The following is a 131,194-nucleotide window of genomic DNA, read 5'->3' as shown; positions in this document are numbered from 1 at the left end:
CAACACTCGACCAAGGCGAATCGAAGCGAGCAACCAGAACGAAAGCTGCACAGAGATAGTTCAGAGAGAGAGGGAGAGAGAAACCCTTCGACAAGACACAGTTAAGGGCCAATCAAAATAAAAAAGAATGAAACGCAAATAAAATAAAGAAAATACGACGCAATCAAACTGCCGAAAAAAGGTCAAATTATTATGTGAAAATGTTCGACGAACGATAGAGAGACGAAGCGAATGAAGGAGTGTGCTCATATCTGTTGGTCCATATAAAAGAAGCCTACGGTTAGTTCCACTTCCGTTCCTCGAACATCTAACTTAATTTCAATGTTAACAATGTTGATGAAGATGAGTCGTGAAATACACAGTCAACGCACCATCATTTGATGCGTACTTGCAAATGGAAGAAAAAGAAAAACAAGAAAGGAAAAAAAAACAACAGCAACACAAGACAACAGAACAACAACATGATGGAAAAGGCTAAACCAATCTGATTAAATGAAAATTGAATCAGCATAATGCTGTGTACAGCAGAAAGTAGTTGAAAATCAATAAAGCGTCCATTTAAAGCAGCATTTCGATGTGGATAACAATTTAAACTATTGCTTTGTGCCGTAATCAGAATAGAACGACAAAAACTTTGAGAGGTCTCCTTTTGTGACACGATTGCGAGTTTTCAATTGTTATTTCAGTAAATATATGATTAAATGGATTAAAGGATGCCGCTGAATCATTCAGTGTTCAAGTGGAATATTTTTAGCTTTTCCAATAATCTAAATGCGTATCAACAAGGTTTTTTTTTTAGTTTTTGTGCCTGTTCAGCGGCCCGATTGATATGCCATCATGGTTTGTCCGAAACAACGCGTCCCGAAAATCAGTCACTCCGTAATTCGTTTCTACGGAATGAAAATGCCAACGGAAATTGTTTCTCGGTTGTCGGTTAATAGGATTTACTTTGTGATTCCACATGAATATAAATATACCTTAATTAGAACCCCACTCCCTGTCCCGTTTGCTATCTCGTTTTCATCGTCGTTCGCATTCTATCGGCCGTATCGTCGGTGTTAGCGCGTATGTGTTTCTATTTTGTGTTCGCCGTCACTTTTGGTTAGCCTTCATTGAGCCTCCATGAAATGAATAGAATGCGAAGTATTCGCCTTGAATTTGAAATGATTAATTTAGTGTGTTGTATGTATGTGTGGGTGCGCGCGACATGCGTAGCGTTATTACCTAAACAAGTAAGACAAGTTGTAATGTCTTGGTGCCGTGCATACACGGGATAGGCCATTCAAAACCGTTCCGAATGAGTGAGACAGAAGAAGCACTCCCAATTAGATGATGCATTGAATTGCGCTTTGATACAAGACGCAGGAAAACGTGACAAATGGAACGAGAACATATTCAAATGGTTTTTGAATCTGCTGGGGCTGAACGACTTAATTGGGTTTATTTTCTTTTTCTTTTGGCTACCTTCTCTGCATCCTGATGCGAATAAACACACAATACCTGACGACTACGATGTACAGGAGGTAATGAATGCGTCGCCCAATGATGAACCTCTGAACATATCAAAATGTCGAATCAAAGCAAAAACTATGACTATGACTCAAGCATTTAACATGTTCGCTTTTAATGAGTTTTCATTTTACCTTTTATTCGCCGCATTAACGACAACGACACATACATATATTTTTATACGTAACGCAAACACACATTCGGATCATCTAATATCTTTCGTCCACTGTCACCATTAACCTTTGATATCTGCGTGTAACACAGACTCACTTACACTCGTTCGGCTTTCTCATTCGATGGATTGACGTTATTGTTTTTAACATCTCGTATGGGAGGAGAAGTAGGAGGGGAAGTGTGTGAGACGATGCTAAATTTTCCCATTAACTTTCTGCCATTTACATACAAAGGCTTTCAATCGGCAAGTAGTCGCCAGAGCTTGCGACCAAAGTACAGAGCTGCTCGAAAATGCGCCATTTCATCCGGAGTTTGTTTTCATCATTATATACAGGAGGAGCGGGCGAACAAAACAAAATGTCGCTCTAAATGCCGACATTTGTTTGCTTATCCAATTAGAAAACGAATTTTTTTTCGTTCGCTTGCTCCTTTGCTTGCTCACTCCATCTCGTTACCAAAAACTCTGTCATGCAATGTTAAAAGGTAACAATAGGTTGATGGCAAAATCGTTTCGTTGACATTTTATTAAAAAATACCTACCAAAAGCACACAGGCCCGTTTCACACCCAATTTACTCATAATAAACAAAAGTCAGTTTGGCGTCGTCACGACTTCAACTCAAACCAAATACAACAAAGTGGATTGATTCGAACTGAGAGTTGAGTTAAGTTACGTTGAACTCAATTGAATTCGTTTGGTCCCACCGATTTGATGCGTATTTCGAGTTGATGGGAATTGTTTTGTTTTTTTTTCTCATTACAACTACTAACAACGACAACAGAAATGCAGTTGTGATTTCAATATTTTATGGATTTTCCATGTTCCATGGTTTTCATTTGATTTCATTGTTTGTCTTCTTGTTTGTTCATTCTTCCAGTTCGATGACACATTCACTGAGGCTACTGGATATATCGGGAAATCAGTTCGAGGAATTGCCGTTAGAATCAATTAAAAATATACACACACTTAGTCGATTAGAAGCACACAGGTAACAACTCTATATTAATATATGATTATTACGTTAAGTAATAACCATTCATTCATTCAATCGATTCAAGTTGATGTCATGGATGTGATTCTCAATCAATATACAAGAGAACCACCTTTTATTGTTTATGACCATCAGATAACAACTAAATGTAATTGGGTTCAAAAAGACAGTTTGAATTATATGTGTAAGCCGGGAAATTATTGTTGGGCCAGGGTATTTTATCGACTGTACTATTCGAATCAATAAAGCGAAATTGAATCGATCGGTTGAATACACACATATATGCACATGTGAATAAGTATCAAATGATGACCAACAATGCGATCGAAATGGATAACCGTTGCCAAACAATGGTGACGTGTGTAACAGGCCGTGGTTCGTGTTGAAATAATTGTATCCATCACCGAATATTCGCTTCATTAGAGCAAAAGAAAATGTGAAAAATTAATTATTATCATTCATGTGAAATTACACCAGATACCTACCCAAATCCATTAAATTGTCAAGAATGTGTTATACGAGCACAGGATGTTAGGCCGTATTTCAAAAGCACTTTGCATCGAATTCGGGATAACGCGCTTTCGCTGCGCCGAAAATTTCTTTTTAAAGCTCATTTTACAGATGATTGATTTGATAATTTCGTGTGTTCGGCGCTTTTCATCGAAAATAGAATGTTCGTTGGCAAAAATGACGAAGGTAATGCGAATTCACTGGAGAGAAGATGCGAAAAAAAAGATGTTCGTATCCTAAACCTTATATATGATTGATTATGCGTCAGATATTGCGTATGGAATGGTAATTCCCACATGGAGCTTCGTGCGCGGCTGAATATTATTAATTCGATTATTCAAACGATGTGTGACAACACACAGAGACAGACACATTCACCTTCGACGAACGAAACATCCATTTCGAATCGATTGAATCGTGAATTGAACGACACATATAATAGGATTAATCAATAATCAATAGGAACCGAAGCTTAACCAACACATTTTTTTTCTTGTTCTTTTTTTTCCTTTCTGTCGCCTCATTCAATCGGAATTGATGTGATCTCTGTATGTGTTCGATGTTCGGCGTGGGGTGTATGCTGCCAAAAACAGAAATAAAATACAAAGTTTAGATGGCGATTGGGGCTATTTGGTTGACTCATTGCGTTCGCTGCATGTGTCAGGAAATTCAATAACGGAAATGAATTTCGCTGATGAGGAAGACGATTATGTGGACGATGACCAGCTGCCACGTAATCCACAATTCCAACAGCCGCCACAGCAGCAGCAGCAGCAGCAGCAGCAGCAACATCAGCGTTTCCATCACAAAATGATGGTATCGTACAATGGTTACAATTCGATTAGTGGCACCAGCTATCGCAGCGCATTTTCCAAACTTCGTAAACTGACGTGGTTAGATGTGAGCGACAATCGTATATCACACATTGCTCCCAACTATTTACCTCGAATCATAATCACATTAAATTTAAGCGATAATTTATTCACTGAAGTACCTGTAAATATGCTCCAGCATTTACATCAATTACGTTCGCTTTTTATGCGAAATAATTTGCTCAAATCGTTGGCCGCCATTGAAGACCATCCCAGTCCGATGCTGTTGGAACGCATCGATTTTAGCTACAACACCATCGAAGAGTTTGGACATTTGTTCAATGCAAATTCAACCATCAAAATCATTATCCTCGAAAAGAATTGGTTGCGTCGTTTGCATGCAAATTCATTTCAAAATTTATCCACCAGCCGAATAGCGTTGGCCTATAATCGTATCCACCACATTCACAGCGATGCATTTAATGGGCTTGAAAATTCGCTGGAACACCTTGATCTGGAGCATAACTTACTGACAGAGTTTCCAAAAGCCGTGATGTCATTGAAACAATTATATTATTTATACTTACCGTCAAACGGTATCGGTTCGTTGGATACACTGCCGAGCACCCTGCGTGCATTGTCATTGGCAGCGAACAATTTCACCACAATGCCGGTGCATGCATTGAAAATGTGCACCGATTTGATATACTTGAACATGGGCTACAACAAAATTGTCGAACTACCCGAAAATGGGTTTGCCGAGTGGGGCAACAAATTGGAAACATTTTTTTTGCGCAACAATAAAATCACGAGCTTAAATTATGGTTCATTTAACGGTTTGGATGCCATTAAAGAAATGAGCCTCAGCTTCAACGACATTCATTATCTGCATCCGCTGGTATTTGAGAATATATCGAAAACATTGACCATTTTCGAGCTGTCGTTTGGTTTGTACCGTGACGATTTTCCAACCGAGCAATTCAAATATTTAACGGAATTGATGTGGCTGTCGTTGGACAATAATAATTTGAAAAAAATCTCCGACGAATCGCTCATCACATTAACGGAATTGGTGCACATTAATCTGTCGTTTAATCGCATCGCCATGTTTCCGCCGACCATTTTCATTGCAGAAATCCATAAGAAGCTCAAAGAAATCGATTTATCATACAATTCACTGACAAAAATCTACACCAACACATTTGACAGTTTGCTGAATTTGCACACCGTACGCTTGTCATCGAATCGCATCGCATCGCTGGACATGCACAGCTTTCACAATCTACCCGAACTGACGTATGTCGATTTAACGCACAATTTATTACGCAACATTAGCGAAAATGTGTTCACATTTTTGCCGAGATTACTGCAGCTAGATTTAATGTACAATCATTTAGATCATTTAACGTTTAAAATATTTAAACACGCTTCGAATGAGTCGATGCCGCTGCGCTTGAACATCAGCCATAATCGTTTGTCGATGCTGGACGGTGAAATCAATTCATTTTTGTACATTTACTCCATTGACGCAACATCCAATTATCTGAACGATTCGCAAAGTTTTCGATACTTGGGCTACAGTTTAAAGGAGCTGATTTTACGACGTAATAGTTTTAGCATTTTGAATAATCATGCATTCAACGAACTGTACAATTTGGACTGGTTGGATTTATCTCATAATAATTTATCGGTGTTGCGACGGAGATGCTTCCAGGGATTGACCAATCTACAGAAACTTGAACTGAACAACAACCATATAAATCAACTTCAATCGGATCAATTTGCGGATTTGAGAAATTTACGAATTCTAAATTTGGCACACAATCGATTGCGTTCGTTACCACGCGAAATTTTCGTACACACTCGAATCGAGTATTTGGACTTGTCGAACAATCAATTGACACTGTGGCCATCGAATTCATTGAGTGACATTGGATTCACGCTACGCAATGTACACATGGCGTCCAATGAAATCGAATACCTGGAACCGAATATGTTTATCAACACGCAGTACGTGTATACGTTAGATTTGTCAAGAAATAAACTGGTCGTGATTCCGGATAACACTTTTAGTTATCTTAGCAATTTAACGAATTTAGATTTGAGCAATAATCCATTAGTAACTGCCAATTTGGAGCAAATCTTTCATCACACACCCATGTTACGTGTACTAAACTTACGCGCGATGGGCTTGTATCACATGCCATCGATGACGGCAACACATCATTTAACGCAGCTCGATGTGAGCATGAATAATTTGCAGGAAACCAGTGCGTTGAATCGATTAAAGCATTTACGTGTGCTAAAAATTGCCCAGAACAAAGTGTCAAACATAAGTGCGTTGGCCGACCGATTACCGTCATCGTTACGTGTGCTCGATTTATCACGAAATCCAATCAAACGGATTTTATTGCAGGATTTCACGCGAATACGTCGTCTTGAGGAGTTGTATATGCGTGGTTGTTCCATACGAAATCCAATGCCATTCGGTCAATTGACGAATCTCAAAGTGTTTCACTTCGATGCTCAATCGTCGTTTGCCGACATCGTATCAAATATGCGTGGTTTGCACGAGTTGCGTATCGAGGTGAATGGGGAATTGTTTGACGGTACGATTCTATCAAAGCTGGTAAATCATACGAAAATTAATTCGGTGGAAATTACGGGAAAGCGTTTAACACAAATCGCACCGACGGCATTTACTGGACTTGCGCACAGCTATAATTTGAAACTGAAAATCCACAATACACAAATCAATGATTTTCCACCGACGATATTCTATGCACTGCGCTCCATACCACATTTGTCGATCGATCTGTCGAATAATAACGTAGCCAATTTAGCACCGGACAGTTTCTATCCGAACGCAAGCAGCTGGGATGCAGTCGGAACGCGAAGTATTATCGGTGGTTTGGACATTTATGGTAATCCATTACAGTGCGAATGCGGATTGGTTTGGTTGGGACACTGGCTCAGGAGGTGGCTTCGTGAAGTGTCACACATACACAATCTCAACGATGAAGACTACAAAGAAATGGTCGAGGTAAGAAAAAATATTACGTAATAATTCAAGTTACATTTCGGAAATTATGGTGTCAGCTCATTTTTCCGTTTTGATACCAACACCACTCACACTCGTGATAAATCTACTACCATAATCATTGTTATTTGATTTCCTCTGAACTTTCATTTTTTTGTGTGTTTTTTTTTCCTGTGTGCAGCGTGCCCGCAGAAATACGTGTGTCGACCCACAGACCGGAAAGGTGGTGCCATTTTTAGAAGTATTTCCGGAGGATCTATTGTGTCATGCGAGCGCCCTCAGCAGTTCAGCCGTTAATAAATGTATCCTAATGCCAACATTCGTGAGAATTTTTATATTTTTATCGATAATTTTGACATTTAATTATTCCATGTTCATTTGATTTGTCATGTAAGTGGCATGGTCGATCTCATCTAGCCAGTATTCAAGTTAGTTTTCTATAGAATTATATTACTAGAAATAAGAAATGATAGCCAGCCCATCACCATCACCGTCACTATCAACATCGTCACTGAACCACCACCCGGGTGGGCAAATTGCATCGTAATACATACTACGTATAAGTAGGAAGATTCTAATTTTGTTATGAAATTTCACAGAAATAAATTTATTGAAGAGGAACGAATTAATTGTAAATTGATAGGGATAATGATAGATGCAATGCTAGACGCATTTTTCATTGTTGGAGATAATTGAATAGCGATGAAGATTTTAAATGAAAAATGACCATCATGACGTGTATATGTGCGCACTGATGATGATAATTGAACGATACACTGTATAATGTATAAATAAAATGTCGTAATTTCCCATATATATATACGGATTCAGATCCATTCAGAATTATTATTGATAAAACCATCCGAGAGAGATAGGGAAAAAGATATTTGAAATTTACTTCGGATCAAGAGATTCTTATTAAATTTTATTGATTTTACCTGTTCGTTCAACTGACAAATTATTTTGCCGTTCGATGGTGATCGTCGGCGAATAGTTGAGTGCAATTTCAAGTCAATTTATTGGTAGCACGTTAGACTGTGCGACATTCTCATTCCCATGAGACTGAACCATCGGGTTCTAGTGTATTCTCTTCACCACCACCACCACCACTCGGTTTCGGCTTCCATATCAAAATGATATTCAGAAGCCGTGCAAAAAGATGGAATCGATTGACTCAGTTGCTCGCTCGCTCACTCTCTATTTCTCGGTTAAGTGTTAGCTTTGCTCATGTAATTGCATTTTCCAATGCATGCACTGCAAAATTTCAATAGTTTCAACGTTGCCACAACGGTGTCCTTATATGAATTCACTTGGCATTTTCATTCGTTTTCATCACCACACACACAAACTCACTCACTCACTCACTCCATATTATAAAATGGACCATATTCAATTTCTATCCAAACAATATGCAATATCTTTAATAAGCCATACGTATATAACAGCTCTATAGTTTGGATCTAACCAGCTTGAACAAACAGAGTGTGTCTTTGGCTCTGTGTTTGACCTCCATTTTCATGGCTGACGAATCTCTCTCTCCCTCTCTCCCACTCCGGTGTCTCTTTTCGTTCTGCTACTCTATCTGGCATCTCATGTTTGTGCACCAACACTTTATCTGTTCCGAAAAGTTTTTGATATCCATTAATTTGTCTCGACACACTTAAATGAACACACACAGATTGCATTGACAGTTTTTGCCATGCGATCTTATTACACTTGAAAGATTCGATGCACACACGCACATCGACAGCGACAACAATAACAACGACACCGTCGACGCTCCGAAGCAAATAAACTGACACCATGGATAAGATTGTTCAATTATGTGGAAAAGAGGCGACTGAAAAATGTGTTTCAAGACTTTGTTCGGAAAAACCAAAGCTTTAATAACGAGCGCAACAAGCATTTCATTGACGTGACACGCTCAAATGGTGGAACAAGAGAGACAACAAAACCAACATCACGATTGTCTCGGTGCAATTTTCGAGATTTTTCTATCTAGATTCGGCGAACGTACGGGATTGTATCTGTGAATTTGTGTGTGGGCGCGAGCGCGTCTGTGCGGCTGAAAATGAGCCGGGCACATAAAAAATGCACATCGCACTCCGATGCTTGAGAACATCGTGAGATAATTTATTAACGATCTCCCGTGTGGCAAATGCTATTAAAACATGCGGTTATTCTTTTGTCGGGTTAAATTTTTTTTTGCTATCACTTGGTTGGTGGTTTTTTTTTTCTTGCCATCGATAGTGGCTGATGCGTCACGTTTTCAACGCCAAAAAAACTTAAACTTTCAATGGTTTATTCGATGTTCATTGTATTCGACATGTTCCACTTCGAACTGATTTCGCCTGGTATGTACACTGTACAAGCATATTCCACATATAATTTCAAATGTCTTATATTTCCCATAGAGCAACCCAACCGACCGCTATCACTTTTACCAATTCGCCCTTCCTCACTCTCTTCTGCATTCGCTTTCGATTTTTGCTCACATTTATTCACCTTTTGCTGCACTGTGTGGCTCGTCTTGACTGACACATTCCTATCAGTATGCTACACAACCGACATTGTGCATATGCCATTTGGGGGATGGCTTGAAAAATTTACTTGAACAAACACGATCGCGTGGTAAATTTTTCGCACTGACTATAAATTGAATGGAATTTTCGTGTGCATGACACACACTTCATTAAAATAAACATTCCATACGGCGAAGAAGGAGAGGGAGAAGCGAGTACTGGAAATATCCTTGATTTTCATATCATCTTGTCCTTCCTCTCTACTCTACTCTAGCGTTTCGTTACGAAACTTATAATGAAAAAAAAAACTAACTAGTCGTTGTGCGAATTTCAAGGAAATTATCGGACGGAAAATTTTTGCACCAATTTTCGACGAGCGAAAAGAGATATGGCAAACACACACACACACACACACACCGAGAGCGGAAGAGACAGAGTGAAAAAGCGAGAGGGCGAGAAAGAGAGGAAGAAATATGGCAGCGTGGCGAATGAAAAGCGCAAACAAAAGATGTCTGTAGCATGCAATATTAATAATGATATACGGAGCTCTCGTGATTATGTCGAATATTTACGTACAACGTACGGCTTTGCACTGGGAATAGGTGCGCGAGCAAGGGAGACAGAGAGATTGAGTAGACCGGAATGAGCTCATGAATTCGCTAAAGATAGACAGACGCTCAAAAATTATGTATGAAATGGGAACATTTTTCGCCAAACCACATCGTGTTCACGTAACTTTTTCTCTCTCTCTCTCTCTCTCTCTCTCTCTCTCTCTCTCTCTCTCTCTCTCTCTCTCTCTCTCTCTCTCTCTCGGTCTGTTTCTCGTTCGTTCTTCATTCGTTCTTCATTCGGTTTCTCCCGCCGCGATGCGCTTATGCACTGTACAAACAAGTTTTACCGGTGTAATTTTCACGACACAACACTCGCACGCAATCATTTATTCGCTAATAATGATTTGCCATTCGTACATGTTCGAGTGAAGCCACTCATTGTAATAATTCCAACCAGACGTACCGTCGAAAACGATCGTGACGATGATGACGAACCGAATTTAATCCGATTTAAAGCAGAGGAATCGCAATTCATTTTTAAATTCACGTCTCATTTCATTCCATTTTGGGAATTGTTTGATCAAAATTCTGTTTCATCATGGTCTCAATCTTAATCAAACGAAAACGAAACGCCGTATGTGGTCGCATCCACACATAATGCGCATACATTTTCACCAACAACGCTAATAATCATCTCGAATATGAGCACGATGCGCCAATTTGTACAATTACAACACATTTTTCGTTTGCATTTGGAATGCATCAACCCTAATGATATTAATAAAATTCCGACCAAAAAAAAGTTGAGATAAATTAAATAAAATCCATTGCTCATATTTTGCTCTCGTTTGCAAATACATATTATGGGCTTATGCGCTTCATACGTGTGATGTGTGCATTTTGAAAAATCAGAACGAGGCTCACACGGCCGAGAGAAAAAAAACAACCACCACAGACCTTAACCATTAAATCAGAAATAATAATGCAGCTCTGACAACTGCAAAATATTAAATCATTTCTGTCAGTCCAAATGAATGGGGTAATTTTTTTCGGTTGTTTTTCGGTTGAGAGTGCACGCGCGTGTTATACATGCAATCGAAATCAAACTGGAATATGAGGTAGATCGAGAGGAGGGAGCGTCATGAGAAAAAAAAAACATCACCATGAAAATAATAATTTAATAATTTTCGCCAAATAAACGAAAATGTGATTGTTTAAATTGAATGACGAAAAAGTATAGTGTTTGTTGCAACACCAGCAGCAGCGCCGGCACCGGCATTGGGAAGAATGTTGACCAATTTCATATGCTCATCAGTCGTAGCCTTGGCCATTAACGATGGGGGAAACAGCATGTTTGACAGACCAAACATGCATAACAAGCAAAATTGAATCGTGACAAATGATTTAATATGGTCCGAATGAAGCTTAACCAAAAACAAGAACGAGAGCAAAAGGCACAGTGTGGGAGAGAATCAGAAAAAGAGAGAGAGAGAGAGATAGAGGGAAAGAAAAAAAACGCAACGAAAAAAAAATCATTTTACCAGCGGTGCGATAATCACGTTTGTCCTGATTCAGCAGAAAATGGGGCAATGGCAAAAACAATAAGACTACAGCTATATTTCTACAGTAGCAAAAATCATTTTGTGGCTATTTTTCATGGTGGAAAAAGTTTCAGCAGCTGTGGTCCACAAAGGCATGGCGTTTTTCTTTCGCTCTTGCTCTCGTATTGAGCTGAGCTTTTTTTGTCCATCATCTACCCACCCACACCATTCATATATACACTCGTACAAACATAATAACAAATGACTCGACAAACGACTCGATTTGGTGGTACACACACAAGGTATATACACTCCATCCACACTCACACAATCGGATTGGCCGAGGATGATGTGTAAAATAATTTTTGGGCGAAGAAGTCTCTCCACATTTACTCTTTTCACTCTCTCTCTCTCTCTCTCTCTCTCTCTCTCTCTCTCTCTCTCTCTCTCTCTCTCTCTCTGCGTGCGTGGACGCGTTTATTTTTATCCAGACTCTCACTTTGTTCGACTTTGACATATCGCAATTAAAAGTTTAACGACATACAATTCGGTTAATTGTTTCAAATAAATTTCGAAATGGGAAACAAGCGCAGACGGAGACGGACCAAACGAAATACGAGACCGAGTGAAATTTTCCACCGGCTATAAAGCATTACATACCAAGCATATTTGTAACAATGACGATGCCGAAAAAGAGCCAACGAAAGGCGATAAAATCCGGCCCCAAACTTAGATTCGTATCGTTTTTGATGTTTAACGGTTTCCACTTATCCTTGTCGCTTTTTTTGTATGTGTGTGGATGTGTGTATATGGCATGTCGTCGGTATCGCTCCATATCACACGGAAATGAGTGTAAGTGAGTGAATTGCGCGAAATATTTCGAGCGCACCAAAAACTATGAAGACAAATGCGAAAGCATGTGAATGCATTAAGCCATGGCAAATGTCATAAAAAAAACGACGGAGCGCAACCAAATAGAGAAAAAAGCGAAGAAAAAAATGCAAACAGCATGCGGTGCAAATGTTGAAATAAGGTTATCTACTCTACCTGGCTCACAAACTCTTTCGCTCACAAACCGCGCCAATTCGAAGTTCCGAAACACTTGCGTTTCACCTTTAACTTTTTATAGCCCTAATAATTGCAATAAGAGACGAACACATACAGGCAATAACAATCCCGAACGCGAAGAAGAAATCATTCGATGCGGCGCGGTGCTTTTTCACATATTTTTTTGACTGTCCTCATAAATTCAAATCATAAAAATTAAAATCGTTAAGTTTTCATACCGGAAAGCAATGAATGCAATGGAACGGCTTTATCTCAACACTCTTCGTTTTCTGTATATCCTCGGGCCATGTGCTGAGCGCAATCGAGTGAAACGGTATATCGTGAATCGCACGAGAGTAATTGAGTCGTAAATGAAGAATTCCTGTGAGTTGGAAACGAAAAGTAGAAAAAGCACAAAGTTTCGTCTCGTTCGGAGAAATTCCGTTGACGATTACTTTGGCACGTTTCCACCTTTCAGTCCCACGTAATACACACTCCCAAAACGAACACTTGTTGTATATTAATGAATATTATGCATTTTGCATGTTTCAGCCCATTCAATGCATGTTCTTTTTTTACATGCATCAACATTCTACGTATAATTTTCATAGTTTTGCTAAACACTTCCGGCAAATTTAATAAATGCAGGAAAAAAGTGGCGAGAAATCAGCCGTCTCTTACATACATGTCGCATACAAAATCAACACTGAAACTTACATTGACATACTATGCCAGTGGCATAGCCCTACAATGAACATATAAGTTACGCAGTACTATTGAAACTAAAACTGGGGCTGAGAACTAAGAGAACTGAAACTAGCTCGCGAGTCAACTGAACGAAACCATAACCGGCACTCAACGCCTTCATAAACCATTCCACGAATGACGAAAAAGTCTCGCCGAGATTTCCCATTCTCTCAGTCAAAATCAATTTTTCGAAAATTGTCACATTTAAGCGAAGAGAACAAACGAAAGCCATGAAAATGCTAGAAAAACGAAAGCATTTAAAAATGTTTGTACACTCAAAAAAGGAGAGTAAAAAAGAGCGAGGAAAATACACGTGGAAAAATAAAAGAGAGGAGAAAAAGAGCGAACGGTCGTAATCGTATTTACCAATTATCGCATGCATGGCATACCAATCATTAAAAATTTACATGAAATTGAACTTTAATTTTTCAACCACATCCAAAACGATGGGTGTGAGTCATTTCCACTCGATTTTGTTCATTACATCGGCGTGGTAACCAAAATGCCGGAACCTGTTTTTTTTTAAACTTCTAAACGTTGGTTATTAGAAGTGTTGAAGTGATTGAATGTTGAATGAGGAGAGAGAAACGGTCGGAATTTTTTTTCCCTCCTAGGTTAAGTTTGAACTTTTTAGTCAAATTGAAAATGATGTAAATAGTAACAGCACTGAATGAGAGTTTATCTTTAAAAAAAAAACATATATATCTAGTTGAATCATTTGAAATCACACACCCACACACACTCATTTGGTGGTAAGCCGCACATTTCACACCACACAACATATAAGATTAATTTATTATATCCTAACTGACTTAGATTAAGCTATGCCAAATTCTGTAGGATAATTAGACTTAATAGATTATAGTTGTCTTTCTTATAATACATATGCAACATAATTCAATTTAATTTTGTAAAAAAAAGAAGATAAATACTCAAAAAAATGTCTCAATTGATGATTATTGCTGTATCAAAAACAATTCAATTATCTTAATATCACTCACATCAAATTAATGGATTAAAGCAAATGGAGGAAACCGTTTAAGTTAGTTAGCAATTAAATGAGCCGAAATGTACTGGAAAGTTAAATCTATTAATAATCATATCTAACTGAATGTTTATCCACACGCGACAAACCCATGAGAAAACAAAAGAATACCGACAATTGAACAATATGAAAAGCTTGATGCAATACTATGCAATAGAATAAGGAATAATCAAGTGATAAAGACAAAGAGGTTGTATTGAATACCCTTCCGAAATTCATTCCCATACCATGGATTTGAACCATTCAATCACCATTTTTCGTCAGAAGACAATTTTCATTCATGTTACACATTTCTCCTTAATTTTCCAATTTGAATTGATGTTTATTTTTGAACCATAAACCGATTGAGACGAAAGTATTCAAAACAATCTCTAGATGTAAATAACATTTGAATACACGCAATTTAAAACCATAAAATGCCCAGCAAATGATTTTATTAAGCCAAAACCAAAAATAAACGACACTTTAACATTTAGTTTTAAAATGAAGTTATAAACGAAGACAGACACACAGACACACAGACGTGAAAAAAGAAGAGAAGAAAAAACGAAGTAAATATTGTGATATTTTTAGACATATCAAATTAGTTAATCGACCATTTCAATTGCGCATTTGAAGCAATTCTATTGATTGACACCTTTATTTATTATTACCGTTACCATTTTTGGATTGGGTTTTTTTTATTTCCATGAAGTCGGATTTATTTTTAGCAAACACTCGGTTTTGCACGGTATTGCTTTGGACGAATGCACCTTATTGTTGTGAAGAAAAACCAACTTTGATTGCACACTGAACTGGAAAAAAGAAAACTGGATGTTTTTGGCATGTTCTGCGTCATTCGACAGCCGTCTGGCTTATACGATTCGGAATATTCTGTCGAACAGAATATTTCTTTTTTTTTTCTTTTTTTCTTTGAAACGATCAGAACGACACAATTCTACTTGATTGTATTTCCGTTGAATTTCAATATATTTAATAATTTGAAAGCTCTTACGTTAATAAATTAGGAGACGCCCGACATTCGAATATACTTCAATAGAGGTGAAAAAGCGCGCTAATATAGTCTGGCATGTTTTGTTATGGTTTGCATAAATTCATACACATCAAAATGCGCTGGCACATGCAACACTTTATTACACACATACTCTATTTATTTACCGGTAAGGTTTAGCTCAAGTGCGCGTCATTAAAAATGTTTACTGTGTGTAATTCGGCGTAATTAAAAGCGTAAATAACGGAAGAGAGAAACATTCCAACACACAAAATAAACACAACGGTATAAAAGAAATGACTCTGTCATTTTGTTCTGTTTTTTTTTTCGTTCAATTCCTGAATGTGATCCAAAGCGATACTTGCTCTAAAAAAGAAAACGCTAGTTTTATTTTGTATTCCGTAATTTAATGGACAAGTATAAAATGAAAAAAGGAAAATGATGATTAAGTAGTTATAAATATGCATTTGTGTAGTGAAAAAAATTCCATTGTAAATATTACGAATTCTTTGATAAACGGACTTGATACGAGATTGCATGTTGATAAGCGTGTGAAAGCGCTGGAGAAAAACAGTGGAAGGAGCAGAGGTAAAGGGAGAGAAAATGGAATGAAAAGCGTCGAATGTTTGTTTTTTTCCCTTTCCCGTGGATGAATTCCTTTCTATATATATATATAAATTAAATATATAATATAAATGTATAGTTTCCAATGGAAATTTCATCGTCGTTTTGTGACAAAGTCGCTTTTTGACGTTATCGTTAAATTTTAAAAGCGACCATAAATTTAAACTCTTGGACTTTGCTTGCCAGCGCATTGTATCACATTTAAATTGCGTTCACAATTCACGTAGATAGTAGAGAACTACAAAATGTTGAGTGTGTTACTTGCTCGATCGCTTGTTATATCTCGATTAAGTTCTCTCCTCCCATTCGAGAGCGTGTGTGAGTCAGAGATAGGGAGTGAGGTACAAAGGGAGATAGAGGGGTAGATTCGAATTGAAATACACACAGAACACGTCAATAAATTTACCGTATGCGACATTCTAGATAGATTAAGTGGAGAGAACGCACGCGAGAGAGCATAACAACTTAAGAGCAATTGTTGGGCGAGCATTTCAAGAGCAAAGTAGAAAGGATGGCAATGGAGAATTAACTCAAATTGGCAGAAAAGTGAGAAAAATGAAAATTCACATTGGAAATCGAACTGTCTGTAAGCTACATCAATTCATAAAGTATACAAAGTAAATACATAACTTATTCATTGATGACAACATACATCAACAACACAGCATTTAAGGATAAAATAGGAAGCAAAATGCAAGAACGATATTGCACTCGGTCTAAATGAAATACACACACAAACACTCACATACATAGCAAGAGCCAGAACAAAGGGAATACGCAAAAAATGCACACAAAATGCGAGAGAAAAAGTCAAGTGAATTAAATTAAAATGAATCGATGGTACGAAAGCAAACAATTACACAAATGTTATGTAAATAAAAAAAAAACAACAGAAAAATCGTAGTAAAATAACAATAAAGAGAAAACAGAGAGAAAAATGAAACCTTTTGAAAAAATCAAATTGATTTATTTAATGTATTTATTGAAGTACTTACCTACCAAAGGATAACAACAACAACAATAGAACAACATACACACAGTCAACGATAACAGGTAAGGTAATGTGATTGGAATTGATGGCGGCGATGACGATTCCACGGGGCAAATGCTGCACCCCAACGCCATCTATTGATTTTTGTAGACATTTTTAAGGTTTAGACTTAACAGTAGACTTGACATGAAGCACAGTACTTTACTGTTACTTTACTTTACTTACATTTAAGCTACTTAAACTAACTTAATAGCAAAACGTCAAACCAAATGGTAGTTGTACTCGCTGTTGACGTCCATTGTATTTGCCATGTGGACGATTCGTGGTCTTCTTCGGTCGTCGTAACTGTTTTTCTATATTTCCCCCTTCGTTTTACTCTAAATACGAGCATATCAATCGGCGAGAAGGGCTTTTAAACAAATCACTTTTTTCCATATCAACGACCATGTAAAATGTTACCACCACACCCGACAATCGATATCTTTGCTCTTTACTTTCGATTACAACCGAACGAAGGGTTGTATCAGTGATATGATCGGCACATGAGCACCATCTCTACCGATTGCCATTATTGCAATGTAAATGAATAGAATGTCTGCTTCTTCTTCTTTTTTCCAACATCAATTGCATACGACTTATGGTAACTCTTTGTAATCATTAGAGGTGGCGCTACTTATGCGCATCAATTGACTTTTGCATTAGCTCTTATGTACTGTGCGTGCCTTTCGCAAACGAAGAAGAAGAAGCGAACATGTACGAACAGGTAAACTTTTAAACATCAGAATTATCTTGTCAAAACCGAAACGAAGATTGGCAATGGTTGTGTGTGTGTGCGTGTTCGTTTGTACTGTTCAAAATCAAAGAGCAACTTGAGCTCATTGTGTTTATGCCATGAATCCGTTTTCCACGAAATCGAATCACCTTACTTTGCATTTCAAACTACAGCGAACTGAAAATGTTCCTTCTTCTTCTTTTCCGGAATCATCCAACTAAAATTTCCGTGCAAAACTTCAAGAAAGAATCATTTAATAAATAATTTCACGCTCGCATCATTTCCAACGAAGACAATTCTTTTTGTACACGCTATCATATTTCTCGCTGTTCGATTTCGATTCATTGGAGCTGCCGATGTTGCCGATTGCTGCCAACCACATCCATAGCACCGTGAAATTCGAACGTTTATGATGGCTTATTTCTACGCGGGTAAGTAGAAAAGGAATAAAAATCAACAATTGCTATCGGAGGAAAGTGCACATGAATTCGAGGATAGCGTTTCATTTTTTGAAATGCGATTCCGATGTCATTTCAATTCAACCGAATTGGAGGAAAATATATGTTTATGGACCGAATATTTTTCGATTCATATTTAAAATTAAAAATGGAAACTGCTGCAATAACTTGAGACTGGATTATGGTGTAGTCAAGCAGAAGAACGAAAAACATTCTGCACCACAGAAGAAACCATTTGTAGCAAGGGTTAAAAAACAGAAAGATAAACCACACGAAAGACAAACACATTCCATTTTTCCCAATGAATGCACTTGACAAACACACCAGCCAATCACTAAGACGGAAGTAAAAGCAGCACCCCCGCTGCCGCTGCAAAAACGCACAAATAGTGCAATGTGCATATATAGTCTCCGATAAATTTCCAAACTATCACTACTTTTTCAATTTATTTCTCCAATTGCTGTTTTATAGCACCATTTTCGTTCGTTAACAACCGAAACGCATGCTTGCTGCTGCTAACGCCGCTCTTTTGCGAAAGTGCAAAGTCCAGAGATGGGAAATTTTATTCTGTTTCCTCTTCTTCTGAATTATTATTGATTAAATGTCGAAATCGTTTCCTTTTTTATTGACCTTTTCCACTCAGATGCGGTCTCTCTCTCTCTCTCTCTCTCTCTCTGTGTGTGTGTGTGCAGAGCGGAATTTTCGAAACTGAAAGTTTACTGAAGCGTGATGAAAATGGAAAAGAAATGGTTTTTTGTTTGCAAAAAGGAGCGTTGCATACACACCAAGAGCAAACAACGAGCTTACTCCTCATCCCAATTCAAAAAGTTTCTTTTTTTGTGTGTGTGCGATGTGTCACAACATTTTTCTTTCTTCTTTTTGCTTTGCCATTCACGGTTTCGATTGGAAAGGCGCATTCGAGACTGCATTAAACATTGTGAAAATGTTTAATTAAAAAGTTTTGCGACTTCGAATCGTACGACGAATTTAACACTCAAATAAAAATCGCTTGTGTTCGCTCATTTGCACAACGTGCGCGAAGCAAACGCTTCAAGTTATGCATATATTTATAGAGAGCGAACCATCAAAAACAATTCTTTTTCCGCACACAAAAAAAGCAGCAAGAGCGAACATAAAAAGCGAAAAGAGCATACAATCGAAACGAATCGAATCGAATCTCGCATTTTCAATCTCTTTTGTGAATTCAATTTGTGATTTAATCAATTTTCGAACATCAATTACAAGCGCTTTTATTGCATTGCAAATGAGCTCACTTTAATTCCACTGATTAAACACAACAAAGTGAGCGCGAGATACTATCGACGGAAAAACAAAGTAAATATTTCATTAAATCTAATGCACCAATCACTGTCTACATTTACATATATATGTGTATCGTAGTGAATACGATGGAGTAAGTATGAACATATATAATGGTAAGTAGTTGAGTATAGCAAGTAAAATATGAATATGGCTTAAATTAATCTCATAAAATCCAATGCCATCCTTTCTCACACTAACTAAAAAGAGATACACTCGACTTCTTTTTTCTCATTCTTTTCTAATTTTAAATATGAAGTTTATCAGAAAGCTGTCAAAATATATTGAATTTGAAGACGTTGTTAATTCTCGAATGATTTTGCGCTTATTCATTGATCCCAATGCCATGTCGCTGTGCCAACTTCTAATTATAACTTTTATAATGAATCATTTTCTTTAGTCGAAGTTTCGATTGGTGTTTAGAATTTTACATTTACAAAGCGTTTCCTATTCAAAATCAATACCGTCTCGCGTGTATGCATTCGCAATCGCATTAATTAGTAATTACCTATCACACGAATCTATTCAACGAAATATAATTTATCGTCATCTCTAAATACGGTGCATTCGGTGGAAGAGAGAATTGAAATTGGCACCTAAAATGCAATACATATTCATCGGTTTTGTGTTGTAGTCACAAGTGTCAGCAGCAAACAACAATATTTGATTTCAAAGGCATCGCTATGACTCATAGCCTATTGGCCACAGGCAAATGCCCATCCGCGATTCTAGTAGAGATATTTTTAATCGTCATTTTTTCCACACAAAGTCATTTTTCCAATTGCTTTGATACCAAACGTTGGCAGAGGCTTTGCAAAGCCTCTGGTTGTTTGCATGTTGTTGCTTATGCAAAGAGTTGAAAATATTTGTTAGTAACCAGACACAGCATGCCTGAGATTGACACATAAACCGATGATATCAAAGATAATAGATGAAAATGGCCCCATGGAATTACAATTTTTAACATATAAACGTCAGTAACAATTTATGATTTTGCCCTCAAGTGAAATACTTAAACAATCATTTCAATATGTATGTCCATCGGGCAATTAGTTCAAACAAATTCCAATGTTTAAAATTTACAAATTTAATTCATTTTCAGTAATTCCATGCGTTGAATCCACAAAAAGTATTTCGATGCTTCAATATTCATCCATCTTGCATAAATCTAATACTATAATTATTCACAATTTCAATGCAATGAAAATGTATGAGTTCCATTGTATTTTAGTGGTCTCATCAAATAGCCGGATGTTTTCAGGCAAATATATTCACTGCATAGTTGAACAGTTGTATATTTTCACTGCATTTCATAGAAAAATACAATGCAAGATTCCATTCGAGCGCAGAATCCATATTGAATTTAACATGAATAGATTCTTTTCCTTTCAGCTATGACATTTCAATCCATTGCTTATTCAATATATATATGACAAATGAAAAATGTGATGACTGAGTTTTGGTTTGTTATTTATTTGATCGAAATTCATTTCGTCACATGACAATCGCTGTATTTGAAAATTATTTCATGATCCCGTTGAATATGCATGCCGTCACTTCAGTTACCGTAAGATTCAGTGTGTAGTTGACATCTTCATAGCAGCAATAATATTGTTTGTCGATCAAATTTAATGGAAATTCCATCAAGTTATTGATGCTCAGCATCTGGATGAGAAAATGCATTTTTGTGGTCAACATGAATTTACAATACCTTTCGAATGGATGTAATAAAGTAAAATGTTTGAAAAGTAACGGTGTTTGGAAAAGTAATCCGTAGGAAGTAGAAGCGAATGAGAAATGATAATAAAAAAGAAACGGAGCAAAGGAGAATGAATACCAATAAAAAACAATGGAAATGCATTTCTGCACCTGTGTTCACTGTCATTGATAAATCGATGCAAATAAAGGTTTATCGTTTATTTTTGCTAAGTACTGCGAATTGCCACTTTTCACCATGTTCAATTGTTTTCTTTTCCCTTCCCCATGATTCACGCGCCATTTTTGCTCTAAATCAATATTAAAGCCAACTGAACATGTTCCTCGATTTTATTGAAGTGCTGAGTTTGATTTAAGTTTATTAGACTTCAAAAATTACCTAATTGACATTCACAATATTCAGAAATTAGGGATAAATGTTAAAGGTTTCCATTTCAAATGGCATTCATTTGTGGTCGATTTTCCCATATATTGGTGAGTGAGCCGTTTTCCCAGACTGAACACACATTTCTCAACCTTCAACTTTGATATCAATCAAGCGAATGTTGGCATATGTTCATTCAATGACGGGATAAAATTTTGTATTTACTTATCTGTTGAAATATTTATGACCGCAGCAATTGAAAGCTTCACATGCATCAAATATGAAGACATGTTCCAATTTTATGACCCTCATTTCTCTCTCCTTCTACCTTGCTTTCGCTCAGTCTTCGTTTTCTCTCTATCCATTTCTCATTCCACTCAGTTTGAGAAGTTCAACGATAAATAATTCAGTGGGCATTTATCGAATAACATAGATAATAAAATTAAAACTGACCAACATTAAAAGACTCGATGCGATCGCGTTTTTTCTCCTCTTTTGATGCAATAACTTTTTGCTTCATCAAATGAAAATCGCAGCACTTTGCACGCGCACGTTACCGAATCCGATCGATATTGAATGAATCTTTCACAATGCAACTGTGCTTATTTTATCGTTTCGCTCTCATTGAAGCTCTGCAACGAAGGTGTATTTTTTCCCATTCTCCGGTCGGCCGCTTTATTTTGAACAATGTCGAATAAATTGAACGATAGCAAAAATGTTTTATTATTCCGTTTATTGCCCTAGATCTTTCTATGGAATTTTATTTGGAATTCGCTGTTTTTTGCCACTCGTCTGCACCTGGATACAGCTCCACTTCACTCATTTTATCTGGCTACTGTAAAACGTATCGCATTTTTTCATAATTTGATTGATTTTAATTCTGTGCTAATTGGCTGAGCTATTGTCTGAGTCGGGTTCATCTTTTTTTCATTCTGTGATTCATTGCTGCGATCAAAGTCCATGATGTATATTCATGATTTGCATACTTGAATAATGAAATCAGGTGATTTTTCTTACAGTCTCTGATTTGGTTGAAGTAAACAACAGTTTTGCGTAGATTCTTCCATGAATTTCCGATATAAAATGCTGTTTAATCAACTACAAGAATTTGTTCATCTCAATTGTACTCCATCAATTGGGTCAAATTGATGATACAAAGGTACCATTGTACTCGACTACGCAATTTGCTAGATGAACTAAATTTACTTACAATTTTTTTCGTGTTTCAATGAGATATTTTCAAGTTTTTATATGAGATATTTCGATTTTCACTACGAAACGCATCGAGTCAAACATTCCAAGTATTCAACTATTACAAAAGCCAATAGCAATATACAGAAGAAAGGCAAAAAATAAGCTGAAGTTGCATTCTTGGAAACTGAAATTCATCACAGCCCTGACAAGTTTATTCAGTTTCCATGAACTGCAACAAGCAATTTCATTACAATGGATTTACATTGTTAGCTCTATCATAATTGCGATACTATAATTGATGAAAATATATTGATGTAACAGAATATTTGTTATTCGGTTGGTAATCAGATTTTGCCAGCTAAATGATTGAACAGAACTTATTTGCCGGTAATTAATCGGCTGAAAATAAAACATCCACTTTGAATATGCTAGCAAAATGAACACAATTTTCGCCAATGGTCGAAAAAACGGTGTATTTTCTGAAAAATAAAGACACTTCCGCTCATGTTGCAATCATAAAGCGATTAAAATAACCGAAAAAAAAACATTATGCAGCTTACAATGAAATGCAATTTGCCTGCTTTGCAATATGCATCCACTAAATTAGTCGAAGCATTCACACAATGTACACATTCACGTTGAGAGATACCAAATCGAATGTCAACACAAAAATACGTAGAAATTATCGGTTTATTTGCTTGCAGAATACAAAAATAGAATTAAGCCAATCAATTTCCGGGTAAATTAGAGATTCAAAATGCAAATACAGCACAAAACAATGAGTCCAGTATCGGAGTTTTTTTTAGGATTTTGTTTTTTCGTTTGAAAAATTAATCATTTTGCATTTATTTTTTGGATATTGAATCAACGTTCGCGCAAAGCCATCGCCGAATGTGGCTTCTGCAATTCAATTTTATTCTTTAAAACACTTAAACATTCTATTGTTTTTTTTTTTCATTGCATTGAATTTAAATTGGAAATATAGAGCCATTTATCCAATTTCGATGTTTCCAAATAAATTTCCCGCTGATAATGGATGCTTGAATAATTTGTAATGAGACCATGATTGTCATCAGTAATGTGTCAATTATCCCAGTTCCGAAAAAGTCCTAAAGGAAAAAACTTTTCATTTTGTCGTTCGTGCATTATTATTTAGTTCTATAAAGTTTGCCATGTCAAATGAGTGCAGTAGTCAACTGGAGCGTCTTTCGTTTTAATAAATAAATCTCCGCATGCAAAGAGTATTTCAATTTTCCGATAAATATTTTGGATCCATAAGGATTTGGTTGTGCCATGCACAATGTGCAATTCCATTATTGTATATTACAGTTAACAAACTTTTTGCTGTGAAACATTCCGATGCCCCAGAATTCATTCGATGGCTTTGACCTCCATTGATTTCATATCGGCACACAATTGAATTTCAATTATCCTTTAGTTCCCACTCGTCTTCGGAATAGTTGTCAGTTAATTTAACTTTTGGTAGCCAGATCGATGCGGGTGGAATATCTAGTCAAAATGCCTTAAATTATGCAACTATGTGTGCGATGCTTTCAATTTCATTTTGAGATATTCCCGTAATAAACACAAGAGTGTGGTCTATGAGATTGCACCTCTCTTGACCGTAGATCAATTTGTGTGGGTTTTGAAGAAATGTTCATCATTAATTTACTGCTGCTATATTACTGTTTGACTGATAGCATAGCCATCTATATGCCTCTATATATTGTTAACATTGTTCTCGTGCTCGGTTTGAAAATGGAATTGCAAGATTTTCGTCGGTAATATTTCATTGAACTCTCTCCGCATATTGGCCAAAGCCATTAACCAGATTGCTGTGATGCCTCTTCGAACACACACACACACACATCGCATCTAATGCGTTGAATTGTTCTACGGCAATCCATTATCAGGCGAAAACATTCAACAGCTACCACAAAAGCCAAACACCAACCATTTCGACTCATTGCAATGCAAAGCGAAAATATTAATCTTCTCTCCTACGAAGTTGATTTTACTGGATAGAAAAAGATGAAGAGAGAAATAGAAAATAAAAACAATGTCAATTCATTTGCTTGCCGTCATCATAATTATGATCCCATTTTGTATTTTTTTTTCTCTTGCTATCGCATTTCAATCTTAAAATAGATGCAAATGGAACGAAACTTACTCCATTATTAATATTACAGTCGTTGTCATTCCAATTTCTCATCGTCATTATTACTTGGCCGGATTTTTCTTTATCCATGCTTTTATTTGAAAGTACTACACTTCTGCTAGACCGAGCGTATACCGTTGATATGGACTTTGGATAAAGTCAACTGAAATCGTTGTGGCCGCTCATATGCACCGTAGTTTCTGTAATTGTTGATGCATTTTTCAGGAATTGACCAGAGATGACTTTAGCGCACCCAAGTGCGCTTCAGCGCACCCGAGTATTTGTGTTGTTTTTTTTTTGTTTTTTTCTTCGTTATACTTTACCATTTTGGTAAAAAAAAAGCTTTATATCAATATTTTGTGTAACATAACAAAGAACAGTTTTTGAAAAACCACATTTATATTAGTAAAATATGAAGAAAAAATCCCCAAAAGTAGAAATTGCGTAATATTGCGAAATTGAGCCAATGCGCGTAATTACTAGGTGCATATGACCACACAATGCGAATACCGGGGCAGAAAATGTAAGCTCTTCTTCGTTATGTTAAACAAAATATTATTTTAAAAAAATCCTGGCCAAAGAGCTAAAGTAAAACGAAAAAACAACAAAAATACTCGGGTGCGCTAAAGTCATCTCTGAAATTGACCAAACCACACACATAAACTCGGTATTAAATCCGATTAAAGCTTGAGAGTCGCCACCATTCGCAATGACAGGTTTTAATTATGGGGATAATTTGTTAGCGTATTTTTTTTGGGAAAAAATACTGTTAAATATTCAATGTTGGGCAGATGTTTAAAAAAATCATCATATGCTCGATTTACTTTTTGTGGAAATATAACAGAGTGCACCTATCTACTCAACAAATTTTTGGATTAATACAAAAAACGGTTGGATTTTCCAACAATTTTGAGACTTTTCCATCATAAATCATTCTGTGCATTCGTTCATTTCAAATACGCTTCGTGCATGCATATTTCGCCATACATTTAGTTTATTTCTAATGGAGCTATCGCAAAATATTCCTAAGAAGCAGCTGTATGCAGATTGAAGAAGCTGTAAATATTCCCGTATATAAAACTAAAACTCCGTATTGCAACACATATTCAAGTGAGCGACGATGCTTGTTCCGTTGAAGCATTGCTCAAGGTAATATTATGTGTTGCCAAGTAATGAAAATAGATTTTAAATCGGCTTTGTCGTGTTTACCTGGAACGGAAACTGTTGCTTACCAATTCAAACTGGGACAATAAAACCGGTCATTACAACACTTTTATTGATGCAGATTAGCAATTAGCATTTTGTGCATCTTATCGTTGAAAATCTGCTCGTCGTCACTCGCATTTGTTGCTTTGCACATTTTAATCCCTGCCAACGGCTATCGGTCGTCCACCTGCTGACCTAGTAATGCTGTGCAAACACATCCATCTTCTAATAACGAACGAGGTCATAAAATATTCCCTTAACCAATGATTTCTTTTGCTCTAGCATTCAATATGCAAATTAAGCACAAAAATGTTGTGCACCAACGCAGAAACCAAACGTAAATGTTTTCTTTCCCCTAGACAAAGCCGAAGAGATAATGAAAAATGCACATTTCGGTTTTGGAAAAGAATTCCTGTTTTTCTTCGGCCTTTCGGTTTTTCAGAAAAAGAAACATCATTCCAATTTGCAGATTAAAAACGGACTTTGCGAAAATGCACGAATCACATCTATTTCTAGCGAAGAGATTTTTCTGCAAGTTTTTTTTTTCCATGAAATTAATTTCTATGTAAATTTACTTTGAATGCACATTCCAAACTATCATTTTATTCAGATTTTCTCGGGTGCATTCAAGTCAAAATTCTCAGAATATATTGAATAGTTCCTATTTCAAACCCGTAACAGCAACGAAAAAAAAACACTTTTTTCCGCCAATAAATCTTGATGTTCATAGTTGATTCCTCAAAGAAAAATGATTGAATATTTTCGTCATTTGAATTTATAAAATCGATTTTTTTTTTGGAATTGAAGTGATGAAAACTATCTCTTTGACATTTTTTTCCACAATTTTTTTTTTATTTCAGTAAAAATGTATACATTGACAAGAAGGCGTGCAAAAAGACTGTAAAAAGTGTAATTTCGACTATAAAAAACTAAAAAAAAATGAATAGAAAAGATTGACAGTGTTCATTCAAAAAGCTGTTCGCTGATGAAAATATTAACAAGGCATTTCTATAAGGCATCGTTGAATGAAATGTTATATTTTTCGTAGAGCGTACGGTTGGCGTCTGTTAATATAAATTCATCTTGTTTCGCGTTTTGAATTACCGAGTTTTGACTTGGAATTGGAACATTCCCAAAGGAAACATGTCCATTCACTGCTGCTGCTGCTGGTACCGCTGGGTTAACAAATACAAATTGATTTCGGTAGACATTTAGTTCCGGTGGCAAGAAATAATAAACAGCGGATGATTGAGCTTGAATGATGGCTCCAGGGTAGTAATTGACGAAAAGCGGCTGATTGATAGTGTGTGGATAGTTTAAAACGATTCCCGCTCCATCACCAAAATTATTTAGAGTCATTGATTGATTGGTAATTAACGAACAATTTGCCATCTGAACATTGATCGAATTTAATGCTCCGTTTGACGCCTGTAAATGTTGTTGCTGTTGATTGACAAAGCTACAAATTGAATAGAAGGAACAACAAATTTACTATTAGATAATAATATTATGAAAACTTTGGGAGAATGTTTAATGAATAAATGTACACCTCTTGCTAAATTGAAATCATCGTGATATTCGTAATTTGAAGCATCGATTTGTTATGTCCCAAGGATCTATTTATCTATCTTTTGAAGAAAAAAAAATTGACTTACGTTCCAATGTCAGCATATCGAACTCTTTTCGCTGATGGTTCTGTTGTATCGTCATCATGGAAAAGACGCCGTTTTACACTTTCCAATGTTGGTCTCAGCGATGTCGGTTTTTTCGAAGTGTATTTTACCAGCATAGCAAATGTAAGAACAACTTGATCCACACAACAACAAAACGATCCGTACCAAAACAAGTGCAGAACTAAACTGTTTCTGAACCCATTTTGTTTGTTTTATTTTAAGTAAATAAATACTGCAGACAGAGCATCTATCTATAATCTCTTCTGGCAATCGATATGCAAATTATCAGCAGGTAGAATGGCAACCTCGTTTTGGTCGCCCCTTTGCCTATGCAGGTAAAATCAAAATGGTAAGGATAAATTTCGACGAAAGTAAAAGATGTTTATTTTTAGCTTTCTTTCTTTTTATTGTTTTTTGTTATGATTTTTGGTCTACATTTTTGTTGACTTTTTTTCCTATCTGTTCAAATTTTTCCCTATTCTCCCATTTCAAACTAAACTAATTTATTTTCGCTACGAAAAAAAATACAACTGGCTAGAGAACTTTCAATTTGAAAGAACTGACTAAGTGAGTAGAAACAAAAATGAAACAAAATCAAATCAAAGTTATGTTTAAAAATATGCTTGAAATGCTGGATTGACTTTGATTTCCTTCTTCAATGCATTTAGGTTGGGTTTCTTGTTGGTTGTCTTTTTGGCGGCGATCATTTTTGGCAGGTAAACATTCATAAATTCGTGGCGAACTTCAGCGCGATTGGGCAACAGCTTAAGGATTGCAATGAGGGTCGATCGTACTTCTTCCTTGCTCAAACTGTCTTTCTTCACAAATTCATCGACCAAAAAATTGATGAGTGGTTTTCGCATGACTTGCAACAGTTTGTAGTTTGAAACATCTGATGATCGTGCTGCATCCTCTGCGAATCGTTTCCATTGATTCGATGTGGTTGGCTTGAATGCGGATGTGAAATCGTTGCAAATTTGCCCACGATTTTTGAGCGTACGGAATTTTTTCATCCATTTATTCATCAGAGGTGAACGATTTGCCAGTGCTTCATTTCGTTTTTCCTCCACAACCGCCTTGTATTGCTGCAAATTCTCAGCGGCACGATACTGAAAGTCGACCATTGTATCCAATTTGTTGCAATATTGCAGCTCATATGCCGATTCGAAGAGTCTTGAATGACGCACCGTTTCCGATTGAATCACCGATTTAACGTTTTTACTGAAAATATCAACAGATCGCCCCTTCAACGCTTCACTGTTCGATACTTTGATTATATTTGGTACTGGAGCTGCAGAAATCTTCATTCTCTTTGCTGGATGGATTTCTTCGGGAGCGACTGTTGCATTCTTTCTTTCGATTGCTTTCTTCTCTTCAGCGGCTACTTTTTGTTCGACTGTTTGCTTTTCTTCAATTGGTTTTTTGTCTTCAATGGCTTTGCTCTCTTCAACCGGTTTCTGTGCATCTTTTTTCCCTGATACTATTTTCTTCACTACATTTGGCGATTGATTCTCTTCGTCCGATAGTGAAATGAAGCGTTTCGTACGTTTTACAACTCGACCAGATTTCGATTTGGATGACAATTTTGGGATTGGTGACGTTATCTTTACTATCTTTGGAGTTGACACTTGTTTTTCTTGTGACGATGTTGTTTCTTCGATCTCTTTCACTTGACCATCGCGATCAACGGACAAAATCACCGATTGTCTCATTTGGTTTTCATTTAACGTTAAATGATACGGTCTCTTTCCCGGTTGCGGTGTCGATGTTATAATGGCTGACTTCGTTTTTGGCACAATGACCGATGCAATTGGAATTTTGGTTGTCGATTCAACATTTCGTTGCACTCTTCCCCAAAAACCAGCCAACGTTAAAAGTGCTTCAGCGGCAGCGATTTCAGCTTCTGATTTTCCTTCGAATAATTGACACATTTTCGCGTGTTCTTAAAAAAATAGAAATTGATTATTTAAAAAGAACTTGATGAATTTTGAAAAAAAAATCGAGTATTTTTTCAAAACTATTTTTCTTCGTCACAATTTTCAGCTTTTTATCTTCTCAGTTTGTTGTGCTACTCTCACTTCGTTTTTTTTTCTTCTTCAAACTTGTGATTGGTTGGCTCAAAAACTGTGACTGAATAACAATTGCAAAATGTCCCATTATTTATACCGATGCATGGCATTGTTTTTCCAAGTACTTTTCAGTTTTAGCTCCACCTCTCAACGACCAAATTATGGAGAAAAAGGATACCGTTTTCAAAGAGCGGCACACAGAGGCTTAAGGCATAGAAAAGGATAATATACAAAATTAGCAGGTAGTATTCCTAATTACTATATGCCTTCGAGGCAACTTTACCACTTGTTCAATTCTTTGCGGCGCTTGTTTGTCTTTGTGTACGCACACAGTTATTATCAACATTTTCCGTTTGCAACTTGATTTACATGAAGAACTTGCAGCACAAAGTTGATGCTTGCAATGGTAACTCTGAGTCTACATATATGGCAATATCAGGTAATTTCCAGTGAAATGCGTCTTTTTGCCGAAACACATAAACACATCGGAAATGAAGTTAGATAGTACATACAAAGTACTTGAAATTCTTCGAATTCCCTTGATTGTATTGTTAACGCACACTCTCTGTGGAGAAACTTGTTCCAATCTTTGGAAGTGATCTGTTGAAGTTTTGTAATTAAATAGGTTTGATGGTGCCATGGTTTTACAGAACGCACACAAATCGACCATCACCACCCGAATATTTTACACAAAACCGAATGTGACTCATGTGTTTGACTGTTGTGCATTTATATTTGTTACCTCTAATGAGTGCAAATGAAAGTAAATGTTGGTTGGCATCGATCGGTGCGATTTTCTGTGAAAAATATGCGCATGGTCGAAGTGTGTCGAATTTTTCATGTTATGATTGAAACCGCAATCCACAAGCGACAATCGTATCGTGTCTCGCTGCTGTAAATGAATCTGCAGAAAAAAAGGGACGCCAAAATGTTATTCAATTCACATTGTCATTGTCACTAACCATTATTGCAATGTTACAATTTGCAAATATATTTCATTTAGCATAATGTGGTATATTGTCCCTGACTGACAGACGGGAGGATGAAGGCAACAAGGAGAGATAGAGAGAGAGAGGGAGCAATTGAGATATGCAGAGAGAGAGAGAGTAGATGTGTATGTGTTGCGATACGATGGAAATCATGTGACATGATTTTCAGATTTGGATCGTTGCCCAAATTGATGGTAAGTTCATATGTAAATTACACGAAAATGTCTCGAATTTAAATTGGGTATGCATTTGAATTGCATAATGTGCAATCCTAACCAAAATGTTGTATAACAATCCATAAAAATAATGACAACAATAGTGACCATAATGATAGCCAACTCTTGACACAAACTTACGATTCGATTTCGGGTGAAGTGAGTGTACCGTAGCCGCTGTCGCTGTCGCTTCCGCTGCTATACATGCGGTAGTCAACACACGATACATTTAATAGCATGGCTTTGTAATTTTATCGTGATGTCGTCTTGACCTCATGCAGTTTGCAGTTTACAGTCTATCAAAAAGCAACTTGATGAACATGCACTTGAGCCTCATCGTTGTCTCATAATACTATAGGCCATTTCATTGCTTCGATTGCGAGATGGGTTGTTGCGATATAATAAGTCAAATGTTTTGTTTCAGTACTGGAATATTTTATCATCGGTGGGAGGGTGTGAGAGTATTTTCAATAAATTTTGATCCGAAAATCAGGCATCAGCATTGACTTCAATTTGGCCCAGCCAGTGCCAGTGCCAATGTGCTACGGTTCAAAGCATTCATTTGCAAAGAATATTGCAAATGAGAGAGAGGGAGAGAGAGAGGGAGAAATACAGATTGGTTAGGCTTCGTATTGTGTTTATGTCATTTACAAATACCAAAATTGAAGGGAAACACAACCATATAAACAAATGGGCACTATTGTCGATACTAATCAGTTGCATGAACCATCCCCTCTTCACCTCGACTCAGATCGAATTCGTTTTCAGCTCTTGCAGAGATAATTTGTTCATTTCGAATTGCAAACTACATTCTCTCATCTTTGAATCAAAGCAAAATAATTCAGCTCATATAATAAAAATTGATTAGAAACCACAACCGAAATCATTTTCATTTTGCAATCGATCATTTGATCAGAATTAATGGAATCTCTCGAGCTGTGTGTATTTTATTTCCCCAAAATTGCAATATAACAGAGAGATAACAAGTTGAAACTCATTAAAATATCTATACATACCAGGTATCGGTTTATCAGTCACTACATTCATTTTGCATATCATTTTGATTAAAAATTCCACCAAAAATCCATCAAAAATTTAACATAACTCTCGGTTTTGCCGGCATTTTCGAATTAATTTGTCTGATTCAAACATTTTTTCACCTCTATTAATTTTGATTTGCTCAATGGCTATGTGAGTATGCCATTTGGTGCTAGCAAATGCCAAACTATGCCATTACATCGATCGAAATGTTTTAGTTTATACATTTCAGTGTGTGTATGCATCATTTAACGTGAACCGCGGAAGTGCAATTCATTCGCACATTCGCTGTTTGCATCACAACATCATTTCCGTTTTAATATTACCGCCTGTCTCTATCTCTCACTCTCTGTCTCTCGCTTGACGTCGGTATGCGAATCACACATTGCTATTCGTTCTGATAGCATACTATATTCAGTGTGTAAAATGCATGAAAATATTCCAATTTACATGGAATTCATCTTAAAAATCGTTTTTCACATTCGTTGCCTCTCAATCTTCGCCATCATCACGCGCACTGATGTTGTGTCGCATCAATTCTATTTTTCACATCATGTGGCAAATATTGAATGAAACGTTTATTTTCTTCTTCCTCTTTTCCCTTATCAGAACCGGCACCATACCATTTCCAACTGATGGTTGAGCTGCTTCAACAGTTTATCGTGTGTGTGTATGTCTGCTTTTGACATTTTACGACGAAAAAATACCCTAGATTTGCTACTTTATTATCATCATACACCAATTTATTTTGGCATAGGGATTCTTTAGCCAAAAATTGGGAATTTTCAATTTTTAAAATTTCCGGCCGTCATCATTGTGCAATATCATTCGTAGAAAATTGATAACGTTCACACCGTGTCGATCGATTCATTTTGGCATATTTATTGTGCACGTATTTCGTACATTATATAGTGAAAGCACACACATACACACCACACCACTCCGGCTACTATATGTAAAGCGACACTTCAGTTGCAGTTCGTTGTTGGAAATGACGCGGTGAGCCTTGACACATGCTTTAATAAGAATTCAGCGAACACAGCACGCGCGGCATGAGCTCCGTTTGCTAAACGAAAGAATGGGGTATACATATCTTTGATGGTGTGTTTATGAGTAGAAGTGGAAAAATGTGTCGCACATGATATTTGGCGCCTGAAATACGCTTTGGAATGTTACGATGATTTGCGAAAAGGCTGTGGAATTTCTGTATGCATCCACACACTATGGCATGGCAATGGTAGATTCGGTGAGCTGGATTTTCATGAAATCCTTTCACATTTTCACAATGGAATGTGCGTATTCATTTAAATCTGAATGCCGGTGGCATTTTTGCACTTCCATCTAGTGAACACACACACGAGCGACAATCTCTTTGAATCGAAATTGAAACGCACTCGGCAAACCAAACCTAGAGAATGTGAACGGGTGAAGAGAATGAGAGAAAGGGAGTGAAATACACACCAACCACATTATGACATACTCAACACAATGTTTCGAAACTGGTGATTCGAAAATGAAAATGCCATTAATGCAACAACATGAAAGAGTGGTAGGGAGGCTTTTACTTTTATCAAGTTACGCTTTAAACAATTTTGTTATTTGCATCGGGCGAATGTGAGAGAGAGAGAGAGAGAGAGAGAGAGAGATATGGATAGACAGGAAGAGAGAGTGAAGAGAGCTGATGAAAGAGCGAAACTATGTGCAATTCAGAGCACAATTAATTCTAATCAGTGTTGTTTCAGTGCAGCAACCGCATTTCCGTTTGTTCCTAAATATTTATACAAAGATTTGGGATATTATTGCAATGCACTTGATATTCATGTTTTATGTATTGTAATCTTGTTCGAATCGGATTGAAGAGAAGCGACGTATGTGTGTGTGTGTGTGTGTGTGTTTGTGAATGTGGAATAGAGAACGTCATTTATGCGCTCGCTTTCGATTCGGGTGTTTTTAACATTTTAGCTATTTGGCATATGTGTGTTTGTATTTAGGAGTAAAAGACATGTTGACATTTTGCACAACATTCAGCTTTGCGGGAGCAATATAGTCACATCTATATGTACAATAAACAGTCTCTCTTGCTCTGTCTCTCTCTCAACCTCATTCATTCAGTTAATATTCTAATTCGATCAAAAGCTACAAATTACGCAACATCAATTGCACTTATTCAATTTGATGTAATTCCCTTCGAACAAATTTCAAACCTCCGTGCAAAGGATAGAGCACACAACCGGCAAAGAGAGAGAGAGAGAGAGAAAGCGGAAAAGAAGTGTGAGACACAGGGAATGAGACAGCATCAAGCACACAAATCGAGCATGCATTGAAATGCTTGGCCTCAACATTTACATTGAAGATATTACGGCTGCAGGTCAAACATGTAAAAGATACACAACAGAGGCTGCACAGAAATATACTTTCGATTCGACGAGCAAATGCAATCAAATAGAAATATCTGGCAATTCAACATGAAAAATTTGAAATGATACACAATCATGTTAGGCACCAGCAATGGCAGCAGAAGCAGCAGAAGGAGCAGTAAGTTCAAGCACCCGATATCACGCAAACTGCTCATGCTGAGTAGCAAAAGAAAAGTTCTATTTATTTTTGGTGCATGGGATTATATTTGTGGATTGCATGCATTCCCAAAATGGGATACATAGTAGTGGTCTCGGGCCAAAACTTGAATGTTGAAAGCATAAATTTCGATTTAGACATATTGTTATTCATCTTATGTTACGCTTGAGATTATGTTGCGTTTTGATTAGTAGTTATTACAGTTTAGCCGAATGTTGGATTTCGTTAAGTAATAAATGCCACTGAATGTTACTGGTTTTGAGGCGCTCAAGGCTATTGTTAAATCGATACACTGCGTGCGGGAGCTCCCTCTGATAGAGGTGGGCGAGGAATGGGTGGACAGAGTGATGGTGTTCGAGTGTTGAACAACGTTCCGAAACTAAAACATGTTTTGCCAATTGAATGCATACATTTCAAGTGGACAGACGAAGAAAGAGTAATCCTTATCAAGTTATGATGTATGTGAATAATAAATTTCCACCAGAAATATGGCATCGCACACGAAAGTTTTGCCTATGTCCAGCCACAGCGAAGACGATGATGACGACGACGACAACGACATTGATATGGTCGGTCGGTCGGTTACACAGACATTGAAAAGGTGTTCAATTTGATTGTGAAAATGGTTTCATTTCTCGAATTGACCGACACAATGCAAACGATACGCGCCAAGTAAACGGACTCCATAATAAATAATGGGGGCATTCGGATTTGATTATCTTCGTTGTTTTCTCCACCAATTGCTTATTCAAGCCGCAGGGAATCCGGTCGTAATCAAATATTAACTAACTTTATAAGTTTCGTTTTTGTGCTATAAATACTAAACAGACGGAATCGGTCTTTTGAATCGAATTCAAGCTCACTCTCGCCCGCCCGCTCCCTTTTGTTGGTGAAATCTTTCATGCTGTATGAACTGGGTGGAAATCAGACTGACTTCGGTTGAGCTTAATTGTTGGTTCAAGCGAAATAGTATATTGAGTTCAAAATTGTATGCAAATTTCGAAATATAATCTGTTGGAAAACCCAAATTCTTTGGTCAGATATTTGAATGTATTTTTGGTCGAGTAGCATTGGTCAATGCCATTCATAGCTTATTTTTGCATTATTCACGCAGCCAATTTTCTGCAGCTGGAACCATCTATTTGTTTTTTCCCCATGAACAACCATTTAGGTGAATATACTTAATTTGCTCAATTTGACTGTAACACATTGTTTTTCAATATGGCCGTCCCGCTTCAGTTGCCAGTTCAAACACATCACTTGCGATAAAATGATAGATTTTTTTGAAATTACTCGCATAGCCGAATATGTTTTACTCCTTTTTTTTATAAAAAGAGACCAACAATAACTCTTTTTTTTGCATCCTATTTTGTTCTGCTCAAGTTAACAATTTTTCGGCTGTTATTTACTGTTATGACCGTTTTGATGACGCTTGTCGTCAACTCGTCCAATGCCATATTTTCAAAGTCGCGACGCAGAAATATCGTGATCGTTAAAATGGTGCATGTAACGGGATTTGTAAGCTTTTTTAAGTAGGTGGTAACAATGTGGGATAATCGTTGTAAGCCAACATGATACATTGCATACATATCAAACGGGTTACTATTTTTTGATGGAGTCATCAAAAAAGATTTTATGTATTTTAACTGCATATTTTATGGGATCGTTGTTGTTATTGCGGAGTGGTATGTCAACGTCAAACGAAGGAAAAACTTTTCATCATGCAATTTACGAATAAAACCTCCAGCATTTTTCAACCCGTTCTGCATCTACCTCTCTCTCTCTCTCTCGCACCCATTCCAGCTTCAAATTGCGAAATATTTCACAACTTTATTTATATATACGATATGAAGTGCAGGCTGGGCTCACTGAATCCATATTCACAAATGTGACTCTTTTTCATTCCCAACCCCACCTCTGTCCCTGTTCATATTTGCCGATGATCATATTTAAACATTGTCCGCAGCCGTACTGTGCTAAATTATGAAAAAAGGCCCTACTGCACACACACACACAGAAAATAGTTTTTCATTTAATTTTAGTACAATTTTAGTCAGTTTGTTGCATATATGAAAAAGAGACAGAGAGAAACACACCGAAGCGGTTGAAATCGATTCCCATGTAGAAAATATCCTGTGGTTCACATATTATGCTCACACAATTATCCGCCGAGAAATTTTATATATGCTATTATGAAATTTTAATAGTGAGCAAAAACAACGAATGGAATGTGCATAAGATTTATGAAGCTCGAATAAACACGAACGAGAAAAAAAGCAAACACACACTTGAAAAAAAAAGAATTCATGTGTATATACACACGTTTTAAATGGCCACTTTCAAGTTGTAGTGTTTTCATGTTTGATCTCATTTTCAAACTCTACAAACCGGACACTGGGTTCACGTTTTGCGTTACGATGCATTGAGGAGCGTCAGTTCCGAACATTTTAGACTCTGGCGAAAGACGAAACACCGAAATTTGTTTATTGTTTTGCATTTTGGTGAAGCACACTTTTGCTTGTGCTGATGTTTGTGCACATTTTTGCACTAGAAATCAAAATATTTTTGTTTCCAAATTCACACATTCACTGGAGCAGTTGGCCCAATCGTTTGGCGTCGCTGTTGCTGCTGTTGCAGTTATTGGCGCTGGCACATGCTAGTGCGAAATTGAAATGCATAATAACAATAATAAGCGATGCAATTTTCTAAACATTGTTTAAACTTTTAATGTTACGGAAATTTGTATCTAGTTAGTTGGTATTTAATTGCATAATTTATGGACGGATGGCGTTAGATGCGACGTAAAGGGAGCGATGTGAGCCACACAAGGTACGACCATTTCATGATTTAATGCCACTGAATATATATCGAGAGAGAGAGAGAGAGAGAGAGAGAGAGAGAGAGAGAAACGCAAAACCATAAGCGCTCTAAGTGCACAACACACACGTTGCTTGGTTGGCTCTTTCGTGAAACTAACGCAAAATTACAATTTCATTGAGCATGCATGCGAACGAGTGGAAGAGAGCATCCACGAATTGTTGCTGCTACTGCTGCTGCTGCTGCTGCTGCTGCTGATGGCTGATGGCCGCTATGTATAGCGTTCGGGCACTGTAATAGTGATTTTTTACTCTTCGTTCCGTTCGGATTCGGCGCTCCATTTGGATACGAGGAAAAGAGGAAGAAGAGGAAGAAAAAACCCGACCAAATTGACGGTTACTGTAAATTGCATACATTTTAATGGAACGTGCTTCGGAACGTGCATTAAAGCTGCATAAAATGTTTCCATTTCAGTATATTCATCCCGAATGGCTTCCATTAAAATACGGTTTTCGATGCTACCAAAAATTCTGCTGCTCCGTATTTCACTTGGCGCTCGAATCTTTTATACGGATATAAAAACAAAGAAAAAAAGAACACAGCGACGAGTATTGCTTGAATCTGTCATGTATGATCTCGTCTCGACGTACGGTGAAACGTTGCACCGTTGGCGTCAAAACCACTTGCGATTTTGTTTCTTCTCGGCTAATGCCAACTTGAAATCTAAGCTTCAATATAAACGAGTACACCGTCACACATGCAATAGAGGCAACGTATCCGGAGTGAGCTTGGTGCTCAGTGTGAAATTTGACGTGTCGGATTTTTCGCCAATTTCAATATGCAAATTCACCACATTGAAGTCTCGAGCTCAAACTATTACATTTTAATTAAACGCTAAAACCAAAATCTAATTGCCGTATGCATTGCTGAACTATCTACATTAAAAAAGCACATACACACACGACCAAACTCTTTTCGTGAGTGCATTAAACGGAGCGAAAAAACGTGCAGCAAACGAATGAAATGTGTTTCATACCATTACAGTCAGACACAATCATTCGAAGGTAAATGAGCACTGACTGATTTATTTGCCGACTCTTGCATGTAAATAATTTGAATTTTCGACAGCACAAATGAATGCGAAAAGAAGACAAACGAAAAACCACACACACTGTTGCAGTGAGCAAGGATAATTCGTTTCAACGTTCGTCGTGAAATCATCACTCGTTCTTTTCGGAGGTATGGAACAATTCAAGTATACACGTTTGCATAAAAAAAAATAAAATTGTGGACTTTTTTTCCCCGGTGCTTTTGTCGTTTGGCATTCGAATTGAGTGCTGGCTGCCACATTGTTAAACCAGAGGTTTATTAAATATCTAAAGGGAAATGTGTTTCAACCGAAATAAAAATGGCATGGCGGACAGAAAAAAACCGAGCATTTTTATTCGGAAACATGTGACGAAAACTGCAACATCCGATCTATTTGTCAACGAGCGATGGTTGTTTTTTTTTCTCTCCCGCTCTTTCTTTCTCTTGAAAAATGCTGAAAACCACGACATCGTTTTGCATTCTTTATTAATGTATTTCCGCCATGTCAAAAGAGAGAAAAAAAAATACGTCGAAAAATTATGAACGCCACAATCAGCACAACCGGCGGGCGGGCTTGACGCTTTTCACAATACCTGGATAATTTAGCGTATGCATACATTTAGATGAATGCTGTTCACCGCTTCTGCCATGTCTCTATTCCAAGATGAGAAATCTCTTCTGAAACCAAAGTTCCAAAAAAACCCATTTAAATTTCAATACACTTGAAATGGAACAGTCGTACTATATAAAATATAAATTTTTTCCAAATGGTGGCCACAGAAAAAAAAAACTAAGCTAATGCTTTTTACCTACAATGTGAGAGCATTTGCCGTGAAAGTCGAAGCCGTGCACGGATTTCCGGCCGAATCAGAAAAAGAGCGCACGGGCTAAACAGCATCAGGCAAATAAATATATATATGCGAATGTACGATGTGTCCGTGGAAAAAGTTCGACGGTTCTTTTTTCTCTCGATGGTGTGTCATCTACCGATGGTGGTGAGGTGTGGATCAGGAGTTAGAGAGCATGAGTGAGTGAGAAAGACTGGTTATATCGAATTAACAAAACAAATGGTCTCGACTGTTATGCCAGGCAGAAATATCACAATGGGACTATTGAATGCTTAAAGCTGAAGACGAAGCCTTATATTAGTACCATTTTCAATGGTATTTGCCATAATTATTTCACTTGGTCATGAAACCGAGAGAGAGCGACCATTACCACATACACACACACACACACACGAACAAAACCATAGCTTATGCTGTCGATGAATAAATCGTAATCGAAATGAATTATAGCATATTAAAATTGGGTGTTGAAGAATGAAATAAAATGTGCTATCTCTAATGGTACGCGGCGCACTCACTCACAACCGTTCGAAACTTTTCACATTGAAAAAGCGGCTCACCAATCGGGTAATGGGAAAGAAAGTGCTTCGAAGCGAACATAATCGGTTTTATTCATTGTTCTGATTGAAAAAGTATTTCTTCATCAGGCCGATGCAAAGAAGAATGAACAGAAAAATTCGCCGAAATACCTCTTTTTTTGCTGATGAGCTCGGACAAAGAGCATTTGGCGATTGGCATTGGCATGACTTGAAACAGGTATCGACATTCGGGTGGTTAGTTCACTGGTTACGAAATGAACACGATGTGAGCGCACGTTTGCACAGCAAACAGTGTATAAAATCGGAAAATCCCGTGAGAAACATTGATTCTTCGCATCATTGCGTTCAGACGCCGCTGCCAACCAACCAACAGTCGTAAACCGTTGCGAACTCTTTTTCAAAATGCACGTTTCACACGAGAGCACGTGTGTATGTTTTTTTTTCTCTTCACCCATATTAAAAGTTTACGAAAGTGTGCTCGAGATATGGAGGTGTTGTCAGTTCGAATGCAGATTGTTCAAATATAAGCGAAAGCAAGCGAAATAATTACCCATGACGGTTTTCGGGATCAAATCGATGGCAGGAAGAATATGCCGTCAAAATAGGTCGAAAATATTGATGGGAAAAGGATTGACCTAGAATGAAAATAAAATGCTTTTATCGAAATCATTGCAAATGGGCTATGTTATGTTGAAACAATCTTGCACCGGTTGAAGCAAATCATTTGAGGCTCTGTAATGAAAAACAATAGCACTTACCATTTCGTGTAGTGCTAAAAATCGATAGCCAAACTTCCGAGCAAATCGGCTCCCAATAATTTATAACTGCGAGCAAGAGAATTCGGTTTTGTTTGTCGATAAATCTCTGATTGTGCGATTCGTTTCACTGTTGATTTTTTCTCTCCCCTCGTACCTTTTCGATTGCCAATGAATGACGGAGGGAAAAAAAATAAATAAACAAACGAAAACGAAACGAAAGGAAATCGAATTGGCAATCGAATGCTTAACAAAAAATATCGAACTTTTTAAATCTCTTAAAACGGTTGCTCAATAACAGCCAAATGCTCATTGGAGGACAAAATGGAAATAAATGTCAAGAAATCGACGAAACGAAAGAAGAATGTAAATTGAATTTTCCAAACATGTGTTTCGTTCAATGCTTGAAATGGTGTGCGCTCAAATGTTCAATATTCAACGTGAATATATATACAAAACACTTGAACGAAAAATGTCGTTTCGAGAGAGTGAAATATAGTCAATTGTGAACAATGGTGTTTGTGTGTGTGTGTGTGTGTATTGAGCAACCATAGAGACGTGAGGTGAGAGGGATGAAGAGAGAGAAAACAGAACGAAAAAATGAAATAAACCAAACGAAAAATCGTCGCGTCACTTCTTCCAGGAGGGGTGCGTGTGAGCTAGCGGAAAAGTACGATAACAACGAATAATAATAATGAAGAAAGCGCGCAAAAAAAATAGCAGCAACGCAATGAAATACTTTTCAACAACAATAACAATAATGTAGTCGTGTATTTTGATGTGGTGTACACAAGACAAAACACCAGAACATAACAATTGCTATTCTCTATTCAGTTCGTGACTGTAAAGCAGCAACCCTCGATTTTTTTTTTCGGACGTGTTGTTTTTCGGAACCACGCTCTCTTCTCTCTCGCTTGCCTTCTCTGTCTTTCTCGTAGTTTGCAAAGCGACTTTTCGCGTGTAGCGTATTACGATTGTGAACGCATTTCGAAACATGTTGAAACGAGCCAGAGAAGGCAACAATAGCATCAGAACAACCGAAAAAAAGGCGGCGAGAGTGCACGAGTAGCAGGTTATAAAACGGGCATTTTTAAAAATGATGTTGAAAGAAAAATATGCGAACCGTTTATCTTTTGAAGAGCACAGCCGAGTCGTCAATCAGTGCCGGGTTGATTCTCAAGCAAATAAACCACAACAACAGGAGAGAGAGAAAAAAACTGACGAAGAATGTGAACATAATACACATTTCAACGCGTAAGAGCGAGTGCTGTCATTCATAAAACCGATGACGGGCATTTTAAAATCGTAGCCACATACACACACACACACACACACACACACGCAATATGAAAGTGAGATATTCGCACTGCATCAGTTTGTGTTGAAAACAAATGAAATCTCCACTCATGTTTGTGCCATTGCTAGAGCACGAGGCATTTTAACGACGGCCACAAACCAGAAGATAAGCGACGACCACCTTTCAAACGATTTTCAAACACGCAGCCAATGCGAAGAAATTGTAGAGAAGGAAAAAACCCAACAAGAAGGACATCACGAATTATATGTGTTAGAGCTCATCTAGAGCTAGATACTTAGCCAAGGAAGGATCAACCCGTGCTATGTGTATGTCTTTTCTCCCTCTAAGTTATATCGTTTCTGGCTGTTGTGGAATGAAAAGATAAAATCCCGTATTCATAAAAAAGTCATGATGATAAATGACGATGTCTCCAATTTATGCTATGCGAAAGCCGACCAAAGCGCCATTTCATTTGAAACGCGTGTTTTTTGCTGTTGCTTTTTTTAGCGCAAAAATTCTGTTCGCTTTATTTTGGCAACTACTATGTCTATCTATTCCCATAACGCAGCAGATCCATTCCAACCACACACACACACACACACCGCCAATTTGTTGTGAATTCGTTTCGATGCTGCGGCCGATGTGATTTGTATAAGCTTTATATCTCTCGCACTCAACTCTGATAAACGACTCAGGCACTATATTTGCTTGAATCTTGTGTGCGCGCCTATTCGATGTCGTTATTATCGTGATGGTTTGTAATCATTCAACCGAATCACACGGAGTATTGGGACCGAATTCGCCACCGCCGTCGCCGTTCGCTGCTCAAGTAAGCTCGTGTTGTGAATGCATGTGTGTGTACAAATAAACGACGCTATTTGCATGGGATCGGAATAAAAACACCTCGAATAACGCCATCATTGGCGACCGCTTCCAATAAAAGGCGGCTTTTGCCAGCGCCATAATAAATGTCGTACATGTATCGACTATGAAAATGCCAACTGGTGAGACAACAACATTTTATATTCATGTGTCTGCGGTTTATGCAATACACAAAACAACAAACAAAAAAAGGAAAAAAAAAACAACAACCCGTCGAACAAGTGAAGCGAAGTAGTGTGTGTGTGTGTGTGTGTATGTCTGGCAAAAATGAGAAAAGAAACAACACCGACACAACCACATGGCAAAGAATAATCCAGCAAAGAAGAAAATTTTTCGCATGTGAAACAAATTATGGTAAATCATGTTCTGCCATTTAATATTACATGCGAAAACGACAAACCACCTTCATGTACAATGAGGGAAAAAAGAGAATCCCAATGATTCATATGCTGAATAAGTGGAACAAATAAGTTGCAGATACAGTCATTTGGTCGTTCGCAGATTTATAAAGTAACAAACATTAAATAGTTGATCGTGCATGATATGTTCAACAACAACAAGTTTGGTATATGTGCTTGCCATAGCCACTGCCACCAAGCAAAATCCGACTTATAAACTGGCAAACATTTTCTCTTCACTTCATTTCATTCGTTCGTTTGATTTCCATCGCCTCTCTGCGTCCGAAACGCATTTTCCACACTTTTCGCAAGCCCAAACATTCTGACGAATGAGTTTCATCGTGTCTCACTCTGCATTTGGATGGTGTATGCAATCAAACATGTATAAAAGCATACCGAATGAAATGCGAACAAAAGTAATGGTTTACTTCAAAAATATATTATGAGCTACATTTTTTCTCATCATGTCGACGATGAGTGAGAAAGATGTAGATGGAAGGGGAAGGGGAAGGAGAAGGAGAAGGGAGAAGGACAGATCAAGAGAGAGAGAGAGAGAGAGAGAGAGAGAGAGAGAAAGAGTGAGAAAGAGTGGATGAAGCAGAAGAAGAAATAGAAAATTCATTCAGTCGAAAACTTACACGTCGTATGGGAATTGAAAGTGTTGGACTAAGTGAAAATACATTATCGCCACACGGAAAACTGGGAATATGGATTTTTGCATTGGTTTTCTCTCGTTCGTACATACCTATCCGTTCTTTTCTCTCTCTTTCTTTTTCCCTTCTTCACTACCCAAATAAAATGCGTCATGAAAAATCTTTGGCAAATGAATTTGTTATTCCAAGTTGTCTGGGTGGGTTATATGCTATTTGGAACCGAAGAATGATGGTGAATCTTAGCTGCAATCCTTTTTACATTAAAGTTTTCACACTGTTGCAAAACGTATAATCACAATATAGCATCATCAAATAATGTGCCGACGTGAAAATGGACATGAAACACTTTTTACTGGCTGCTGTGTCGAAATGAGAAAGCGGATGAAGTAGGAACCGAAGAAGAATGAGAATCATACAAACCTCATGAAATATTAAAGCGCTCATACTCCGCTAAAACGAGTTAAATTCTAAAAGAAGTGTAGGTATGTGTGTGTAGTACGCTTATAAAAAACGTAGCTGTGTCTGGACGTTTGTAATCGGCAATGCATATTTGCTAGTGTGCTGTGAATCAGCCAGCAGCTAATGTAAGCATTCATGAATAAATGTGAATAAAATGATGTGTGTACACCTGCTCGTTATGAATATGCGCGCACCAGTATATTTACAATAATCATGTACTCGTAAACGCCACACACACACACACACACACACACACATAAACGATCGTTCATTCGCACCGAAATGAGAAGAAGACAGGAGAGAAAAAAATGAAAGGAAAAAACGCGGGCGCTCGCGTCCGAACAAACGAAGATGAATGGAATTGTGGATGCAGTCCAAACACGAGAGTGAAAAATGAAATCAAACAAATACAAAAGGCGAACAAAATGAAAGAAGCGAGAAAAAAATGTTTCGCATGCGTACGGATTTAAACATGTACACAAAATGTAGACGATAGAAGGAGAGCGAGAGAGAATAAAATAGCGAAAATAAAGCACATATTTGCACAGAGAGACCCTTCATAATAATTCTTGGTGCTGAAACTCATTTTCTGCATCATTATTTAGAATGTTTCACTTAAAAGAGCCATTCGTATTGCCTGTGCATAAGTCGGTGCGCTTGCTGCAGATGGAAATGTGTACATGAACAGAAAAAAAAATGGTTGTGAACGAAAAAGAGAAGAAGAGAGAGATGGAATGAGCATATTGAAATGTTCCTTTTTGTCGGTGCAAAGAGTTTTATTAGCACTCTTCCCAAAGGTGGTTTTTTTTTCTCTTCTTCCTTTTCATTCCGTTGATAGCATTTGATGCGGTTATTTTCTTGATTAGTAACACGTCGTGCATCAAATGCGAGAAATGATTAGACTCAAAAGGAATTTCAGCGCCCAATTTGACCGTCATCGTTGTGTAGTCGCCACCACCATCATAGCGTCAGTGCAATATTAATTATTTTTTCCACTCGTTTCAAATTGGAGAGAACGAGAAAAAAAAGTAACCCGTTGCCATAAATTCCGTTCATCATAAATAATTTAAACGGTTTTTCATTTTGACCAGCAGCCAGCGACTTTCTCTCGACGAAACCCTAAATTGGATTGACACATATTTTATGATTTGAAAACATGCAAGTAAATGGCGTTGATTTATTTTCATCGTTTAGTGAGAGAGAGCGTGTGTGTGTTTGTGTCTTTAAAGGGTTGACTGCATTTCGGACTGAGGTCGTTTTGCTTGATTATGGATAGTTGATGTTTCTTTTTTCGTTCGTTCGCCACACCGGATACTCGTTACCATTTATTCGCAGATGTGCGTTGCGGCTAAAACCATAAAAATGAATGAACTGAGAATACCTAATTCCCATTGAAACAATCCGTCTCGGTGGTGAGACTCTCTGACCCTCCCATCGAAAGTGATTGTTGCTCGTGTGCACAAAACTCTTCTGTTGTAATAAAGACATAAGCACAAAACGTTGCCAACAATAATATTTATAATTACATTTGTCGTTTATTTATATGCTCACGAGGTATCGACCAACAAGCGCTTAATTTTTGGATTGTTCATGTTGGCTCCCCATACAATGTGCTGTTGAACACAATGGAGCACACAATACAATGTGTATAGCAACGATTGCGTCGAGCCGAGTACCGGGTAACAAATGAAATGACAATGCCGAGAGAGAGAGAGAGAGAGAGAGAGAGAGAGAGAGAGAGAAAGAGAGAGAGAGAGAAAGAGAGAGAGAGAGAGAGAGAGAGAGAGAGAGAGAGAGAAAGAGAGAAAGAGAACAACGGAAGGAAATCTAGGCACAAAACAAATGCTTGTGTTTTACACGACGATATATACCTAGTTAGGATTGTCGTTATTCGTCTCAATGTTAAACAGACATATCAAATGCTTTTGCACATACCAATAATGGATTGCTTATTTTATTATTCCGTATTGTTTCCGTGCACGGAATAATAAATAATCACAGAAAGAAGCAAGAACAACAACGAAAAAATACTTCCTTTCTCAACCGGAGCTCGAGCTTTCTGTCCATTTTTGCTTTGTACATTCAAGCTGAGGAGCGCGGCATAATAAGTTCTGGCTCATGAAGGAGGCACATTTCGAGACCGACAACTATTTTTACGCCAGAGTTGGTTACTCTATCTTCTGTGAGAACCAAATGACATTTTTTTTTGTTTTGTTCGAGGAGCAGTTTACAAAGAGTCGAGCGCTCGTTAAGCACTCGAAATATATGGCGGTGGTGCGTAAATATGCGTCACACGCTCGCCCGCTGTTGCCTATGTTTCTGAATTTTCAAATCGTTCTTTTCTCGGGGGGAAATTTGTGCCAAATTTTTCGCTCGATTTAATTGAGAAGAAGCACAGGGCCTTTGCAATGGGTGAAGAGAAGTGAAATAAAAAAAAGAATCCAAGGCGAGCATAGCTGGCGAATGCAACAGACCGTAAAAAAGGGAAGGTCATTGTACATTTCATACATAGAAACAGAGAGTCACACATCGCACACGCATTTCCCTGTGTATGTTATCTCTATCTTATTCATATGACATAAATTTTCGATGATGATATTATTCATCGAGTGTGGCTGCGACCAAATTGGTCAATATGTTCAATTGAAACGGCATCAAATTCAAGCAGATCGTATATTCATATTGATGAACCGGATATTCAATTTTCACCGTATGACAACCGACCACGAACAATGATACTATGAATTTCACGACACACATCGTAAATTGTCTGCAACATAAAACACAACTGACCATATTATTGATGATTCATTCAATTTTTTTTTGCTTTTTTTCATTTCCTTAGTTAAACGAGGGAAGGAATGTGAAATGAAGCATAACTGTCGTTATGATTTCCATAATTTTGCTAGGCGATTATCAAAAAAAAAAAATGCTTTTGACTCGGTCTAGACCATTTTCGATGTGCGATGTCTAAATAATGTTGCTTTCGCATTTTTCTCTCGCCGCTTCTGTACACCTTGATTTATAATATTTTTTTTCTGCTGATTCATAACCCAAATGAATGTTGCAATGGTGTGCCGAGAAGTGAGAGTGAGAGTGACAGAGAAAGAGATTGAATGAGTGAAAAAAAGAAAATGAGAGTCGTTTAGCCGTGCAGAAAAAAAATACCTGCACATTTGTCTTGGCTTTTTAGTGGAGCTTCATCATATTTACCGAAATCAATTCATTATTGCTGTGGCAAAATGGTCGTCAGCTAGCTCGAATGAAGAGGCAATTTCGAAATGAGGTCGCACAATTTTTTTTCCTCTCTTTCCCTCTTTTTTGTTGTTGTTCATCCTTGGAACGGCGAAATCATCATCTTGTTGTATGATGACCAAGCACATAATTTCATTATATTGTTAAAAAGATCATTTTTAAATGACATGGCATTTATTTAATGCCATTTGAAGTATTGTTCATCATTATGATTGCCTCGTCGCATCTTCAGCCATTTTTCTAGCGCCCATTGCTTTTTTTGCTCGTTATTCTTCGCTCTCTCCTTCTTCTTTTCGCTGACCTAATTAATAATATAAAATTAAATGTGGTGAAATGAACTAAACTGAACCAAACACACATACACACATCGGCTGGTTGCAAGGTTGAACAACCAAAAGAGAAAATATCACGATAAATTATATAAATTTTCCTAATGCATTTTGCAATTTCATTTAGCATTTCAGCAAAAGGAAACGAGCCATTTTACCCAAAGACTAAAAGCGAATTTATGTTACGATACGGACTAGCCACCTTGAACGAATGTGATACACTGTGGAAAATTGTTCGCAAACACACAAAGACCTACCTGAACTAATGAAGTAATGTACTTCTTAAAAGTCATGAGCTTTTAAAAAATTCATCGAGCGGAAATCACGTTAAAGAGAAAAAGAAATATTATTAATGTAAAGTTTGCATTCTTCACGGCAAATTGAATTATTTTCACGGTTTTTTCGTCGTGCACTCATGGAGAGAGGGAGAGATAAAGGGTGAGAGATAGAGTGTCGCAGTCACTCATGCAACAAAGTGGCCATTGTTTCGAAACTGGACCCATTTCCACATTTAAAGACAGAAGACAGTTTCTATCAGTTTCGAATGAGTAATGTTAAGTCGATAAAGGAGAAGTTTGAATGTGCATTAAACTTAATAACGTTAGCGGACTGATAATTTTGTTTGCACACGGTGAACGTTTACTTTCATAAAACATTTATTGGAATCGCGAAAGAACGCTTGAAATGAAGCAAACGTTTTTAACTAATATTGGATTGTTGATTTATTCAGTCGGAAGGGAGTAGAAAGAAACACCGTGGCAACGAAAGGATTTAATACGAAAGTCAAAAGAGGCAATTTGTTAAATTGTCTCCTTTAGACTTATTTTCGATTTTGAGACAGTAAATTAATTGAAATTATTTTACCAAGAAGTAGAGTTCATTGAGTTTGAATTGATGCAATTTTCATTTGGTTGTTATAGGAATTGGTAACCCATTAATAACGTGTTATGGAAATAATTATATAAACTTCTTGATGTTTGGTGCACTATAACTTTTTTGAGGTGGAATTTGACTTCTAATGTGACAAACAGGGAAGAAAGAATAAAGAATAAAAGCATGAAAGATAGCTGGTGCTTATGCGGCAATCGATTTTGAACGGTTAAGATAAAGCATAAGTCGAACGCGCTTAAATCTTTTCTTTGTGATTTCTGTCTTATTTTTCCTTTCATTGGCCGCATAAGAACACTATGTTTCATATATTCGCATAAACAATCAAAACTCTGCTGTGTATGAATTACAAGCGAGTGGACACACAAACTACAGAGCAACTATTGAATGAAGAAACCATGTACGTGTACAAAATGTTCTATGTATTGATAAATCAAAATCGACCGTTCCAGAATTTATATTGTTCTCTATCTAAGACAAAATCAAATTGTTTGCTCTATTTTTATCAGTCCATCATCTCTGTCCTTTGAGTCAAAGTGGCCAATCATTGAATACGAATAGACAAAAGATTCTTTACAATTTCAATTCGATGACATTTTTTTTATTGCGGAATTTTGAAGAAAACGGACCATTTTCCTTATATTTCATTCCATTTTAGTGACTTGTGACGTGAATTTGGCCAAAAATAACAAATCCAAAACGGAATGGTTATGTGACTGCTTGAAACCGCAAACCTAGTTTACCGCTTGGTTCATCATTTCGTTGGCTGTCATTTCACAGAAATTTCGAAATAAGAATGTGGATGCGACATTCGATCGAGTTGAAAAATAGACTATTACAATACTGTGGTCAGAGTATTTCTGTTGAAATGCCATGGCCATATTCGGATTGCAAGAGAGTGTGCACACCATTGAATTCTATCAGGAATCCAATGGGATTTGTCGCTATATTTGCCGTTTTCAGTTTGCTGAATAAATTTTCTTGTCATCGCTTTTCTATCGTAATTCATCATTGTGGAAATCTCTTTATTGCTGCCATTTTTGCGTGTGCATTTTTATTTTCCGCTCTCTCCACTTCGATTGCTCTACATGTGAGCGCGACACATTCGAAGAGACGTATAGCACGATACGCACGCACGTATTCGAAAATCCAAAATATCCACATAATAAACTATAAAGTTTCCACAACTTAATCCAATGATTCAATGGATTTTCTTTGACCCGTTTTAGTGTTGATCGTATTTCAGGCGGCAAAGCATATCTCATATTTTCATTGTTACTTCATTCGTAAAATGGTAACCGCAAAGCGTTTTATATCTTCATTGTGAGTGCGAGAGAGCTTTTTTGTGGGGCGAAAGACGGGCAACGATGCGACTGAAATGTTGAACAAACGAAAAATAATAGCGTCTCATATATGCATTTTAGAGTTTTGCAGATGGAAACAGAGAGCGGCAGTGCCGTTTAAATGTGTGAATGGAAGAAGATAAGTAAGAGTCGACCACAAGTAAATATGTGTGGCATTGCTTACACACGTATGTATATGTGTATGGGAATGAGGATGGCATTCGTTTAATGAAATACAAACACAAAATCATAAAAAGCAAACAGTTGTAAGAGAGAGCATAGCATGAATTGTTGGATTGCAATAGAAATGTGGACATTTAGAGATCGTGCAGTCAGAGTCAGCACAAAACTACAATCCCATATTGTTTTGTGTATGATTGCCGTTGCATACCTATAAATTAGGAAACATACACATTCTGAACCGAACCGAACCAAACCGAAAAGCAAGCACCTCACCGAGCAGCGCACAACTTGTGCGGCACAAGCATACACATGTTTCTAATTCTCCCGTTACACACTCCGTCTCACTCTCATACTCTCTGCCCAATATATCAAAAGCAATGTGGGAAATTTGTTGAGGTTTCTAAGGTAAAGCGATGACGATATTGTAACAATAATGTTTCAGTGGAATCAATTCAAAGTTCGACCAAATCGTTTTTGACCACCGTCTTTGAAGAGCGGGCAACCATGAAATATTCGCCCTGCATAACTATGTGGTGTATTGTATTTCATTCGGCAATCGATATATACGTACGAAGAATTTCTGCGGCAAAGGCATGTCAGCTATGGACAGAATGGCAAAAGAAAGATAGAACGTGGGAAAAAGAGAGAAGGGGAAAAAAGAGGTGCAGAGAAAAAGGGAGAGCAAAGGCTTGTTCAGACATGGCAAAAAACAAGCACTTTGGTATTTATGGGTTTGATTCATGCTGGCAATTGCCATGGATTGATGTCATTGCTTTTGCTTTTTGTTGCTTGTATCTTTCACATTCGGAAAACCCTCCCGACCAACGGCACACAAGGCAAAGAGAATCAAGTTCTGCGATACACACATCATACTGACATGCGAACTCAAACACACATTGCGACATAGCCAGTCAACGACAACCATGAATAAAGAAAAACGAACTCTCTTAACTCGAGTGATACATTTCGCCATTTGACAACAACAACAACAACAACAACAACAACTGAACAGAGGGTAAAAAGCGCACTTTTAAAAAATCCATGCGTGTAATCTGGTGCGGTTTTTTTATTCATAAGCGAAAACTTATTCAATATTCACTTAAACAGTACTTCAAGTTCAAAGGGATTTTACGTTCCGTTCCGTTCGAAAAGTGTGTATGTGCTTTATCGCCGATTTACCAAAGAACTCCCTAGTAAAGACCGCACACACAAATTTACACACCACAAATGCATTGTGTATTCGGTTATAATGTTATGGGTTTTTTTTACGACAAACGTTATAATTTCACCCAACCCACCGAGCGAAATCGCGTCGTATAAATTAATTTTTATCGTGGCCCGCAGCCATCGGTAAAATGCAAACGTGCCATTCCAAATCACACACACACACACACACACACACCGAACGAATATCGATACAATAAAAAGAAAACTTTGCTTAATTAATACTCTCACATGGCACTTCAGCACCACCATCATATTCGGTTTTTGCGTGGCATAACTCACACATGACTAGGACATTATGGGGCGCACTGCGCCAATGGCCACAACGTTGTTTGACGTGCAGCACGGGAAGATTGCGTGCTTGTCACATATCAAAGCAAATTTATGTATCTGCTATGAGCATATTTCCACGTATATTTTCTTGGAAACCTGTTCGCTATTCGGGCACAACTATGACACATATATTGATAAATGTGCGCTCTCTTTGCTGCCTTTGAGATGGTTTGCCTTCGTGAAACCGGCATAAAGCGTTTGCGGATAACTATACTGCATGATCACTGTCTCTTTCTACCGCATTTCTCATTTGGTGTAGATAACGCCACACTCTCACCAATACAAACATACACACGCAAACACAATCCCAAATGTAAATATTTTATTCTGAAGAAATTAATCTAATTCCATGTGTTTGTGCATCAAATTCAAATGAATGCTATGGAAAAATGGTTGTGAAATATCGAAAGTAAATGGTTTTTGGTCTTGTGCTCGGTTCTCTCGTCGAGTATAGCTTCAATATTTTATCCAAACGAAAAAGCAGATTGTATTCGTACAGTGCACGAGAGGTGGCTGTTTCATTGTTCGGTTCTATGTTTTGTGTGATAGTGTGCATTTTCGTTGGCAAATTGTCAAGAAGTTTCACGCTCGCACACACTCACACTCACTGGCTGCCACACGTGAGCAAACATCGAACGAGAGACAGAGAGCGAGAGGGCTTGAGCGCACTATCTACTTTATTGAACGAACGATCCGAATAAAACAACAACGATGCCATTGCAATGCACTGCCATAATAACAATGGAAAGCAAAAAGCTCACTAACAATACACACATTACGGGTGTATACAAAGTGTGTCATTTTTCATAGAGAGAATGCAGAATGAGAACATTATCATCCGTAACGTACGAAACGTGTGCAGTAAATTCGTGGTAAATGTTAAAGTTAAATGTTACCGTATGATACGTTGTCGTAATAAGAATGCGTTCATTATGGTTGAGATGTCTTTTCTTGCATGTTCATAGCGGACCAAAGCTATAGCAAACGAACGAATGAACGAGCATGTACATGTACAGGCACACACACACACACACCATTTGATATAGTTACTGTGCACACACCATTGAAAGTGATTGGGAGACACGGCAGCTTATGCACGGGCGATCAACACATATTCTACGTTTTATGTGCAAAGCGATAAAACGGTGTCAATGTGCACGTGAACATGGACGTGAGTATGGCAGTGAATTGAGGATCTCCACGTTATTGTGTGTACGGATCGACTGTGAAGCGAGTAAAAATGCACAATATTTTAGTTTGGAATTGCTTTTTCAGAATCGAGATTGTTGTCAGGCTTGAGGATGATGATGATGACGATGGTGATGTGCGTTGAAGAGTGAGTGCATGTGTGTGTATAATGATGTGATACTCTTCGCTTATGTTTCATTCAAACGATCAATATGGTCTTTTAATCGTTTTTTATTTCAACGGAAATTCTTTGCGTTTGCCCCAGCACACACACAGTCGTTCAATCAATAGTGACTGAGTAAGTGAGTGAGTGATTTTATTTGATATGCCACCTATATGTAGTGATAATCGACTCCCAGTTTTATATTTTTGTGGTGTTGGTGTTGGTGTGTTTGTTTGACGATGGTTTTATTGGTTGCCGATAAAATATCCATCAATTGTGTTATTTATTGCAGATTGCTTGGTAAATAAATCCACCTGATTTTAGCACGTAGATGGCAAACGATATTTTTTCATGCCATTCAAAAAAATAAAATAATGGTTAGATTTTCATTATGAGTGCGATAAATTCACATATGTCATTCTATCCAATCGTTGCCTCTATTGTACGCTTTTGCTACGCATCGTCTTTTTTCCGCTCGTCATATCGGCGACATTTACACTGGGCAGCGTTTTTAATGCCAATCATCATCATCGATCGATGTGAAACATCTGCCGTTTGATCGAACTTACCCATTCCTTATCTCTTTAGCTCTCTCTATTTTGCTCTCTTTATCGCTCGTCCATTCGCTCAAACTATTTCACCTGTTGTTATTATTAATTTTTCCCGAAACGGTTTGAATACAATGTAACAAAAACATCCACTGAATATAATTTCATTGTGTAGTCTCATTCCGTTTTTGTTTGCCATTGCGACATATTTATGTGCTGATTGGTATTTGCTCATGTTGTTGGCGTACATATTTTTTCTATTCATTTCTCTGTTGTTGCTGTTTTTTTTGTTTATGCCTGATAAATTTATTTCTATTGCTTGTTCTCTGTCGATGTGACAAAAATATATTCACAATTCGATCAATGTGCACGTTTCAAAGTAGCATGAAAACAAAGCGAAAAAAAAGCCGAGCGAGAGAGAAAGAGAGAGTGAGGGCGAACAATTTGTGATTGTCGACGTCCAATTTAGGCGCATATAGGATATGTATCGACGTACACAGAAAGCATTAATGTGGTTTATAATAGCCGAACTGGGTCTAGTTTTATGTTGATAAAAACGATGTTGGGCCACGCATGTCATAAATAAAAACATCAATTTGTTACCTCTGTGTTGCGTTTTCCCGTTGTTATTATTGCTTTTGCCGTTTAGCTCGAGCCGTACAACGGTCGCCTTTTTTTTCTGTCGCAATAGCAGCCGTAGCCGAGGCATCGAGGTAGTGACATTGGTAGCTATGTGTCATGTGTGTGTGTGACGATATTTTTGCGTTCGATGTCGTACCATTGCGATTTATGGATTGATGTTTCATGTATGGTCCACTCATTTTCTGCATTCGAAATGTATGTGTGTGTGTGCTTGTTAGTATTCTGGTGCTGAAGTGCGTTTATATAAATTTCCTCATCGCTTTCATTTTGATGTACACGGTCTTTCAGAGAAAAAGCGAAGCTATGGTGGTGATGGCAACGGTATTGTTGCTTTTTTAGCTTCATAACAACTTTATGCATGCATTCAAATGAACGCATGAATAATAATGAGCTGGCACATTATTGAGTTTTTATGTAGTTTTGTCGGCATGAACGTCCTGCAAGCCTGCAAGTTATGAAAATCGCCGTAATTTGAAGTGATTCCCAACTTTAATGATACATGAAAAAGGAAAATGAAAGGGGAAATACACCGGATAACCACATGTGTATCCATTTAAAAACTTTTTTTTTCATAATTCAAAGCTCCTCTCTTCGAACACGCTTCCGGATACAATTCCCTAAGCTTTAAAAAATGCAAACAATCGACCGCTTGGTGCCTGTTTTTTTCTTCTAAACTTTCATCGTCTTTATTATTATCATTTTTATTATAATTTGTTTACAGTGAAACTTATGAATTCCGTCGACTTGTCATCATTTCAGAGAGTACAAAATTACACTTACAAACGAACTAAACGGCGCAATAACTTACTTAAATGCAAATGTACATAATCTACGCATGCAATTTTGTGTAACGCAATAAATTCTCCAAACAGTTTGCTATAAAATTTTCAACTAAACTATGATAACGTAGAGCTATAATTATGAATTTAAATTAATAAATTAAACATTATGAAAATTAAATATATATGCTTATCTTTGCTACATCGTCGAAGTCATATCGAAATCGTTGAATTTTATCGTGCATGTTCACTCTTGGCTACTTCTACAACTAATTGGGAGGTTAGTGGTTCCGATATGTTTGTGTTTGTGTTTGTGTGCATAAATGAAAAATTCTTGTCGATTTCAATTCAATGTAAAATGTAACCGATTGGAATCGATAGTTTTCGAAATTTAATCCAAATGGAAGGCAAAATCATATATTTGACTTTTCGTTTGTCTGCACAGATAATGCTGCTAATCTCTTACTCTTGAACAATACCACTTTAAATGCTATACATATATGTTCTCAGTTATAAATGCAATAAATTAATAGACACTTAGATATATATATATTTCTTGGTGTAAATCAATATTTGAATTTCGAAAGCTGAAGCACGTATGTGTGTGTGTGTGTGTGAGCGTGGGGAATGATTTTCCAAATAAAACGAGCAGTGTTTAAGTATGTGAAATTATTGTTTGTATTTTAACAGCTAATAAATCTCTCGCTCATTCTCTTGATCTTCTTCTTCTTTGGGGTGGTGGTTCAATTCCACCATCGATTCGCCTATAGCCTGTTTCAACGATACTTATCCAAATAGCACTTTATGATACCGAGTTTACAGTTTTCGGGATAGTTATGTTGCTTTCGCTTGCGGCCCGATTGTCTAAATTGAAAAATAAACTTTCGCATGAATAAGCAAAATCACAAACACCGAGCGAGAGGACGAGAGAAAGAGAAATAGAGAGGTAGAGTGCGAAAGTAAATCGACAACGTGCAAGAAATATAGTATAAAATTGATGATTGGTAGTTTTGATCGTCTCGTATCGTAACGTCTCGTTATTTCAGACGCCGATAAATTTCCATTCAAGTGTGAATTATAATGTGAGGGTGGCCTTTATTTTCATTTTCCAATATAAATTTGGAGCAGCCAACGAATGTATCACGTATTAATGAATGAACCACATTTTCATAATAATTTTCCCATTTTAAGTATAAAACCAGACGAAGCGACAGAGAGCGAAATGAGTAATTGGAATTTCGTTCACGTCACGTAAAATTCTCTGTCGCTACTTTAAAATTGTAATCGATACATTTATGAAACGTAAATCTTAAACCATATTTCAGATAAAATGGAACGAACGAATGAGTGAACGAATGAGCAGCAACCATTTGAGAATTGAACGTAGAAAAAAACGCTCATAAAAATTCCGAAATGCGTAGTCGATAAATGAAATATTTATAATCATTATAATTTGCACTAATTACCACTTCACGTTCGTTTAACCTTTTTTTCTCTCTATTTTTTTTTTAAATGTCTATGGTCTTGTTGCTCGGCTCGTCTGCGTGCAGCACACAATCTCTAACGTGGTGCTCGTAATTATGAGAGAAATTCGAGGTGAATTGTGGATCTGTTGATATGCGAGCATTAGAAGTTGTCTCTGTGGTAACGATAAACGACATTTTAATGAAGCCATGCTCGTTCACACACACACACACACACACACTTCTGATATTGAAATCACAACTGCGATGCAAAGAGCATTGTATGTGTAAGTGTATGCATCAAATGTCAAGGCAGGAACGCAAACTGTTCGCAAACGTCATGGCATCCAAAAACAGTTGCAGATAACGACAGACAGAGAGCGAGAGAAAAAGAGGTGGCAGTGCGAATTATTTACAAGTGGAAGTAATCTAATATGATTATCATCGCATTTCTTCGCAATTGAAATTAAAAAATTTCGCATGATAGATGAGTATGTCATGAAGCGAGTAATTAATGCGCGTATAACTTCTCACCCGCAACGAACATGAGATTCGCATTTCATTGGAAAATAGTGCATGTTTCGAACACTCAAATGGAAAACCATAAGTGTGTGAAGTTCTGAACAAGTTTTCAAGCATCGGTTTGGTGCTTTGATTTTGTGGAATTCTCTCTTATCATCTCCACCATCTGTCTCTATATGTCTCAACTCTGTATGTTTCTCCATTTTCGTATCACTCAATTCTCAAGTCTGCCGTTCCTTGCAATTTTCCGTTGATTTCTTCAAGGAATGTGTTTGTACGCATCAATTCATCATTTTCTCGGTAATCTTGATTACATTCGTTCTCAAATATTTAACTTAATATGTGGTTAATTTACACCTTCAATTTTCTCATTGTTCTGACACTTTATCCGGAAACGATTATTGAAATTCCAGTCGTTTCCACTGAAATTGCGGAATTTCAGCTTCAAATTTTGCTTCTCCGCTATCAATTGTCTACTCTACCAATAACAAAAGGCACAAAATCTCATTCATGCTGTTCATTCGTCTCTGAGTAAAAAGCAGCAAAATGAAAATTTCGAATAAAGAACCAAAAACGGAAAATCACAACGGAAAAAACTTGGGCAAAGGAAAATATCGCGGTATGAAAAAAGGCGCTCGCGAGAGGTAATTGTTTTTTGAATACTAATGAGTGTGATGTTGACAATGATCCCGAGCGGGCACAAACATACAATTATAATTGGATTCGTTTACAAGGCATCAGGCCACAACAAAGTTTTGCGAAATGTGACACACAAAAGGAGCCAGCGCAGATTCAATGGAAAATTATCCATTTGAGTTTTTTTTTGTTTCTTTTGACGGGGGGAGAGAGAGAGAGAGCAAAAATTATGCCGTTTGCCTGTGTGCCATTCGTTTTATGTCTTCCAGTAGTAACCGTCCACATTTTTTTCTGTATTGTGTGTGTCCTGCTTTTAATGTCGTCGTTCTCTTCAATTAATAACTTTATTAAATTAGCATTATGCTCGTACAAATAAGGCTTCTTCGGTGTGGACGGCGCCATTCCATTTATTCCACTCTGATTGGCCATTATATCCTATTTCCGACGTGAGCAATGACGACAGCCCAAAACGAGAGAGTGTTAAATGCCGAACGGTTCTCGCGTACGCTCAAAATTATGTTATGAATAATCAACATGGAGAGACGAAGAAGAAGAAAAAAAAGCGAATGGTAAAAATCACATAAATACAAATTATGACAAAATAATAACTTAATTTTTGTGCATTTTATACGTGAAAATACGGTGGTGGCCGTGGCCATCGTCCTTTTTATTATACACATTTATTTTCGCGAAATTTTCAAATTATAGGTCATAACAGATTATTTTCAAGCGACTCCATCATGCACGCCCCTACTCGCCCTCATACACCGCAATGGGAAATGGCTCAAAAACGAATGGTAATGGATCAATTAGAATGGAAATAACGTCCGATGGCATTTCGTATTAACCTTTTGGGTATTTTGGGCCACTGCCACCGCCGCTGCTACGCTGAAATCATCTCGGTGTGTGAAACACCTTTTGAGGAATGGAAATAAAGGGAATTTGCAATTTGTTGCAAACAAACGCCCAAACATACCATTCAAAAAAGCGACAGCGACAACAAAGTCGACGAGGACGGCAGTTCAGATTGAATGGGAAATGCTGCAAGTGCTACAAATGACCAGAAGTCAATTAACTGTGGGCAAAAGTTTGATATAAATTTTCTGTGGACTTTCAAATGCTTTCAACGCGTTTATACAAAATGAATTCGAATGAATTGTACGATTCACACCATTGCCGTATCCATTTGTGTATGGTTCGTTGGTTTTGCTGGCTGGCTATAGAATGCATGAAGAACATGGAATTTTTTGGCATCAAGCTGTGTGACGCAGTTCAAAAACCCAGTCCAACATTACAAACGTAAGGATAGCGCGAAGACTGAGCTAAGCCATTGCCTATACATAACAGAGAAACTTTATCGTTGAACGAAAGACAAAAGTAAACTGCAACCACTCGAAATTCACAGCACTGACTCAATTGGGAATGAAGGTGAAATAAAAACAAAATCAACGGAATGGAGTATAGCAGTGACGGAGGACAGCAGGGATGTGTGTGAGATGTAATACAGAAGAAGATACCGAATTTAACTCGCGCACATTTGCCGTTCATTTTAATGAATCGGAACAGTTTCGAGCGCACTGTTTAATTTGCTGCTGCACAGAATTATGTTTACGTCGACTTCATTCAATTCAATTGAATTATTAACGAATAAAGTACACGAGTGGATGCAACGACAACGTCTTCTTTGTCGACTACCTTTTCTCTCTCTCTCTCTCTCTCTCTCTCTCTCTCTCTCTCTCTCTCCTTCACTCCAAACGATTGAACAAGTGCTCAGGTTATCTGCATACAACTTCTGAAACAATGCACCAACACAATGGGCACTGTGTGTTGTCTCTGTTCAGTTCAAAGTGCTTGTGCAATTTACTCCCCAGTTCTTTTCATTGCTGAATAACTTAATGTCGCACTTTTTCCTCTCGTGTTTTTTTCTGTGTTCTTCTTCGCTGTCGTTTACATCAAAATCGTTGAGAACATGAATGAATTCTAAGACACCGAAAGATAAAAACAAAAAGATAGTGGGAGACACAGCGAGAGTAGTGCATTTCGTGCAACGTATCTTTGGGATTGAAAGAAAGAAACGGCAACGTATGTGCTAAATCCAGCGGCTCATGGGATATGTCAATAGCTATGCACACAACCATGAACGTTCTGTGCATAAACAACTCAATGAAGTTCAAAGGCAACGGAATTCATCTCAACTGAACATAATCGAATAAAACGCCGAGACTCTCTTTCTCTCTCTCTCTCTGTCTTACAAAGACACCCAGGAGAAGGAAATGAGCAGAATGCTGCGTGTGCTGCATATTTCTAGCGTAGTAGTTTTTCTCCCTCATCGTTATCTACTTCGCCACTATTGCTGGCTGGCTGGCAATTTCAAAGCGGATCGAATTAAGTGGAATGAATTATATGCTTGAGATAACTGTGTACGGTATCGCTACTTTGAAACACACACACACATGCACACATAGGCTTGGTTTGAAACAAACAAACAAACAGAACGCGAAACAGGAAGCACACTTTTTGAACAACATTTCGAGTCCATTGTCAGAGTGCGAGCCTTGCTTTGCAGAGTATATGATTTTCACCGGCATTCATGCTATGGGCGCTGAGAGGCGAACGGCAATAATAGCCTCGAATAGAATATGTTTTATAAATAAATGGTATAAATTCTCTGGTATCGCATCCGTCGTCATTGTTGTCGTCAGCAGCCGTGGCAGCATCAGCACAGAATGTGTGAGTGCGTTAGCAATCTGGGTGCTCAGTGATTGTTTTTCTTTTCCTCTTTGTTTCGTTCATTTAGCCGAGCAAATCCAATAAGTTTTGCGTGGAAATGAAATCGCTGCTCGAAACTTTTTGTGTGCTGCAAAAATGGATACACATACGAGCGAAAAATAGCAAGACTGTGGAAAATGCGAGCGCAGAAGTGAGATAGAAGCATGTTATGGTGTTTGTGCTGCGAAAAAATCGAAATGTAATTTACCTGGATGCTGTGCATTTAATGTGGCATCGTAAATGGAAGAAAAAATAACATATGCAGGAGGAGGCTTAGGCGGAAAACGATTTTTGCCCGGAAAACAACGCTAGAGCAATGGGGCTGCTCGAGCAAATTGCCAAAAATAAAGACAACACACATAGAAATATAAATTGATATCAAGATATCGCCGTTCTTTTTTCTATCAGTCTGTAAGTTGGATTTTGTGTGTATGTTTCCCGCGCGCGTTATCTCTATTCCGTTGATGGTGCTGTGGTTGCGGTTGTTCAACAACTTGTTCTTGCGCATAAAACGTCTTACATTTACCGTGAAAAATGATCATGAATTATCAATTCGAACGAAGTGAAATCTGTTTTCTTTTTTTTCCCAGTCATTCGGGCATCTCTTGCCCTGAATTTTGATTCGGGTACACACTTATCCCATCTAAATAATTGAAACTAATTTCAAACTGTAATCTTTTACTACTGTCAAACGAATGCGCCACGAATTTTCCATTTAACCAGTATTTTTGGGTGAGAAAGAGAGACAGACGGTTTTATACATGTGGTTTGAAACTGCTTTGATTTTCATTCGACGAATTGCCAGTTCAATCACCACGGAAAAACTTTTTCCGCCGACTTTATCCATAATTCAATTTGTATTCGTAGTAAGTTTCCCAAGCGTTCGTTCGTTCGCTCTTTTTTTTCTGTCTTGTTCTTATTTCTCGTGAGCTCGAAAATTGAAAAATGAGTTCAATGCGGAAATACTCGGTATAATCATTCTAACGGCACAAATTTTGTTGCCTGCATACCGAATGGAATATAAATTGTTGATAATGTTGACCTCCACTTTTAATTCAAACGTTCCTTTTTTAGAGCTTCCGTTTCCTGTTTGTTTATATTTCTACGAAACGTCCTACGTGTTTTTACGAAACCAATTCTCAATGAGCAATGAACATTCCCGCCAGCAATTGCAAACGCGCGCATATTTTGCCGAAAATGAATTTCGAAAATTTATCAGGAAACCCAATGAAAACGGGAACTTTTCTCAACTAAATTCAACTTCGGTCCGTTTGCCTATTTTTCATCAAGTTTATTTTTTATCGTACGCAAGTTCGACGAAGAAAAAAAATAATTGCTTCAAACAATTACTACGAGACGGGAGAAAATGAGCGGAAGTTTGTGGCTTCCAATTAAAGTGACGCCAAACACGCTTTTGAAGAAATATTTTTTTGGGGAGCAAAGTGTTGGTCCTCCATTTGCAAATGGATTCATTTTCATTTTATTTGGGCCGTTTTGTTTTCGCTATGTTTTTGACGCTTTTTTCATATATTTTCGTTCTTAAAATTTGATATATTTTCGTTCTTAAAATGTTATTGATTAACGCTAAGGCCGTAGGCGTTTTCCCGAGAGTGAAAAAGAGATAAGAGAAAATAAAATGCATTGAATAAAATAAATAATATTGTGTCTTGTGTTTGATTTCGTTCTTTGGATCACATTTTTCAGCCAACTCTCTAATCCATATCATTCATTTGTGTGTGTATGTGCTGCTATTCATCTAAAGTCTCATCAGCGTGTTTAGTTTTAATGAGTATCTCTGCAGAAATGTTTACGTCTTGTTCTTTTTTTCTTATTTCGTTTATCTTTTTTGTTACTTAAGTGCTAATATTCATACTGGTTCGAACGACGAATGAAGCGTCTTCGAAACGGCGTCGATTGGACGTTGACTGTGATGATGATGATGATGATGATGACGGTCCTGATGGTGGAAAACCACGTGCACTTCCTTTAGAATTCAAAAAACCCGGTCGAATGCCGGAATTCGATTTCACTGGCATTAGAGTGACCAAAGATGGTGCGGTGCTACTTGGACGGAGTTGCGCTGAAACTCTATCGATCAAGAGCATTTGTTCGTATTGTGTTGGATCAACCTCTTCAACTTCAGCTTCACCGATCAGTGTTTCTGCGCTAGATCCATAATAGCTTTCCGTATTTTGGCTCAGTAAAATCGGCAGTTCATCTTCAGGCGTTGCGGCACTAGATGACGGAGGAAGGGTGGTTGTCGTTGTTTGTACCGGTCTTTTTGTAGTCGATTTCAAGTAATCGGCAATTGATGGATGATCTTTTTGTTGTTCAATCTTCAATTTGTTCGAAAAATGTGACATAAATGGTGGTAATTTCGCTGTTTCCATTGTGTTCATATTCAATTTCGAGGCCAACGTATCGAATATTGCTGAAATATTTTTAATTGGTTCTGATGTGTTACGAACCAATTCGGTTGGCGGTAGGCGTTCGGTGGCTTCGATTGGATTTTCGATGATCCATGCTTGAAGTGTTTCGTTGTAGATCTTTCGCATTGGTGCAACACTTGGATACACAAGCGTTCCGTTTACATATTCCCATTTCGATTGAACGGGAAATAATCCGGGTGTCCATGTTGCCGCCGCCGCACCTGGTGTATATTGAACCGTTTCCACCTCAACATATGATGCTGTCGCTGGTTCTGACTCTGAATCGTAGCTAACGGGATTTGATGTAGTTGACGAAGTCTTTGTTGGCGTCGCCTTTGGCGTTGCTGTTTTTGGTACACTGAACGGTGTTGTTGGTGCAATTAACGAAATACGATCAGATTTCACCATTGGATCAATGACATTCGGCGGCTTCTCTCGTCGTGCTGTCGTTTGATCGCGTTCGGTTGATGTTGAAAGAATGTCTTTTGTAATTGATTTGGTTGTGGCCATTATGTAATCCTTGATATTCTTAAAGCTCAATGTTTCCATTGAGGAAAGAACGGTAGCAATTTCATCAAAACTTTCCGTTTCGGATTCTTCGGTCGTATTCAATTTTGCAGTTTGATTTTTCACTTCTGGTTCTTTCGGCTCGGGCAATTCCAACTCATCGGTTCGCGACTGCATAATCATATCGTCAGAATCCGTTTCATTCAATTTCACATTGCTATCCTTCAACAAATCCAACAGAATCTCGCCAACTTGTTGATTTGTCACTTCATCGTCGATTCCTAATTCGGTTTTGTTTTTGATTCTATCCGTTGTCTCTTCGATATTCAGAGTAATACTTTCATTCGTTTTGTTGTGTTCCAGGGCTTTTTCATATACCGGTGTCGTTGTCATTTTCACCGTTGTCGTTTCAATTTTCGGAGATTCCTTAATCGAAGGCAACACTTCACCTTTATTTAAAAATGAATCATCTCGTTTGCTCGATTGTTCGCCAATCAAATCCACCGGTATTGGATATGGTTTCAATCCAGCACCCAGTCCCAATTTTTCCACTTCATGCGGGCCGTACATCAGCGCTGGATTATTGAAACTATGATAAATGGGTGGCCGATTAGTTTTTTGTACCGTATTTGAAATTGGATTTCGCACTTTGTTCCGAGGCAGTAATTGAACACCAACCGGATCAGTGTTATAACTTGATGGAACTACTGGTGGATTGACAGCATTGTGGATTTTCTTCTTAGCATCGTTTAAATTGTGATCGATTTTAACATTTGGTTGAATTGGAAGCCATGGTTGGTCATCGAGGACGATTGTACTTGGAAAGCTGGTTGCGTTTTTCTTTCTCGTCTGCGATACAATTTCACCTTCGAGTGATACCAAATCTCCAATGGGTCTCTTTGGTGGTGGTGCTTCACTTGGATAAACAACCGATGGAATGTTTGCCTCAGTTGTTGTTGTCGATGTCGTTGTGCTACTCGTTTCTATCCGTGGAATCGATACAGTTGATGATGGAATTGGAATTTTAGTAGTAGTTGAAGCCGCCTCGCTACTTGTATGAATTTCCATTTCCATTTCCATTGTTATCGTTGGAATTTCCTCGGTTGTCGTTGGAGCACGTGGTGTTGTTACTCTCTCGTATTGGAATGGTTTCGTAACATTCTCAAGCTTCAAAATGTTTGCCGTTAAATTTTCAGGCACTTTTGCCAATGGTTTCACCTTTTCAATGGTTGTCTTCTTCGGCTTCATACGAACTGAACCATTTGTGATGGTGAACGGTTTAAGTGTTGATGTTCGTACCTTTTTCTCGGTAATATCTGCGTCGGTTTTGGTCACTTCAAACGAACCTTGGAGAATCGGAGCGTTTTCTATGTCAATTTCAGCCTCAACGATATCCAATTTCGGCTTTGGCTTTGATGTAGTCGCTTTTGAGGACGGTCTGCTGATCAATGTTGACGATGGTGCTTTGCGAGATTTGTCATCGAACATGATTGACGATGGAGTTGTCACCTGAGAAATGGAAATTGACATTATTCAAATCGAGAAGTTGTAAACAAATCAAAAACGAAAGAAAATAATTTTGTTTCTTCATGAAATTCCAATTTTTTGTACAAAAATTTCTATTTTTTACATAAGAAACAAAAAAGCCCACACAAAATCCAAGAAAACCAAATCAATTTAATATGCTTCCATGAAAATTCTCTGTCTCAAGCTAAAATGAAAAACAACGTTCAAAGAGGAAAATTTCTATCGAAAATTCTTCAAATTCTTTCGTTTTTGATGTCTTGATGCGTCATCATCATCATCATTGTTTACTTACCCTTTCGCGAACGAATGAAGCCGAGTTCAAAACTTCTGTATCAAGTGATCTCTTGATTTCCAATGTTGATAAATCGATTTGAATGCCTTTTGCCGATTTCATTGACATGATTTCCTTGAGTATTGAATCACGGATGTGCTCTTCAACGCTACGAATAGTTCTATATCAAAGAAAATCAATAGCAATCAATTAGTATCATTGGCTTTCGAAATGATATGGTAGCTATTCAAATATAGAGTGATTATAAATTTGGTTGCGTCGATAGCCTATTCTTAGTTTGAAGAACATTTGAACAAACGTCATTACCAAAAAAATAGAGAATTTGTGTAAACTGTCATCAAATGCAATGGCGTTTTAAAATACACACCCACACTAGATATACATCGCTTCCGACCAATCAAATTTTTATGTTATGGTTATTTTCTGAAATCACATTCATGTCACTAATTTTAACCTTGTAGAGAGTATTTTCGCCAGAAAACTATAGTTCAGGTTAAACCGTATGCATTTATTCCGGCCGAGATTCCCGAAAATCTATTGATATTTATCATATATTTACCTTGGAACTTTTCTCATGTCAAGAAAAACACGAAAATCAACTTGAACCAATGGTCCGGTGCCGAAACCATGAATGTCACATTTGTATACAGTGAGTCCATTTCGTTCCAAGCTATCGCTGATTAAATTGCGATAGTAATCCACTTTCTGTTGATAGACAGATGTGTGGTTGTATTTTAATCCAGTTGTGAATACATCGCCACGGGTTACTTGGAATTTACCATCAAAAATCATAATGGCTGCAAGATAAAGTGGTATAGAGTGTTAGCAAAATTACAAATGGCATGTGTGGGATTTACTTACAATCGTCTGACTTGAATGTGCTAAAGTAAAATGCGAGCGCAGCAACGGAGAGGACAGCCAGAATAACGATAAATGCGGCTGTCATAAGAATTATGGTAAATGATTTAATGCTGCTGCGGCTTTTCGATGAGTATGTCGATGACGGTGTTAAGTTGCGAGAATCACGCCACATGCCCCATGAATTGTAGCCATATTGGTTGGTGTAGCTGAAATCATTGTTGCATCCAGCGTTGTTGGTGTACGGATTGCCCGATAAATGTGAATACGGTCCAATTGTCGAATGCCGTCCCAATGTATTCTGATATGACGAACATGCTGCTTGCTGTAAAGAACAAAATAAAACAAATTCACATTCATTAGAATTCGTTAGAATGCAAATTTAATTTGTAGAAACTAAAAATGAATAGAACCATAATTTCACATAAAATTACATGACTGTTATACATTTAAATGTGCCTGACGTAAAAGAGAGAAAGAGAGTGAAACGTCACGGTCGAAAAATTTGAAGCTATATAGAGAATGTGAAAAAAGAATCATTGTGGAGGATAAAATCAGCTTCACAAGTTTTAAGTGAATGCTATAGTGATAATTTTCCATGAGCTGCTATGCTCTGTCTGTCACATTCCATCCGAAAACACTTGAAGATAAAGCACACACAGACACACATAGTTCAACACATGAAACCTAGATGATCGAAACGTGTAACGCTATCTGAGCGGAAGCATTTGCATTCGCCATGTTTCGCAATGCGTATGTATATGGGTATTGTTCGATGAAAATTGAAGATAAATAAAAGCCAAATGAACTTGTTCTGTATCACAAGATGATACCGTTTGAAATAAAAGCCTGTGCAATTTCGGTCGATTTCTGGGCGAAAAACGGCCTCCATGCAACCGAACGAGCAAGCGAAGGAGCGAGAAAATGCCAGTGCCGAATTGGAATGTCGAAAACTTTGCAACACTTGATCTTAAATTGAAGTCGACAGCCAAACATTTAATGCAAATATTTACAGTGAACAATCATAGCGTTGCATTCAACTTGAGCCATCTCAACTAATTGTTTAATAATCGATGGCTCTAATTCTTCTCTCTCACTCGCTCGCTATTCGTCTCCTACAGACACACATTTTCTGCTTTTCGAAAGTGTAAGAGAAAGAGTTGACGCAGTGCTGGGGAGCATGTTAAAAGGAATGGTTGCTTTTCTCGGTTGCACATGCACATTCATAATATTCAATTGTAAACAAACATTACCGGGGCCAAACAACAAGCTAACTTTTTCGGTACTTTTCCGACAAAATGAAATTAGTTTAAAGCCGAAATGTAGTCGGTGCATTGCAGCGATGAGTAAAAGTTTTTGATTCCGGCAGCACCCACACTTTGCTATTACGCTACTGCACTCTCTTCAGCTCTGTCTCTCTTTCTCAATGCCTTTTCTCCTCTCTGTATGTCGCCTCCTCTCTTCATCGCTGCAGATGTATGCGTTTTTCGAGAATTTATTTGCACTGAATCTCTCTCTCTCTCTCTCTCTCTCTCTGTGTGTGTGTGTGTGTCTCGTTTCACGTGCTGCGTATTGAATGTCTCCAGCATTTTGCAAGCAAACACACGATGCTTTTTGCACTTTTCCTGTTTTTCCAGCCCCGTCACATTTGCATGAAACATCGAAAACATTCCAAGTAAGTATGCGGAACATAAGCCAAAATGCCAATGCTCAACGACAATGACACGATCAAAGCCTTTATATTCGGATAGCACAATACTGTTTACTTCTCGGAACAATGTTTGTTTTATACTTTATATTACACTCTCATCGACTTTTCGATGCGCCAGCATTTCGACGTTTGGTTCACTGATGAATCATCAGTGATGATATGATGGAGGCAGACGAGAGAGCGAGAGAGAGAGAGACAGCAAGCGGCTGGTAAACTTGCAATATAATGGAAAATGAACATTTTATCCAGGTATCAATAGAATATACTTGGAGCCCATCTCGTTAAATATATGGGACCGATGCAGTCGTTCGTTCGGTTGTTTGGTGTCTTTTGGTATTAAGGCAGCCGCAAAAGAAGCACACAAACATTCAAGTTTAAAAGCTTTTTCAACGCATTGAACGGAACGCGCGGGCGGCGCAAGAGAGAGGGAAATTAGCATATGAATATGCATTGAATTTGATAATGGCAAAAGAATTTCCACCATCCACCATTCATGAAATGCAACAGAAACCCATTATCATTAACACTTTTTTCCCGAAAACTCAACTGCACTGAGTGCTACACCAAATAGAAACAAAGTGATAAAAGTATCATGCAAATAGGAAAAGAATTGTTTTCAATGGCGAAAAATTACAATTAACAAACTTGCGCTGTTTTCTTTTCTTCTTCAAAAGGTCTCGTGCGTGGTATTATATGCACAATCTATTTCGTATACACGACTTTTAACATTCATAAAACAAAACGAATAACAAATTTTTACAGTTTTGACCTCGTTTTTCTGTATTTTCTTCATTTTTACTGGTTCGTTGGAGAACGAACTTTTCTTCGGTAGATTGAAATTTTTTTTTCTCTCCTCTTGAATCCCAGAAATTTTCTTTAGCTCAAGCTTCTGAGCTCTGTCCAACCCATTTCGTTTCAATTACTATGCTTAAATCGTCATAAAATCGGTTACTATTACGGTGCTTATTTGAGAGGTGGCGCAGGCACAGACAGAAAAAAACCGAAGCGTCTGCATTTTATATGAGAGGAAAGCGTAAGAATCAAGTGTTTGAATGAAAGGGGCGATTTGAATGGAAGAGGAGCCGAGAGTCGAGTGGAGTTAAAAAGGTGAGAGACAATGTAACGCAATAATGTATCATGAATGAGACACATTCAATCTAATCTTAATTTATTTGAAATAAAAGTTTCACCTTCTGGGAATTCAATGACCAGACGAGAGTTTTTTCTTCGTCTTCTTTTGCGTGCTTGCAAAACGAAAGGCGATACGAACCGATACAAAAAAGGGCGAGAGAGAGACACACACTAGAGGGATGAAACAATACTATGAAAACGAATTAAAAACAACATTGACATTTTCTTCATTTTCTCCTTTTATTTCTCGGCTTTATTTGTATATGCTGAGAATTGCGGTACTTTATTGTCAGCCCTGTTGCTACTTTATCTACTCATCGTGAAATCGTGTGCCCACTTCTTCGGAATATTGTGCATTTCACTTGATTCACTTGTTCCCTTTTTCTCCGCATTTTCCGTTTGCTGTACTGCGGCGTAAAAAAAAAAGAATACATAATTTATGTTTTAATGCGTAAATGCTTTTTGTTTCGGGCCCACTCGAACAAAAATGCGAGGAAGAAAGAAAGCAGAAGGAGAAAAGTTCAGACGTTTCTTTTTTTCTTCTGTTTTTCTTGTTTTTCTTTTTGTTTTTGTTTGTTGTGTGATAAAGACTCGATCGTGGCTTGTGCTATGCGGAAGAAATAAATTGAGTTACAGGCGATGACTATCAATTTCCTTCGATTTTTCCCTCCCTCTCTTGTTTCGTTGTTTCTCGTTTATATTTGACTCTGAAACAGGATATATTGGTTGATATTTTCATTGATGTGAAACTCTCTTGGGCATTTCCCAGTTGTCCTCTGATTGAAAAATGTAACACATACACACACACACATAGAGAGATCGATAGAAAAAGAAAGAGAGAAGTTCAACAAGAAATGTCGCAACTTTGGCACAAGAAATGACAGAGGATTTACGTTATTTTGATAGATTTTCTGCTGAGGGACCTGAGCACATGCATGATGTGTGTATGATAACAGAAGTTTTGTGGATCGTCAGTACGATAGCCTTGATTGACAACGAATTAATTGATTCGTTAGCACATGATTACAGAAAGAGACATTGGCTGTGGCTTTGACCGCACTTGCCCAAAACCGAGTGTGTGTGTGTGCATGTATATGTGTGTACCTGTACGTAGTGATTGACTCTAGATTGCGGTAATTGTATGGCTCGGTTTTTGTCATCATCGAATGCACCAAAACCGTACAGTTGATTTGTCGCCCAATTATTATCATAATTACGTGTCTCCAAATGATATTCAAATACCTGAAGCAACCGCATAACATATGGCAACAAAGAATACAAAACCCACTCAATTAGACTGCCATTAAATCGTGGGAATGTACGTACTTGTTTTGAATGTTCTATTTGTTTGCTTGCTTGAAAAGCTTATAATTTCATCGGTTGATAAATGAAGTGAATATGCATTTACCTTAAATCTCTTCACTACAATCCTACACAATTCGGTGGAAGTTTATCCATAAAAAATCATTCGGTAAACATTGAGACCAAATCAACGAACATACACCGACTGAACAAATGTGTGATTAATTCAAAAATAATTCGAACATCGCCAATGTAAATTCACTTGGACATTTTATGCCACAAGTAATTACTCATTTAGAGAGTGAGCGGGGTATAATCATAATAATCACCGAATGGTTTTGCACCATTTGACCAACGAATAAACTATGTGACAGTCATATTCCGCACTTTTGCTCGTTCGTGCCACCCACCCAACCAAAAATAGCCCCACGGTCATCATCTCATTCATTCATTCATTCGACTTGGAATTCAGTCGTTGTACCACTCGAAATATTGTTATTTAGTTTCACAAAATGGTTTCGCTTGTTGAATGCAAAACATAAGAGCATCATGAATATTACAAATCATTTTATCGAATAATTTTGGCCGACCTCTCTCTCTGGCTCCCCGTGTTTGACGTTCACATTTCGAGTGTGCCGGAACATGTTCTGAACACGGCTGAAATGTAAAAATGGATTTATTCTCGGCGAATGCCATAAATTTCCTTATGGCAACGTGCTAGCAAATGTTCCATACATTTGCTGACTATTTTAGTTCGGTTCCCTTGTATTCGATGTCAAAATTCTCCCTCAGTGTGTGTGGAAACATTTACAAGTTTTTCACATGGATTGTAGTGCTCCGTGTAACATGTGCTCGCGCGTGTGCGATTATATGCCAGAGTTAAACCATAATTACACGGATTATTTACAAGAAATGCAGCTTTCGAGCACTAATTTTTGGCTAATAAGCAACAAATCTATTGTTGATTCAAACATACATATGATTTACTTTGAAAATGATGCCGCTTGCCGCTTCGATGACGGATTATTCGCGTAATTCCATGAAACTTGCAATAAAGTCGAACGCATTTAACTTATGAACGACAGTATATTATATGTTTGTGCAGGCAATTTCTCCAGCATTTATGCACGCATACACACATTGAGCCAATCACAGCAGATTCACGTAATAGTGCACACATTTTACAGTTTTCGATCACATTGAAATAATATTCCCACAACATGCATGATTACATTTCTCGTCATGATGATGAATATTGACCTGTGTATGTCAAACAGTCAAACCGGTTCTTATCAAATTGGCACAGTTCACGATCCCAGGTCAGTCGATGGGCGTTTGCACATCGTTGTGCCAAATACATACGGGTTTGATGATGACGCAAGAACGACCCAACCCCGTTCAACGAACCGAACTTGAACTAGATTATCAAATTAGTTGGAGAATTGATTTAATTGAAGAACTTTAATTAGAGGTAAATATGTTTTATTGAATTAGTGGTAGTCAATCACATTCCAAGAATATCTAATTGAAAATTGAACAAACGCCATGTCGAGTAGAAATTCATTCAGTTTCATAGAAACCATAAAAATCCAATAATAGCTCGAGTTGAAGCGGTTCGACAGTAAGGTTGCTTTCATTGAAATTGAATGGATGCTTATGAATATTTCATGACGATTATCCTCAAAGTGCCTCAACTATATTGCATTTCAGCTAAGCTTTTTTCCACCTGTCAATAAAAATTGTCCGGATTCTTTCTCTCTCTCTGTGTGTGTGTGTGTGCGCGCGCAATTTTCCTCCGCTTGCATTCAATCGTTTAAACATACCATTCGCTTCTATTTCATCATTTGATTAAATTTTTCGATTGCTGCACGCCAAATCATCGTTCGCTGGAAAACTACAGCAATTGTTATCAGCTTCGAAGTTGCTGATGATGTTGCTACCGCTTCCAAGAACCAGATCAAATAAGCGAGAGCGCGATATGAACACTGTTTAGCAAACAAACACAGTCAAGCACATTACATTTAACCTTTATTCACCTGATTTTCGTTGTTGTGATTACATTCTGCATTATTGCACGCTGTGTGCCACATTACTTTCGAGGAAATTCCATTCGGCGAGCACGATGCAAGTGCATGCCAAGCAAATCGCGAGAGTTTGAGAGGAAGGCAGAGAGAGAGAGAGAGAAAATGTTAATGCAGTGTCTGCAAAAGCGTACGATTTGTTGGCGCACAAAGAATGTCATTATTGTGTGCATAAACAATGGAATATAACCATTTTGCTGCGTATTTAGTAGGAAAAAGAATCAGAATAATACACGTATATACGGAACAAAATACTCTGCTCGTTAAACAATTTCAATTTCAAATTATAGCTGATGAGTTTGCTATTGATTTGGAAAAGTTGTGCGCTAAAATGTTCAATCAAATTCATTTAGTGTGTTTATTCGAATGTGCGTTACATTTTTCAAATTGATTTGATTGTTCATACGTATTTACAGGTAAATTTGCCAATTTAATGCTTATTCTGCACGTGCCAGCTCTCATATGATTCAGGGCATTTACACAATTGAACGGTGAAGTGGGTTTACATTGTGAAATAGGCCTGTGTGTGAGTGTGTGTTTTTTTGTTGTTGTTGCCATTGTTATTAAATATATATGTCGAATATGCCATTTTACGAGCGATTGCAGTCAATCCAAAATGCCGCAAGTGATTTGTTTTCTAATCATATTGGCTTTGCCGTTTCACTCTTCAATATATTTCTCTCAAACTGTGTGCGCTCGCTCATTCATCGTTCGCTCATTCACCGCTCGCACTCGGCTTGCTCAACCAACAAATACAACAACAACGAGATGCAATTGAAAACTCATGCCAAATTTACATCGAACTGAATTTCATTTCATCTAAGCATTATTTAATCTTCCATTCGCTCATGAAATGTGCTTAATGTTTTACGACTCATATTCCCCAACTCTTCGTTGCACACTTTGGCTGGCCCTGGTTTGTACTCATTTCTCCGCTCTTGTTGCACTCGCTCGCACTCATTCCGTGTCTCTTTCTCAAATTACCTGAATGAATTTAAAGCTATTCGGTGACTTATGGATTTCGCTCTCGCACGCTAAATTTATCCATATCTTTTTGAATAATTTACAATGGCATTGGAAATGCTAGCCGAGTCTCTCGCTCTCCTTCTTCCACTCGCCATCACCGTTCGATGTGCAACTTTGTTTGTGTGCCAACATTCCGTAGCGGATATTTGTGTATTTCAGACGCGTTTTGGCTAAAGTTTAGAACAAACTGGTTTATTTGCCAGTGACATTGGGTTCGTGAATTTACTAATAATTTTTGATATATCAACTCAATGGATAAACACAAATGCTCGAATACCGCAATAAAATGAAGCGAGCAATGCGTTCGAATGTGCTTGGATTGTGGCTTCCTTTTTGTTGTTGCTGCTTGATTCGGTTTCGGTTGTGTCATGACAAACGACAAAATAATATGCCACTCAGATGAAGCGCAATGTATTCAGATTCTCTCTCTCTCTCTCTCTCTCTCTCTCTCTCTCTCTCTCTGTGCGCGCACTCAAAATGAGTGTTTATATGTCAATCAGGGCAATCGAATAAATTAAAATTCAGGTGACGTTCGAAAAATGCGAAACGTTTGCGATGAATTTTAATGCAAACATTTTATGCGAGCGCGTATTGCACAAAAGATGTTCGCGATTCATATTTTTGATTATAAAATTCATGTGAAAAAAAAACCCGTAGCGAGAACCAGCACATCGAACCTGAATCGATTCGAAAGCTCTCCACACAAAGGCATCCGCAACACTGACCAAGATACGAGTGTTGCTGCTGTTGTCGAAAAAGTGCACAATGCACACATTTTAAAGCGAAATGTCAATTTCAGTCACCGAACTCTCGAACGCTTCACAAATGATAATCGAATTAATTCAATTAAAAAACATTGAACGAAACGTAAAATGTAGCACAATTTTTGGCACTTGCACGTTATATACAATGTACATCTCGGGCAAACGAACAAACGAATGAAAAAACACACACACTCTCTATCTCTCGCTTCCTCTTGATTGCTTCGTTCAATTTTGTAGCCCTACAAATTTATTGAAATCGATTTTTTTTTCATTTTGAGCCATAATTGAAATTTAATTATTTATACTTTACACGAATAATTATTTTTCCAATTTAAAAATGTGGTTAATTTTATTTGAATGAACTCTTTGGCTGGTTGTAGTGTGCCTGTGCATCGATTTTTTTTTTATGCTTCTTTGTTGTTGTTGGTGACCTGATCGTTTTGTTGGTGTTGTTGTTGTCATTTTAATGGGAAAGCTTATGCTCGCACCATCACACACTCACCTCGACCGTCGCCGCTCTGTCCTCTGGCCACCCATGTAATATAGATAAATGGTACTTTGTCCATCGATGCATTTATAATGGTAGATGTGTAAATAAATGCGTACGTTGTGCACACAAAATACGAATATAATTTATTTTTGATAGGCTGCATGAGTGCCTTCATGGTGGGATGGTCGACCAAAAATTGAGTGCTCAGTGGGAAAAAATCCGCTTTTTCCCAACCAACCATTCCAATATTATAAATGGTGGCCAAACGCAAAAAAGCACACAGCATTCATAACGCCGAAAATAAAAACCGATCGAAAAGTCGAAATCGGAAATAAAAACGATTTTATAAATGGCAATTTAATAAAATAAAAATATAGATATGTATATAATTATCAGTGAAATGAGATTACAAAATGAAACAAGAAGCGAAAACAGAGCGAAAACAACAACGACGAACACAAATTTTGTGCCGGAATGCGGAATGAAATTAAATTGTTATAGGTTTCCAATTTTATAGCCAATTCTACTCGACAAATTATATGCATACTGGCTATGCTCACGTCATTTCACATTTTTCAAGAAATTTTGCTGAACTTCAATAATTCGATGCATTTTATTGGATGTATTCCATGGCCAATTCATTTCGTCATTCATTCGTTCATCCGTTCCCGGTGTGTGAGTGTCCCATTTGGTTGCCGGTTTTTGTGCATGCATCGGCACAAAAGTTTTCACAATAAATTGCAACGTTTTAACCTTTGACACAGCCGTTAATATTGTCCATCGATTGGGTTTTGAAAATCGATTTGAGGCATCGTTCACTCATTTCGGATTTTTTTTTACTCTTTCGCTTTCACACACACGCTGTTTCTGTCCTGTCTCTCTATTTTATTATTTCAAACGAGTGCGCGACTATTGACGTTTCCACTGAGCGTGTGAATGATTGCAATAATCCCGTCGTTCAATTTCCAACCATTAGAAGTGCCGATTCGAGAGTATTTATTTGTGGTTTGAAGCGCCAATGTATAAATAATAAAAGCAGACAAATAAATTGTGTGTGTCGGTGGGAGTACTGAATAAATACCACCGAAAAATGGTTTAATGTCAATGTTATAAATATTATATTAACTGCATGAAATGAACACTAAACTGAAAGCCACATGACAAATGATTATGTACGTAATTTTACAAATATACAAATAAATGGCAAACATGCCAAATGTACATTATTTCAAAAACTGTCTCCGTTCGTCCCTCTCTCGCTCTCGCTCTCTCTCTCTCTCTCTCTCTCTCTTCCGTTGCGTCGCATTTGCTTGTTCATTTTGCCATTAGATGTGTTTCTGGCGGCGTGCTGCTTTATGGCATGACTCGAAATCGAAATACGGTATGTCATTTTATTCGTTAGTTTGCGAAAACATGCAAAATGTGGCGTTCGCGCACACATACAATGCCCAAATATGTGAGAAACAGCAAAAGAAAAAGAATACAAGCACATGCTACGATAATCTGAATCTAAACTTTTTTTCGGTGTTCTCGTCGCTGCTGCTGCTGCAGCCGTTCATCGACAAATACACAACGAACAACTTGTTCTTTTAAATTATAATCCGCAGTGAAGCTTTCGTACTATATTTTTCTATTTTCCGTAACCATGGCGCTTCAAAAAGAGAGTAGTGTGTTTGTTTGAATGTTTTTCTTGGAAAACGAGAAATAACCAGAAAAAAAATGCAGGAAAACTTTAAAAATAGAACGAAAGCGCTTCTAGTGAAAGCAAAGGCAAAAGCTGAAAGATAGAGGAAAACAAACACGAGATGGAAAAAGAGAGCGAGAGACACAAAGAGTGAGTAAGAGAAAGAGAGCAAGAAAGAAAAAGGGAAGGCGAAAATGTATACACGTAAATTTAAAGAAAGAGCTAGCGCTCATCCTTTCGACACAATGCTCAAAGTAATAACTTTAACTGTATCGCAAATAAATATACGAAGATTCTCAATTCGATAACAGCGAACAAGAACAATCCATTCGACCGTGTGCGCTCTCTCTCTCTCTCTCTCTCTCTCTGTAGCCCGGACCCGTGCTTTCGTTTTTCGATTCGCATCAAAAGTGTGTTTTTTCGGTTCGAATTTTCCTTGTGGTGTACGGTGTACGAGTCGCCTAGCGACTTTGTCGCATGTTGCTACAATTGCACAACCAACTTTAGCCAAAAGGAATAGTTACTTAAAAAGAATTTTAGACACGAATTTAGGGTGGCCAAAGGCAAACCAGCTTTCAGGGTGTAACCTCGTAGCACATTATGCCAATTTGATTTACAATCTCAATAAATTTGATGAAAAATCGCTTGGGGTTTTCCCGAAAAGGGATTATCTAACCATATTTTCATCTTTGATTATCAAAACTATTCTTCTTTCTAACTTTCTTTCATTTTCGATTCGTTTCGACCTGTATCAAAAATGTAAAGCGTCGCAACCACCCTGTGACTGGACGCAAATAAACAAAACGAAACATAAAAAAAGGATTCGGGAATTGTATTGTATCAAGAAATGGTAGTTAAATCGCTTTTTTACGAAATAAAGCATCTGAATTTGTTGTCAGCGTGTGCAGTGTCGGTTCAACAACGATTCCTATCGACGCGTATTGTTCACCATTCTTATGTTATTTATTTATTTTTTCCCTTTTTTACTTGGCTTGGTGTACTGTTCTCATCTTCTGTCTGCATGCTTTCCGTTTCTTTTTCGCCTTCTACCGGCTCTCTGTTACACTTTCCATTCGCTTCTATTTTCGACTGTACTCGTATTTTTCTGTGTACATGTTATCTTAAAATTATCTTTGAAATAAAAATCTCAAATAAATGAGATTATGCAGATGTAAATTCAAATGGGAGCCAACAAGTAAAGCCATACTCAAGGCACATGCATTGACTCGCATGTCAAATGAATAGATTCGCCATACACACACAAAGTACCATACATCCTCTGGTGTTACGACAAAAGAAGTGCCGCCGCCGAAGACACCAGAGTGGGCGACCGAAGTGAAAAAAAGAATGTTTATGCATTGCGTGTTTGTGTGACAAGCCCCGGCTGCCAATTTCAAATAATTCTTCTTTTTTTTCTCCGGCGCATAAAAAAATTCTCAAGCGCGTATCATTGCGCGTCTTGGGTTGATTCCATTTGGCCTTGTCGCGTGGAGACGGAAACACGCACACATAGACAATGCCAAAGCAGAGCGAGCATGAGAGACAACGAAAGAAAGAGAAAGAGAGGGAAAACGACAAGGGGAAACAGAGACAGAAAAAAAGGCGACAAAAGTGGTGTTTAGTTTGCTAAATCGCCGAAATAACATTCGGAAAAGATAAAAAAAAACAACGAAGAAGGCCAACAGTACGAGTCGTACGTACATTGAGTCATCTGTAACGTGAGCTTTTGTTGTGCTTTGTCGTTTACACTCGCTCTATCTATCTGATACAATTTATAATATTGCTCGTCGTTAGGTTCATGTGTCGCTATGGAGAATCGACACTGTCGTGAAATTGCATAAATGAGCAGCGATTGTCGATAGAGATCGAATGTGTGTTAAATGCCAAGGGAGAACAACAACTGCGATGACGACGACGACGAAAAAAAAAAACAGAAACGCACGTAAACTCAGCTTGTCCTTAAGTTTTATTGCACATCGTTTCGAAAGCGATTCTCTTATCAATTTGGTTGTAATTCGGTGAACACAATAAATCCAACTAACTATTCATTCGTCCGAAATGGCTCCCGATGCAATAAACAAATAATTTTTCGATAACAGCACAATCGAAAGAGGGAACGGAGGAAGAAAAGGATATGGGAGATGAGAAAAAAGAGTGCCGCGAAAATTAAATTTAAATAGATTTCGGTGTTAACATTGAATAACAATGGTGAACAACAACCATTTCGAGAATAAAGCCGCGCCGTGCTGTGCCGTACACAAAAAGATGAAAATTGTTTTTTTCGCTCGTTTCCGTTTCCTCATTCATTCCGTCTTACAATCATCGAGAGATTGCGTTGAATGCATCATTTCAATCGCTAAAAAACACATTAATTTAAATTTAATGAGTTGATTTTTTTGTTTGCGTTCCTCTCTATCTGCCTCTCTCTCTGGGTACGAGTGTTTGAACATACCGCCACTATTTGCCTCATGCAAAATGGAAATTGCATTTAAATTGAAGGTATTTAATGCCAATTAAATCATTCAATTCGATTGGCACACAAAAACACATGATCGCATTCAAAATAAACAAATCGATTGATTGCGTTTTACGCTTACATGCACATCAATTCTATCTCGATTCAATTAAAATTACAATCCTCCCCGCACACACACACACACACACACACACTCACATACCGTGCGCAACACACAACGAGCAACTGAGATACAAGGCGAAGAGAGAGTGCAAAGGGAAGAAAAATCCCAAACCAAAAAAAAATCATCATCGATTTTTTCTCTCCATCCCGATACACGGTTGAATGAATGCTGCAATTTTAATTTACGCTACGAAAATCGCTCGCATTACATTCAATTCAAATTCAATTCAAATGCGGTGTTTTGATTTCTAACGAACTAAAATATGTTGAATTATTGAAAATGCTAAAGCATTGTGAAGGAAAATTTTCATCGAAACATTTGATTTGGGTCAAACCAATACCACACGTGATTCATGGATTCATGGAGGAGGATTCTCATGAATGTTACAGAGGTATGTGAGCGAGGAATGACGAAAATGGTGCAGGAAGATGGATTAAGAGCAGAGAAGCAAGCGCGGCGCGAGGCAGAGTGTGTATGCATTGATTCAACGCCTTTGAAGAACAAACTATAAGCATATTTTCATATATTTGGCAAATAAAGTGCCTTTTTGTCAAGTGATGCTGAAGTCCAAATGAAATTTCAACGAGTAATCGTTGTTCCTTTGCATTCAAATTCATTGTTATTTTAAATTCTATCGCATATTATTTCCGAAGAGTTTTGATTAGAAAAACAGGTTTTCCATGCATGTAATTTGAATGAAAGATAGCCATTAAAATCCAATTATAATCGGACCGCTTTGAATTAACCCATTGAAAATCTAGTCTGGCCAAATAAATTTCGCTCGATGCTGTTCATCATAATCGATGTTGTTGATCCATCGAAAAATACCACACGATTCATGAAATGCAAATAATTCACTGGAAAAATAGAGATAAACGAAGGTAATAGATATTCGAATTGTGATTCGTGTGCAATGATGGAAATGTACACAAAAATATCGCAATTTCAAATTATACGATTTCAATGGGAAGCGAGCGCAAGCGTGGGCGCGCGCGTTCAAACAAACAATCACATTTCAAAATTACAATTTATGTACAAAACGAAGACCGAAGTTGATAATAGCAATTATTCTGATTATTGGCCCGTATATTATCTTGTTTGAATGAAATTCAGAAACGGTCAAAAATACACGTCGCACGATTGAATGAGTTTTTCGGGGCGGCAGTCAAAAACACAAAATTAAATTAGAGCTTAGTTCATTTTCGATCTATGTACAATTGTACATGTACAGTGTGTGTATTTGCTGTGTATCGAATATCGAATAATATTCGACGAATATAAATATTAAACATTGGCAGGTTGTTTGATTTCCGATTAAATCTTCTTCACTAAATCGATTTCCGTTTGCGCGCTTTTTTTCCCTCTCGTTCGTATTTTATTTTTGTTTAAATTGTAATTGGTTCGAAAATCGGCGTTTTTATGGACGTTGCTCTTGCTCCATCCAGTCGATTATGGCACTGTTGTGCGAATATCACTTTGGCATTTGTGCAATACGACGGGCAAACGACGTACAATCAGCTGGAAGCGATTATATTTAAATTGTATGAACGCACTGTGTGTGTGTGTTGCACGGCGTTCGTGCTTTTTTTGCCACTTCCGTTTTTCCCATTTTCAACCGTTAATATAATGATGAAAATTCCAATTACCTAAAAATATACACGAAAACCCATTAACATTTTAAACGATGCTTTCTCTGCGGTCATTAGAGCCACGTTATTTTAATGCGCTATGATACGGCGCTTGCGGTTGCTCTCGCTCTCTCACACACTCAATCACTCTTTAAACGCACGGTCGAATGCCTGCTTTTCTCACCCATTTATAAGTATTTACATTTTCGTTTTCAATATTCCGAATATTATAATTGAAAATAATTATTTTTTATGATAATTTGTAAATTATCCTGTTTATTTTTCACGATTCATTTTTTATCGTTTATGACTCACTAAAATGTGTACTTAACAACCATTGCGAGTGTGTGGTTGGATGAAGGAAAAAAAAATCCGGCTTAAAACGAAGGGAAAAATGTCTGAGAAAAATAACGATTGAAAATAGAATGAAGTAATTTCGTATTTTTAATCCCAACTAATGGTATCTATTTAGATGTCTATTAGACACTGTCTAATCACTATGATATTCTACGTAAGTTTATCGACTGTTTCCGAAAGTACGACAACAAACATGTCAGTAAACGGCCAAAAATAGCATATCAACTTTTCTATAAGCGTAGGTCAGGTTTTTGTGGAAAGAAATATGTGTGCGTTAGGGTGGTACGAGTTTTGATTCCATTAGCAAGGTGTGACTAAAAATGAAAATTTGTGGGGAAAAAATTGAATTTATTGGGATCTGTAGTCACTCTACGCTATCTTGACCGTTGAAAAGACACAAATGGCCTGAGATAACCTTCAGATTTCGCAATGTGTCCAAAACGCATGAATCGGCATCGTATAAGGCAGTTATCGCATAAATATCGCGCGATAATTTTCTGCTTGCAATGCCGCAGTATACGATATTTCAATAGCCGTCTTACGACGCACGTTCGAATTGCTTTACACATATAACGAAGCGAACGCAAGCGAGCGTCGCAAGATGACGGCCATTGAAATATCGTATACTGCGGCCACGCAAGCAGAAAATTATCGCGCGATATTTATGCGATAACTGCCTTATGCGATGCCGTATTCATGCGTTTTGGACACATTGAGATTTCGTGAAGCGTTGAAAAGTTGCTATTTTTTTACATAAGCTTGAACCGATCCATGCTTTTAACCTATATCAAAGTTGTAGACGGAAATCTCGTGTCTATCAATTAACATATATCTCAGATGGTTTCAGCCAAAATCGATCAACCCTATTTTGTTTGTCTTAGTAGTGGTATTTGTTGGAATTTTAAATGGCTTCATTAGCAAGGAGGCGGGAAAACTCCATTTATTCCAACCACAACAATAATTTAAGCAATCAAAAATTGAGCTTACGTCTCTGATTTCATACCACTGACTCATTTACACTCATCCTCCCTGAATTTGTACGGTAGAAAATCTATAAATAGCAGCGTGTGCATCGAAGAGAATTTCCATTTACCTGTCACAATTGGCTGTATGCACGAAGCTATTTTCAAATGTCTTCGTGTTTATGAAACACATCGAAAATTGTTCGGTACCGTCAATTGTGAAATTCCGGTGAAATACGAATAATGCTGCTGCTGCTGCTGCTGCTGCTATTGCTACTGCATGTATGTGAACTATTCGAAGTTTTTGAGCTATTTTTGTAATTTAATTAGAATTCGAAATTGAAATGTGTAGGCGAGGCCATTAGAACATTCCTTAAGTGCCAGTTTGAAAACGACCGAACGAGTGACTGTGTCACATCAACCGAGTGAAATATTCAATTTAAGATAAAGCACCAATCAAATCATTGAAATGGAAAAATCATGGCATTCTTAGTACTTCGCTCGAGCGAACGAAAAAGAAAAAGAATCAGAAGAAGGAAAAAAATTGTTGGGGACCGGCAAACTGTTATCATCGAGAATAAGCGGATACGAACGGACAAACTTTATTAATTATATACAAAAAAAATGTATATACATTTCAATGGTATCCCTTGGTTTGAAGTTCCTCTCTCTGACTTTCTCTTGCTTTGCGTCGGATGATGAGGTTGAAAATGGCATAAATTATTTGAATTTGTTTTCACATTTCGTTGGGCAAGTGCTTTATTAATTACATTTTACCTATGGTATACGCATAATAATTGTCGTACACGAGACAGACCGACAGGTGCATGTATTTTCCGATTCGTCTTCATCGAAACATTGGAGCTCATACTTTTCGGCTGTTTATTACCGAACGTGGGTTCAACCAGCCAGGATGTATACACAGCATTCTCTCCTCAATGAGATAAGTAAATAATCGGTGCAACGAGAGTGAGAGACACAATTCTCTCGAACAATTTTAATAAACTAAACATCTTTGATGATGAAATTTCGGAAGGGTGAGCAGCGTTGCCATTGCTTGGCTCGTCGTTACCGATTGAGAGTATGAATAATAAAAATCGAAATGAACATGAGAGTTGAGTGCGAGAGAGAGAAAGAGACAAGTGAGCCTCTTCTGCAGTTCATTTAATTAAGAATCGCTTTCGAGCATGTTATACACGATGGCGACGGTGGTGGTAGTGATGGTGCGCATATGTATGAGCAACTGAAGCAATAATTGCAAACTGAAACCAACGCAACCAGATGCGTCTGTAAACGTAATGAACGGTTCGGTATCTTCTTTGAAGCTGTGTCGAGTTTTTTGGCTGGATCATTTTGCATTTTGTTTGTTGTTATGCTCATTTTTCAGTCGGAAGTACCTGATGTTGCGATTGTAAGCGGATCGCTTACTTTGCTTTCGTTCCATATATCGCTTAAATCTCTCTCTCTCTCTCTCCCGCTTGCTCGCTCACTCGCTCGCTTTTTCCATCGTTCTGCTTATTACGGCGTACACTACACATGGATCATGTTCTCACTCTGGTTTTGGTTCCACCTCATGTGAGCTTATTTTGCGCTTTACTTCGTTGATTTTCTCTCTCTCTCTCTCTCTGCCTCTCTCCCTCTGTGTGTAGGTAATTGTCGAGAGCATGATGGTTTCGGAATATGTGTGCGCTGCTCCATGTGCTGGAACGCGTAATGTTTAATGAATCGATGGAAACGAGAGAGCCCCGTTACAATGTCTAGTGCGGATTGAATTAAGTGAATTTTCGCTGTGGGAAATACCGTTTTTTACTTCTCTTTCTCAAACACACATCAACTCATTTACACCGACTGTATCTGCATTTATTGGCATTAATTACACTATCTTTAATAATAATTTCAAATCAATAATTGCCCAGAAGTTTTAAACACGCAACCCGAATTATATCGCTTTTCAATTGATACAGACAACGAGACGAATGGGCGAGCAAGCGATCGAACTGAAAGAGTCAGGCCGCGCTAGCGTCCTATCTAAATACATTATAATGAATAAGTACAAACTAATACATATGCATTTCTACTATGAATACGTTTCATGCTATGTGTTTTAATTTCATTTAATTTTGGAAATTGAAAAAAAAATATTTATCGACAATATATATTTTAAAACATCATTGCAATAAAAAAAAACTTCCAAGTAAAAATGAATATATTGATATTGAGTAAGAAAATTCGGTGAAATCGGTGAAATACTTGAATCAAACATAAACGTTTGAAAAACGTACGACGCGCGCCAAAGCATAAGTGATGTCAAAGTGTGTACAAAGAGTGAAGCAATAGTGCGTTTAATGCTATGTGCTATAGTGTCTCTGTTGATGTTGATCGCTGACGTTCATAGTGGTAGGAAAGAGTTACGCCCGAAATCATCAAATGGACATGATCAAAAGCAAACAAAAGTGCTTTAAAGTTTTCGGTTTTGAAGCCACTTATTTTAACATTAATATTATTTTTGAAGTATTACTTTTTATCTCTTTCGAAAAAGCCACATTTTATTTGTGTTTCTTCCATTGATTTTACGTTGGCTGAAACAAGAGAAACAAAATTTGTAAAATTAAAAAAAAAACGCTGAATCTTTTTCCTCTGTTCTTTTCATTTGTGAAGAGAAATGAAATTACGTACAATTAAGATTCTATCAGGAAACCCGTTCTTCAAGCAAGAATAAAGAATTTTTTTGAAGTATTTATTTACTCTTTTGCTCTCTCGCTCGTTGGCTCCCTTCAGCTCAACGGCGCCGAAATAAACTTTAAGACGAATTTCGCTTCCATTTGAACGATATCAGTAGCAGGCGAAGTACGCGCACATTCTTCTCATTCCAGTACGTTTTGCCTTTAATGTTCATTAAGATGAATATACATTTTTTTCAACAACGGAAAAAATTCCTTGGTGGATTTTGTGTGTGTGTGTATATGCTTTGACTCGCCCTCTCATTCCGATTTCAATGTAACATAATTTTTGTACCAGAATTTCGGTACACATTTTCCCTTCGGTTTTAATTGTTACTTCGTTCACTTTGGTGTGCCCATTCTTCCGTTGTCTTGATCTAAAAATGAAGACATCATGTCAAAACCATGTTGAACTCTTGTTGGTTAGAGAGAAAGCTGTAAATGAAAATGCGTCGCCATGAGATAAGGCACAAGAGAAAAAGACGGAATAATTGAATGAAAAAAAAAAGTATTCCTTTTCTTTAGCCCGAAATAGAGAAAGAAAAAAAAGCAACATAAACGCTGCACACTTTGTTTGATATAGAAACAAAACAGTAAGCAACATTAAGAAAGCAGTAGCCATTCGCTGTGATGTCAGTGTATTAAATTTCGACGAAAAGTTTCACTGGACCACAACAGTTCATTCTCTCATCTACCCTTGGATGTCGTCGTTCACTCGCCGAAAGTGCCGAGAGCTACAACAAGTGACGTCTGTCTGATTTCAGCGAATAGCTAACGTGACCAAGACCATTTGCTTTTATGCGCTTTGTGTGTGAAAACGGAAGAAAAAATAAAAACTTCTCGTCAATTTGGGCGCACGCATCGCATAAACACAACCGCAAACCGAACAACTTATGTAATTGTGGTCGTCGAATTTGGCTCGTCCATCATAAAAATTATATGCTCTTCTTATTCGCTGATACCACCGCTTGCTCGCTCTCTCACTTTCTTTCCCGTCTTAATTTGTATTCATAATGATACAGCGAGTACATAAATTATGCGAATGCTTTCGTCCGCTGGACTATTGTTGGTATTGTTGTTGTTGTTTTATTACACCTCTTTATGGGCGACCACCTATACACCTTTACTATATCACCGCTTTTTGTTTTTATTTTTCTCACATTGTGTGTGAGCCAGCGAGTGCGCACGCGATGGAATTTCTGTGTTGCCGGTCGATCAGTTGTTTCTGTTCAAGCAGTAACGGTACATAAATATCAAAACTGAATGCCGACTACATTTCGCCCGTAAACTCTGATGTAATGGTGACCATTACATAGTGGGCCTCAAGAAATCTCGTGTTAAATGGAATTGGTTTCAGTTCAAACATAATAATTAACAATTATAAAATCTCGCAATAAATTCCCGCCTTTTGATAATGGGCATATTTCTTCTAAATTTGACTCTCGCCTCCGAACAAGTGATTAGTAGTGTGGTTTGCGTGTTTTTTTTTTGCTACATTCGAGGAGAGGCCGGTGCAATTACAACACTTTGAAATGATCTTAATGACTATTCACAAATCCGAGTGTCGAAACAAAGAACCAAAATCATGAACATTCCATCCATTCGCAGAAAGTTTTCATCGAGTCCACGGTTGAACATTAGAACCGCTTGTGAATGTGAGTGTGTGTGTGTTGTCGATAGAAATGGAGTGAAATCGACGCCATTATTTATATATATACAGCGCTTGAATATGATAACGGCATCTACATTTACACCGATTTCCGTTATAGCTGTTCGGCTGCGCGTTTAATTTGTTTTGAATATCAAGTGCCTTTCCTTTCAATTAGTCTTGTACATTTGCCTCAACTAATAATTCATTGCGTTGAATAATGTTGTTGCATTAGCATTCATTGCATACAACTGCACATATCCATATTTATTTTGTTAACCGGAATATTTAACTCTCTTTTTTCTGCACCCGACGAACAAAACAGCACGAATGAGGCAAGCGAGAAGAGGAAGAAGTTTGAAGAAGAAGTTAGAACCAAAAAAAAATGGCTGATATTAAGAATTTAATGGTTTTTCTTCGGTTTTGTTGTTGTTGCTGGTTATTCTAGCAGAACCAGTGTATACCGTTTTTGTTGTTGTTGCCATGTTATCATCATTATCAAATGGGTTTTATGAATTCATTTATGATAAATACACATTCGCATGTTTTTTCATATGTGGGCACAGCCAGAACATTGGCATATTCTACGAGCCGAAAAAAGAAACTTAATGTCGAAAGCCGCGTGCACGAAAGTATAAGGAAATCAACAAACGCTTACAAAATGAAATGCCAATTTATTCATTTTACATGCTCCATTAAGTAAATTGCAAAGATTGAAATGAAAAACATGATGAATAAATTGCAATATCAGTCAAAGTTGGATCCACAAGACGTAGCGTGCGCACACATTGTTCGGCAAAGCCCAACATCAACATGATATTATTATCAATTCATTTTGGGCTTAACAGCATCAAGAATCTTGTTGTCGAAAGTTTTGTGGCCACTTGGAAAACTATTGAGTGGATTTACGCACTTGTTCGTACTTTTCAAAGAACATCCATCAACGGTGGCGATGGCGGTGACAGATGCGGTTGGTGTGTTTTGAGGTGTGAAATCGAGTGTATTCCAAATAAAGGAACAGCATCATTTGTACCGAAACGGCGGTACTTCTTTTTATTTGCTCGTATCCGTTTTTTTTCTGGTTCTCGGCTCTTACCAGCCTACAAATATACACGAACACACAATGCATATGGAATGTATCAAGTCATTTATCTAAATAAACATAAACAATAATGATAATAATAATTTTATTGAAGCTCAATTTATGGTGTGTGTGTGTGCGTACAACGCGCGCCCGCGATAAAGAGAAAGAGTGCGGCAACGGGCTTTTATTTGATGGATTCAACCCACTGAACTACACACAGAACAATATATATATATATACGTATACTATACATGCTCTTGACTCATCTGCATGCGAACTGTAGCACATTGGATCACATTCCAGTCGGATTTTATGTGCGTTACGAAAATTGCGTAGATAGAGGCGTAGCAACGGCATTCACAGGAAAAAACCTATAACAAGATACTTTTTATTCGTTTAATGGTACCATTTGCAATTTGAATACTAATTTTTTTTTTCGTTCGTTTCATTTCTTCGCTTCTTGTTTTCTCTCACGCTGTATGCTGTCTTTAAAATTGATGTGTTGAGTCGAAGAATAATGTTTGCCACATTTATTCGATGTATGTGTTGTGTTACGGTTTTACTTTGGTTTTGCCCATCGACGCATTTAGCAAGTGATTCGAGTGGCGACGATAGCAGCAGCAGCGAGATTCACATGTGGAATTTAAAGTTTTAGCCCAAATTAATGTGTTCTTTTCAAACAATTTTGGCCATAAACACATACCGATGCAAAGCTCAATAAATTATCCGCGCGCTGTGCTAAGTGACAGGTTTCGAATTACCTATGAAGCAAAGTTTTTCTTTCTCGTGCATTTTTTTCTCCCGTTGATTAGGCATGCGTATGTGTTGACGATGTTGTTGTTATTTGCAAGTACAACAGTCCCATCTGTCTCACATGCCTCTCGTCAAGAAAATGGTTTTTTTTGCCGAATGTTTGTTTTTAATCTTGGCTGGTAACCAAAATACAAATAGAATTTTGCACAATGCGTCGTATGTGACGTTGACATAAGCGTTAGTTACGCGAAAATAAAGGCTTTGTGAGCAAATGCACACACAGACACATAGTCGACACATTGGCAACGTGCCGCTTCGTGAAATACGAGATGAAAAGGTGAGCGAATATGCGAGTAGGCTTCTAATAGAATATTCAATACCACTCAAGATATGGAGCGTTGACGGAGCGATACTTGAAACGGAAATTTACATACGCATAAACTCATAACAAACGGAAATTATTACAAAATAGAAATGGGCCCTATTTCATCGTTCCCTCTCTCCTTTCCTCTTTCTCTCTCTCTCTCCCGCTCTCAAATGCCATTGTTGTTCGAAATGAAATTGTTCGACCATTGTTTAATATGCAATAAATTTTATTAGATAATAAACAGTACGCAAAATTACACACTGAAAATAACCAGTCAATTTGTTTGCATGCGTCACCGTCAATGGTATCAAGAAGAGTATTCGGCAGTGAGCCGACATACAGGTTGATTTTATCAAAATGGCCACACATTTTTCCCTTTGCCATTCAAATTAATTCACTCACCTCATTGAGCTCCATTTGGATGAGCATACATTAGACGCACGCATTGAATCGCTCTCTTTCTCTGCGTGCATGCGTCTATGTGTGTGTGTCTCTCTCTCTTCTCTCTCCATCTTTCTGTGCATAAGACGAAAGAACGAACACGCACACGATTGAGCACATGAGGTCGATCGAAGTAGCTAAAGAAAATATGTAGATTTGCCCGCCCATGTCCGTTTCAATTATGATATACCGAATCTTTTCATGAATAAATAAATGTATTTGCATGCGAAAATCGACCGATTCGAAATTCCTGTGGCAATTGAATAACTCAAGCATTCAAGCCAATTCTCACACCCTGACCCCACTCCGCCTTCCGTCGCATGCGAATATTTTCAATAGAATCTCCACATATTTCAGACGGGATTTCGAATGACTTGAATATTAGAGTAGACTTCGGTAGAAACAATAGAACGCCATCGTTATAATCGTCCATTTCATATTCAGTGTAGGCGATTGAATCAATGGACACATGGTTCATGCGATGCCTATTAAATCGGCGAACACTAACGAAAGAAAATGCAACTCTCGCCATTCGGAGCGGCTGATAATCGACAAAATTGAAAACAATAGGCGCAAATGGACGAAATCAACCATAAAACCCTGGACACAAAACGATTGATCCGCAACACAAATAAATTTAAATTGTTTTATGGCGTATCATTTAGTTCAAAGGGCAGGTAAAATGGTGGAATGAATGGTGAATTGAGAATGAGACGAAGGACAGAAGGAGAAAGTGATAGCGACAGTAGATGGTGTAGTAAGAGAAAGACGATGTAGAATGCGAGCGAAATCGAAATCCGAATCCGAATCCGAATCCGAAAAAACAACGGGGCAATTGATAAGAAAATAATTTCGCTATACATATACAATGTGCGGCGGAACATTATCAAAAACGGTCGAGAAAACTTGCCAATTCTATGGAGAGTAGTTCCACCTTTTTTTATGATGCAAAAACGACGCGAGCGTGCAGCAATAAAACCAGCGGCAACCGAGAAACAATTTAATACTAACAATAAAATGCCGAAAACATACACACACACACAGACGCAGAGAAGCTCAGTTTGCATCTCTTTCGTTCATGTTTTTCGACGGATTTTCAAACCATTCGATTGTGTGGATGAGTTTTTCTCTCAGTCAAGGTTTTTTTTTCTTCTTTGTTTCTCTTCAGGCTGATCAGAATCGCATTGTTGTTGAGCGAGAGTGAGCCTCTGATGCGAGAGAGAGAGAGAAATTTCGAAAAAAAACATCTTGCGAATTGATTGAAAACACATAAAAAAAACATACACAAATCGAGAATCGTGACTAATTCATTGCCGACATTTTCGATGCAAATTTTATTCAATCTGAAAGAGAGAAGCTAAAGGAGGGGAGAAGAAAACGTAGAAACAGCATCAGTTTTACTCTTGGTGGTATTTGAAACCTGTTCAAAGCACATTTGATGGACAAAAACGTGGCATTCCTACGCAATCACATGGATTTTTTTCCTTTCCGTGTACATTTTTTTCTGCTCTTCGTCTTCGACTTATTATCCATTTGGTAAGATCGGTACTCGATGCTGTTTGCATTTTACCGAATTTCAAGTCAACGGCAAAACAAATTTTTCGACAATCAAAAGAGCAAACGTTGCTGGAATACATGTGCCGTGTGATGAAGGCAGATGAAGCGAGAGAGAGAGAGAGAGAGAGAGAGAGAGAGAGAGAGAGAGAGAAGTCATCATGATAAGAAGGAGGAGAGGCACGAAGAAATGTGCAATTTTTACCTTTTTTTCCATTTGGATGTGATGTTATTTTATGTATTGTTGCTAGATAAATTGTAATGTGCATGGCTCTGTGTGCTGACGATCAAGGGGGAGAGACTTATTCAGATACTATTATAATACGATTGCCAGATATTGAGGCATCCCCATCTCCAAACGTTCTCCTTCTCGACAAAACGACGAAACCAATGCAATACTATTCTATTTCGACTATCGCATTACACATTTACACGTATGATAATTTGATTTGATAGCACGGTGCGTGCAATAAAGACTACGGCATTCCTTCTCGCATTTTTTCCTCTCGCTCTCTGTTTAGCTCTTTCGTTCTCTGCAGCGGAAATGTGTGGAAAATTCTGAAATAGCTCACTTATTGCTATCATTTGGCATCCACTTATTCGGAGCTTTTTTTCTGCTGCTGCCACTTCTTCTTCTTCACGTCTGCTTTTTATTTGTATACATATATTTCGTCTTCGTTCCACGTTTTTTTTCTCTTGCTGCTGTTGATAATATCGCTGCTAATACACTAAAACCATGCGCATCAATAAAAAAAATCAAATTATCTCGAGTAATATATTCTAACACTGATGTGATACGCACATATCGGTGTGCCGATAGATGGGCTTAGGCATGTCGGAAGGTTTGCAAACGACAGCAAACAGTTGGTACACACTCACTCACACGCTTGGCTCCAAAATGAAAAGGCGAACTTTGTGTATGCCATCACCAGCGTCATCGTTGAACGGAGAAAAAAGTGTGTACGTAATCCAAATGCAAATTTTCCTCTTGCTTAGCATTGCCTGCCTCTTTGGAATGAATATCTATCGTTCAAATTCTTGTGTGTCGCTCAATCATTTTGGGTTTTTATCGATTTGACGCTTTTGAACTACATTCATTTTAGTATTTCTATTTCATTCGAGCCCGTGAGGAAAACCCGAGAGAACGGGTCTCGCGTAGGTATGGAAGGTAGAGAGTGAGAGAGCGGGTGGGTAAAACAGAGATGAATGCTTTCATTATGCGCTCTCATTGGATACGCGCGCATAAGTAGTTCGTGGAGTGAGTGAAGCATGAGTGTCTTATTTTTTTTATGTGCATTGAAAATTGCGTGTACGTGAAATGTATGCATAGTGCGTTTTGAATTGAATCGTTGACAAGCACCTTCAATTTGCTATGCAATCAAACAATCTATAGCCGTCTTATTGCCGCTTAAACATAGTTCACGACGCTCCAAAATGACGACGGCAAACGACGAAGGCGATGGCGATGACGACGTATGGCAACTGGAGCGATCCAAAGTATGCCAAACTCTTCAATATGCTACATCAACCATGTTATTCCAATGTTTGCGCTTTAGTAGGGAAGTTCGAGTGAACTCTGTTGGTGCCTGATTGTTGTTGGTGCTGGTGCTGGTGCTTGTGCTGCATGCTCCTGATGTCTTTTGTTCTTTTTCATCGTTGCTACTCTATAATTCAGCTTTTGTTTGTACACATTTACATAGTTCCTATCGTCAACCGCTCTCGTTCGCATTTCACCGAACCATGATATTTCTTGAGTTTTTCGCAAAAATCTACACGGAAAACAAGAAAACATTGTTTGAAACAACACTCGGCGCTCTCTTTTTCTTTTGCTTGCTCTTCCTACATCTCAGTGCTGTGGTGTTTTTCTCTGCTCAAATCTTGCATCCAACACATAATTTGCGCATATATTTTTTTCTTCTTCTTCTTCTTTTCATTTGCCTTAGAATATGGTGGCACTGTGTGCATAAGCGCTCCGAGAATACGGAAAAGCTGTTAACCGCAAGATGACGAATGGATCTTGAATAACAAGAAACGAATTTGCACAAAGAATACAAATGTAACATGGAATCTAAAAAAAAATAACAGAAATAAACAAATGCGCGCACAGATCGAGCGAGAAGCGACGAGGCAAACACAAAAAAATGTTATAAAATAATAAACAAAATTTACGGAGAAAAACATCGATGGAGCACGCAGCGGTTGCTTGATGCTTGTTACAATTGTGCTATAAAGAATTATCTTTCTCTCTTTCTCTCTCACGTTGAGCGTGTTTTTTTTTCCCAGTTGAAGTGCAATGAACTATGATGAGTTCGACGCGTTTTAAATCGACTAATACACAGCTTCACGAACAGGTGGAATAAGCGACTACTTGAATTAATACAGCCATTGCCGTTGTTTCATTGCCATTGCAATTGAAAATGTTGTGTTTTTCTTTCCTCTTCCCCTCTTCAACAATGGCATCACGATTAAAACGACCAAAGTCGAGCTGAATAGAATAGACAGTAAAGTTGTGAGCATAAAAAGAGACCAAAGTCTCTCATAAAAAAAGATTCTAAAGTGCATTGTCTTCATTATCGAGTGTGCTGGCGGCGGTAGAAAAAAAAACGAATCACACACTCACACAATGTGATTTATAAACCATAAAAACCTGAAACTATCGCCAATTTCCGAATTTACGATATGGAAAAATAGCGTGCGTCGATGAATGTATGGAATTTTGGTTTGGGCCGGCGGGTCTCATTTTACACCCAGATAAGTAGCATCATTCTACTAAGAGTGCATAAACTCAAGAGGCGAGAAGAGTGAAGAAATAAAAAAAAACCGAACGAACGACCAAAGAACACACGAACTTACGTTCTATTTTCTTGTGCAAAGTTGAAAACCATCATTTGGTATTCCATCGTCGTAAAATATTAAATCGTTTTTTGACACACAGTCTCTCTCTATCGCTGGCTCGTTCGGAATATGTTTGGCATCGTACGCGTTCTTGTACATTTAGTGCGTTTTATTTATGAATATTCTTCACTCTGCTTACTTATTCTATGTCATTTTCGGTTATTCTCTTTTAGATAAATCTTAAATTGCGTAAAAACTTTGGTGAACGAACAATGAAAATATGGCTATTGAGCAGCGTACACACACACACACAGAGAGAGAGAGAGAGAGATACTTATTCCGCTGCTGTTGCGGCTCTGTTATTTTAGCACACGATTCATGCTCTTTTTTCACGAGAGAATCGAGTTTTTTTCACTTCTGTTTTTGTTAAGAACAACATTTACCGAGCATTAATTCCACCGAATTGTGTTCTTGAGCCAAGTTGAAAGACGCACCAAAACGGCGAGCCAGCGAAAAAGAGAGGAATGAAAAATAGTCCGTTAAAAATAACGTTGAATGCATTGATATCAGTATATATATACATAATTCTTATCGTCTAATCTACTCTATATTCGTTCGCTTTCAAACGCTCTGATTCACCAGACATTCGGCTGGGCGAACGTAAAGACCAACGAAAAAAAAGAAAACGAACGGAAAATATTTTATGTACTCGCGCGCCCAGCTCTCGCTTACTCAATACCTTTAGGCAAAGAGAATTTAAAATACATATATGACGTACTGGCTGGCGCTTATACTCACACAATATTTGTTCCCGGAAATTCATCCAGCGATGGAAGCGAGTGAAAAGGAAGAACAAGAGCAAAAAATAAACTCAAACAAGACTCTTCCGTCGAAATATTGCGATATACGAAAATTCTCCGCAAATATTTTGCTCACAATTTATCGCTTATAAGCTTTCATAAATGAAATGAACAACAAACACTTGGGCTGGTCTTGTTTGGGATCTGTTTTTTCGTTCTTTTCTTTCGTTCAGGCTGAATCAATCATTATTTATTCTAGACTGATCTCTGTCCAGATTTGCTTGTTGATATAGATTTACAGGCATTAACATACTAATGTTATCAATTATTAACATATTATTAACAGGGCGTTAATAACCTAGTTAATAACTCAAACATAACAAACGACGAAATATTGAAGAAAAATTCATCTGACGATATTTAATATGTTTTTAGTATGAAACTTTTTTTCGCAATTTTTTTTGCAAATTAGTTAATAAAATCCGATTTTCTTATTAATATTTTATTAATATATTAATCTTATCTTATTAATAATAAGATGGATCTTATTAACTTTTTTATAAAATGGCGATCTTATTTATAATAAGATAATATGTTAATAATATCGTAGAATCTTATTAATCTAATAATATGTTATGTTTGAGTTATTAGAAATTTTCCGATATTTTGGTTATTAACATATTAATAACATATCGAAAATGTAAATCTATACTTGTTGACGACCCACAAGCACGCCGTGATAATTGTGAAACGGAATCAATTTACAGACAGCGACAAAAAAAAGCGAGTAATGAATACGAGCTCCGATTCCAATAATTAGGCGCATCAACAGTAGAGTGTTTTTTTGTTCCGCTTGTCGAGGTGCCAAATGACTTTTTGGCGCTCAAGCCATTTAACTGTAAAACCGACAAATATAAAATGATAGAAGAAAATCGTGTTTTATTTGATTTTATTGCGCGCGTATGTGCTATTTTCAGTGCCTTTTTTCGTGCTGATTTTCATTTCTGCGCTAACGACGTGCGTGACTTCCAATCGAATTAAATGTTCGCCATACGGCCTACGAGTACTCTCATTCCTTATCCATTCCCAGAATGTTTTTTTTTTCAACCGAAATTTATTTTCTTTACACGAAATTTTGATTTTTATTATAGTCGCTATTTGCATGCGTACCTGTTTGTGTACTATTTTTATTTCGAATGCTTTATGTCAAACACGACGCTCGGCCAAAAGCATGCATCCGAACCAGAATAAGATACATCATGCCGCAGACTTTTTTTTCCCTATTTATTCGTCGTTTATTGTTCGAATTCGTTTTTTTTTTATTTTCGCAAGGCATCGACAGAGAAAATACAAATATTTACAACTCGAAACTGATCAGCGAATAATAATTGAATTTCCTGTGAATATGGAGGAGCGGAGTGATGGCGAAGTTTAAAATATGAAACGACCAACTACGGCAACAATTTTGCCGATCATCTTTATGGCAAAGAAATTTCAATCACGTCGAATTCCATTCAATTTGCTCGTAGCATCCGGCCGACTCTAATTTCAGCAGAAGAGATGAAGAGCAGAACAGAGAGGAAAAATTGTATATATCAGTCAATCACTTTGCACACGGGAGGTAAGAGCAACAAATTTCTTCGAGAAAGAAAAAGAAACTTTTGCGATATTACCGAGAACGAACAAGTAGGGAAAAAAAACTGGGAAGAAAATCGCTGGAAAATATTTGAGTTGCATCATTTTATTGAAACAATTTAACAAAAGAAGCACACAGTCTTCATTACTCACGTAAGTAAACATGACCTTTTTCGTCGGCGAATAAAAAAAAAAAGAGAGAAAAAATTTATCTATCGGAAGAACAACAACAATTTTGTTCGTCTTATCTTCATTAAACGCGCGTCAAACATGTTGGAATAGTAATAATAAGCGTGAAGATTGATTTCATTTTAATCAAAACGTGTGTCTTATCCGCGGGTGGAAACCATTTTCGAACACAAAATATCGTTCGACCTAACTAACACAGCGGGAAGTGGCGCGTAGGCTGCAAAAATTTTCATAAATTCCGTCGAAATCCACTGTTTTTTTTATGCTAAAGGGCAACGTTTAATAATGTCAAGGGCAACATTTGATACTTTTTTTTCGGTCGTATATGGTTCCAAACACCAAATAGTTTTTCTTCCACTTCATGCAACATCGATTAAATTGCGGCGAAACAAACGAACAATATTGCAAAAGCGTTTACACACTCATTGCCGCTGATTTTCTGCTTAATTGAAAATTACATGAATTTTATATCGATTCGAGTCAGTTGGTGCCGCGGTGCACGAAAACCTAAACCAATTTATAGAGTGAGGGGGAGAGAGAGAGAAAAATTGAATTAAAATCATGTTCGTCGCAATTTGCAGGCGCTCGCATGAAATCGATTAACATTCACGCCGTGCGAATAGCGTGCCATACAATGATTTTTGAGTCGAATACCAATCAAAATAAAACATCCGAGGAAACCTTAATCCAATTACCAATAATGCAGTTAGCGGAATCCACAACAATATTAAATTACAAATCACAATCGAATCGCTTTTTCCGTTTGGTGTTTTTTTTTCTTTGTCGTCGCCACTGCCGCTGTTATCTTCAGCTCCACACGCCCCAAAATCGCATTGAATTCGCATGTTTGGCAATTTAATTGTAGCGTTGAGCATTAGAAGCAGTCGTCGCACCACAAACACATGTACTAGTACAAAACAGGTTCAAATTCTCTTGCACCATCGAAAGTGAACAAAATTAGCCCAATTCTAGTGGCCATTTTCCACCTCGTGAACATACATACGAAAAATAGTCCGAATTGGACCATAAAAACTTTAATTAACATCGGATTCGAAAGACAAAAAAAAACACACATAAATTTTTTTTAGAATTTCTTTGCAATCGGCAAAAAAGAATTGGATCAGGTTACAGATAAACCGAAGAAGAAAAAAAAAATTAATTAGCCTGAAATGGAAAAAAACGCAGTCTTACTAAAAATGAGATGAGTCAACTCACTTTTCATTTGGCACCGCGCAAGAATCGACGAAATAGAAACTTCTAAGTCCCTAATTAAAACTTTCATTTACGATTAATCAAATTAAATTCGTTTCGAATGTTCGTGGATGCCAGACGCGTTCCGTGTGGCTTTTTCGTTGGTTGCTGTTTTTATTTTCTTTCGTCTCTCATCCAGAATTCGGTGCGATGTTTTTTTCTGCGGCTTTAAGATACAAACAACATCATAGTGTCTTCTGAAGCGTTCTATTCTATTTCCTCTTCTTTTTCGGTCATTTCAGTCGACCTGCCACACGCGGTTTTTTTCCCATTCATTCGCTCAGTCGCTTCGAATTTTGTAATTAAACGTTTTTCATTTGTGGTTCTTTTTTTTCTTTTGGCGGGTCATCAACACTTGGCCACAAAAAGTGTCAGAGAATGCTGTGGCCTTTGTAATGAACACTTTTATCTGCTTCAAATGGGCTACATTCTTCACGCCGTTTGATTTTCGGTTCATTCCATTCGCTCACTATGGCTGTGTCAATTGTCAGATTGTCACGTCATATACAATGACACAACACGAACTACGAAGAAGAAGATGATGAAATAAATGTACGCGATGCTGGCCGTTTCGTACTTAATGTTATTAACTTTGATATGGTTCATTTCCTTGAACCACCTTTTTCTCTCATTCTCTTGAAATACACTTTTTACTCGGCTGAGATCATGAGTTCGTATTGTGTGCGCAATTCAATCGAAATATGGCAACATTTTTTATGTTAAGCTTTCAAAAACCGTCTCAACAATTTTTTGATTTGACCGAATTCTTTTTAAATATCACAAGCATATTGTTCTTTTTCGCCGAATTCTTGCGAATATCAAAAGGATTTTTTATTTGTGTCGCACGACAACCGAAAAAAAGTGTACGCACAAAACTTTTAATGTAATTTTTGTTGGAGGTAATAAGATTAATTTTGCAATTGCTGCATTTTATTTCATCGAATTTCCTTCGCAGTACTACATCGTAATCGCATTTTTATGAAGTAGAAGGAGTGAGTGACATTTATGGAATCTCTACTCTTGCCACGGATTATGTATACTCTCGATGCGGTCGTAGACGACAACCACGACAAACATGTACTATTGCGTTGTATGCTTTCACTCGTACATCAACGCATTTAAATTTACCAACAGCAAAAAAAAACCGCCCTGCATTTTTCATTTGTGTTTGCTTTTCCCGAATTTTCTGTTGACGTTCTTAACGGCCATTATCTAAATTACAAATCTTTTCTTCTGTTTCGGGGAAGGCGTATTCAGGAGCTTTGTTGTGAAAGAGAGAGAGAGAGAGAGAGAGAGAGAGAGAGAGAGAGAGGGAGAGTTTTTGTCATCATTTCGGAAAATACGTTTTCTTTGGAACAGCGGTAGACTGCCAGACAAGGACTTTTTCACTTTGAGATATGACTGTTTGTATGGACATTGGACAGACTGAATGACTGAAAACTAAATGAAGGTAATGTGCGCGCGATGTTTCGCTCATCCACCAGGCGCGGATATTCAGGCTAGTGTCGTTATGTTGCTATGAAAACCATTTTCAATTTAACGGTAAATATGCTCATTTAATATTTCGGGGAATATGTTGGACTGGCTCAGACAGACGATGAATAGAAAAAAAATAGAAACGAAAGCGACAGAGTCGACCAGAGAAAACCTCCACCCTTGCACTTGACAAAGCACTTAAAGTCACTATGATGAATATTTCACCAGCAACAACAAAAGCAAACTGGCCGAAACGGCGACATCGAAATGAGAAGAGAAGGAGGAAAACAATGTGAACCAAATAGATGATTATTATTGAAACCGAAAAATGGAATCGGCAAAATGGGGCAGATGTATCAAAATTTGATTGAGGTAAAATTCGCAATAAAATGTGAATTTGTGCATTGAAACTACGGGCTCACTCACTCTCGCTCTCACTTCGCATTCGAAAAGCATTTCCGTTTTTATTGTCATAGATTTTCCATTTCGGTGATGTTTGCGGTGCCTGTGTGGCACAAAACAAGAGTTTTACTAGTTTCTTTTTCGGAAGGAACATTTCGATAAGGACAATGCCAGAAGGGATGAAGAAAAACGAATATTCCGTCCGAAAAATAGATATATAAGTAAATGGATGCGAAATGCTCTTTGGTCAAAGAAATGGGATGCCATTTTGTCTGAATGCCGGTTACTTGGTTACTAACCGAGATGGATTGCTTGAGTGGAATCATTACATTTTTGGTCAAATGGATTTCAATGCCCTTACTCAAACTCCTTTCGTTCGTTCGTTCTCTCTATCTCTCACACTCTTGCTCATTCGCTTGCTCTCCACTTGAAATGTTTTGGTATTTTGATTTACTCTACCACTGGCATATCCTTCTGCCACGGTCCATTCTCACTTTGCATCTAATCTTTGCATTGACAGTACACAGTTTCAAAAGCAATTTCGGTTGCCCATTGTACGCTATTGCTTTTCTCATTTAACTGTTTCACAACGCGACTCTCGCTCTCGCTCTCTCCCTCTGTTTTTTTTCTGTTGTATTCTTCTCATTTCACATATTTAAATTTGGTTTTGTTTATTTCTAATGCCAACAGTCTTGACGAAATCTAGGAATCGTGAAATTATAATACCATTCGACTATCCAAATGCTATTTGCGTTCGGTTGTTGGTTGGTGCTGCTGCTGTTTTTGTTGTTGTTGCGGCTGTTTTGCATTTTTCTTATTCTCGGATATAAAATGAGTTTTCAGCGGAAAATTGAATGGAAAAGCAAATAACATACACAGGAAAGTTGCAGGCGCATGAGCGCACCAGCGCAACAGTTATCTCCGTTTGGGAAAATTCAAACGAAAATTTTAAAGTTGCTTTTTCTTTAATGTTTTGCTTGAATGGAATTCCATTTACAACTGTCAAAAACATTCCACTCATCTTGTTGTGATGAATTTTATTTGGCGTGTGTCGTTTCACATTCAGAGCATCTCTGTTCCTCTCGTCACCTCACATCTCTCTCTCTCTCTCTCTATCTTGCTCGACGAATCAGCGTCCACCCGTTTGCTTAGTCGGTGTGCAAATTCGCCGGCGTCTTTTCATGATCTTGAGCTTTTGTGTTAGGGCGTTTTGTGATTTTTTTCCTCTCTCTCCCTCCCTCTCTCTCTCTCTAAAAGTTGAATGCTGCCGCAAGCAATTATTTATGTAAATAGAAAAACGTAAATTAAATATTAATTAACCGAAATTTTCGGAGACGGAAACAAAAACAATAAACGGCACATTGAGATTGTCTATACTTGTTTAGCAGAAAATCAGTTGCGCGTCGGCGAATAGAAAAACCTAACTTTGACCGCAACCAAAATAAATTCGTTCGCTTATTTTTTCATCATTTGCTTGCGTCTGTTTGTTTTTTTTCTGTTCACTGCTTGACTCACACGAGCACAGTGAAACAGACAGAAATGTCAACCCACGACCACAAAAGTTTTTTCATTTACTAAATCGAATCGGTACGAGTGATTTTTTTTTGTTTCTGTTCAAAAATGCAAAAGTTTCATTTCGAACAAATAACACTGTCTCACATTTTTTGAATTCAAAGTAACCTTGGGAGAATATGAGAAAGAGCGAGAAAGCAACATTGTTTGTGACTTAATCAATTTAAATGGACTGAAAAAGAAGCGATGAGTTTTCAAACTGAATAATTGGGTTTTTAATAAATGGCAGTGATAGGTTTGTGTTTTTTTCGCGTTCGAATGGAAGGTATGTCTTGAGTTGAGCACAATCTCGCCCGGATTACCGAGAAATGTTTGTACGAGGCAGTAGCAACAGCACCAACAGCAGTAACGACATCGCTGCTCGTAGCTATTAGCATATGACATAAAACAAGTTGCAGTGCGAATAACTTTTTAATTAGAACGATTGAGAGACAAACACACTAAGTTCATCGTTTTATTGCAACCCATTTTACAGCTGCAAGCGACCGCTTTTTTTGCGCGTTCACACTTGCTCGTTCCCTCGTTTCTTGAGATTGTGATTAACGCGCAAAACTATGATAATCCAACGGACGTTAGCTTGTGCATATTTCCATAATTAATTTCTGGAAAAGTTGCTGCCGGATTGTGGCACACGGGAATCCAATAAAATACGCGCACTCAATGCTCTGCTCGACAAGAAACCGTCGTCATCATCATCATCGTCGTCGTTTTTGTCGTCATTGTTGGCCAGCTGCAGAAAAACACCGATCACTTGTGCTCTTATTTATTAGCAACGAAATTAACCTGTGACTTTACGTGATTCATTCTCGGAAATTTATTGCGGCAATACGAGTGCGAATGGAAGAAGGAACAAAAAACCGAACACGGAATCGAATCCAAATGAGAGTGTAGTTGATATTGAATTAAGTAATCTGGGTTGGATGTGAACCAGTTCTTTTTTTTACCGCATGAAAATAACAACAAAAAAACACACACATTTATGATACTGATGTCAATTTCACGTAGAAAATCTATGTGGTGCTGGTTTTTTCGCAGCCAGAGCCATTTCGAGACGAGAGAAGAAAGTTCAATTGTGATTATTCAAATTTTCTATTTTTTGACGTGAATCAATTGCACATTCGCATTCCATTGAAAATTGCTGGCTCTCGTGATTTAGCGTATGCAGTACATATTGTGCACTGACATGAAGCAATTTGTAAATAAAAGTCGCTCCTTGTTCGTGAGTTGAGCAGAAAAAAAATGCCTCAATTTTTGTTGGGCTACATTCTTTGTATGTGCCCTCGATCGTACACATACACACACGTGCTCACATTGGGAAGTCGAATGTTGAAGAGTGAAGCGAGAAAACAATCCGGTTACTATTTTGAGAAATATTGGGCTATATTGATTCGCTCGATCGATTTTCCCGACAGACTGAACCTAATATGCTTTCAAATGTTAATGGTTCACATTCATGTAGCTCATGTGATCCATTTTTCATGTGCGAAGCGCACATACACCAAAAAAAAACCTCTCGCTTGCATGAACGAATTGAACGCGCAGCGCACACTCCACCAGAAAAAAATGAACCAGGAAAATAATAAAAAAAATTGCCAAGAGAGAAAAGAAGAATATCTGTGTGCGATCCGGAAACATTGCTGCTGAACGTGAAAAAGAACGCTTTCAAGGAAGGTGCGCCGAGAGTACCAGAAAAGCGATTGATATATTTGTTGCATCGTGCATATTGGTCATAAATGTAATTTAACATGATCGAAGAGTGGCATCCAATGCACAAATTGCATTAACTGGACACTGATTTCGATGTCTCAAAATATGGGCAAATTGAGTTTGGTCCCGAGCATGGAATGAAGTGAGCGGAATAACTGATGTGTTTGATGTGCCAGTGAGTAAACGTAGAAGGGTGGAAGAGAGACGGTGTGAGTGAGAGTAAGTTTGGCAGAAAATGTACAAAATTACTGACATTTCGAATTCTTTCAGGAGTGCAACATTTTTATGAGTCACCCACACCAGCCAGCCAGCCACTCAACCAACCAGTATGTGTGTGTGTGTGACGAAAAAGTATTACACGCGCAATGAACCGTAAATTGGAACTGAATGCGGTTATATTTCATGCCTTGAGTATGATTGCCAGGAGGTAGTGCGAAGGTAAACGCTTCTGGAAATGTTCGTCATTCAAGGCAAAAGAATGGTGAAAACGAAGTTATCGGACTGAAAACGACAAATGAACTGAATGAAGCTGCTGCAATGCTTGGCACTTACACACACACACACACACATCCAACGAAGCACAGCGATATATAGCTAGCTCGTGCATTTCAAATCAAAAATGTATTCGAAATCAGTTTTGTGGTGCACTGTGTGCGCGCGCGTATCCCTCTATGTGATATATGGATATCATTTTGCGAATATGATTCGATCATGCAAAATATACGGATGGGCAAACGAACGGAATCGGATTAGAAAGACAGATTTTCGCAGAACCGAGGCAATGCGAACAATATAATTTTGCATTGGGAAATTCAATTTGACATCTTCATCAACGAACATGACCTTTGCTTTTAATAAAACCTTCCAATGAAATGATATCAAATTCTTTTTCCAAACGATTCATGAGTGTATGCGATTGGAGGCAGTTTGCTTTTGCTGCTGCTGTCGCTGTTGCTGTCAACTCTGATGAAATGCTATTCTGACAATGCGGATATATTAGTGTGGAGAAATGCAAAATATTCCGCATACCGTCGTTCTGGATACACAATCAAGCATCAAGCATCAAACATTACAAAATGTGCGAATTGTGATCCATTACGACTGACAAATGATACATTACACAGTGTGATTAGTTGGAAGCTTAAGCATCTGCTCTTTGAGTAGAATAAGAAATATGCTCGTTCGGCCCAGCCAGGCCGATTATTATTATTCGGTATTGATTTATGTCATTCCATTTACGTACGTCCAACGAACAAATGAACTCAGAAGCCGATTATCCAAAGAATTTGTAAATTAATTACACACACACACATTCACGTGCACGTGCATTTCAATATTTCTACATATCATCCAAAGTCAGAGATATTAATGACAAGTGATTTATTCTCTTTAATTTCACTCGGATGGATAGTACACACACAATAGCCGGTAATTTGGTATCAAAGATGAAGCTTCATTCCCTATTTCGATGTGTCTATCATTCCATCCTATTCTCAGCGCAGTTAATTCGAAGCCATTACTCTGTCTTTCTCATTTCATGCCGTTCAATGTTCTATCCCAGGTATGGGCCAACGTAAATTGAACTCGGAAAATCGATGGCCGACGGCTTTTAAAAATCGAAAGAAAGCAAAAATATTGTAACATCATGGCAGTACCATGTAACACTAACGGCTTCACTTGTTTGTTGTACTTGGACTACAATGGTGATTTAACAGCACCTCATTTATGGTCAACAGTTAATATTGGCTTTGAGTAAGAAAAATTTGAAGAAACAAATTGGATTTGATGTACTATTCTGACCAACAACCATTTTGAACGTGTGTTCATTGCCAGGTTGATTCATTTAAACATGGAGCGATGGCGCAATTCGTGCGTATATGATTATAGTAGTGTGATCGATGGATACAATCAGGAAATAAATAAAAGTGATATGATTTAATTCACACGCACGGAAAGAACAATCAAGATCGTTTCCAATATGGTGAAAAATTCAACACACGCATCGGCACCGCCATCAAACTGGAACGTATTGAACCATATAATCATCGCAGAATAACAGCTAAACGATAGAATTTCCACATACATACACGGACGAACAGATGAAGAGCACATAAACTTATGACGCTATACATGACCAAGACTCCAATTGCGAACGATGATTCGACGAATTTTCTCGTCAGCCGCATTTTTGCCGAGTCAGCAATCTATTTTTTTCTTTCCACTTCTACTTTGTGTCGTTTATTTCTTTTTCTTACCTTTTGAGCAATAACTTTTGATTTTTTCTTTCTTCGCACTTCCATTGATCAGAAACCGAAAATTAGCAAGACATCGCTTTAGTGAATAGAAACGTTTCAGTTAGATGATCAAGAGTCCGACGATGAAAAAAAAATATTTACTCGTTTAAATGGCCAATGCTATTATTATGTCGCCTCTGAACTCACACAAAAAAAATGAGCAAGAAAGATATGTTTTAGCTAACACAGAAAAAAAAACGGAGCATAAGTTCGCCATGGTCTAGTACTGTTGATGGCTATCGGCCATTGGAATGGGTTTTGTTGTGTTCGTTTGTATTTTTTGACATTTTACTTAACGAATTGTTTGTGGAGGAAAAAGTTTGCGCGTCGTTGTTGTCTCCTCCTCTCTATGTGCTGCAACTTTGTTGATTTCGCTTTTCAGCATTTTATGAATTTTTTTTTCACTGTTTGGTTTTTATTCCATCTTTTGCTCTCTTTGTGTTTGTGTGCTTATGTCAATTCCGCTGAGTGAAATCAAGTGGAATGCGAATTTGTTTGAAACATTTTTTCTTTGGTCTCGGTATGTGTGTTTTTTATTTTCTCGTTCTCGTTGCGCTTAATCTTTTGTTCCAGTGGTCAATTTGTTCGTTGGCTTTAATTTAGTTCTGATTCAGTGTAGCCTCACAGAACGAAAAAACAACAACCAATTCAATATGCTATCCAAATAATGATTTCACGTTCTCGGAAAAAAGGGCGAATTTTGACTACACACTTCGATGGCTGGTGCGCCTTTAAGGCATTTCATTTTCAAAGTCCCTAACTATAAACAGAGAGCAAAAAAAAGCATCGCTACTGAAATCTATGGCATTTTTGAAACGAGATCGCTTTGTTTTCAGTAGCGAAAAAAATGCAGATAAAATGGGCGCAGCCAATTCGTACAACAAGAGTCGATGATGCGCTGATATTCCGTCCGTGTTGTTGCAACTAGTCTTTTACTTTGTGCCTGCACATGAACACACAACTCACAAATCCATTTGCAACGACAGCTCGGCAACGTTAAGCCGAAAATTGCACAACGAAATTGAAAAGAAGTATAAAGCATTGCTGGCTCGCGCGTTCACTACCCAAAACAGGCATCAGATGTGCATGCAATTTCTGCTTTTAGTTTTCATTATGAAAGCGTGCTCTTGCAAACACACAGAAACTCTTTCTGTGCGAGAGACAGGCACATACATGAAGCAACAAAAACAAAAGGCAGCAACACATCAACCAGGCCACATACATATAAAATGACTTTGCAATTTTCACCCGAAAATACATGCAGAAACATTGCTGTGCACAGGCAAATTACGACTCTAAGGCTAGAATAAGTGCCGACTAACTCGCACTGGGAAATATTTCAGAATTTTCTGGACCAAAATGAGCACACTGACAACAACAGCAGCAACAATCGTGATAGCAAAAATGGCGTCTGAAAAACTACGAAGGGAGAGAGAGAAAAAGAACAGCAACAACAGCCTCGCTGAAAAATTTCATAGAAAAAGTAGAAGTTCATTGTGCCTTCGCATCTCAATAGATGCTAGTTTCAAAGGGCGACCAAATTGCGACGAGAACAAACCAAAAGGCCAAAAAAGCATCCAAGCAAGAACGTAAAAATCAACAAACTTATTCATTCGTACACACACACACACACACCAGAACCAGAGTAAGAGGGAGAGGGATAGGGAGAAAGGGAATGTAAAAAAAAGGCTGACACATACCGGAAAAAAGTGTGCAAAAAACTTTGTTTGGCAGTTAGAACAGAATGTCATTAAAATTAAAACAAAACAAAATGAGTTTAACTGAAAAAAAAATGTTTTTATACATTTAAATCCCGTGCACATAGAGGCGATGGAAGCAGCAGAAAAAAAAATCGCCAATAAAGTAGCATGAACTGGTTGTTTTTATTTTGCAAACCATTTGCGTAGAGAAGTTTCCGTGAAAATAAAATAAAATACCATGTTTGACATTATTCGTTTTGTTGTGGATTCTTCGTTAGTATTTTTTTCTGCTCCACTGTTTACTTGCCACAATCGGTACGTCGGTTTTTTTCTCTCCACTTGATTTAATCTCTTCGCATGAATTGAGGCTTGAACATATATATATGCTCAAGCTCACTGACGAATGGAGTAATTCGATCTTGAATAACAATTTCACTCGGCTGGAACATTGCACACACACACATTCAGCCGCTTGGAAGCGAAAATAAGAACATTCTGTCGAATGACAACAACAAGAACAACAACAAACAATAAAAACCGAATCACATTCAGAGAAATCTGGTATGGTTTAAGTAAGAACCAGTTGAGATTCTTGTCGTGTTTCCTGACATTGACCATTCCACACGACGATTCGAAAGCAGCGACGACATTGGTAAAAGTCGCATATGAATGACGATAATCGTTTGCATTTCTTCATTCTATTTTCAACGTGTATCTCTCTTTCACCTCTTTATTGCAATTGGAATTTCGATGTCGTTTCATTAATTCGATGATGTGTGTGTGATAACAAGATGAAAAAAAGAAGAAAAATAGACAGAAACAGTGATCTGTTCAAAATTCCGGTTTTGCATTTAGGCTCATGCATACAAATTATGCGAACACTTGTTTAATTCTCGGCTGGGTTGTGTGTTATGTGTTGTGACTTTACAGCTCATCAGCTCATCGCCTAAAAACACTTTACGTATTATATTTCGTCTTTTGCTTCGTTTGATGACTTTTCATTGTAAATGGTGTTATAATCGTCGCGTTTCAAAGCGAAACGAAGCAAGAACGAACGAAAAATGCTTTTATTATTTTCTCTCGTCCACGAAGAATTCATTTGAGGAATTAACGGTTTTTTAAAATCGAAAGAGATGAAAAGAAAAGAAAAACAACACGTTCGAGACGCACTGAAAGACAATACCAACTGAATATTTTCCAAAAGGTAAACGGATTTTTTGTTTGGACAAATGCTTGTTTCGGCTCATTAGAATTTCGGGTGCTTAAAATCATGGTGTGTTAAGATATGGGAAAAACACAAAGGAATTAAGTGAGCCGCTGTGAGCGAGCCGGTGAGAGAGGATGAGACGGGAAACACGACCGAAAGCAACACGTAATGTGGTCATAATGGACTGATGTCGATCATCATGTACGCCGTTGTTATGAATTTGATTATGATGATGAAATAAATACCGAAAATCAATACACATTTTAGTCTCATGTACCATCCCGTTTTCATCCCGAGTTCAATAACACCCGAAAATTGGATGGAATTTATTACGAAACAGCATCTCGTATACGATGACGGTACAGTGCCAATGATACTTAATATTCTGAGCAGCCATTAATTACATGGAACAAGCGCGTTCATCGTCGCCCAAAAAGGGAACAACGCCATTACTATGGTAACACACTTGGTCAAATTTCAGTGCTCATTTTTGGGATTTGCCAATAATGGCCTTCTAATTTATGATCATTTGTGCGCCAGTAATCACCTCGCCTGTGAGAACAACAGAGAAAGCACCTCTTGACGAGACGCGTTTCGTTGATAATGTCAAAAATTTCGTTGGCAAATAGGTCGATGATGCGAAAAGATAAAATCACTTCAGTGCCATTCTCTCTGTCGATGTTGTATAGTGTACGCTCTCTGTTCCACGATGCGAAACGTTTGATGATGCCTTTCGTTGAAATCCACCAGCAAATAATGTTCAATTGACAATTGACAATTTAACAAATTGAAGTGAATACATTTTACAACGCGCGATTGCATGCAAAATGTCGTCGTATCTTCGACATCATTTCATCTATCGAGTGCGTGTCAAGCGACTCGAAAGACGGCTTGAGAGAAAGAGAGAGATAGGGAGATAAATGGCGCGCACGCCAAGCAAGCGAGAGGAATGAGAAATGAAAAGAAATTTAATTCAATGGAAATTCGTATTCAAATTAGCTTTCCACCAGAAATGGAAAATCAAAAGCGAATTCAATTGAATTGGAGAGAGATAGAGAGAGAGAGAGAGAGCAAGCGAGCCAAAGTGCTTGCGCGTCACATTGTCACAGCAATTCTTGCTCCTGCTCTCTTGTTTCTCTCGCTCTCTCTGTTGACGTTGCGCATATTTTCTATGCCAGCGTACACATTTCTATTTAAATATCAATTGATTGCGTGTATACATAGAAAAGACAGAATGATACAGCCATTGAAATTGTTCTATTCTGCAAGAATTTCGTGGCACTTGAACTGAAAAGTATTGACACACTTGGACTCATACCCTTCCTCCTTCTTCGCTTCTCTCTCTCTCTCTCTCTCTCTCTCTCTCTCTCTCTCGCTCTAGCTATGGTGCGATGTCATTGCGCCATAGCACCAACAAACAATTTACATTTTATTGATGTTGTGTTAAGTGTGTTGTGTTCCCTTTGCTCATATATTTGACGCAGGAAGGCGCGCAATCAACGCCCGTCCTCATAATTACACGTAGAAATCAACAAGAGCATTCATCAAAAGGTTTCTTCTTCGTATTTTTCTTGTTGTTGTTGCTGTTTCGTTGCTCTCGAGCGAACAAGCCATTATACATTCGAAAAAAAAACCAGAATTGTCAATAAGTTGACAGCTGTCAATCGTGTCATGCCTTTGTGTGTCCATATCACAAGATATAAAAAGCATAAAATATAAATTAAAAGCCATCCAGGCCATTCACGTAGCAATTTGTATTGTAAATCAACATTTAAAAAAATATGACCTTATATTAAAAGCAAAACGAATCTCTCTCTCTCTCTCGCATCTTGCATTAAAAATAAAGTACAAGAACAGCAACAAAATTTCAACTCAGATTGAATCTGAGATTGAGAGTGTAAATTAAAAAATTCCATCGCTTTATTGCGTTGCACAGTTTGTGTGTGTGTGTGTGTTTTGTATTCTGTGGCACCGCGTGAGTCTCTTTTCGTTTTTCAATATTCTACTTGTTGTGTTTTCCAAGCATAAAACGTTTCAGGTTACGATTGGCATGCGATGAAATGCCATTTTTTCACATTCAATACATTTCTCTCTCTCTCTCTCTCTCTGCGATGCTCGCAGCCCGTACTATGCTCGCTGTGGTGACGATGAAGCAACTATGTTTCTTGTTTCTTCTTGTGCAAACGTCAATAAAATCCAAGAGATCTGCTCGAAAAGCGCACAACAACGATGGAAGCGACGAGAATAAATGCAAGATCATTTAATCATAAGAGCTTAGATTTTATGTACGTAATCAAATCGGACGAATTATCGAGTGTATTAAATTGTCTTCAGCTTGATGGAAAATGCTTGGCTACCGATGAAAAAGGGAGAAACGACGCAAGAATGGAGGAAGAAAGAAAAAAAAGGTAAAAACGTAGCGCACCTTTTCCAGTCAAAAGCCAGTCGTAAGCTTTAATACACCTAGACACAACGCCATTAAAATTATGAAAGATGCGTTATGTAACGAAGTTCTTCTTTGTTTTATTTTTTTATTGAGATAGAAATATCTGTACCGTCATCAAAAATTATTATTGATGGACACAATAGAAAGGAAAGAAATTCAGACCGAATTTCTTTTGATTTTTATTCGAACATCACAAATTAAATTCTTCCGAATCCTTTTTTCTACTGATGAAATCAGACAATTTTTGTTTTAAAGAGCAAAAAAATGAGCATAAACTTACCATGACGCGATTCGTCGATGAAGAATGCTGTCTGTTGTAGTAGTCGTTATCGCCGAGACTTTGAAAATACTTTTTTGTACCGTAGACTGTGTCCATTTTTGCGATGATTTGTCTGTTTTCTTCAATATAATTCAATTGTCTATTTCTTGCTCGGTGTTTTTTTTTCTTTCTTTGCTCAACTTTTTGTGATTGGTATACGTATGTAACCGTTCAGTCTGAATGCAGGTCAGTTTGTGGGAATCAATTTCATGGGAATGTACAACTGTAAGTAGAAAAAAAAAAGTCATACAATTATTATACATTAATCATTCACAATATGAATTAGATTATGAGTGGTCTCATGAATGAATTATACCATATGATTCTAACAAGACAACATCCATTAATGTACAGATACCAGAACAAACACTAATTTTCGAAGAAAAAAAAACAACAACAACACACAATGACTCAATTACAATATGGAAAACAGAACAAAATGATGACAAGAGAGAGAGAGAGAAGAGAAAAAAAGACAATCAAATCAAGAACAAAAATGAAATTAAGTCAAAAGCAGCAATTTTAACGGGCATTACATATGTTTGAAAGTTCGTTGAAGTCAGGTAACCTTTTAAGCATTAGCCATAACCATTCTCAACAGAGTTATAATAATCATACAATGAAATCGGAATTGCTGGCAACAACAACAACAATGGCCGTATAACAGACATTGGATACACAAAAAGGGCACCAACAACACCGTAGCCACTTCATTTATCGCTTATATGTGTATTCGATGTGTACTCCGCTTTGGAATGCAACGTACAACATCCAAAACGCACCGACAACACACAAAATCACATCATAATTAAATAACAAGTTTTGTTACTGTGCAATGCTGAGTGTTTGAACCTGGGATATGTTGTTGTTTACTCATCCATAAGTCCACTTCAAATGCTTGTTGGGAGAAAACCACGAGAAGAACATGAACGAACCGAACAAAAACAACATTAAATTAAATGAAAAAAAAGAGCGCGGCGAACGCATGGATGTTTGTACATGGCCACTTCAATTGGACTGGCTGTATGCACGGGCATGCTGTTGTGTGGAATGTAGCGGTGAGCTGTCGTGTGTGTATGTTTCAAACTTTTTTTCCTCTCTATCTTCGATTTTTTTCTTCCATTCTTCAGCTCATATATTCCTCTCATTGGTTTTTCGTTTGTTTGCTTTCAACAATCCCGATATTTTTTTCAATCTATTTGAAGTTTTCCTATTTGCTCAGCGTGTTCATCCGTCGTTCGTTCGTATTGTATAGACATGAGACCATCTTTGTTGGTTTTTTTCTTTCTCTATCTCAATTCTTTGTCAAATATTTTTGTTTGTTTTATTCAATATTTTTTCCTTATTCGATTTTCTATCGAAGTTTTGTGTTGAGAGTTTTATACAGTCGTTTGTTTCTTCTTTTTCTCTCGTCGTCGTCGTCGTTGTTGTCGTTCCATTCTAAGTATGTGTGAGCAAATGTGTATTTGTTATTCCATATCTTTTGCGCTTTGCCGCTATTTACTTTCAAGATTTGATTCGATTCCAATCACAAAGACCAAACGGCCATCATTCGATTCAGTTTTATCGTAATGCTTTTCTACTTAAACCATTCCATAACTATTAGTCCGTGCCCGTTTTGTCCATGTGTGTCTTTTGTTCTCTGCCATTGAATTTAATTCCTTACAGTTTGTTCCATAAATAAACTTCAATGTTCAATGTTCACGTTGATCTGATTTTGAATGATAAAAAAGCAGCATGAACAGAAACAACCGCATATATATCGAACACGAGTCGATTCAACGACAGCATACGATGAGAGAAACATATCCGATACAGAGCATATAAAGCGTAGAATTCGCGAATAGTTCGATTGCAAAATGGGAGAAAAAAAAACGCAAAATTCAAATTGAACATGGGTTTTCATCGAACTCCCTGAAATGACATGCTCTTTTTCTCCTCTCTTCATCTCCCGTTTTTCTTTTTGACTCTATCGCTCTTCGTTTGGATTCTAATAATCCAAGTTTTATACGTGCACTGAGTCACAAAACCGCAGCTCGCCAATAGCATTCTACCCACAGCGCATTCACTGATCATACGGCTTCTTATGGTCAAACGAGTACCATACGAATCCAAAAGACGAAATCAACACAAAAATAATGGCCGGAATATGTTGAGCAGCGCATTAGCGGTGTTGTTGGTTTGTTCTTGACGAACGAGAAAAAAGAAGAGAACGAAACGAAAAATACGATTTGGTGAAATACACAACATTCCGTCGATTGAACCGAGTATTGAGGAAAAAGTTAAGTTTCGAGCAACACGACGATGATGATGATGATGACGACGACGACGACGACAACGGAAAGAACAACAAACGAAAAACCAACGGTACAGAGAGCACAGAGCTGAAAGCAGAAATCTCAAATAAAAGTTGATCTTCAGCTCTTCAAACATATTTTCGATTGTTTCTCTTTAGTCTTCTTATCGTCGTTCTGATTCGAATTTGTTTCGTTCGTTCGTTGTCTCTTTTCCTCTGGAGTTCATGAGATGATTACAATTTCTGTTTTCTTCACTCTCTCCGTTTCTCAAATGTGGCACGTTCTACCTCTTGCTTTTTTTGCTCTCCTTCGCTCACTCGGTCTCTATCTCTGTTTCACTTCAACCATTTCCGAAACGTTTATGACTTTTCATTGTTGTTTTTTGCTTCACTTTTCATTCGGTGTGCTCTCGTTTTGTAGAACAAAGAAAAATTATTTTCATTTTAAATTGAAACTTGTTTCGGAATTAGAATTATTTTCCCATTGATTTCATTGGTAATGTCAATGATCACCGTTGGCCACAAAGCGTAAAAAAAATTGGCCATTCCTTACTGCACGGTTGATTGTATCGCTGACCGAATTCGCGGATCATCCGGCTCAATGTGCAATAATATGCGTGTGCATAACGTGATTCGCAATACGACTCGCTGTCTCTCTCTCTCTCTCTCTCTCTCTCTCTCTCTCGCATACATACATCGGAGAGAACCGACTCTCACAACCAATTTTCACATTCTCTGCCCGAATCAACTTCGACAATCGATGCACACCGCTCATAATTCTGCATGCAAACAGAAAATCGAAACAAAACCATCAGATTGAAAAGAAAGCGTTGCATTAAGCGGAATACATGAGTTAATGAGTTTTTGTCGAATTCGCACACGTTGCGAACGTTTGGGGTTGTGATTCATGGCCGTACGTTCCCAAAAAAACTAATATTTTGCGAGTCGAAACACCGTGAATCGCTTGTCGATACATATCCATGCTCCATTTTCAACCGGCCAACCCAAAAAGTGAATTGGTATGTCGAGCATTTTTCGCCGCTATGCTTTCCATTCAGTTGCAAACCGATTTGAATGACACAAAAATCTCGCTTTTATTTACTAGCTCGTCGTCATGATAGCGAAATGGAGCGATTTAATTGCGGCAGCAATGAGTTCATATTTTCCACGGATGATACAAGCACATATCACATATGCAGCGCGTGCGGCACGACAACTGGTCGGCGCATAATGGCAGCACATAAAAATGCCAGCGCTCGATTCTTTTTCGCTCTCTCTCTCTCCCGTGGTATTATCTCGTCGAAGCGAGAATCATTGTGTTCATACAAATTTCCGGCGAAATTCAAATCGGAACGACCGAGATAACGTGATGAAAGTTACAGAACAGAAAAAAAATGGAACGCAAAATATAAAAGTAAAATTTATTTTTTTCACTCGTTGTTCCAGTTCATACTCGACATTTCGATGCTATTTTAGATGTTGTTGCTCCACTGATTGTTTGTGTTTGGTTTTTTTCTTTCTGTCGTTGCATGATGAATAGATTTCATTGTGTTAACCGGACGAAATACTGTGAGCAACAACAAAAAAAGTAACAACACCGTGAACGGAAAAAATGTGCTTCAAACAATTTCAAGTTTGTTGATATGATTCACTCTTTATCTGCAGGCGTCACAACAAAAAAAATTTCACTTGAAATTGAATCTCCATTCATGTGTTGAGTGGAGTGTGTGCCAAATCAATTACGAATACAATGATTCACGGCGAAAGTTTGTACATGTGTTTTTTCTCATTTCGTTCGTGGTTTTTTTTTTGTTAATTTCAGATCAGCCATTGTCTCTGACATTGAATCTAGTGCATCTATCAACTGGTTCTGGTTTTCTCACTCTCTTCGCGTCCGCCATTTCTTTTTATCTGCCGGCTGTTCGTTTTTTTCTCGTCGAAACAGATCACATTTAGTCTTTTGACATCCGATAGAATCGGACAAATGGTTTTTTTTTTTAAAGAAAAGCAAAACTGTGCGACGTGGCCGAACGTGCTGTACCTGTTCGAACACCCGAGAACGGTTTCATTTCTAATGGCTTTCCAAATGGTTTTTGTGACCATTTTTTTCCCAAAAGGTTAATCAACTTTGAAATCATTCATTTCCAATGGAAACGACTATCACTTTTGACGGTTGTGGTGACAAAAACAATGTCACGATGTTGGGTCGATCAATAAAGTGCACCATTTTCTTGTCTTAGATTGAATTCTATGTTAACAGAACAGTGGAAAAAATGATAGCATCGTGTATATGGCACAGGATGTGCTCGTTATTTGTCGCAATAAATAGAAGATGGAATTTGATAATTGAGTAAATGGAGCAAGATATAGAGAGAAAGAGAGAGAGAGAGAGAGAGAGAGAGAAGAAAGGAGAAGAGTCTCTTTCAGAGAGAGAGAAGGGAATAAAGAAAAATGGGTAGAAAGAGAAAAAAAAACCTCGAGAATCAAGAACCAAGAAGTATTCTCTTTCAACATCTTCAGATTGAATAAAACAGGAAATCGATCCGGTTTTCGGTTATAAATAACATGGATATTGCTCGGGCATAGTAATTGAAATCAAATATTTAATGAAATATGTAAAACCACTTCATAAATGAGCTCTAACGATCACATGATATATACACACGACGAATTGAAATTAATTTTCAGTGGTGTATACAAAATCGATACTCGAGTCTCCACTTTAAATCTGATACCAATTCAGTATCGATTCCGAACGACTTTCAATATTTTAATTATGCATCATACAAATATTAACATGACACGCCATTCTCTGAAAACCGATAAATTCGAGTGAATTCCAATCGACGAATGAATTTTTCATTTGACGTTTTAAATCCCTTGGAATTTACTGTGTTCGTTGTTTGATGGAGGGAGGATAGGGTTCAGCAGTGTATGTTTTTTTTTAAATATAGGTCAGTTTTTCATTCGGACAGCTAGAATTGCTTCTGGCCACGCTTACTGAATCCATAATTATCATGAATTTAAATTCTCCTGTGAATTGGTTGTAGTCCATGATTATTTCCAACCAGCGTAACCTCCCCAAAAATTTCATCGATTCAAGCTATTTAGAAAACAAAAGTTTCCAGTCATTATACATTCTCGATGTCATAATACATTCACAATGACGTTATTAATGATGCCGTACATCTATTGATCGAAAGGGTTTGCGACACACGTCGTAAGAACCCGTTAATCCGTAAATAAAATATTTGTATTGTCTGCGTCGAAAGTAACGCATAAAAACGGTTGTTGGATGTATCATGAATGGATTAATACCACTTCACAAGAGCCAATCTAAATTGTTAATAATACCATGAAGGATGAAAAAAACACACGTTGCATTTTGTGTGGTGTGTTAGCATGAATGAGTCAATGGCTGGAAGTGAAAAACAACAAACTCCGAATTCACGTTCAAACATAACCACAAGCTTTTGTTTATCCAAACACACACGATTACGGCCGGCTTTTCGGGAAATTTAACAAAATTTAGCGCTTTCATTCAAATTGAATTTAAAACGGTCGAGACGAACTGAATATGGCGAATGAGTGAGTGAGGCTGAACACAGGAGGTGCTAGTTTACATTTGTAAAGCGTTAAAATCTAAACTTTATAATATCTATTGTTCTTTCACTTTATACAATCAACTGGCAAATTAGTTTTCGGTCGCTTTCTTCTTGGCCTGTTTTATCATTATGGACACTATTTTGCCTCATACATGCCAGTTGGAAATTTGAAAACAAATTTTCTATTGTGTATTCCATGTATTTTCATCTATTACCTATCACATTGATTGACGTCAATTTATGTGTATTTCATGGCAACAATTAGTCATTGGGAAATGAAAAAGGTCAACAATAACATTGAAAACCGATTATAACGGCACATTTTTCTATTCAATCCCATTCATTTAACATTTAATAGAATCAATTAGTTTTTCAAAAAAGCATTTCATGCGCTGGAACATATGAGTGGCATAAGTGTGCTTTTGGTTGGACGGTGACGGAAAAAACGGTCGACATTCAAAAAATGGGTTAATCAACAAAATGCCAACTCTATTTCCGAATAATTCCGAGTGGATAGAATATAAAATAATTTTTTGTATGGATGTACACCATCACGACAGAAAGAGAGAGAGAGAAATTCAGCAACACATGTAAACAAGCGCACATGATGTGTATAATATAATTAAAATAATTATTCGTTTTTGAAAATAGATAAGTTTGATGTAACTTTTGAATTTTTAAATTGAATAAAACAACTTTGACGTTGGAAATGTTCTTTTGGGCTGCTATTTTGATTCGTATTTCTCTTTTTCTCTTTCTCTCTCTGCGTCGATTGATGTAAATCCAATTTGTTGTTGGTGTCGTTGTTGTTGTTGTTGTTGTTGTTGTTGTTGGTGGTGGTGGTGGTGGTGCCTTGTCTACTGTTTTCTCACTTTGTGGCCTGTGCAGAATTTCTCTTTGTCGACCGCGCGCTGGCACACACACACCACTCGATCGTTTCGTTCGATGTTGTTTTCGACTACTGCTGCTTTTTTGTATGTCTGTGCGGTTTTTGTGTTGAATCAGTCGATTCTTTTTCAGTTAGTTGTTTTGTTGTTGATTTTTTTTCTTTATTTTTCGTTTGTTGGTCGCCTTTTCTCGTCTAAACCGTTGGCGCGTTTTCCTTGTTTACTTTGCTATTTTCATTTAGAAAATTTATGCATGAGGTCCCGAACGCTTTGAAGTGGTTTTTCCTCGTTCAACACAGTGGATTCCAAATTCAACTTTCGATTCAGCATTCATGTAAATTGCATTTATTCCGAAAGAAAAACTTTTGCCTTCCGAGAACGAAAGGGAGGGGAAGAGTGGAAAAGCATCAGCATCAGCATCAGCACCAGCACCATGTACACAATTCGTTCAACGGCATTCTGTGGCAATGAACCGCACCAACGTTGATATTTGGGGTTTTGAAGTCTTGCAAGCGTCGAGTGGCGGTTGTTTCTTTCTCTCTCCCCTTTCTCTGTATGCTGAAAAACGCATTTTTTCTGTCGTTTTGTTTTTGGTTGGTTGGCTGGGTGGCTGGCTGTTCGGTGTAGAATTGATCGCAATGGGCCGCTGGTTCCTTGTCGCTCTCACAGAATCCACAAATGCAAAACCTAGACGTAGCGTCACATTCATCTTTTTTACACTTAACCAGCACGACAATATGCTGTGCGTCTGTCTACACCAATTTGTTGTTTCCCATGCAGACTACATGCACTACATCCAGACCAAATACAACAAATATATCGAACGTTGCTGTTGCAGCCGGCACTTTTTTTCGCTCTTTCTCTCTCGGTTCTTTGTATTTCTTTTACTTCGCCACGATTGTGCGATTAATAATACATCATTAGATAGACTATGTTTCTCGTCGAATGCGATCGAGGGCGAGAGAGAGAGACAGAAAGAAAAAAAAACAATGCGCAAATGAAAAACGAAATAATGAACATTGCAACCAATGTAAATAATAATAAAAGAAATAATCGGTAGCTATAATGGCTACAGTCATTTTAAGAACAGCCAACCAAATGCGCTTTGCATACACTTTATACACACATACTCACCGCGAATGGACGCGGTTTTCTTATTAAGCGAACGGCATGTAAACTGGTAAAAATATGTAAATTGTTTATTATCGTGCACATCGACGGCGTCGTCGTCGCCAAGCATGGTTTGTGATCGACACCAAATACGAAAATTGAAAAAAAAACAACAACAACATAAGAAGCAACAGCAAATATCAACAACAACAATGAGAAAAATGAGAATAAACTAGCGGGAACGAAATAGAAACTATTCTCTCTGTTCGGAAGAAGTAAAAAATAGGTTTATAGGTTGGCTGATTTCAATTTGATTGTACCGTGGTATTTAGATATGTGCTGCTTTTTTGCAGTGCGCTTGTTCTTTGTGTTTACAATCGCGAGCGCTCGCACCGTGTGACCATGTTGCATGTGTTATTCGGGTAAATATTATTTACGTTGTCGTGTAATCGCTGTTTCCTTCGCCAGAAAATTATTACATGCTTTGCATGGGATCCATGGGAGTGAGTGAGAGAGAGAAAGAGAGAGAGAGAGAGCGAATGAGGCAAACACAAAAGTTATTAACCCAAAACAAATTTTTGTTTGGGCGACATTAAGTGGCTTTTTTGTGTTGTCGGTGTTATTGTTATTGTTGTTGTTGATTTTCTGCTTTCGGTGACCAGTCAGTGGGCTCACCCAGCTTCGGTGACATCGAAACCACTAACCAATTAACAAAACTAGTATGAAAAAGATCAGGAGAGAAAATTGCGTTGGCACAACAACGGTCAAAATGGGAACGAAATTCTTTCTCTTTGACACTTAAATGGGCCTAAGATCATTCACCAAATGCGACCAGTCGCTTGTTTGTTTTTGTTACGCTACTTGAGTTTGGTTCGCGTAATTTTTTTTGCTTGCTGTTAATTTTGTTGTTGTTCTTAATCCGGTTGGATTAGAAACGAAACATTTCTAAATTAAGATTTCAAGATTGCGCTCGACATTTATGTAAACTACACTTTGATGGAGTGGAGCCGATTAATTGATTAAAAATACCATCGTTCTAATCTCAAAACTTTCATCTCTTCAACTGAAACCATCTCTTCAACCGTATCAAATAGATACATTGGGAGGAGAGAGCGTTTCCGTCTATTTTCATTGCTAAATAAAGTAGATAACAGTGGTCATTTGGTTTGATTATCGTTACAGACTATATCATACTTAAGAATGTTTTTTCCCTTTCTTCGACACTTAAATGGGCTTTCATAGGTAAGGAGCATTCTGGAATGCTTTTCCTATTTAAGAAAGATCATATTTTCTTTCAGCCTTGCAAAATGCTCCTGCGTTTGACACGGCTGGAATATTAAGCAGCTTTAACGGAATTTCAATTAATATTAATGAGTATGCAACTTTATTGAAACTAATTAGTGCACAGGGACGAGTTGAACAGGTTGAGCGAACAATGAAACAAAATGTAGTATGTATAGATTGATTGTGTGGGTAGGGTGTTTTTTTTCACTTAGGGCACATCGCGCGCAAGCCATCCCAGTTCATCATTATTATTATTGTTACAAACTATTGATTTATTGGTGGACATGCGATTCAATTCTGTGAAACAAATGGTCAACATGAGTGATGCATTATCTATAATCGTAAATGAATTGATGTAAATCAAATAGAGTTAAATAAATTACGTAAACACTCTCGCATATATATACTGGAAGCGGTGCGCGCGCTGTCACGAAATCGATTGTGTACGTTTGTTTATATAATTACCCAATGACACATCAAATCACATCAAAATTTTCTCTCACTCTCCGTGTGTGTGTGTGTGTATGATGGAAAATTGAATTGAGCCGCAGCTACTAAATCGATAAAATCGTATATTTGATATCGATTGAAACGCGGCACGGCCAAATACACAAGTTCGAACATCGTGTTATGCAATCTAATTCCGAATTCTCTGAATTCTCGCATAACTGGCTGTATATGGGCTCTTGGTTGGGATTCGCATTCAAAGTGTATACCTACGCACGTATTAGCGAGAGAAAGAGAGGGGAGCTTGGCAACACAACAAATGTCAAATCAAAACTAATTAACCCAAAACAAAAAGCGCAACGAACTAAAGTGATTTCCCGTTGTCATTTATCATGTTTGATTTTAATCATTGTTATATAAATAATGATGTAATGGCGGAAAAAAAACACTGCTCGCTACTGACTAACGCGATGTGCCGACCATGTTCTATGCCAACAGCCATAAACTCTATGGCCCGTTTCGTTAGGACAAAAACGCACGGCGACCGCCGACAACAACGACGACGGCGATGATACAAAAACCCATTATTACGCATACTATGCACGTTTATTCTTTGTGTGGTACAAATTGTTTACGGGATCGCGTTCATTTGGCAGTGTAAACATCGGAGCATAACGCGCGCGTGTAACGCGCTATAGGAACACGTCGGAAGCGATAAGTATCATGGCAAAGGAACATTTTAAGAAGGAGAAAAATGTACATAGTTTTTTTTTTCGTTCGTTTCATTCTCGATTTCTTGCTGTTGTGTGTACCGTAATGGAGATTCTTTGTACTCACGAGCGCACCCGCGCTCAACACTCTGCTCGATGTGCAAATGAACGTCGAGCGCTTTCGTTTATTTTTTTCTCGTATGGATGTTGTTGTTGTTGTTTTTTTCTTGCTCAATGCAAAGAATTCCAATAGTTTGTCGACTATTTCCCTGTTGCCTGCCACATTCCATGTTGACGGTGTGCTGCTGTACAGCAGAAGAAAAAAACAACAATTGTGTTTATTTCCATTTTGTTATAGTGTTTTGTTTGCCTGTTTCCTTTGTTTTATCGATTCAATCTATCTGCTCTTTTATTCAACGGTAGTGTGCTGCTGCACCACTTACCGAGGAAGACAGAGCGGTAGTAGATGCTTGCTTTTAATATGTTTGACCATGAACTAACGGAAAAAAATCGTCACAAAGCGATTCCGATGTGTTTACTGTGTTTTTGCAGTCGCCACGCTGTTATCGTAAGCGTTGCAGTCGCGTTCGAGTTCACACTCGTCAAGTTAAATTAAATACAATATAGATTCTAATCAATGTACAAACATTTTCAATCGCTACACGAGTTTTCATTTCGTGACGATTTTTTTTTGAGGTTTTCCTCCTCACTGATATTAGGTTCTTGAGGGTGGAATCGTATTCTTCGCTATAATGGTGAATTCTTCCATTTGAGCATTGAATTTTATGGTTAATTGTCACTTCAATGGTAAAACCATTGAAACGAGAAATGAAGAGCGATTCGGCCCAATTTCATGAAATTTTCAAACACACTTCACGACAAATAATACATTTATTGCGACAAGAGTAAAAATAGAAACGAGAGATGGGCAGACAGAGATGGAGAGAACGAGGGACCAAGGGCAAACGTTCTTAAAATTTTCAATGAATCCACTCAATTTGAAACAATAGCATGAAATGCAATTAGAAATTCTACGAAAGACCTGAACCACGCTCTTCTTTATCTCTATTAAATGCTTGATGTGTCTGAGATTGTGTTTGGTTCATCGTTTTTTGTTTCTGTTCTCATTCTCGTTCTCGTTCTCAATCTTGTTGTTTTCATTCTCCCTGTTCTCTATCTCCTGAGTTGGCCTGTGTCGTTTTTTATGCTGACTGGTTCCAAATTCGTTTATCTATATAGTTTTCGAATTCGAAAAATGCACAGATGGTACGTGCTTCAATAAATTCGGTGATTTCGTGCGTAAATCGAACTTATTGGGCGAAAATTTAACTTCAAGTGGTTTTTGTATCGCATTTTGATACAATTTTTCTTGTCGATTCATTCATTCACTCTCTCTCTCTCTCTCTCTCTCTCTCTCTCTCTCTTTTACTCACTCTGGCACACACACACACTCTTTCGCTCGCCCCTGTGTTCGTATGCCGCCTTCATTTTGGTCAATTAAGCACTGTGCTCAATTCCGTATGCACAGTGAAGCGATATGAACGAGTGCTTTTGTGCTCGTGTATATTCTGTCTCTCGCTCTATCGCTCTTTCGCTCAAAACAATAAAATCTTCACGTCGGCATTCACCGGAATATCTGATTGAACATCCAGAAAAAAATCTCCAATCAATTTATTTATGTTGTTAAAGCTTTCGTTATCGTTTGTTCTGACTTTTCCTGGAAACTTCTCATTCTTCGTCAAACTTGTTTCTTCCTATTTTTCTCCGTCTACTTTTTGCAAAAATGAACGAAGAGAATAAAAGAAAACAATAGTTTTCCGCGAGATAAAGCATTGATTGTTGCAAAATGCGGATAATGTTATGCGCGCAATTGATTTTGGTGAATGGCACGTGTCTAAGACTTTTCATACATTTTAATTAATTTCAAGAGTGGATCAATCGATCAAATAAAACATCAAATCGAATTGTTCGATGGCGAACGTCTCTGTTTCTCTCTTCCATGGCTCCTTTTGGACTGAAGTACACGGGACACAGGGGAGCAAAAAGTGGGGCAAACAGAATTTCAATTTTCCATTTTTTGCCCATTGAATATCAGCGAAGCATGCATAGACTACACTCATTCCTTCTTTTCGTCTCTCTCGCTAGCACACACAATTTGAATAAATATCCTCTCTCTCTCTCTCTCTCTCTCTCTGTGTGTGTGTGTGTGTGTGTGTGTGTGCGTGTTTCTTGTCTGGTGCTCTCTAGCGCACAGTTTTAAATTCAAATCAGCCAAAGGTCATGCTTATTTAAGAAAATTGAAATCGCTCCTTTTTATCATTTGCTTCGCTTGTCGTTGATTTTTCTTTTTCTTTTTTCGGTTGTGGAGGCGTGCGTGCTTCGGCAAAGGTAAATTTTGGCTCCGTTCTCTCGCTCATAGATTTCATCATTCTTATTCTTACTATTAATATCAATTCACTCGTTTTCAATTTGCAATTTAATTTGCTCCGACGACATTCGGCTCCGGCCCCGGTAAAAGCAATACAATAAATATGGAAATGCTATATATAAAACCATCATCATAAATCATGAACAAAATAAAATGTCTATGGGAACCGATGACTCTATCGAGACGCGGCATGTTGAAGAGACGAAAAAACTTGACGACATTTCCATTGGATTGTGAATAAAATACGTGAGAACGCGCGCACGCGCGCGCGCACAACACCAACACATTTTAGGCTTTTTTGTGCTTAAGTGAAAAAATGCATCTCAAGATCACATAAAAAGAACATCTTATGTTTCGGTAGCGACGAATGACAGAGACGACGACGATGGAAAAAATTATTTACATCAATTTTATGTAAATCCGATTCCACAGCGTGTCGCGTATTATACACATCAAGCGAAGTGTCTTTTACCTTACACTTCCTTTGACAATCAACATCCACTTTTCTTGTATGAAACAAGCCTAGTCGCGAAATTGCAAGCGAGTGCCAAAGCACCACAATGCAAGAAAAAGAGAAAGAACAAAAGTAAGCGTAGGAGCAAGAGAGAGAGAGAGAGACTGGAGAGAAGAACAAAGGACTTTTCCTTTAAATAAAATATAATGGTGAGATGCACGCGAGGCCTCCACACAGTCTAAGCCTGAACACCGCCGAAATTTTTCTAAAGTGATATTAAGCTCAAGAATTCACTTGACATCAAATATAGCATTACGTACTTCACTTGATTTTGTTGTGCTTCTATTCAAAGCGATTGTTCCCTTTTCGGTCGTGGTGAATGGGTGAGAATCAACACTCAAAACCAGAACGGAAAAGAACGAATGAGAAAAAAAATGAAACGCGACAAATTCAAAAAATATAAAACATTTTCACGGGAATGATTCGCAAATGTACAGAAAAAAAACGGAAGAAAAAATGCTTCATTTTTCGTCACGACAACGATGAAAATAAAATAAAGTGTTTACAGAATGAGAGAGAGAGAGAGAGAGAGAGAGAGAGAGAGAGAGAGAGAGAGAGAGAGAGAGAGAAAAAACGACGTGGAATCATTCAATAAAAAATTGAAATGATGCAAATGGAAATAGAAAATGAAATTCTCACCTTTGCAACATTCATTCGTTAAAACATAGGTATGGAATATGGAATGCTTTTCTTTTGCTATTGCTAGAGATCAATAATGCAGTCGCCGCATTTTCATTTCGGTGCGGCTGCTTTCAATTCAATAGAATTGCAAATCTGTTCGAAGCTCGAGATTCTCTTTTGATTGCCGGTGTGTCGCAATTTGCTTGCATGTCATGTGATCTCGTCGAGTCTACAACGCGATAACGTAGACAAAGGCACGCAAATTGACAATGCTAAAGATAACGTATAAAAATTTTAAGTAACATCAACTTAATTGTGCGAATCGTCACTGAAACTCACTGTCTCTTCATTCCGCTCAACATTCTACAACTCAGAATTTGGTGTGCGATATTTTTTTTCTCTTCTTATTTTTCATCTCTGTCTCTCTAGATTCTCATTTATCATTTGACGTTCCATTGAAAAGTGTATTAAAAGGAATCTAAATTAAGCAAACAGTCCATGACCCGGCGCACTCATTCAAAAACACACACACACACACATCCCAGCCAACCATAGAAAATCTTCCATTCAAACACAAGACTACGCAATATCTTGCGCGCGCAAAAGGAAAGCATTCACGAAAGAATGAAGCGAGAGAGAAGAAAAAAAATTAAAAATGTTCTAGATTCATACGGAACGCGTGAGATTGCTTTACAAAATTAAACAACAACACGAACGAGAGAAAAAAAGACAGCAGCAGCTAGAAGAAAATTCTGAAAAGAGTGCTACGCGAATTTTTATTTAATTCTACTGTCGTTTTCATACTTTACGTTTTTGTTCAGATTTCCTCGTTGCGTCGTGATCATTTGTCGAGTCGAGTGCATTTGTCGCAAAGAGTTCTGATTACTCTCTTTCTCTTTTTTTCCACTCTGTTTGCTGCTACTGCTGCTGCTGTTACGGCTTTGGCTATAGATTTAGTTGATCCCTCTCGCGCTTGCAGTTTTTGCTCGACGACTCGATGCCGTTGCAAATTTTCTCGAAAGTTTTGCAGTGCGTATGTGCGCGAAAGCACAAAAACACTTCTATTCCCGCCGAACACAAGAACAAAATAATATTATGTATTCACAAGCACTGAAAATTGTGTCGTCGTCGTCGTCGTCGTTGTATGTAACGCGTAAGTCTTTTGTGTTGTTCGAATAAGAGTAAAGTTTTTCGGTTTTCAACATGTGAATGCAATAAATGAATTCACCAACGCGAAATGTCTATGCTTTTGTCACAAGACCGAAATGCACTTAAGAATTCCAAATTGTTTGCATCAACCCCCATTCGAAAGAGAGAGAAAAGGGATGAGTTGAGTAGAAAAAAAAATGTTGAAATGGAAACAACGTGAGTTCAGTTAAGTTTGATAGAGCAACGAAAGCAAAGCAAAAGAAGAAAAAAATTACGCGACTGCTGAATTCACCGCTCTATAATTATGTGCTTGAATTAAGAGACTACATCGATCCTAGGATTACACTGCTTTTGCGTTCAACATTCACTTAACGCACGAATCCGCTTTTCTTGATTTTTTTTCCACTATGTTTAAATATTCTACTTGTTTTTTTTATCCTCCTTCTCTTCGCCAAATGATCGTGTGTGTTTTTTTCGTGCTATCCGTGCACTTGCTCTCTAATTAATCCAAATTAAAATGTTGACTTGCTTGCACTGTCGGTTCTCTTGCTTTTTTCTGTCGCACACAAAACACTCATATAATACCTCCTCCTCGAAAAAGAGCCGAGATTTTCTCGAAATGGAACAGAAAAAAATTGTTTTCTGTGTTTAAGGAATTTTTCTACTCGTTGGCTCTTTTGTTTGACACATTAATTATATTACGTTCGCATGCGCTCTCCCTTTCTCCTCACGCGCGCTTGTATTCACACCAAGGAAACGCGAACAGGATATTTAAAATTATAGAAATTGTTCCACGAATTTTATACTATATCATCCCTTTTCTTAACTGTTTGTGTATGTGTATGCCATTCAACACCGACAGTATCCGATTTTCTGGTTTAGTTTGCCGTATTCATTGGATTTCTTTATTTTTTCCCCCGTTTTTCTCCTAATGAATATGGTAACGAGTTTGTTGTTTTTTTAATTGTATACAAAATAAAACGCATACAAAAACAAGGAACAATATTCACACTGACGCGATTCAAAAAGTTGCAAAATGAATGTGCAAAGAGTCAAATTGCAGACACACTTTCTTTCAAAAGAATTTCTCTTCGCTTGATGTTACTGCGCCTGTATTGTAGATGATGAGTAAAAGAAACGAGAAAACGCTGAGGTTGCGCGCGCGGCAGTTTTCAATTCAACGTGACTGATTTAGACGACTTGTATAAGTAATCTGAGTGTTGTGATCGGAAGAATGTTCTGCCGAAGGTATTAACCATTACGTTTCCAGCTTTAATAGACTAACACAATCGCATGGCTGCCGTATACATACAGAGATGTATACTCTAACATATACACACGCTCACACCACACAGTGACTGACGGGGCTAAGCACTTTGAGTCGGCCAAGAATAGCGGATTCATACACGCGATGTACTGAAGAACGGCGCAGAAAGAAAGAAACACAACAATGAAGAGAGAGAGAGAGAGAGAGAAAAGAAAGAGCGGCCGGCGGGCAGGTAGGTAGAGAGAAAGAGAAATGCTGTTCATTCGGTTTAATGCGGTTGTGATTGTCTGAGTCGCGCGCGCACGACTCTTCGTGTTTTCAAAGCCAAACAGTCAGTTCCACTGTATTGCACACACTGATGTGTTCTTTTACTTTAATTTCAACACACTGTTTTGTGATTTCATGTTTTCTCATCGGAAAAAAAAGAACGAACCAATGTTGAAAACAAATAGACAAAATACACAGAGGAAAAATTCTATCACATAAAAAACACATACGCTTTTGCGTATCGAATGTGCCTGAAGGCCCTTGCCTTCTCGTCGAATAAACTTCTAAATTGATTCGTTTACAAATGATGCGTATAACATAAAAAAAGCGTTGTTTCTTTTTTGTTGGTTACTTGTTTTTTACTCTTTTTTTTCCTTCCTATTATTTGAATGAAGAAGAAGGAATAAAAACCGCATTTTTCCAAGTCATCGATGGATGAAAGAAGCATTTCATTCCAAATGCTTTTGTTTCGGAATTTATTATCCAAATCGAGTTAGAAACCACTTTGCAACGTTCTATTTGCGGTGTGGTGGCGGTGGCTGTGGCTGTGATGACGATGGTCGCATTTGCATTGCAACAAAGTCAAATCTCCCAAACGTACTCTAATCGATTTTATGGCTGTTTTATGCTAATGCATCCGACTTTCCGAGAACCCGAGCGAGCGATTGAGAGCTGAATCGGAGCGAAGAGTTTGGGAAGAGCGAGCAAACGAGTGCGGGAAAAAGGGAAAAAACGACAACGACTAGGAGATCAACCGCACAATAGTATCATATCGGAAAATTTTATGTACGCATATAGTGACAGAATCCACTTTATGCAATATTTGGCTGATGCCTCGCATTAATAAAAGTAAATCCATGTTGGGGTATTTTCGTCTGGCGACAATGTAAAAATCTTTGAGTATGCATAAATCAGAGGATATTTTTTTGGATTTCTCTCTCACTCTCTCGCCTTGTCCCTATGTTGAATTCTCTGAAGTTCTTTTCTGTTCCCTCTCTCCCATTCTCTCCATATAACAAAGAGAGAGTTGTACACCGACGACTGACTGATTTTTTGTTCCATCGTCGTCGTTGTGGTTCTCGTTCAGCCGTAGTCGGAAAAAGGGCGTACTTTGAAATTATACTCAAATACATTTAGCAATAATTCATAGCATAAAAGTGGAAAAGGGTTAAAGAGTCACAAAGCCAACAGCATTCAGACCAATGAGTGTGTGTTTTTTTTCGTGTGCATTTTTCGCATAGTTCGTAATTTTTGCGTTTTTACGAGTTTCATTCTCCAACACAACACACATACAACGAAAATTACGAGCCAAAAGTCGAAGATAACCAAAAAAAAATCCAGCGCAAAAAAGTGAACGAAGCTGCATCATTTTCTTTTCCTTCTTTTCGTTAAGATGAAACACCGGCAGCAATGAAAATACATACAAAACCGCGGAATATGAAATGGTATAATGTGGTTTGTATTAGCGGGCGCAGACAATCACGAAACGACACAACGAACGACTTAATGAATCAGGTTCATCGTAAAAATGCCACGGCAAAATGTAGTCGTCTCCCAACGAACGAACGATTCGAAACAGTGTGTGGTGCTGCTGTGGCTGCTGCTTTTGTTGTTGGAGCACGCACGTATTGCATTAAATTTCATGGGTTCTGAAGCAGTTGATCATTTCGAGCGTCGGTCATTTCAAACCGAGAACATGTATCAATCATTTTGGTACGCAGCTCATTAACTGAACACTTCACAGCCCAGCTCAAACTACTTGAAAATCAGTGTGGATACGATCTGAATGCGCGAGGCGAAACATAAAACAAAGCGAGTACGAAGAAGACGATTAACGTAAAGAAGATCTCACCATCGTGATTATGTATTCGTAGAGTTTTACAAATACACGAAAAAAAACGCCACCACCACCAACAACAACAACAGCATGATCGCTTGTTGCAATCAAAATGCCGTACGCTGGGAACCGGAGAAATAGAAGAACAACGAAAAAGAGAAAAAAATAATCGGAAAAACAGAGTAAAACAATCATAACACTCTACGAGAGGAGAATATTTCAGTATGTGTTGTCTTCTGCGTTTATTCTTTTTTTGTCGAAAAGTCAATGCCCCCACAAGAGGCAAGAATCGAAGATGAAGAAGAAATGAAGAGAGAAAAGAACTTGAAGCATTGTTAAGTTGAGAATACGGCGACGTGCGGCTATATTCCGTATGCAGAGAGAGAGATAGAGAGAGAGAGAGAGAGAGAAGATTCGCTTACGCACAGGTGTGTTGTTGGCCAACGTTTCTTCTTCTTTTTTTGTGTATTTTACCTTCGCTTATGTGTTCCTTGTCAGTTGGTTAAATCATAATGCAGTGAGTTGTATGCGCGTTTGCCTCGCGTACGGTTTATCGTGTACACTGCGTTGATGATTATCAATGCACTTGAAAATCCGAATAAACCGTATGATCAAATGTATGCATTGCACAAGCATCGTTCTTTTTCAGGCATATACACATATGCATTAACATATCAAAATAGCAAAAACAAAGATGTTAAGAAAAAGCAGAAAACGAACAGAATATGTTATATTAAATTCTCGATTATAATACCGTTTGTTCAATGTTCATGCTTTCATCTCGATCCGAACCTGCTGTGGCTAGCAAGAAAAACCAATCTATCCACTTGAAAGTAAACAAATTTATATCAGTTTTGTGATTAGAATCTGGAATTGTTGTACATACTAATGAAATATTTCTCGCTTCGCCATTGTCAAGCAAACGGTCCTCTGATCCCACGAAATTCGAAAGTAATGTCAACGATTTTCATGGTATTCTCACTTGTGGATTACCGTTTTCGGGCACATTTCGCATGCATTGAGTTTCTATTTTCGATACCAACAGAATTCGATCGAACGGATTTTTTAAGAACTGCTCCACTTCGTTGACGAAAAAATGCGCATTTCTATTCTTCTTTTAAAATTCTTTATCTTGAAAAAAAAAATGAATTCTTCGAAGATTAAAATAGATCGAATATGATGTGATAACCCACACGGAAAGTTTCTGGTCTTCTCTCAATTTGATTTGGTTAACGCGGTTCGTGGAATTTCTCTAATTTTAACCGGTTTAAATTAAAATGTACAAACAAACAAACTGAGTAGAAATCGTATAGTTTTCACTTTGATTTCGAGGAGCCACATTTTTGTCTATTCAAAATCACCTGATATAAAAAATTAAGCATTTTGTGTTGGGTTTCGAACTTGTAATGGAAACTTTATGCTCTATAATCTGGTTGCGTGTCACGAAAACCGAGCAGCCACCCATCGTCATAATCGTTGTTGTTGCTGCTGTTGTCGTCGTCGACATCGTTCTCTCTTTTCCAAGCAAAGTCAAATGAGCACAACTTAAAATAAACATATCGCATCGCATTTTCGAGTGAGTGAGACGATGTAAACATGCCGTTTATGCCAAGCGCATTGTTTTTATTTTTTCTTCAACGAAAATTATTCAAAGCTTCTTTTCGCGTTGTTACGGCTGACAAATTCCGAATTTGATGCACCCGAGCAATGAACAAACGACCAACAAGCGGGCGGAAGACACAGAACGAAATGAACGAAGAAAAAGAAGAAAAAAAAATTAAGAATAACGAACCTGATTGAAAAACAAGTGTAATAAGGAATTTACGAAGCGAAGACGAACAAAGAAACTATTGCTGGGAATGAGGAAGTGGCGCTCGTGCGCGCATGTACTGGGATATGATGTGATGCAAGAAGCAGCGTGACAACGACATTGACAGCTGTTTCCTTTCCTCGTGAACGAATTTCTCAGTTGCTTCGCTATTTTTCTTCTGTTCATTGTTGCTGTTCGCTCGTTTCCATGTTGGCCCCATAGTTTGTGCCAGTGGCTCAGACACGTCGGTAATAACATTTGCCAGGATATGTTTTGCCAACAGTCAAAAGTGAGGACATTGAATAGCAACATCAACAACACACACAAAAAA

General features: G+C 37.7%; 2 protein-coding genes across 2 annotated transcripts in view; one reads left to right on the top strand and one right to left on the bottom strand.

Annotated features, from left to right (window-relative positions):
* The window catches only part of LOC129567055 (chaoptin), an 81,130-nt gene extending 64,082 nt beyond the window's left edge, over nucleotides 1-17,048 (top strand). Inside the window, exons 4-6 of the mRNA XM_055443586.1 lie at nucleotides 2,561-2,671; nucleotides 3,778-7,039; nucleotides 7,218-17,048. Coding sequence (XP_055299561.1) covers nucleotides 2,561-2,671; nucleotides 3,778-7,039; nucleotides 7,218-7,418 — 3,574 coding nt within the window. The 3' untranslated portion in view covers nucleotides 7,419-17,048. The remainder of the gene's footprint in view (nucleotides 1-2,560; nucleotides 2,672-3,777; nucleotides 7,040-7,217) is intronic.
* Nucleotides 17,049-60,710: 43,662 nt separating this feature from the next.
* LOC129566896 (mucin-2) lies at nucleotides 60,711-125,883 on the bottom strand. The gene is made up of 6 exons (XM_055443267.1): nucleotides 125,338-125,883; nucleotides 110,593-110,854; nucleotides 66,460-66,781; nucleotides 66,158-66,395; nucleotides 65,599-65,758; nucleotides 60,711-65,288 (listed from the first exon to the last, which is right to left on the bottom strand). Exons 2-6 carry the CDS (start codon nucleotides 110,686-110,688, stop codon nucleotides 62,697-62,699), a joined length of 3,408 nt encoding a protein of 1,135 aa, XP_055299242.1. The 5' UTR covers nucleotides 110,689-110,854; nucleotides 125,338-125,883; the 3' UTR covers nucleotides 60,711-62,696.
* Between the last annotated feature and the right edge of the window lie 5,311 nt (nucleotides 125,884-131,194).

This window comes from Sitodiplosis mosellana, unplaced genomic scaffold (genome assembly GCF_009176505.1).
Source record: "Sitodiplosis mosellana isolate CC-2019 unplaced genomic scaffold, AAFC_SMos_1.0 Smas_scaffold_5, whole genome shotgun sequence".
NCBI lineage: Eukaryota > Metazoa > Arthropoda > Insecta > Diptera > Cecidomyiidae > Sitodiplosis > Sitodiplosis mosellana.
This window is presented reverse-complemented; position numbering and strand designations above follow the sequence as displayed.

Bases quoted from the DNA above. Each gene is read 5' to 3' on its own strand.
- LOC129566896 (XM_055443267.1), bottom strand. From the start codon at position 110,688: ATGGACACAGTCTACGGTACAAAAAAGTATTTTCAAAGTCTCGGCGAT. The intron at 66,782-110,592 runs GTAAGTTTATGC...TGTTCTTTACAG, and splicing joins CATCGACGAATCGCGTCATG to CAAGCAGCATGTTCGTCATA. The intron at 65,289-65,598 runs GTAAGTAAACAA...TCCATTTCTCAG, and splicing joins CTTCATTCGTTCGCGAAAGG to GTGACAACTCCATCGTCAAT.